Genomic DNA, 144,179 nt, shown 5'->3' on the forward strand with positions numbered 1-144,179 from the left:
TCTCAGACATTGGCGTAGTATCTGAAAATATGCCTTGGTCTAGGGAACACATGAAGATTAACTCACTGACATCATATTGTTGGGAACTAAGCTACAAGGTCCATGAAAGGTTTAGTAAGCATTCTTGGCATTTGCTTTTCTAATAGCTAAAGTGACACAGATCAAGGAGCAGAGGAAACAACAAGATAAATCAGAGGAAGGAATGGAGTGGTGAGCAAAGTGTAATGCTTGTACTTTCTTTTGAAAATTATTTACATCAGCTGTAAACCAGTTTGTAAACCACTAAACAGATCACTGAGAGATTTATGCAGCAGTTAAATTTGATTTCCAAGAAAGATTAGAAATGCAGGACAAAAGGGGATCTCAAGGGCTATGAAGTAAAGTTCCCTGTCACTACAGGCTCTGTCACTTAGTTCTTTCTAATACTATAATTAGCATTGTTTTGTATTTAGACATTTCCTTTTCCCACAAAGTTGCTTAATTCACTGTGCATCCCTGTCCCTAATACATGTATTAATGTCTTTTTAATATCATAGATACATTTTGGCTGTAACTGGCATCAGGCTGATGGGGTTTATCCTCAGAGATCTACAGTTAATTTTTATTCATAATTTTCATTTCTGTAGCATGGCAGTTACTGCTAGGAGATGTAAAGAGAAGAATTCTGATGTCAAATGGAAAAAAATATTAATATATGAGTTCTTTGTGCTCTGTAAGTTCTACATAATATGAAGCAATTCTGTTTGATGAATTGCTTTGGAAAAAATTTAAATTTACAATATTTTGTCTTGATACTTAGAACTCCTATATTATGCTTATTAGCTGCTGCTTCATCACTATCACAAAGTCATGTGTACTTGCCAAACTCTTATTCTGTTGTCATTTTAAGGGCACTTACCCACAAAGCTATAAGGGACAAGATAGTATCTAGAAAATCATCTGTTTTTCTGAGCAACTTTTGTGACACAGTTTCTGCTCAACACTGTTCTCCCTTGTTAGCATTTGGTGAGTAAAGATAATTTCCATTTTTTCTACTTGGAACTTATAATTACATCCTGGATGCTTTTCTGTGCATCCTGCACTGATTTTGGTATTGTAGAGAATTTAAAGTGTGAGCAGAAAAATATACCTGTTAAAAGCTCTTTCATCTTTTTTTTTTCTTTTTGTGTTCATCAGTAAGTGAACAGAGAGGCGCTAAAAATTTGAGGTTGATGGTTACCAGAAATAATTCCAGATGCAGCAGAATGTCACAGGAAAGGGTCCACCAGGAAGGAAAGGAAGGAAAGAAGCAAGCAATGAGAGTTCTTAAGGGTAAACAATAATCTAAACTGGCTACAGCAAGGTCTGATGTCTCTGCTTAGGGAAGTCCTAATTAGTAAAGCTACTGATGAACTATGAGAGCAATACTGCTGGACTGGTGTTAATCACATGAACCTAACTCACTTAATTGTATTGCATTTTGCTGCTTTGCCTAACTGTACAAAGAGATTAATTAGCAGCAAGCATGCTTTAACTCTACAAAATATTTTTTCCCCTGTCATAACCTTCTTCATTGAAGTAACTCTTTCTCAAGAAGTCAGTTTCTCCTCCCCAGGTTGAATGGCTTTAATGACCATGGTTATTTTGTTGTTTTGTTGTTTTTCTTTCTTTTTTTTTTCCCATCTTAAGTCAATATTTACAGGTAAAATCTGGTCAATGGAATGTTTCTAAAGAGGTGAGATGTAAATAAAAGAATGTTGCCACAAAGTAATTTTCCAGCCTGTTCAGAAAAAATAAAGCAAAACATAGTTATTCGTTGCAAGACAAGGAGATGGTAACATATTCTTCATTTTCAGCAGTCCAAACAAATAATATAGACTTATCGATTTTGTTATGGTAATGTTTGTGCAGAAGTGATTACTAGATCATTAGTGTTTGTGCTCTCTTTGAGTTTTGTATGTTTAGTGGATATGTTTTTAGGTCATGCTGATTAGAAGTTTCAAATATTGGCATAAACTGGCTCCCACCAAAACCAGTGATGGAGCTCCCACAATGGCACTGATAGAAACAGTTAAACTGCCTGGTAAATCATCCTAGTGCAGTTTCTCCCCTGAACATTTTTCTGGGAAGTGACTGCCTCATGCAATGCACTGTGTATGTAGATGCCTATTGTTTAACCAGAGCTAATTAGTTAAGCTCAGCAACACTATTTCACTCATATGATTTAAAGGAAACCTCTACACACACCTTGCTCTGTCAGTGTGGACTTGTCCCAGAAAGCCAAGTTTCATTGCTTTGATACCTTTTTGTTTCTGAATGGCAATTTTATTTCCACAAAAGGCAGATGTCTTTTTTCTTTTCTAGAAACAAAAATGAAGATGACAGCTGCCTTAGATAGCACTCTGATAGGTCTTTTCTATTTTCTGTAGAGTCCAAATCTGTTTTTCATATACAAATCCCAAAATTCCTCCCTTAGATCTACAAAGAGATCTTTAAGGTTTATGAATATTTATGAAAAAAATCCAAGAAACTGCCAGCAGGTAAGAAATTACAAAACAACTTCTGTTTCACTCCTAGCTGGCCAACACACTTTTTTTTTTTTCTTTCCCACAAAGAAAAATATAATCTATGATTTCAAAAAGTGTATCTAAAAATACTTTAAAACGTCCCTGGTGCACTCTGCAATCTCCTTCCTCATGATGTGCACAGTCAAACTGGCCAGGGGATGCCACTGCTTATTCCTAATCCAAGAGTCTTGATTTTCTGCCCCTGAAGCCTGAACAAAGTGAGGATTCACGAGAGAAGAAAAGTGGTTTTGGTACATTAAATCATACACATCTCATCCTGTTGGAGGTATTTGGATGCTGCTTTGATGTCTACTGTCCCAGTAATATATGCCCTCAGTCCTCAGGCAGGTGCTGGGCATCTGTGTCTATTGTAATTTTTTTTTTTCTCTCTAGGTATCTACCTTTCATTATCACCTATTGCAAATCTAATCCAGTCCATGATATTTCAAAATAATTTCTCACTGAAGTATTTGAAATACATTGCACGACTAGATGTCAGGAAGGGTCATGAGCACTAACAGTATAATGAGGTCAACCTCTCTCACTGCCTTTTTATAAAATAATATATTTTCCTTGTTAGGTGAAGTTTGGTCTCTGAGAATGAAGTGTCATAGAGCCCACTGAGATCTTGGCAGATTGTTCCATAGCTAAGGTTTCATTTTTACAAATGACCTGTCATCAGATTATGAACATCTGACTTTCTCCAGCTGTAGGATCTCTAAGATGTGTGATTGTGTGTAGGATTGGCTGATTCAAAAATACCAGAGTAACCTCCCCTTCCAGATCCCCTCCTGAGGAGAGGAATTTAAAAAAAAAAAGTTTTAAAATTAAAAAAATATATTTGTATTTAGCAGTTTTATTGTAATATTGCTTAGAAAGTCTTCTGGCATTTTGAAAATTGGACAGTGCCAAAGAACTTCAGATCCACACAGACCATGAGACCATGAGCAGCTCTGACACCAGTGGTCAGGCCAATGAGCAGCTGCTACTGCTGACACCATTTCCACCCTGAAGTTCAGTGCTGGGCTCACTGCTAGGCCCACCTTACTGATCTTTAGGCTGTGCTTTAAACTCTGAAACAGGTTTAAGTGGAGTGGTGTACTAAATGTAAATATAATATCATGTTGTCATTAACAAAGAACAGCAAATACTCTTAAAGTATTGGATTTTTAAAATTTAAATCTGTGTTGAGAACTACTGACATGACATAAGGTGCTCCTTCATTAGGTAAACAACACTTCTTTATAACCCCAAAGCCATCAGGCTCTTGAGAGTGATAAATAACTTTTGGCAGAGAAGCTGTAATCATTTGCTACATTTTTGCCTTATTAGTGTAAAAAAGATAACCTAAGAAAAATTGGCACCCATAAAAGAGACATTACCAATACCTTAGGAAGTGATTCAAAAAGACCAAAGCATAGGAACAGATAGTTCAAAATTGTGGAAAAGAAGTAAATATGACCCTCACAGATGGAAATTATTAGAGACTGAGGGGCCACGAAACAGAGAGATATTTCTAAGGCTTGCCTGACCTGCTTAAGGAAGGTGGATGAAATAAAGGAAGGTGGATGAAATAAAAGATGTTAGTGCTGTATGAAAGATGAATTGGTGTGGAGGACCTCAGTCAGATGCTTTGCTTTTTGCTCTTTCTTGTGATAAAAGTACAGAGGGATATTGAAATTAAAGGCAACAAGCTTAAAACAGAGAAAAAGAAACACATTTTCATGCAACATTTATTTAATCTATAGAAGTTGCCGAGGCAGGACAATGCTGTTGCCAATAGCTTGATTTAGGTAATAAAAAAGATGAGACACACATGAAAAGGAGTTACACAAGCCAGGAAAAACTTACATTATATGAGCAATTAATGAGGCTTCAAGGGAGAAACAATGATCATCTGCTGGATGTTGGAAATATCTGAGCCTTGAGGTTTAAAGAGCCAAACCTTCTCTTAAATTCAGTAGAATTTGCTCTAATTAAAGCCTGTATGATTAGCTTCATTGTCCCACCCTCTCCACAGAATGGCATAATTGCAAAAAAAAAGGTATATTTAAATAAATGCTGCTTGGTGCCTAAGCACAGGATTTGGTTTTAATCTGCCTCTTCTGCTTCCTTTACTTAGGAAAATATTTTTTGTGAAAAAGTCAGCTAATATTAGGCTTGACATGCTGGAGTTATCCTGCCCTGTGATGTTAAAGCCAATTTACACTCATAGCTTCAGAACAGTTTTGGGCAAGGATCTGGTTATAAAGTCCACAGTTGAGTCCTGCTACTAGATGAGGCTTCCAGCATGAATACAAAACCACAGAATTTGTATGGTAGACCAAGAGTATTTATTAGCATATTTTTGCTTCTGGGCTGCACAAGCTCTGTCATGTTGATATTGTACCAGCGTTTTAATTAAAAAAATTCTGGAGTGGAGACTTTAGCAATTACATGCTCTGGTATTACCCTTTTATTAATATAAAAAATGCATTTACAATTATCTGATGCAAAATACAGTGAAAGTACATTGGATGAATATAGACCTGCCTGCCTGAAATGTGGTATTAATTGCTAGTGTTAAAAAATTATTTTGAAAGGAAAGCTGCAAAATTCCAGTTTTTCTCAATACAACATGCAAAATTCCAGTTTTTCTCAATACAACAGGAACAAACCATTAAATCAAAAAGATTGTCTCTTATTATCTCAGATCTCCTTTATAATATTCTGCCTAATGTTTAAAACATAAATCCTTCATATAATAGAGTATTTTTAAAGTTAAGCTTAGAACTTGAAAGTTTCTAAGCATTTTCTCATAAAGATAATTCTGGCAGTTTTGTATGCTGTAATGGTCACTAGCAATTCAGCTTTCAGCTTTCTTCCTTTAAAAAGACTTTTCCAGACCTCATTTTGCATATACTCATGAAACGAACAGATATGAATGTTGTTTGGATTGCTTGTGTGTGAATATATCTCAAAGATAAAATACTCACCACTGGATTTTCTGTGTCTGTAAAACAAGAAGTCTCATATTTGACAGGCTGCTCACTTGGATTCTTCTCCCAGTTCAGTCATGTCCTGAAGTCTTTATTATCCTGCTATTGGCTTGCAGGTCAGAGGCTATGGAACAAATTATTGCGATAAATGTCAGTAGTTAATTTAACTTCCATTAAAATTTTCTCTGTCATAAGACTTAAATTAAAGACTAATGGCCTCTCTTTTGTTTGCCATAGCAGTAAACACAGGATTACATCTAGCTTTGGCTCAAAGGGAAGGGGTGATGAGACTCGAAAAACTGTTGCAGAAATATAAAGGCAGAGTATGATGACCTCCTTTTGATGATTACCTGATGCTCTGCCCAAACTTGAATTCATATTGGAACAACTTAACTCTTAGTGAAATTTTATCTCATTCCCTGAGGCTGGAGTGGAATCAGTTTTTAATATAATTATTATCTGTTGCCTTTGCACAGTACCTGCCTCTGTTTGGAAGAACTATATCTTCAAGCTATTTCCTTCTTTAAAGGAAATGTGCTCTAAGGTGGCAGTCCATAACTGTAGAACAGGGACTAGAATGCTTTTGTGGAGGAAAGGAATCCATTAAAACCCTCTTGAAAACCTAAATTAAGAGAGCATGAGGAGATGGACAATGAACATATTTTCCTTGTAGAACAGGGACTAGAATGCTTTTGTGGAGGAAAGGAATCCATTAAAACCCTCTTGAAAACCTAAATTAAGAGAGCATGAGGAGATGGACAATGAACATATTTTCCTTGGTACCTCTGATTTTGTGACCCCCTAGTAACTATAGAAAATTTGGAGTTTCTAAGAGAATGGGATGTGCTTTTCTGAGTTTAATAGGTAATGTATGAAATACTAATGTTTTCTGGTTTTATTGTTAGCCACTTGGAAAACATTAGTCTAAGTATGTGAGCAAGGCATTGCCTAAAAAAGTGCTTCTTTTTCACTAGGAGTTTCCCTCCCAGTAGGTACTGTGGAAGAGTCTTAAGTCCGTGATTCAGACTGATCATGAAGTGTGATAACAGGGCACTACCCTTGGTTGGGAAAATGTTATATGATACTGAAGATGCAGGCATGTAAAGATGGTTTTTCAGTGATCATTGGTCACGCTGATGGATTAAAGGACAGAGTGGCTGGTGGAAGCAATGCAAGTGCTTCTCTGTCATCTTTTGATTAGGTCATTAGGTTAGACATGAAGCATCTTGTAATTAAGTTTGTGGGAAGTTACATTCACTTACTGTTAATTGCTGACAGATGAAGATATTCTGGCTAATAATTAACTGTCATATGAAAGGAAATGTAAAGTTATATGTTTGAAGTTCTCTATTTTTATGACATAAAAGTTTTTATGGGTTTCAAGTTGTCTTAAGGTCTTACCAGTTATTTTGTGCTTTATTTTTCTGCTTTTCTTGATAAATAAATGTTAGGCATAAATGAATATGCTATGCATAATACGTTTACATGTTTAATGTCTAACTTCACTAGAAAATCTCCAGGGAGAATCTCATCAGTAGAGTCACTTTAACTTTTGGAAAGTTTATGTTCTGAAGTTTATAATCTGTGTAGCCCCTGTGTCACAAAGCTGAACTCATCTCAAACTTGTAACCTAGTCAGCAGTCTGTGGTTGTGATTTCCTTTTTTGTATTGGCATACAGGAAGAACTCTTACAAGGTGAAAAAAAATCTGTGTATTCAATAATATTTTTCTCTCTTTTTTTTATTTTTAAATTCAGCATTATGGCAGTATTAAATTTTCAGGATGCTTCAAATGTTTGATCTGAAAGGGAGAAAAACTCATAGGCTTTGGAATGAAGGTAAATGATACTGGAAGAGAAAGGAAAAATAAATACTGCAGAAATTTTATTTAATATTTTAATATTGTGGATTAAATATATATGTGAGTTATAAGTAGGACTAGAGCTATATCGGGATTTGAGCCTTTCATTTCTAATGTATCAATTCTTTCTTCTTTTGAAATATACAGAGAAAGTGCTAAAGGAGCCACCTTCCTCCACAATCTATTATTTGGAAATAGGCAATTAGGAGAACAAATAATTTAATATTAGTAGACAGATCATTAGCCTGTAAGATGAAAAGACAGGAGCCTAAGGAAGCAGTAATTATATTTGGACCTGAGGGGAAAAAATAGTCATAATTGTGAAGCATGGTAATACCTACATGTTAGGCACAAGAAAGCAGAAATTGCTGGTACACAGAAAATTAGGATTATGCCTCTTTGCTGACACTGAATCAGCCTGAATCTGAACACTAATTGGCACTTATAGGCTGATCTCTGTACTATTCCTTCAAGACCTGGACGTGTCTTGGGGGATGGTATGTACTGAGTACCTGGGTGAATGACAGCTGTGATGGGCACATTTGGACCTCATTTCCCAGAGGGCTGGGTCTTCATTAGGATGTGCTTTGAATGGTGGAAAATAGACTCAGTTCCTGGTAAAGATAAAATAGCTGAATTACTTCATATGCTAAAATTTGGTTTATATATCCTTCCATTTCAGGAGAGAGGAACTGGGGGGATGTGTTGCAATGAGCAGCTACAAACTGGAGCCTGATATTGAAATGGGAATTTCATGAGACTGAAACAGTAAGCTGGACAGCCCCATGAGTAGCTTTTTAAAATACAGATTTTCTTTTAAAGAGTGATTTGGGGTGGGTTTTTACTTCATCCCAAACCTACATTCAAACTTCTTGGCTTTCTAGATCACATAATTTACAGTATGGGGCAAATCTTATTACAGATCTTTCATAATGAATGAGAAGTATAAGAAATACTTACCCTACATTGAAAACTGCTGCTAGATCTGTTCATGCTGATATAGTCACTACCTGTGTGCAAAACATTCCAGTAGGGAACAGCAGTACCAGCAATGTGAGATGGATGTCCTAGGACGGGGCAGAACACCTTTACAGAAAGAAGGGGGTTATATATTTTTCCTTCAGGAATTATAATGAGATAACAGCAAAGACTGGTCTGGAATTAACCTTTCACTCTAGGCAAATCAGCAAAATGTGTTCTACTGTTAATTTTAGGTGAGTTAATGGAGGGTATTTTAAATCCCCAGCTAAACAGTCACTTCCTGAAATGCCATTCACTAAGTAATACATTGGGGGTTTGGATGGCTGTTTAATTATAATTAGCTATATTATAATTTTTCAAAGTATTTTTTCCACTTAAAAAAAAAAGTTTTTAAGGAAAAAGCAAAGAACTTTTAAATAAAATTAAAATAGAAGAAAAGTTTGCTTTTCTCTTTTCAGTGTTCTTTCAGAATGCTTACCTTTTGTTATATTTTCTTGTCTTCTTTCCCAGTACTAAAGGTTGTCTTTAATTAATTTCCATTTCTTCATGGCAAATTATTAGGAAGTAGAATCTGTAGTGGAGATTAATACAAATGTGAAGTTTTCTGTATTCCCTGAGAAACCTGGGTTCTGAATAGCTTAGAATAACATGCAGTTCTTGAATATTATCTAATTATGTGTTGGGGTTTTTTTTAAACAAATTCCTAGGAGAATAAAATCAATGCTCTCTTTCTTTATAGTTCCAAGTCCCCATTCTGCAAAGACATTTGCATAACATTTTTGTAGCTGCTCAAAATTTATGAACTATATACCCTTCTCTGTTTGAAGTGCATTTTTAGAGAGGCAATTTAAGATATCTTTTAGATTGTTGGTGAGATATCTAGTCATATAAAATTATTCTATAGGACACAGTTTAGTACAAATATTCTTAAAAATTACAGCACAAATCCTTCATTTTAAAAAAGGCTGTGGAATTTCAATGACATGCTTAGATGACTTTGAATTGAAAAATGGAGGAAAATAATAAACAGAGTTATGGGGGAAAGACATCTTTCCTGCAGGAGAACAAGTGAAACAAACTTGATTAAATTTTGAAGGGAGTCTGTCCCTCTAAAATCTGAATATGTTGTAAATATAATACAGCACTTAAAAAAAAATTATTGCTCTGATAAGTCAAATGACAGCTGACAAAGCTAGGAGCTCTCAGCAACAGTATTCCATCTGGTTTTTCTGATTTTTTCCCTTTGCTTTATCTTCTCTGTGTATACCTTTATGATTGCTGGAATCTGGGACATCTCTGATACAAATATGTGATTCTCCTATCTGTTTTACAGCCCCTTCAATTCTCTGTTCTGTTTCTATCCATTGATTCTAACTTTAAAGTCCAGGTCCATATGGGATACCAGATATAGGTATATCCATCTTGTCAGAGGAATGATGCATTGCTGTATAGTAATTGACATTTTAAAAGAGTGTTGTCCTTGCATATTTCACAAACTGCTTTCTTTCACTAATATAGGAAAGGAGAGTAGAGAAGTGAACTTATAACACTGGTTTTGGAGGAAATTAGATAAACTAAATACATAGGTAAAGCAAAAATTTCCCTTAGAATTTAATTTGAAATTGAAGTTTTTCAAACACAACTACCTTGGCTTATGCTGTTTCTTGATTAAGTACTGCTTCTGGGCACATGTACAAAGACAATTTCAATTTTTATGTATTTCTGTTGGCCAGATTTTCTTTATTATTTTGCATTTTTTCAGCTACAAAGTACAGGTTCTGAGAATTTCAGAAGTTCAGGGTACCCTACAGATATGAACTATAGCCACAAAATTGAACTGAGTTGGGATGGCTGAAATTTTCTAGTGAGTGCAGATGAACAGGACTGCTCCATACTTTTTCATTTCAATTAAGGATAATCAGAGCTTCCTTGCCTGTTAATTTGTGAGCTATAGAATTACCTATTTTTTTTAAAGAAAGGGTAAGTCAGACAACACTGAAAAAAATACTATCTCAGCACTGAAACTTTCTGAGCTAATCTAAATGATGAATATTTATCAGTATTTTTGTATTTATAAAAGAAAATATTTCAGGCCATGGAGACTTACTCTTTGTGCCAGCAATGAGACCAATAGTTCATGCTTGACTTGAGAGGTTTTGAATGGTACTAAAATTTGTTGTGGCTGGTTTTGACTGGCTTATGCCAAACTTCCTTAAGGATGAAATTCTCTTCTGTTCTCCACATTTTTCTCTGTCATACAGAATAAGCAATTTCTTGTGTTTTAAACATAGTTTAATACAAGAACTTTAAAAAGCTATGTTTTTAATTCTTATTGTAAATGTTATTCATAATGACATCTTGTGTCGAAAGTAGCTTCTACCACTAGTTTCTCTCCATCATGTCAGAGAATATTATCAGCTGTTAACTAGTGCCAACATTTCATCAGAAACTTTTGCAGTTTTCTGGAAGCCCTGACTTCTGGAGGGAAGACCCTAATTTTTTATTAGAAAAAGAGAAGAATGTTTTTTAGATCTCTTGGTTCATCTCTTTTGCATAGAAAAATCTGAAAATATAAGGTTTATTCCTCCCTAGTGCCTAGACAATACAATAAAAAGGGATCTATCAGAACAAAAAATTGGTTTTAAGATGTATTTGAGGAAAGGGATTGTTTCAGGAGGGGTAAGGGCTGACTAATGAATTTATAAGGCCAGGGATTGACAAGACTGTCTGTGTTCTGGAACTGAACTTAACTTGTGCAACTGGAGGCACAAAAATGACTTCTCCCTTTTATCTTGCCTGTGTCAGCTAACAATTTATTCTTCTCTGTTTGCTGTATAGGTCAGATTTTTTTCCTGGTTAGAGGATTACAGGACCAGAAAGCTCCTGTGCTTGTGAGACAATTACTCTGATTTTCCCACTGTTTAAGTGTTATGATTTGAGATAATATTTCAGATATTAAATAGATGCATTCAGATTCTGAATAATTTGGTGCTCAGCAGTGTGCTCTTCCTATCACTCAGTTATGAGTCCACCTTTCATTTGGAGATCACCTTAACAGAAGAAGATGTCATACAAACAATAATCTGGTGTTCCTCTTTAATCATTCCCTTATGCAAAGTTTCTTTATTTGCTTTTCAAAGAAAATTCAGGATGTGAGGTTGGCAGGAGTCCCAGGTGATTCAGAGTGACTATTGTGTAAAACGGTCTTGAGCAAAAACATGGCCTCTTCTGATTCTTTTATCTTTTATATCAGTGTGTAAAACTTGGGCAGGTGTGCATGAGACTGGGAGAGATGGAATCTGGATGTTTAAGACGAGGCTGGATGAGGCTCTGAGCAACCTAGTCTAGTGAAGGTGTTGGAAAGAGATGGTCTTCAAGGTCCTCTTCCAACTTGAACTATTTTAGGATTCTATGATGTGTTTCACGGTAGTCCAGATGTAGGCTTAATACTAACAGATGTGTGCTGGGGTGGTAGATGAAGCTGTTCTTGGCCTCTGTCTCCTTTGCAAAGAGCCCGAAGGGCTGCTGTCATACCCTTCCCCGCTGCCCTCACTACTCCCTGGTCCCCAGCACAGAACAGCTGCTCACACTGACTTGTACAGTTTTGGGCTTGTGAAGGAGTGCAGGCTTCCTTTGTACCCTGTTACCTTCTTTGCTGGGTGAGGTGTTCTAAAGGTACGTCCATCAGTATTCATTCACTGGCCTGTCCTTTCTGCATCCCTTTTTTTTGCTTTTTTAAGGGTATCACCTTGTGTGAGAAGAGAAAATGGACAACTGGCCCCATCAGAATCACTGCACAAATTGGCTCGCTAAACTTTGATTTCTGTCAGTTTTATTACTCAAGCGGTGTAAATAAAATCTGACAGTGTAACAGAACATTCAAGACACAAACAGTGTCTTTAACGCCAGCCTGAATTCACTCGTTCATTAAATAAGCAATCAAAAATGCATGCCAGTTGATAATTAAATTGACTGGGACTGAAATATTATAGTTTATGATTTAAAGATTTTCATGAAGGGCTTCTGCCCAGCAAAAAGTGTATTACAAAAGCTGCAGAGAAGACCACCACACCTTGAACAGGCTTTCTAACTGAGGCCCTGAACTGCTTGCTGATGCAGATAAGATAAAGTAAACTCAGGTCTGGGGAGAAAAGAACACATTTACACAGGGATCAAGCTTAGCATCTTCAGGGTAGAGACCACAGCTCCAAGTCTATCAGCTGCAAGGTTTGCACAGATCGTCATACCAAAGGGTGGGTGGGGGAGAGAGAGACTTTGGGTGTGTCTTGGAAAAGCCTCTGGTCAGAGGTGCAGTGAATCCTCTGCTGTGCAGACCAGCTCAGCTGTGGGGCCCTTCACCTGGGAAAAGCTTATCCACAGCAGAAGGGGGCATCCCAGTGTCCCCTCTGGATTGCAAAAGGAGTTGTAGCAGGAACCTCATGTAACAGCAGGACCTCCCATGTAAAGCTACAGTGTAGCACAAACCCGGAGCAAGGAGTAGAGTTATGGTGGGGGATTTCTCCCATGCTGGAACATGGGTCTGGGCTGTGCACAGGGAGGCAGTCCCCAGTGGGAAAGCAGGGTGTTCTTGAGTCCTGGTGGAGCGCACACTGGCTCTGGGCTTCCCGACAGCAGAGCAGCAAAAGAAACAAAACCAGCAAGCTCAGTCACAGTGCACAATAAACAAAACAACAACAGCAACAACAAAAACAACAAAAAGAAAGTGGCAAAACCCACAGAAACAGCAGGGTCCCTGGTTCAAGATACCAACTGCGTGAGTCCAGTTGAACCACATGCACTGGAAGAGAGGGGCTGCTTCTCACCCTGCCCCCAACTGCCTCCAGGAACACCAGCCAAGCTCCCATTCATCATGATAGCACCGGAGCCAGGGAGGATGGGGAGTGGAGTGGGGACAGCTGCCTTACCTGGGCACAAAACAAAACACAACACATCAAAACCCGAAAACCATGATAGGATAATAAAACATCCCCACAACATTTCTCTCTGCCTCTTTTACTATTAAATAAAATATATTGATTTTTTTTTGGCAGTGTGATAGATGAGTGATGCAATAGTTGACTCTCACAATTAAAAGGCAAATATTATGTATACGTTAAGAGAAGTTTTATAGATTTATAGTTAAGTTTTAGCCCCCCTTGTGTTGGTATCATGGGATAGCCTGGGTAGTCAGGGCATTTGGGAGGGTCAGTTCATTACTATGGCAACATCTGATCGCCAATCAAGATGTAAGTGATCTCCACCACTGGAGAGAGAAGAAGGAGTCAATTGACAAGACTTAGGTAGGGGCTAAAGGGTTAAAAGGTAAAACATCCATTGTGTGGAGAATTACATGGTGGAAAAAATCCTTTGCTCCTAGCACTGTAATATTTTCTCTATTCACTCTTCTGTTGCATTATTATAAGGTTTTAAATAAAACTTTTAAATTTTTGGAAGTGAGTATCATTTCTCACAGCACCAACACCTAATCTTATTTGGTTTTAACCACATTTTTGAGTATATTTTGAACCTTCAAAGTTCTTTCCATTTTATTCACAGAGACCTAATTTTCTTTGCTCTTCTGGGTTTAAACCAGATCATAACAACATGTTTGTAGAGCCTTGGGTACTCTATTGCCTGTTTCTCTGTGTGCTTTTCAGGGAGTCTTTAGGTCACAGGAAAACCACTTTTACTTGCCCTCAGCTTGGCTCCCTCATTGCTTTGGATTTGTAACCCCTAGGCAGTTGGAGCTCATACACACCAAGTCTAGCAAAATTCATTGTTTTTGTACCCTGGTTTGTTCTCATTGATATGGCTCTGATACAGAGATTAAATATCTGGATAGTTAGAGGCTCAGCTTTATACAAAACTGTTTATTGTTCTTGAAGGATGATGGATTAATGTCCATTGGCTCCTTCTCTTCCTTCATCTTTTCTCCCTTGATATTGCACTGTCACAAGAGGGAGTGCAGTAGGAACATCACTGGTTGAGAATGCTTAGTCCAGAAAATTTGTGGTTGTGCCTTACCATACAGTGGATTTGTCTATGTATAAAACCAGTGAGGTTCCAAAGGTCTTGGGATATTGTTAGAAATATTGCGAGAAATGAATCAGTTTGAGTATGAACATCTCACCTGTGTGAGATGCTACTGTTTTATAGTCCTCATGCTTTTGAGGAAAATGTTTGACATTTCAAAGAAAGAAGTAATACAAAATGCAGGAAAGCTTCTTTGGCATGTTGACATAGGGATCTTGCAGACAAAGCAACACAATTGATTTGTGCATATTGTCATATTCATGTTAATTTTTATCACTTTTGAGGTGGTTATATCCTTGAATTAAGTATAATTACTTCTAATGTGTTTAATTTTTTAAAAAGTGTTCTGTTTCTCTCTTCACCTTTCCTGCTTGCATCTCAGAGACACTTCAAGGAAGAAACATGCTTTGTTCTTCAATTATCAACAATTCATCATCAATTACAGCAGGATGGGCTTTTGTCCTAATACATCTTTTGTGATAGCTCCTGATGAAGTAGGTAACAGCTATTTTTGGTAAGCCTCACGTAAGGTCCCATTAAGGCTTTATTTCAGTAGCCTGCAATGGACATCACCTGAAATCACAAGATTGGGGTCAGAAATAGATAGAATATTAGGAAATGGAAACTTTTGTTATCTCCCTCTACTGCAGAGCTCACAAGGAAGGATACACTGCTGAGGCTGCTTTTCTTACCTACCTACCTAATTCACCAAAGGCAGTTCTGAAATAACTTTAATTGTTTTTGTACTTGAAGACAGTGATTGAAAGCCTCTTTGAGAGTATATTTTTGTTAAGTGGGCAAAAGACACCTGAAGCTGCTTTTTATTTTGCAAGGATAGAAGATGGGGTTGTTTAGCAATAAAGATTACCTTCACACTGTCTCTGTCTTAGATGCCTGTAACTCATGGGAATTCACTGAAATGATTCCTGATTTACAGTACTGTAAGAGAAGGGTCAGAGAATAGTTAGCTTTAAGAAAATGGAACAGGTTTGCAATCTACTAATACCTGGCCTTCCTAGAACCTTAAATTTATGTGTGTTTTGTAGGAAGTAATTTTCTTGGTCAGAATGCTGCTGATGGAATTAGTATTAGAAATCAGGAATCCACAATTCAAAAGGTAAACTTCCAAGTCTCTGCTGAAGTGCAGCTCTGTCTGGAAAAAATTTTTTTCTTTTAGCCTGCACTGCTTGCTTTAGGAGCTTTTGGATTTCCACTACCAAGACTTCCACATCAGTGTTCAAAGAAAGGAAACCAAGATGTACAGCTGACAGCCAAACTAGACACGAGGTTGTTATGTGCCAATATTACTTATAAGAATGAAATTCTATTTGTTTTTTACAGGACTCAATTCTTTGTAGGTCTGGAAATGGTGGGATGTAGTCTTTTCTCAACTACCAGTGAAGTTGATCTTGTCAGTGGACATCAGCTTCCTTCAGAAATCCTGCATGAATATTTTTGATAGTATCAGTATCGATCTGTTAGTCCAAAGACTGAATCAGGCTGGAAAAAGTGCTTGGGAATAGTGCATGAGATGGGTGGCACCATGTTGCATCCCAGGTTTGGGTTCACATTATGGGTTTTTTCTTTGTTAGTTTTCCAGTTCTCTGTACCCTCGTGCATCCCCCGAGTTTTTCCCTACTCCTGTGGTTTCCGTGCCCGTCTCCCCGTTCTCGCGGTCCCACTCACCCCAAAGTCTTGTGTCCGCCCCTGCCGTGTTCCCATTGGTCGCTGTAGTACACGTCATCACCGCGATGTCTGTACCCATTGGGCGGGAGGGCTCCCCGTCCGCCCTGTCCCTTCCCTATTTGATCCCACTCCTCGGCATGCTCGAGGCCATTTGCGTCCGTGCGAAGCTGGGATCGGCTGCAGCTTTTCCATCGCAGCTCTCGCAGCCAATAAAGCATCCAGCCTCCACGCGGACGGATTTGGACGAATTCCCTGCCTCTTTGTTTCTTCCCTCGCGCCGACAGCAAAGCGCGGCCAACAGCCCACCCCGGAGCGTGACAGCAAAAGCGCCCGGAAACTGCGCTGAGCCCCGGCCCTGACGAAAAGCTGAGACGCCCAAGCCAGGCATTTGGGAGCTGATCGAGCCAGACAAAAGTAAAGAGCAGCCGCAAGTGGCGCCCAACGTGGGGCTACGGCCAGCTCAAGGCTGTGGAGCAGGCAGAGAGTCACCACAGAGCACCCGGGAGCCGCGCAGAGAGAGCGACGCCGCCGCGAAGCCGCGCCGCCGACCAGCGAGTGCCGCTGCCGAGACGAGCGAGCGCGATCCTCGCGGAAAACCGCTGCCGCCACCGCAGGGTCACGGTCCACGACGGAAAAGTGCTCCGTGCTGGACTGAAAACGGGAGCAAGTGCCCCCCCGAAGTAAGTCAGTGACGTCTCCGCCACCCACAGGAAAACACGCTGTGTTTTCCCGCGTGGGACTGGAAGCACAACCATTCACGGCTACGGAAAGCCGAAAAACGGACGCTTCCCGGAAGAGAAGACCCTGGTAGCAGCTTTTATTTGCGAAGATTCCGGTTTGGTGAGTGATTAACCGCGGGGGGTACCCGGCTGATACTTCACGTGGGTGGGCTCTGCCGCGTTTCTGGGGGTACGGACCACGCAGCGCGCAGCATGTGCGGCGGGCCGCCGGGGTCTTTCGCATTTTTTGGTTTTTTTCTTTCGCCTTTTCTGCACCAGGGGTGAGGCTGTGGGTAGAAATAGCATGGGGACCACGCTATCTACCCAACAAAGGGAATTCTATACCCAAATTAAGGGGATTTTATTGGTAAAACATCCCTACCCCAAAAATTCAGTCAAGCAGTTTGTACGATGGCTCTGCTTTTCCTTTCCACATGTAACCGCAGAGGATGCTCACAGAACAGAGTTCTGGGAGCAAGTAGGAGCAAGGTTAGCAGAGGGAATCAACAGGGATCCTTCTGTGAAAGATTGCTTCCCAAAGCTCCATTTGCTGATCTCAGAGGTTATAAAAGCGGGGTCTGCGCAAGAAGCGGCCAAGGAAAGGAAAGAGCCATCGGGCAAAACTGTTGTTTCCTCTGAATCCATTTCCCCATCCTCTCCTACCCCTTTTTCCCCTAAACCGGGTAGGCAGAGGGGAGTGCTCCGCCGCTCTGAGGCGCAGGGCACCTCCACAGACGTGGACCGTGCTCCTGGCTCCCCCGAGCCATCCCGGCACCCCCGCCTTGGTGGAATTAGCTACTTTGCTGAGGAACTAATCCCAAACCCCTTTTCCAATCCCTTTTTCCCAGTTAGAAATCCTAGTTCTGGCGCTACCCTGCGCTGCTCTGCTCCCCTGAATCCCTTTCTTTGTCCCCCTGAGGAAGCCACAGCCACGTGGCTAGGGCCTCTGTCTTCCCAAGATGGAGGGCGGCCACATAGAGAGGTTTCTTCTTCCCATAATCCCTTTGTCTCCTTTGTTCCCTGTATCCCCACCTTTGACCCCACCCCCTCCTGCTTCCCTGTGGGTGTGGGCATCGCCCACTCCAGGCATCGGGTTGCCACCCCTCCCCCTGTTCCACCTTGGGTGGGGGTTCCCTTCTCCCATGTCCTGCCTGCCGCAACATCAGCCCCACCCTCCCCCAACAGGGAGGGCTCTGTCACCTCTGCCCCGCTGTCCCAGGGAGAAGATTCTCCCCGCCCTGTCCCTTGTACCCCGCCCCCATGTCCTCCTGCTCCTCAGATACCCAGGGGGGGAGGGGGGAGTAGGGGAGAGGGGAGGGGACGGGGCCCAATCTATGAAGTCGAGCAGTCACTCTGCACTCCAGCCTCCTATGCCAGGGGAGGAGAAAACCCTACGAGGACACCCCTTCCCTATGAATCCATAAAAGAGGTCTGCAAAACATCACGTGATTTTGGACAAAAAAGCCCCTTTTTTAAAGGCATTTTAAAAGCGACTTTAACGTCTAGAACCGTAGTGCCAGCAGACCTTAAGCGTCTGTTTAGCTGCCTGCTTCTCCCATCAGAATACACCCTGTGGGAGAGGAGGTGGAAGAAACTGGCAGCAGACCTGCTTCCCGAAATCCTAGAAGGGCCTTACAGCCTGGATTTCGCGGAAGAACCGATCACTTTGGACCATCTTGTGGGTGAAGGAGAATGGAGTGAAGGGCAACTTCAAGCTTGGGGAATTCCAACGGCCGTGCTGGACATGTCCAGGGGTGCAGCAGAGCGTGCGTTCCTGGGCATGCCCACCAAGGACCCGATGGTTCCCTATACAGCGATTAAACAAGGTGTCGCAGAGCCTTTTGTAGATTTCATAGACCGGGTCCGGGCAGCAGTCGAGAGACGGGTGGAGAGACCTGAACACCGAGACAGGCTAGTCCTAGAAGTGGTGCACATGAACGCCAACACCATGTGCAAAAGAATCATCCTGTCGCTGCCGGCCTCACCAGCGCCGACCCTTGACCAGATCATCGAGGAGTGCACCCTGAAATCACACCTGCTAGAAGAGGAGGCCCCAAAGAGACCTAAAGACAAGCTGGTCGCATCTGCTGTTGCTCCTCCAAGGAAGTCAGCTCCGAAGTGACTTCCATCCACACGCCGGTGCTTCCACTGCCATCAGGAGGGACATTTTCAGGATCACTGCCCACTTCTAAGGACTATACCACCCGGGGCTGTGGGAGGAGGGAGGAAAGACGGGAACCCCACAATCCCAAAAAACTAGGAAAGGAACGCGCACTTGCCTCGCATGCTTATAAAAATGAGGCAAGTCGTGGTGCCGCGAGAGGAGCCGTGATACACCATCTAGTCCCATCTGTAAGCGGCTGCCTCTCAGCTACTGACATCGGGGAGCCTTATTGGCTCCAACTCACCAATTCTGTCCACTTTCGTTCCCAGGACTGGCATTTCTTCATAGCAGATGCAGAGCTTCTATCACACATCTGCTGCTGTGAAACCAGGAGGAAGGAGGACCTTCTGAACTGCACGTACCTCGTGGTCGGAGACACAAAAAGCACCCCACTGGAGATGGAGGTTCCTCCGGTAATTTTCACCCTTAATCCGAGGCTCTTCTATCTCATGGCACGCTGTGTCCATCCCCCCCTCTTCCTGCCTAAGGGCCAGGTTATTGCACAGGCAATTCCTATTCCTCGTGCTCTGTGTAATGACCTGGAACTCTCAGTCTTTTATGCTGGGAAGTTGGGAGAGGAAAAACCCCTCGTATGGTGTAAACTCAAGTGCGAGGGGCATTCTGCATACCTTCAGGGGATGTTGGACACAGGGGCAGACGTGACGGTCATCCCACCACATAAGTGGCCGTCACACTGGGAGATGCAAAGCGTGGCCACGCCAGTCTTAGGACTAGGTGGGCCCCAGCCAGCAAAGCAATCAAAAAATATTATCCAATTAAGGGTCCGAACGGACTGCTAGCCTCAGTACGTCCGTTCGTGATCGATTGTAAATTTACACTATGGGGGAGAGACGCCACGTCCCAGTGGGGAGCCAAATTGGAATTTCCGGCCCCCCAACATTTTTAGGTGCAGCCACTGAAGAGCGCCCCACACAGAAATTAACATGGCTCACTGATAAGCCTGTCTGGGTGGAGCAGTGGCTGCTAAGTAAACAAAAACTACAGGCGCTCACAATTAACAAAAGGACATATAGTCGAAACTAACAGCCCCTGGAACTCTCCGGTGTTTGTAATTAAAAAAACAGGGAAGGACAGGTGCCGACTCCTCCATGACCTAAGGAAAATTAACGAAGCCATAGAAAATCTGGGCTCTCTCCAACTGGGTATGCCATCTCCATCTATGCTACCCCAAAATTATAATTTAGCCGTAATTGACATTAAAGATTGCTTCTTTCGAATCCCGCTCCATCCAGATGATGCTCCTTGTTTTGCCTTCTCTGTACCCTCCATCAACAGGGAAGCCCCTATGAAGCGTTACCACTGGACAGTACTACCTCAGGGGCTAAAATGTTCCCCCACTATATGCCAGTGGTATGTTGCCAGGGTTCTGTCCCCAATGTGTGCCAAGTGGACATCCTGTATTTTCTATCATTACATGAATGACGTGCTGATTTGTGCCCCTGACAGCGAGGTCCTACAAGCAGCTCTGGAGGACACTGTTAGGGCCTTGTCGGTGGTCAGATTCGAACTACAAAAAGAGAAGGTACAGTTACTGCCACCCTGGAAGTACCTGGGCCTAGAAATTAATAACCGAACGATTAGGCCTCAACAAATTCAGATAAGTAGCAACCCCAAGACACTGAATGACATCCAGCGCTTGTGCGGATCACTAAATTGGATCAGGCCATGGCTGGGACTCACCACGAGAGAATTATCCCCTCTTTTTGACTTGTTAGCAGAAAGGGAGGGGGATGAGGGTTTAAGTTCCCCAAGAGTCCTGACCCGGGATGCCAGAGCCACACTTGAGAAGGTCCAAACCACCATCGCGAGTAGGCAAGCCCATCGCTGTCAACCAGGGCTGACTTTCTGCTTCATCATCTTAGGTGAGTTACCCCATTTATACGGTATAATATTCCAGTGGGACAAGGGCCAACAGGACCCCCTCTTGATAATAGAGTGGATGTTCCTTGGCCACAGACAGTCCAAAAGTATCACCAAGCCACAAGAGCTGATGGCACAGCTCATAATACAGGCCAGGGCTCGTCTGCAAGTACTAGCGGGTTGTGACTTCACATGTATCCACCTCCCCATCAAAACATCCATGGGGAAAATGACCAAGGAGACCTTTGAACACCTTCTCAGACAAAATGAAAATTTGCAGTTTGCTCTAGACAGCTTCTCAGGCCAAATTCAAATTGGGCATCCTGGCCATCATCTGTTCAATACAGAATTCAAATTGTTGCCGAGAGAATTGCAAAGTAAAAAGCCACTCAAAGCACTGACAGTGTTCACAGATGGGTCAGGGAAGTCCCACAAGTTAGTAGTGACTTGGAAAGACCCAGCGACTCAGTTGTAGGAATCAGACGTTAAAGTGGTGGAAGGTTCCCCACAAGTAGCTGAGTTGGATGTTGTCGTGAGGGCTTTTAAAAAATTCGATCAACCTTTTAATCTAGTCACAGATTCGGCATATGTGGCAGGAGCAATGTCTAGAACTGAACATGCAATTGTAAAAGACGTCCCAAATCAAGTCATCTTCAGGTTGCTCACAGAATTAGTACACCTGGCTTCTAACCGTGAGCATCCCTTTTATGTGGTACATGTGAGGTCACACACGGATCTCCCAGGCTTTATTGCCGAAGGGAACCGCAGAGCAGACGCCTTGGCAGCTCCAGTACAGCTGGGAGGCCAGCCAAACATAGTCGAGCAGGCCAGGTTCAGCCATCAGCAGTTCCATCAAAATGCCCCAGGTCTGGTAGGCCAGTTCCATCTGCGGCGTGACCAAGCCAGGGAAGTTGTAGCCTCATGCCCCAACTGTCAGGAGGCAGCTCTACCAACACTGGGAGCAGGTGTGAATCCCAGAGGTCTCCGCAGTTGTGAGGTATGGCAGATGGACGTCACCAAAGTCCCTGAATTTGGGAAACTCAAGTATGTCCATGTAACCGTGGACACCTTCTCGGGAGCAGTTTTTGCCTCAGCCCACATAGGAGAAAGAGCCACAGACGTGAAAAAACACCTCATACACGCCTTTGCTACTTTGGGGGTCCCAGCCACAATAAAAACTGATAATGGTCCAGCATATACTTCCAGGGTGCTCAGTAACTTCCTGCAGGAATGGGGGGTCCAGCATAATACCGGGATTCCTCACTCCCCCACCGGCCAGGCCATAATAGAGAGGACTCACCAGATGCTGGAACAGGTCCTCCGGAAGCAGCGGGGAGATGTGCGAGTGCTGTCACCGCACGAGAGGCTCTGCAAGGCCTTGTTTACCATCAATTTCCTAAACTGCTCTTTTGACAGTCAAGAACCGCCAGCCCTGAGACATTTCAAACAACATCAGGAGCTCCAGCCAGAGGAGAAGCCTCCAGTATTAGTGAGGGATCCAGACTCTAAAGAAATCCAGGGTCCATTCCCACTCTTGACTTGGGGACGGGGATATGCCTGCGTATCCATGCCCTCAGGAGTCAAGTGGATCCCCAGGAGGCATGTCAAACCTTACACACCAGGACAGTCAGTGAGTCGGAGGAATACAGTGCCAGTGGATGCAACCGATGATCCCACCAACCAAGGGGTTGCATCCAATCGCAGGCGCTGCAGAAAAGGGAGAGACTCAACATCTCCCTAAAAAGCACTTTTCCCACATCTACCTCAGACCGTGTATGTCTCCAGGTCGTGTTTATAATAAAGTTGTTGTCCCAGTTCCCCTATCCCCAAACACCCAGGGAAAAAGCAGCTCCAGTACCATCCCCAAGCCCTTTCCATCTACAAAGCTGTCACAGCAGCAGAAGAAGCTAAGAGAAGAGGCCACTGTGCAAGAATCCAAACAGAAACAACTGTCTTTTTTATATTATTTAAAGAGGGGAATTGTTGCATCCCAGGTTTGGGTTCACATTATGGGTTTTTTCTTTGTTAGTTTTCCAGTTCTCTGTACCCTCGTGCATCCCCCGAGTTTTTCCCTACTCCTGTGGTTTCCGTGCCCGTCTCCCCGTTCTCGCGGTCCCACTCACCCCAAAGTCTTGTGTCCGCCCCTGCCGTGTTCCCATTGGTCGCTGTAGTACACGTCATCACCGCGATGTCTGTACCCATTGGGCGGGAGGGCTCCCCGTCCGCCCTGTCCCTTCCCTATTTGATCCCACTCCTCGGCATGCTCGAGGCCATTTGCGTCCGTGCGAAGCTGGGATCGGCTGCAGCTTTTCCATCGCAGCTCTCGCAGCCAATAAAGCATCCAGCCTCCACGCGGACGGATTTGGACGAATTCCCTGCCTCTTTGTTTCTTCCCTCGCGCCGACGGCAAAGCACGGCCAACAGCCCACCCCGGAGCGTGACAGCAAAAGCGCCCGGAAACTGCGCTGAGCCCCGGCCCTGACGAAAAGCTGAGATGCCCAAGCCAGGCATTTGGGAGCTGATCAGGGCAGACAAAAGTAAAGAGCAGCCGCGGCACCATATGCTGACCTGCCACTGCTTGTGCTGTTGTCACAGACAGGGAATCCTCTACTCCAGATCTGCCTGAGAACCACGGATCAAGTGCTCCCCTTTCTTTTCTCTTTTCCTTTTTCTTTAGTTGTCTGTTTTGATGGGGGCCCTTAAGGAAAGTAACATGGCAAGATTATCAAAACACTTATTTATGTTAATAACAAAGTAAGAACATCAGTAGATTTGTATTTTCTACCTCTGAAGGAAATACATAGGGAGCAGAAAGCTTCTGACACTTTGGAAGGATTCTTAGTTAACAAAATTACTTTTTTTTTTAGAAAATAATTTCTCTGACTACCATCTGGTCATTCCTTGCATGACCCCTGTAACTTACTGGTCATCTTGGTGTGTTTTTCCTGTATTGCTTGTCCACACACTGCTCTTCTCGTGCATTATTCATGGAAACCTTTTCCCTGTATGCTCTCTTGTTAGCCAGCCATTGTTTTTACCTCCTGGTCTGGGTTATACAGGAAGAAAATGTCAGTGGGCAAACTTGTATCTTGTTTGGTGCCCCTTCAAGAATGCTGTTATTGTTCTGTGACTTGTTTTTTTTTTTTCCTACCTGTGGTAATTTATAGCAGCTGCTGCCCTTGAAAGTGGTGAGCACAAAGGTGAGCATATAATTATAGCTGAAGGCAGATCCCTGACATGTTGAGCTTTGGCATAGTGCTGTGGTTTGCATCAGAATTACAAACAAGCCTAGTCAACAATATGGGAGAAACAAAGTGGGAGCAGGAGCCCATAACCAATCAACTAACCAGCACAAACCCCTGCTTGATCCAAGAAGGGATCAGAGAAATGTAAACACAAAAACTTTCTTAGGAGCAATGTTTGGGGATGACAGCTAGAAATTTTCTTGTGCCATTGCATCTAATCATAGCTTGTTGAGGTTTGTTTTTTTTTTTTTTTTCTATAGGAAGCAAATGGCTACTTGATTCAAGAGTATTTCTTGAACAAGGTTAAGGTCAACCTCCTGGGAATTCCAGATCAGAATAATAATTGCAGGATTATCCTAGCTCTGCTGGATGATGTTCCTTTGCTAATGCTTCCTCTGAGCTTTGTTGAGCTTTGTTTGAAGCCTATTGGGAGTTTTTTTCTTAGATGGAAAAAGGGAAAGAAATACTTGTTTTGCTCTTCTAGCAATCCTTAGATAGGAGGAGGGGTTTGAATATTGAATGTTCTCTTTGGACATATTTTAACTCATTTACTGTTGCCACTTTCCAGTAAACACTTCATTATAATGGCTTATTGAAAGCTCTGGCATGTGATCACTAGAAGTGGCAATAAATACATGAAACTTAATATTGAACTGGTCTAAAGGAAGACAGTGTTTCTTGTTGACGCTAGTAAATGCTCTCAGACTTATGATGTCTGCTCATCTTTCCAATGAAATCTGATGATCTTAGTGTAACTGAAATGCTGAGAGTGTTTGGAAAGTGAGAATAAAAAGAGGAACTGAGTTATTTGATAGTAGGTCTGGTAGAGAAGGAAAAGAATAATGTTGTAGGAAAGCAACAAATATTGTCTTGTATAGGGAACCTAAGATCAATATCACTAGCTTTTTAGAAGGACCTGAGTTGTGCTTTTTATTATATGTTATAAATAATTTTATCCTTAGTATTGTGCCCACATAGGACAGGAACTCTTTAAGGAGCAGAATTTGAGTTCAATGTGCTCAGGTTTTTGTTGTCTGTATATCAGTTCCACATACTTCAATATCCTAATGGTGTTTGGTTTTCCCCCACTAAAACAATTTACCTCCTCTTTTGCAGGGGATGGCTGTCTTTTCTAGGATTACTTTTTTGGCTGTTGTTCAGATAGATATGAGTAAAGAACAGCATCTTGCTTTCAGAATATTCCTTTTAAAGTTCAGCAGGTATACACTGCCTGGGATAGCTAAAAAATTATTTTTTCAGTTTGATTCATACTGAGACAGAGGTGGATCTTGAGTTTTTTTATAGCCACGAAGACCAGAACTCTTGCCACCTCCTTGTTCCTGGGAGTAGAAATTCTGGGCAAATGGCTCCAGCTCACCCATTTAAAAGCACAGGGAGTTTTCAGGCAGGATGGAAGTGAAGAAGTTGTTGTTTGTTCCACATCCAACATGTTTCAGGTGTTGAAATATTTTACAAGGCAGTGGTCAGTCTAACTCAGTGTGGTTTCCCAAGAGCTACCAGTGTCAAAGGACTGTAGTGGGTTGACTTTGGCTGGACACCAGGTCCCCTCCACAACTCGAAAGAGGAGAGAAAATATAACAAAGGATTAATGAGCTGAGATAAGGTCAAGGAGAAATCAGTTGCTGATTACTGTGACAAGCAACACAGACTTGACTTAGGGAAATTAGTTGCATTTATTACCAATCAAATCAGAGCAGGACAATAAGAAATAAAATCTTAAAAATATCCTCCCCCCAACCCTTCTTTCTGCCCATGTTCTACCTCCTCCTCTACAAGCTGGGCAGGGAGACAAGGAGTGGGGGTTATGGTCTATCAATCACACATTCCTCCTGATGCTGCTCAGGGAGCAGAGTCCTTGCTCTGGGTCCCTCCCATCAGAAAGTGTTCTCCATGAAGTTCTCCAAAGTGCGTTCTTCTTGGTCTATAGTTCTTTACTACTGCTCCAATGTGAGCCACTCTTCCATGGAGTGAAGTCCTTCAGGAATAGGCTGCTCAGCATGGGTCCACCACAGAGTCTCAAGTCCCACCAGGAAATCTGCTCTAATGTGGGCTTCTGTCTCCATGGGCCCATAGGTCCCTGCCAGAAACCTGCTCCAACACACGCTTCCCTTTGGGTCACCAGCATCCTTTGCTCATCCACCTGCTTCAGCCTGGTCTCCTCCACAAGCTACAGGTGGATCTCTGCATCCCCATGTATCTCCATGGGCTGCAGGGCACAGCTGCTTCACCATGGCTGCACCACATGGGGGACTCTCAGCTCTGTTACCTGGAGAACCTCCTGCTCCTCCTTCTGCACTGACCTTGGTGTCTACAGAGCTGTTCCTCTCATATCTTCTTACTCCTCTCTTCACTGTACATTTTTTTTAATCTCCTTCTTACATATGTTATTCCAGAGGCATTACCACCACCTCTGATGGGCTTTGCTTTGTCCAGTGGTGGGTTCATCCTGGAATCAGCCGGCACTGGTTCTGTCAGACATGGGGAAAGCCTCTGCAGTTTTTCATAGAAGCCCCTGTAGCCCCTCCGCTTCCAAAACTTGGCCATGCAAACCCAATACAGAGGCTTAGAAAAGAAGTCGCAAAACTCACTCTGGAAAACTTTTCCAGAGTTGAAGCACAGCTTCTTTATCTGTTTTCTATACATTACTGTTAATTTGGTATATTTTCACATTGATGCCGGATCCATTTAAGATTTATACAGACACTGTTAGATCCACATCTCCTAACCTTTGTGTATTTAGTTGGTCAATTAGATTTAAATCTAAAGCACCCTGAGTGCCAATTTAATTACATTATATTACTGACTAGTTTTCTGGCAGTATCCTGTCTCTAACTGTCTGGGCTGGCTTCTGAATTGAGCTACTTATAAAAATATAGTCCCAAAGGCAATGATTAGAAAGGAAAGACTAAAAGAAGGATCTGTGCTGAAGGAGGAGTTAGTAGACAATACAGGCAGAGGAAAGTTTGCATATTATCATGCAAATTTTGCCCAAGCTCTTACATGCATAAAGAAGACCTCATGTACATACAAATGCAAATTGAAAAACAAACCCCTTACTGGAGCAGTTATTTTACATAGCCTCATAATAATTTAAATAATCTGTGAATTTATAGTTGAAATATTATGCAAAAATAACTTATCTAGAAGATGCTTATTGTACCTCAAGGTGATATGTGGATATCAATTAGAAAGCATCATATTTATTATTTCTGATTAGCCTTAGAAACCCACCAAAACACTGAATTATAGCATAAAAGGACACATATTTAGGGCTGAGTTTGTGCTTAAAGGAAGGACTCAGCATCATTCTGGAGCCTAAATCTCCCTGTGCTTATGAATTCTCTCCCAAGCTGCTCACCTAGTTGAAGCCTGGAGGAAATCTGCAGGTAAATAGAGAGAGCCAAACCACTCCCCTCTGCTGGGGCTTGCTTCCAGGATGAACCACTGCCATTCTGCTCTTTCAGCTGTCAGCTCAGGCTTTGTAAGGAATGCAGAGGTGAATTAGCATCACACCAGAGCTGTTACTGCCTATATGGGCTCCATACCAACTTTGTCAACTAACTTTGATGTCAGGTTACCTTAATATGCTAAAGTAGGATGATTTAGGAGTTGATTCATGAGTAGAACAGACATCCCTGCCTTGAGGCAGGCAACATCTGTTAGGGAGGTGGGGGAGGAAGGCCGGGAGTGGCAGCAGCTTCAGCTGTCTAATTTTCCTCTGCTGCTGCATGTCTGCCAGAGCCCTGTGGTCACAGGTTGCCCCTCATTAAAATGTCTTTCCTGGACCGAGAGTTGCTGCTCGTTGTTCTCAGTGAGACTGAGGTTTACAGGATCAAATGTTCTAGCTTTGCTTGAAATATGGCCACTGGCTATATTTGCTTACAGCAAAAGCAAACTATTCCTACCAGATGAGCATGAGCTGTGCAATGCTTTCTCCAGCCCTCAGGATATGGAGAGGGGAGGGCTGCAGTTTGAAACTCCTTTCCTTCCTGGTATTTCAGTTTTTCTGACATCTTCCCCACCTTACTGGGTTGGCACTGCAGTTTTCTAATGTGTTTCAGGAAATCTTTTCCCTGTTCATATCTTAAAGACAGTGCTCATTCAGCTGCAGGCATCAGTGAGCCATCCAAATGCTGCAAGGTTGGCGTAGTCACCCAGTTTTAGGGTATCCCAGTTATTCTCCATCTAAGGACCAGCTGTCATGGATAAAAATTTGCAGTCAGTCCTGGACACTGTATGCAAAATAGTTAACTTAAAAAATTTAGTTGTAATTTGAGTTTGTTTGGTGGCTTGTTTTTATCTGTAGGAGTCTCTATGTTGTTTTACTAAAAATGATAAATTAATGATTTCCTGATGTCTTGCAGATTACAGGCTGAGGAATCCTGATAATCTGAAAAGTCTTGTCAGCATCCGAGAAATTTCAGTCACAGCCAAGGTCTTCATCAGTAAAGAGAAGTTGCTAACATTTGTTAATTATGCTTGTATTTTTCTTGATCAACTTCCCAAATCCAAGTAAGATAAAATTTTATTTACCTGATGAAATTTATCTGTTTGTATACTTCAAGATTTTATCTAAGATACATCTAGACTACCTACTAGGATCAGCTACGGTGTATGCAGGTGTTTTATGTATAGAAATGGGATTTCAGGAGTAAAGGATCACTTGGGATGCAGAATGAAGAACTGGGAGAAGGTATGCACTCCTGCCAAGCCTGGCAATACAGATGCAGCTCAGACTTCTGTTTCTGCTTATGATGACAAAATAAATAGTAAATAGTATTGCCTTTCCTCCTGGTATGAATCCATTAAAAAGACCGACACTTGTTCTTTTCTTTTATGCTGAAGAAACTACTTGTTTTGGAAGTGCAACTGAAAGAATCTAGCTGTAGGATGTTATGGAAGTACATGCTCAGCAAACATGAATAACGACAAAGAACATCAGAAAATAGAGGAGATATGGTAAATGGGACAAACCATAGTGTGAAACGTCTCATCAGAAACTGTATTTTTTCTTCTTGGTTCTCTTAATATTTTAAAAATAGTTTTCCAGTCATTGCCTCTTATTTATATCTATTAGTTAGTGAGAAACACAGAATAAATACTGCTGGTGTTCAACCCCTGCCAGAGTGTAAAATCTGGAGAGGATCTCCTCTCAACTCTCAGTCATTCTGAGCACAGTCTGAGCATTAAGGTGCAGATGGCCAGAATGTGTAGGCAAGAGAGGGGTGTGGGAAATAGCAATAGTCCCAGTGAAGCACATCCTTATATTGTAAAGCTTTATTCTGTTAAAAGCCCCATGCTTTCCTTACAGCTAGTTCATATCCTGATATTTTAAAGTTACAAGTTTATTATTCTTTTAAGATGCCAAATCAGATATATACTTTAGCAGAGGTATACCTGACATATACCTTTCACTCATTTTTAGTCTGCTCAGGATGAGACAAGTAGACGTTCAGGACTAGATTCAGATTAGTTGTATACTAAGTACACTTGCATGATAGGAAAAATCTGTGCTAGTACTCTGAAATAATTGTTCCACTTCTCATTTCATTTGCTCACTTTCTCTTTCTTTTGCACAACTCCTAAATTAATAAGGGATTGCCTGTTGTCAGTTAATTAAAACTATTAACTAGATTATTTTTTTATCCCAAATATATTGAATCACTTGGCTTCTAGTGTAAGAAAGATCTGATTAGGTTAATGTTGTACAGGAAAATACCAATTTAATTTTTTGTTTTGTGCCAAATTTTATTTTAGTTCTGTTTTTTTTTTTTTTTAGTACAAAAGTTGTGAATAAAGCTCATCAGATATTCAGATGACAGTGATCAGATATTCACTAGACAGCAAATTAGTCAGGTATGGTATTGGGTGTGGTGTTACTTCTTCCACTGCTTTCCTTACCTGCTTCCTTCCAATTAAATTGTCTCTCTCTTGTTCAGTTTCAGATATTTGATGAAGATAGAAAACATCTGGTGTCTCCTGTGGGCTTGCATGGAGTCTGGGATAGAAAAGGCACACAGCCACAGACAGACTTGTCCTGGACTCCTAGCAGACTGCTACAAGACTCTTTTCCACGTAACCTTTGCTACACAGCGTGTCCCAATGTGTCCAAGTACACCATACCAAGAGATTAAAATCCACAACAATTGCCTACCTTGGAAGGAGAGTGGGGAAAAGGGAAGGCATTGCTATTCCAAAGTCCTGAAGTGCCTGGCTATTCTGACCCCTTTTCTCCTAGCCAGTCTTCCCCAACTACTTTTTTCACACATTCAGCTTTATAGTTTTTCAGCTTCCTCTGTAAGAATTGTTACTGAGGGGCTGTAAGTGAATTTGCCAACCAAATGTTTTCATTACCACCTTTGTTATTTCTTGTGCTCCATCCTTTTTCTCATTCTGATCTCTTATTCTGAGTGTGTGCCTGAGGGAAGCATTACAGTAACATTGAATTCTGCAGCTCCTGCCTCTCTTGCTCCAACAAGCACATACATGAGTGTAAGACCCAGGCAGTGTGCACAGAGCAATCAAAGTTTAGGCTTTAAACTGAAAGAGGTTTAGATTAGATATTTGAAAAACATTTTTACGATGAGGGTCATAAAACATTGGCACAGGTTGCCCACGGAAGTTGTGGATGACCCATCCCTGGAAGTGTTCAGACCAGGTTGGATGGGCCTTTCACACCAGAGAAAGGTGTCCCAGCTCATTGCTGAGAAGTTGGAGTAGGTAACCTTTAAAACTCCTTTCTAAGCCAAACTATTCTATTATTCCAAGATAATTATGCAGGAGGAATTTGGATTGTGTTTGTTTTCTTCAGGAAAGTTGTGAATGTAGTGTTTTCAAAAATCATGAAGGAACAAGATGATATCCTGTGCAGGCAGAACAGTAAACATGTTCAGTCCACTATGTTTTATCTTGGAAATAAAATGGGTATGCATTTCTTTCTGCTAAGCACTTTGCATCAATAAATACTATAAGCTCTTGGCATTATTAATTGCCCTCACATTCTGTGAAGAAGGAAAACAGCCAAAGGTGAATAATCTTAATTCCCAGTCCCTTTATCTAATTTAAACAGTATTCACTATTCAGTGACCTTTAGCCAGAGAATGATTTTTCAAAAGCATTTTCAAACTCTATTTTAACATGACATCCAGACTTTCAGCTGTGCCTGAGATTTTGCCAAGCTTAGGGGAAGGTCAGGGCATTATATAAAACATACCAACTTCTTCTAGCCATGTTCCAATAAAGAAATAAAATAGGTCAATAAAGCATGTTGAAGTCATCATAATACAGATTTTGGAAATTCCTGTTAGCAGAGCACTTGTGGGTATTAACTGAAAATGTGTTTTCTTTTAGGATGAGTGGCTGCAATATCTGCTGTCACTCAGTGACTGGGAGCTTTCTCTGCATGCAGATATCATGCCCAACTCAAAAATGTGTTGGCCAGGTGGCAGTCTTGATATCTGCCTTATTAAGGACACATTGGTAAAAGGAGAAGTATGTCAAAACTCTGATCATCCTTCAACTAAACTAACCCTGTTTTGGAAGTTTGGACATTTTTCACTCAGATGTTTGTATCTAGGTAGTCCTGATTAGGCAATGACTTTGTTCCTCTCTATTAAATTAAAATGTTAAATTATTTGAGCTCTGTTTTCCTGAAGGTATTGATGGACAATAAAAGACACATAAATAATAACAAAATAATCAAATTTGATAATATAAAAAACAAATTGGATCACATCAGTGATCCAAACAGCAAAATTATTTGCTCTTCTTAATAAAACCAAAATCCTCTGTCTACTCCAGAGCAACGGAATTACCTAAAGAAAAAGAAAATCCATAAAGTGCTTAATGCTTGACTTGCTGTGGCATATGTCCTGTTATAATTATAAAATATTTCCAATTGTCACCTGCTGTATTTTCTAGCTGCTCAGCTTTTATAGATGGGGTAAGTTCAGGAAATTAAGATAGATGGAACAAAAAGAGATAAATAGTCGGTTTTTTTTTTAAGTTTCCTGGGTTAAAAGTTGCACATATTGAACTACATCCTAGGCTTATCATCCATATTTTAAAACAATGGAGAAGAGCATATAAATATGGATACAAGTAATTGATTTACTTTTATTGAAAATATTCTATCATATATTGTCCATGTAAGTAAGAAAATCCCATGTGTGAAACAGCTGCAATAAAATGAAATTTCTTGACTAAAAGAATTTTCAGGTTTTTAATGACCTTAATTTTCTATAGAATATATTCTTTAAATTCCTTCCCCTGTGATGCTTGCAGAAGCAAACCAAATGAGTAATATGTGATTAAGTCTAAAGTAGATGAGATAAAGCTGTTATAGGACTATGCATTTATTTGTTTACAATGTTCCTAACCCAGGATGTTTTGCTGAGCACTGACATGTTGGGTGCGTTGTGGGGTGGTAGTTAGTTTGCTATAACTCTGATAATTATAAGGTCATGAGATCTATAAAGAAGTAAAATTACTGCTCCTGCCAGGTGAGGATTTTTTCCAAAACAAATGTTATACTTAGCTATGGTATTTAATAGCTGAAGGAGGGAAGCTTCCAGAAGGGATCATGCAAGTCTATAAGTGTGGCCACTCCCAGCTCCTCTGTGAGAGCAGAATGAACTAAGCAAAGTGAAGAAGCAAAGTGAACTAAGCAAAGTGAAGAAGTCAGCCAGCCCCCCCGAGCATGTGGGCTATAGGCAGAAAATTTAATGCATTCTCCTGTTCTCCAGTTAGTCCCATTATTCTCCCCTATTTCTCATTACTTCTTGAAATTTAATCCTAACACATAGGAGTAGTCAATCCTAGTGGACACCTGAAGGATCAGGCATTATATGATGTGTGATGTCAGACCTTGATGAGGACAACTGTGTCCTTCCTCAGGACACAACAAGCATGTTCAATCCTTGTCTTTTTGGTGATGTTCCGGGAACAAAATATATGACTTGTGTGTTTGAGTTCTGATGCCCAAAGACAAGCTTACAGGACTGACAGTTGCAGTGCTTTTTGCAGAGTGATCAAGACTTGCTTTGGAAACTACTGACATGAAGTTAATTTTCTGAGGAAAGTCTCGACATAACTGCAAGAACCATGAACTTCTAAAGGGATTTTAACTTCCAATTAATTTGTTACAATTTGGAGACACCCCCAAAGCATATTCAGTCTGATTTCACATGAAGTCACATCCAAAATACATTGCTGGAAAATGGATAAACCCTTAAGCAGAGGAAACAAATGCAGAGCACTGTTTTTTGGTCATCAGTTATTAAATTTTAACCTCAAATGTCAGGTACTTTTTGAAAAAAGAAAAAAAAAATATCTTCAATAACGATCCTCAAGTAAGTCTTTCTTAATAACTATTGATCCTACATGCATTAGTGCCTAAAGGAGGTAGAAATGAATCTCATAAATATCAGAGAGGGAACATCAGCAAAACACTTTCTGTAGAAGTCACAAACCACAAAATGTTTTCCTTTGAAAGCACAACCAAACATAACAGCAGTTCCTCTCCCAAATGGTTAAGTGACCTTTTTCATTTGAAAGATTTTAATTACATACTATTAGAGGGTGATTTGTTACTTCTCAATATTTGTTTATAGGGACCTTTATAGCAGGAAAGTTTGGAGCTGTACTTTTTTGGTAGATTTTTCTTTACTGAAGTCTTTAAATGTGAGGTCTTGTAACCTGTATTTTTATAAAAATGACAGCTATTACAGCTGATAAAAATGCAAAAGCTATGGTACAGAAAAAAGGACATAAGTCACCTTATACCTATACAATATTTATACCTATACAATAGTTCTACCTATACAATAGTTGTACCTTTATACCTATACAATAGTTAAGTACTGGCCAAGAGCAACTGTCTGCCACTGAGTTTAAGTGCATGGCAAACATGATCATTTGTGCCTTTTTGCAGTCAAAGCAAACAACTTCATTTAAATTTCAGAGAAACCATGTGTAACAATATGCTGGTTTTCAATTTAATTGTATCATAGTCAAATAAAACCTGCAAATCTATCGTTTCCCTGGTTACAACATAGCTTTTTTTCTGTCTTTGCACATAAGCATTTAGTCTCGTAACACTCTGTAAACTGGGTGAAATTTTGCAGTGAAAATGGGGGAAAGAGGGGAGTCTGTGGCATAAATAACTTCTGGTTTTAGGCAAATTAGTAATGTAAGGATTCCTGTGGGGCCCAATGTGACCTAAAGTTATTACACAGGAAATTTAGATCTGCAAGTGCCCCTGAAAATTCAATTATAAACTCTTTTCCAGATCAAGTAAGGAAAGGCAGAACTACTGGGGTAAGAGAAGCCTCCTTGGAGTAATACCTCAATAATTCTGCTTGGTGATGAAGTTTGTATTTAATGGTGATTATTGTTGTTGTGCTGTTTCCACCCCTCCTAACCCTCCCATTTTGAACCTTCTTTGTACTCCCAGTTTTTCTTTTTAAGTAGTTCCCTTCTTTGGTCCTAACATGTAGAAGAATTAAACAAGTCTCTCCAGGCTGCTAATAAGATCAGAATCTGTAAAATGAACTGGAGGATGGAAAGAAAACTCAGTCTGAACAATAAACAAAAGAAAAAGAATTATGATGAAGGTCATAAGAAGGAGATGAATCCTCAATTACCACAGCAGCCTGGCCATGAATCTATAATAAGGGGAAAAAGAAATCCACCCTAGCATATCTCATTTCAATTAAACTCTATTATTTTTAAGTGCTGCCATAAATTTTGCCACCAGTTTTATAAATCCTGACTTCTTGCCTAAATCTGATTGCAGACTGGGAGGTATTATGTCCTCACATATTTCTATGGATTAATTCAGAAGGAGGAAAGGACTTTTGTTTCTTTTGTGGACCAAAATAAATACGATACAAAGAAACCAGGAGTAAAAGAAAGCAGCTGCGGAACAACAGAGTATTAGTGAACCTGGATTTCATGTGCTACAGATAAACTTTTTCACTTTAATGTGTCTTTCTTTAGCATGTCTGTGGTAATGTTTAGTTAGTTGAAAGGAGGAGGTGTGTAGATATGAGTAATTAGTGAAGCCCACTGGGTCTGGGATATGCTAGCAGCTCATGAACTCTTCTGTCTGGAGCCCAAGAAAGGCTTTTTGTAGTTTAAGTCAGGCAATATTAGGAAAAATATATAGTAAAAATTGATGCAAGTTGTCTTATTGGGAATTCTTCTTATATTCAAAACTTTGAATGTAGAAAGAGAACAGTTATTCACAAGACAGTCTGAAGATAATAAAGTCATTCCTTCAAGTCTTTATGGCGCCTTCTGAAAGAAACAAGTCCTATTTGTGACTTTTTTGTAACTTACAGAACCTCCACAGCACATGGAAAGGCTAAGCTGTCAACTTTGACCACTCCTGAAATGCAATAGTCTCTTAGGAGTGTGTGACTGCATTGACAAGTTTCACAGAGGAAATGGAGACAGGAGGGAAGAAGGGAGGGAAGGAGGGAGGTAGGGGAGCAGGGGGCCTGCAGGAGCTGCTGATTATTATCTAAACAGAAATTTAATTATGGCACTGTCACTTACACAGTTAATTTTATAAAGTTGCTACCTGATCCATATTGATCCCAACTGGATTCTGAATTTATTGTTTCTTTGAAAGAATCATAGAATCATTTAGGTTGGAAAGGACTTTAAGATTAGAGAGTTCAACCATTAACCTAACACTGCTATCTTCACTATTAAACCCCACAGTTTTACCAGCAAGCTTATTAACCCACTCCGAGACCTTCTTTCCTGATGGCAGGACACAAACAGTCAGGGAGATTTCTAGAGGGCATCAGGAATAACTTCCTGCTTCAAGCACTGGAATGAGCAGCTATAGTGATGCACAGATAGATCTACTTATTGTTAACCTGGAAGACATGGCTTTGGGATGTGGTAAGCAGTCGGGTTTGGATTCAAAGGGACCTTGAAGATCATAATGATCTAATACCCCTATCATGGGCAGGGAAACTTTTCATTAGACCAGGTTGCTTGAAACCCCATACAACCTGATCTTGAACACTTCCAGTGATGAGGCATCCACAGTTTCTCTGGACAATGGCTGTGGGGTGTGGAGGCCCATGAGCCTACCAGGGAGAAATCAATGGCAATGCTCTGGAAGGGTAGGCTCCAGGCATTCCCCACAATTTATGGTGAGGAAAGGCGCTTCCCCCATGGTGCTCTGCAGCACAATGTTAATTATCCCCAGTTCTGTTCTCCCCATTGGCCCGTTGTCCTTACCTACTCCTTTTACCATGTTTGTACCCCAGTTCTAGAAAGTTCTTTGTTCCCTGTTTCCCCGTTGGCTCTTGTATCCCCACCTGTCCATCCTGCCATTCCCTATTGGCTGTTACCCCTTGTCCCACCTACGTACCACCCCTGTGCCCTCAGATTATTGGTTTCTGATGCTCTGCTCTGCCCCCTCTTACCCTATACTTAAACCTGGACTCTCCTTTGTTCCCTTTCTATCCCTCGACCCTTTGGTGTGTGGATTCAATAAACCTCTGCCAGAACTCCATACAGAAGACCCTTCCCCTTTTCATTTGTTGACAAATCTGTGACAAGAGCGTGTGTGACTGCGTGATTGTCAGAGTGCCTGCCCAAACACCCTCACCTGGAGACACTTTCAGGAAGGTAGTGACAATTTACCATCCACCCACGCTGCTACAGGGGGGTCCACAAAACACTGGGGTTCAATATCCTGAAAAGAAGGAGGAAGGAGAGCAGTAGAGAACAGATCCTGGACTCTGTATTAACTTACTCATCTGTAGTGGTTTTCATCATCAAATGACTTGGATGAAGGGGCAGATGCCTCCTCAGTAAGCTCACTGATGGCACAAAGCTGTGAGGAGTGAGCAATACTCCAGAGGGCTGTTAGCTCTTCAGAAGGACCTTGATAGACTGGAGAGATGGACAGAGAAGAACCATCTGAAATTCAACAAAGGCAAGTGCAGGGTCCTGCACCTGGGGAAGAATAACCCCCTGCACCAGCACAGGCTGAGACTGACCTGCTGGAAAGCAGGTCTGCAGAGAAGGACCTCACAGACCTGGTGGACAACTAGCTATCCATGAGCCAGCAGTGCCCTAGTGGCTAAGAAGGCTGACAGTGTACTGGGGTGCATTAGAATAAGCATTGCCAACAGTTTAACGGACGTGATCCTGCCCCTTTCCCTCTCCTCAGCCCTGGTGAGGCACATCTGGAGGGCTGTGTCCAGTTCTGGGCTCCTCCAGTACAAAAGAGACATGGCATTCCTGAAGCATGTCCAGCAGAAGGCTATGAAGATGATGAAGAGACTGGAGCATCTCCCTTATGAGGAAAGGTTTAGAATTGGTTCTGTTCAGCCTTGAGAAGAGACTGAGGGGTGCCCTCATCAATGTCTGTCTGTGTCTGCAGGGTGATGTCAGAGGATGGACCAGGCTCTGCTTGTTGGTGCTGAGCAACTGGACAAGAAGCAACAGGCAGAAACTGTTGTGCAGGAAGTTCCACCTGAACATGAGGGACAGAACTTCTTTACTATGTGATGACCAAGAACTGTAACAGATTGTTCAGAGAGGGTGTGTAGTCTCCCTCCCTGGAGATATTTAAGAACTGTCTGGACACAATCCTGCACCATGTGCTCTGGGATGACCCTGCTTGAGCAGGAAGGTGGGACCAGATGACCCACTGTAGTCCCTTCTTGACCCATTCTGTGACTGTGTGACTTCAGGAGAGCTTCAGCTCAGCTTCTGCAGGAAAATAACAGCTGGGATGACATGGGAAGTAGCTAGAGGGACGGGTAGGTCAGGAAGAGAAGCAAGCTTATCAGGAGATGTCTGTGTGTGGAGGTATGAAACCCACCACTACTTCTCTTACTTTTTTGCTTATGGATGAATGATACAGAGCAAACAAAGCAGGATATCTAATCTGTTCCTCTGAAGATTGGAAAAGGGCAAGATGTCCCAGTAGCTGTTCAAGGACTGCAATCTACATGTCTCTATAGCAGACAGGGCTGTACATGTCCCTTCCAAAGAAGTGGCTTGCCTGGGTGAGGGAGGTAGAACAGCAGAGCTAGCTGTACAGGGTGGAAATTTTCCATCTTTCTTTCTTGGGCTTGAAAAGTGATGCCATCTTTTCCTTGAATCAGTTAAAAAAAAATAAGTTATACCTAAGGTGTAACTGCAAGCTTGAGTAATGATTTCCTATCCATTCTCATATCCTGGTAAATTACCAGAAGAATAATGTAATTGAACAAGAACATAATTTTGAAAACTTTTCCATGAGGTTAAAGGGAGGCCAAACCTATTTTGCTAGTGTGTGACTGCCAGAGAAACTCCACACATTGCAGAAGTTTATTAGTAGCTACAGCAGCTATGAAACGTGTTTTGAAGGAAAGCTAACTGTATAATTATTTGGCTTTGATAAAACTGCTGCTGGTGTCAGCTGTCTAGCACTAATCTTAACCCTGCATTGAAGCAGAATGTAGATAGCTTTACAGTTTTTCCTTTTTCTACAGCTTGAAATAGTGGTGCCGTTATTGCCTGATATTACTCTTAGCACAAAAAATTACTGCCTGACATAGCAAAAATAAAAATAATTTAAAAAGAAAAATAGGCCAAGTGTCTTAGAGGCTTCACTATCAAAAACTATCCACACAAGAATACAAGTCCTTATTGCCATGGCCTCATTGCAATGGTTATGCTTTAACAGTTTTTTGTTCCTAAAAATCCTAGTCCTGGAATGCCCTGCCAGAACAGCAAAGTTACTGCCCAGCTTAGCCTTGGGTTCTAGTCATTCACATGGGGCTAAAGATTTCCTTGTACAATAGATTTTTTGGTATCTTTTCTTACTCCAATTATTACACTTCTAGAAGTTGCTGAATATTTTGACCTCAGTTGCAACTGAAGCTGATCCTCTTTCTTTACATTTTATTCTGGTAATACTTACTCTTCTTTTGGTGTACTACTGGGCTTGGGGAGAGAATTTTAAGTACCAGAAGGTCCATAAATGGGAATGTGACAGTGCTTTAGATTCTTCTTCAGCTATTCTTTAAACTAGCAAAGAGATTTATGCAAAAATTAAAATACTAATCTTTAGATGATGTGGAGGTGAAACTGTAGCAAGCTAAAAAATGCATGTACAATATTATTTAGTTATCCATAAATATGAGGTGGAATCCTGTAGCACCTTTGATTTCAGGTATGTTTAAATGTGTGATGGACAAAAAACTGTCTGGAAGAGGTAGAAATGCTTTGTCTTGGATCACGAATCTTCTGGACCTGACATGCAGTGATAGACAATTTCCAGAAAAAGGACACAATTATGAGTCATTTGTCATGGGAAAGTGAGGAATGTATCATGCTGTGCTCCAACCTTCTAAAATGTCCATCTCCCATGCTTACTCATATTGAGAGTTTTCATCAAAGGAGCAGTACAGAAGGTATGCATTGGATTGTAGCGCTCCACCACCGGCCTGTTTTATGTGTTGGTTTTAAAGCAGACCTTAAACACAGGACAAACCAAGCTTTAAGGAGATGATCTATTCAGCAAAGTAATTTGGTAAAGACCTGAGGAGTAAGATGCTAAGTTGTCTCATCTCCTGTTAGTGTGTGATTGCCTCATACTTTAATATTACTTTGACTTTGGAAATTTTCTTATAATTTGTGCTACTTCTCTTTAGTTTTCCTGTTTTATATAATTTCTCACTTAACCACTAATTTTTCAGAAATTCCTAGTGAGAATTCTTATGTAGAAATTTTCATGCTGTCTACAGGTACAGTCGTTGTCATCCTACTAATCTTAAGTAGTGTGGAGTTGAGTTTTTATATATACTTATATATTCTATGTAAAATTCCAGAGACTGAAAGTTTGGATGGAATTTTGTGGACATATTTGGTTCATACTCTAAGATGAAAAAAGAGAGGATTCATGGCAACAAATTAATTGCAGCATCTACCCCTGGATGAAAACCCTGCAGTTTTCTGATACATCACAATGTTTTTCACTGCACCTCTTGTTTTTCTGAATACATCTGTGTGCTGTTGTGAAACTTATTAGAAAGCTGAACTGTTTTTCAAAGCTGGGGCAAAGGCATGCAGCAATCAATTGTTTTTTCTGTGATTCCTTTTATGTTCCCATGGTCCACTAGTACCAAGTATGAGCAAATTATGCCTTGCCATGCTTTTATGGGTAATTTTGTTTTGGGTTTTCCTTCGCCACCAAGGGTAACTTCTTGGAATTTTTTTTCCTTAAAAAAGTCTTTCTGCCAAATTTTGTCCATTGCTTTGTCATAATAATAAATAGTGATACTCTTGTGTAGCTAGAGAGAAGCTTGTCATAGATTTGATCTGGCATAACAATGTCTTGACATATAGTACAGTACACACAATTGCTTCCTCTGATAGTTAGCAACCATGGGAAAAGCTTTTCCTAGAGAGATGGAGTTTAAAGATAGCCGGTGACTTCTGACTCTGTTTTAAAGCTGGGCTGTGTAATGCTAGATAAGCAGAGGAACTACATCGCCTTTTGTTGTAAGAGCCTTTTATGGTCCAGGATTATATGGATATGCCTTAAAACCTGAGGAGCTAAGGGCCAGGTCAGAAAGACAAGTAGAAGAAAGGAAAATAATGTCATGTTTTTAAGTTCCTTGTTGCATATAGGTAAAACCTTACAAGTAGCCATGAGAAAAAGATTCTGTACACATGAGAATTATTTTGTTCTCATGAAAAAGAATGTAAGCATTTTTGGGAAGAAAGTCTTTGGCAAGCATGTACACTAGCAACTACTAACCAATGAACAGGGTAGCAACAAGTTACTAACTAAAATTAAATATTATACTTTTAGAATATCATATAAATATGAGCTGTGAACAATAAAGATTAGCTATTGCTGCATAAAGAAAAGGTGTCCTGTCTGTCTTGTACTGTCTGTCTCTACTGTGATAGTTCCTCTGTTTCCTGAATTATTCATACCCTCCAAAAGCCTCCTTTCCACTTTTTCCTGTATTTGTTTCTTTGGTTTTTAATGTTTTTCTGCCCAAAGGTATGCCTATGCCAATCTATTTGTCAGACTCCGGGATTAATTTTAAGGCTAGGAGTTCTTCTATCTGTTGGTGGTTCTTTTCCTTGTTTTTTTGTGCCACTAGTACCTGATGGTGAAACTTTGTAGTGGATACACTGTATTTTTATCCTCCTTGAAGCATTAAGGGGTAGTTCATCTGGCAAACACCTCATTCTGCCTCTTCAAGCAAGTTGTAGCTTGCAACTTATCTCCCTTATTGATGCATTTACACATGCAGCTTAAATGGGTCATTAGCTAATCATTATCTTGAATTACCAGATGTTGATTGCTGTATTAAAATTCGACATAACTTATTTGTCTTGTAGGACTCAGCAGAATTATATGTGCGTCACCAGTGAGTTGATTAGAGATGCCTTAGGCATCATCTTTTCCAAGTTTTAAAAAATTATTCACTCACAGTTTTCATATTAACTCAGAACAGGGCAAAAGTTGAAAATGAGACAGTTTTTGCATCACACTCCACATATTCTGCATCTTTTTTAAAGCCCAGTCTAACCTCTGTCTGCCTCCAATGACCCATACATGAAAGGAGCAAAGGAGAAATATTGTAATGAATCAACTTTCTCCAGACAGGATTTCTATTCCTTGTAAAAAATGATGCAAATGATAAAATAAAAAGCCAGAGTTGTTGAGCTGCTGATCTTGCCAGCACTGGAATGGCTGAGGTACCATATGTTGGAACATGTCCTGATGTTAACATGGTGGAGCTGGAGATGTTTTCTAGCAGAGGTGCAGAGTATTTCCATAGTACAAAAAATGACAAATGACATACCCTGCAAAAGTACTCTGCTCTTAGTGAATCTCTTTCTACACTGGGGATTTTGCCATCCATACATGGGCTGATTTGTTCTCTCCACTGCCAAGGGATGTGGTTGTAATTGAAAACTTATTTGTTATGCTTAGTTAGCATCCTCTCAAAAGAACAGTAATTCCTCTCAAAAGTACAGGAATTACAGTGGCCTAAAGAGCCCCTTTTGCAAAATATTTGAGGGAAGAGACAGAAGGTGGTACAGGCTGTTAGTGGTCACCACTCTGTACATAGCATATTGCACCAATTTTAGTGAAGAAATGGTGGTCTTGCTCAGCTTCCCATGTTGTGATAAGTCTTTGGTTAGGGTCCATCAGTAGAGCTGGACAAGAAACTTTGTGCCTTTGTTTTCCACAACCTTGGGTCCAGCTGGGTTTTGAGAACTGACCAAAACTTGTTGGTGTGTTTATGTCATAGATGGGAAAGATGTCTGCCAAATCAGTGAACAGCTGGGATAAACACTTCCACTAGAGCAGCCACAGGAATGTGTATACCAGGATAAGAAGATGCCTGTGTGTGCCTGTGTACAGAGTGGTCTGAGGAATTTCTGTTGTGATGATTGGTTTACATTTGTAAATTGAAGACCCAACCCCTGCCTTACAGGCTTTGCAACCTCAAATTCTGTGTTGAATTTTGGGCCCTTTGCCTCAAGAAAGATATTGAGGTGCTAGAGCATGCCCTGGGAAGGGCAATGGAGCTGGGGAAGGGTGTGGAACACATGATGGATGAGGAGTGGCTGAGGGAGATGGAGTGTTCAGTTTGGAGAAAAGGAGGCTTGGGGGAGAGGAACAGAAAGTTGTAGCAAGTGGAAGTTGGCCTTTTCTCCCAGGTAACAAGTGATGGAACAACAAGAAATGACCTCTAATCGCATCAGGGAGGTTTAGATTGGATATTAAGAGAATGTTCTTCACAGGAACTATTGTCAAGAATTGGAACAGGCTGCCAAGGGAAACTGTGAAGTCACCCTCCCTGGAAGTGTTCAAAAAACATCTAGGTGTGGCACTTAGTGACATGGTTTAAAAATGAAGATGGCAGTGCTGGATTGTTGGACTGGTGACCTTAGAGGCCTTTTCCAACCTAAATGATTTAATGATTCTTAATACTACTGAAATATACCTAGTGGAATAGCTAAAAAAATACCTAGTGGAATAAAGTTAAATATAGGATTCACTGGGCAGGCATTGGGACTGGAGATATTGGCTGAAAATACGAGAAAGACAATGTGGCAGGTGGTGGAAAGAGAAGTTGAAGGATTCTCCTCCTATGGTCCACGGTCATTTGGAGGCTACTAAGTGTTTTCATAATTTTAAAAGCAGTGAAAAATTCCCTTTTTAGGAAAAAAATTCCCTTTTTAGGGAATTTTTTGGGAGGTTTGAGAAAATTACAAACCTGACATGTACTCTAAAAGAAGCCTCTTTTGCCATTTATAATTCACTAAGATGTAATGGTGTTCACAACAAAAATGATGTCACAAGCACAAGATTATGATGAAATTTATGAGAAAAGCAATATAAGCAACTTTCTTAGTGGTAATGGGCATAACCGAAGCCAACAGACTAAGGAGGGTGGATTGCTTTCTATTCAAACTAAAATCAATTGCTTGATAGTCATGTAAAATCAATGACCAGTGCCATCAATGTCTCTGCAGCTACATGCTGAGATTAGTCAATGATTATTTCACTGGATGAGCTTTTGGAGTAAGCATAGTTAAATCACATAGACTTGTACAGGTATTTCTTTCTGCACTGCTGTGCTGAATGTAAACATAGTGATTACTTCCCGCGACTGCGCGTTACTTTTCTCGGCCCTGGTCAGCTCTCGAGCGCCCGGCGTGGGCGTCTCAGCTTTTCGTCGGGACCAGGGCTCGCTGCAGTTCCTGGGTGCTTTTGATGCCGCATTCTGGGGTGGGCTGTTGGCCGCGCTTCACCGTCGGCACGAGGGAAGAAATGAAGAGGCAGGGAATCCGTCCAAATCCGTCCGCGTGGTGGCTGGATGCTTTATTGGCTGCAAGAGCTGCGGTGGAAAAGCTGCAGCTCGCTCCCAACCTCGCACGGACGCAAATGACGCCAAGCGTGGAGCAGAGTGGGATGAAATAGGGGAGGGACAAGGCAGACGGGGAGTCCTCCCGCCCAATGGGTACAGACATCGTGGTGATGATGTGTACTACAGCGACCAATGGGAACACGGCAGGGGCGGACACGGGGCTTTGGGGTGAGTGGGACTGCAAGAATGGGGTGACGGGCACGGAATCCTCAGGAGTAGGCAGGGAGTGGTTACAAGAGTGACAGGGGGAAACTCCAATGGCAGGTAGCCTGGAGTTAACCACGGTGGGGAGTGGGGAAACCCGGGAGGTGCACGAGGGTACGCAGAACCGGAAAACTAACAAAGAAAAAACCCATAATTTGAACCCAAACCCAGGATGCAACAACTACCCTTTCCTTCCATGCAGCTCGGTGGTATGATAACTAAATGTGTGGTGTTCCTGGTTACTGCTGCCAGCTGGTAGAGTCGCTTTCACAGAAGAGGCGGTTTATATCATCATGTTCAGCATTTTCTTGATGGTTCATGACAGAGATTGTCATGTAGCCAGTGCACATTCTTGTGAACAAGTGGATGAAAGAAGATGCTTATGGACTTTCAACCTTGCCTCCTTCCAAGAGAACATAAAGCTGAATTTTTCTTACCCACATATTAGGAGTAATAGTAGATTTAGCTATTTAAATGTACAAACATCATTAGCTTCAAAATGAGGAACTGCTACATTTACTTTCATTCATAAAAATCTGTCTGTTTTTTTGTTGTTGTAATTTAATTTGCTATTGGAAATATATCGAAAAAGTTCATGGTTGATAATCTGATGAAATGGTGCTTCTTATGTATAGAAAATTCAACCTGAATAAGGAGCTGAGATGTCTGTGAGAACTGAATTCAAATGGTTCAAGCTTTAAGCACACCAAACAAGTGTCTCTTGAAGGGTATTATGTGCTTATTGAGATTGAAATAGATAGATTTTCTGGTGTAAGCAATTGAATGAAGAATGCATTAATTATAAGAAACGAAATAACTACAGTAGAGAAAAATACTGTTTATTTTATTATGACATCCAAGTTTTTGGAGCCTGATCTGAGAACAGAATAGGTCCATATATAGGTCACTTGCAGAGAAAAGAACAAGAGAGGAAAATATTGCACTAAAGCATTAATCTGGTGATTACAACTATAATGAAATCAGTCTCTCACTGTACCAATGTACCACTTCTTCCTGTCTACAGCTCAGATTGGCTCATGTGAACTTTGAGAGAGTTCTACCAAAAAAAAAAAAAAAGAAATATTACATGTTCAAGATTTTTCTGGAGGAATTAGTTTGAAATATTTAAGCACTACAAAGTTTTCTGACCTAAATGAATATTTTGAGAGACTCAGAAGTCTCCTTTACCTTTGGCTTTTTTTTTTATTGCCAAGAGAAAACTTCATGTAATAGTGAAATGTGCTATAATCTGTCTCTCAGAGGTCCCATTCAGAAATTTATCTTCCTGTTCTTTAGCATTTAAGCCTGACCATTACTTCCTGAGGAATTTAAAAAGGAAATGTTGAGATGTTCATAGTTTAGGTGCATACAGATGTCAAATGGCTTTGTGAATGATATTCAGGAGTGTTAACGAGGTGAAAGAGTCCTATGATAGATATTGGTGAAGATCAAGATTTGGGCTTTTTTTCCTCTTTCTTTTTTCAGGTTTCCTTAAAGTGGTTGAAAAATACATCTAAGAAAACTTCCCTCTAAACTGAAAGGGAGCGAATTAAAGAGGAGGATAGTGTGGAGTTTTAATATGAGTGGATGATCTAAAATAAAATATATTTTAAGCAGAAATATGGAAAACTTTTGCTTTGTTTTGTTTTCTCCAGAATTAAATATGTCTCAAAAGAACTTAGGGAAATTCATGATGGAGTAGTGTTCTGGCAATTAAAACAGGGTAATTCAGATGCAATTTTTATGTCAAGAGCACTTGGGACTGCAGCTGGAGTCAGGCCTATGTCCTATCGGTAGATGGTGTTTGTTGGGGAATCTAATTTGCCAGGCTTTGAAGAACTGCTATGATGACATTAAGCTAGTGTACAGCAGTTAATAAGGGAACAAGAAATTAGTTTGTGGTGAAAAGAGATGATCCTAGAAGAGAAAGGTGAACAATACCAGCTCGGTATTAGCCTCTTTGTCTTTTTTCCACCAAAAAAATAAAGCTTGGTATTTTTTCTTTCTCTTACCTTTCAGTTTAGAGTGAACCAAGAGAACATCAGGTTACCATGGAAAGGCTTCAACATGAATAAGTATGACACTATTGATTAAACTACTCAGGTCTGCAAAAATAGTGACATTTGCTAGTTTCAATGTTTGTTTCTCTGGGTTTTTTTGACATATTCAGCCAATCTACTGTGTGTGAAAAATAATTGTAGAACTGGGCCAAACCATGATGCCTTTAATGTTTTGGAGATGTAGATGAAAACTGGCCAGCTGATGGGATGAGGCTGCACAAGGGTGGTGTGTTCTGCCTTGATGGAGGTGTCACTTTTAAGGCTGCCTTTTAGTGTGATTCATCCAAAGCATTTCTATTTTATTTCTGCAAAGACTTTGGATGTTAAGCCAAAGGTGTTTTTAAGTCTTAACAGGTTTTGTTGATTTACAGAGTGAGGATAGTAGAGAATGTAGAGACAAGCATGCCACAACTGTAATGTGTAAAAGAGCAGTTGAGATCCTGAACTGTTACACTGGTTATGTGATTTAATACGCTCTTCTTTGAGTGAGATTCACTTTGCTCTCTGTATCCTCAGAGTCTGTAGCACAGAGTTTTGTTGTGCTAGATGCATCTACTAAATGACTTGCAGTTTCCTTATGTGCTATGCCTAAAGGGGGAAATATATAGAATAGAAGGCAAAAAAAAAAAAAAAAAGTTGAAAAAAAAGTTTTATTGCAGGATACAAAAGAAAGGAGGATTTAAAAAATGGAAAGAAAAAAACCTGGCATTTGTTAGTTGGCTGTTCGTGTTAATCCTCTTTAAGACACATGTGACCTCATCTGGAAAACCTCTCACATTTTTCAATCTGTTGTGAAGCAGTGAGCTTAGTGACAATCATAAGAACCTTTAAAAATCTCTGAGCAGTTTCTAGCCCCTCTCAGTTTCACTCTTTGACTCTCTAGGCTGGCATACCAGTACTGCTCAGTGACTTGGACCAAATTATAAATACTAAGCCTGCTTATATATATATATATATATATATATATATATATATCAGTCTGTTCCAGGACTACTGGTTCAAAATGACATGTCAGAAATTGATGTGTAGATTTTAATGCCATTTTTGAAAATAGACTTGAACAGAATTTTTATTTTTGAAGTGGAATTTAATAATTTGTAGTGTGTGCCAAAAAAAACATAGCCTGGATTTTGTCTGTTAAGGTATTTCAGAGGAATTACTAAAAGTCCTGAAAGGACAAAGCAGAAAATAGTGCTGAAAGCTTTCCCTCTTGAATGACTATAGAGGTAACAAATTTTAAAAAATAAAATGAGGTCTAATACAATAGATCATTTTGTCTCTTATGTTGTCAAAGTTGGAATAGGCTCATACATTGTTATTTTCAGCACTTATCCAGATTACTTTTGGTTGTCTTGAGGAGCTGGATTTTACTGCCATATACACCCAGAACTACAGACATGGGGTTATTTCAGTTTTTCTTCACTGCATGGGATCTCAAATATATTACCAGGAAATGTGAGTTGACTGAGAATAGTAATAATATGGCATATATGGTCTAAGTGTATGGATTAACTGTATGACAATGGTTTTAGACCTTAAAATGAAACTTATACCTTTCCCAATTCAGAGGGAAGAACAACCTAGAAAATAAAGAAAATGGTCAGGTTTGGGGTTTTTATTTCACCATTAATTCTTTTGCATTAGCTATGCATAAGAACTCAAGAGAGCAGCTATCTGCTTGAAATGGTATTTTATGCTGAGCTCAAGTGCAGTTTGTTTTTATCCCTTTGGTACTATCATACTGTCCTTATTTTGCCTATTTTTTTTAACACAGTTATAGTGATGAAATTTGATGTTGTATGATTCCTTTCATATTGTGAGAAATGAAATATGTTGCTGTCTGGAAATACCAAACAAATAACTTATCTTTTCTCAGATCTCATCAGTTATGAGAGCTTGGGTTATTCTTTGTATAAATGCTTCAGTCAGAATGGTTGCCAGTAAACCTGGTAAACTTATAGAAACTGAATGAGTGGTAAAACACAGAAAATATATATGAAAAGATCTATTTTATCTGATGATTGTAAGATGATATGTAAGAAATTAAGTACAAGGATGTATTTTGTCATAACAAGATATCACTCTTAAATGAAACCTTTTCGTTCATGCTGACAAACTCTTTCTTCTTCCAAACTGATTTCCAGGTTTAACTAGTATTAATGAATTCAGTGACAATTTAAAGACTGTTTTTTAAACGTAAGTGTGTAATCTCTGGTTTCATGTACTGCTTCTCTATCAACTCAAAAGATCATCTCTAAAATTCACATGTGCATGTAAATTTAAAAGAAATTTAGTTTTTCCTTTTAAAATGCTCCAGTGAGAATGATTAAAAAGCTTCCTGGAAAGTGAGTAATCATAAACTGAGGAAAAGCATTTTGGGATTATGACCTTAAGAAGTCTGGGGACCTGGTCCACAAATCCTACTGCCACTAATTTTTTTTTTTTTAAATGAACTAACAGTAAAGCAGTGTCTGACTGCACTTAGATAAACCTTAAAGTGGGTGATATATGAGATAAAAGATAAAACTTACAAAGGGACAGTGTGTGAATGGAAGCAGCCAAGCAGGCTGTGGGCATGGCCATCAATTTATGCACACAACTGCATTTTCAACATAATTAGCTATCTAATTGAGCATTATAGTTTAACTGACACATTTAAACATGTAATTTATTTGAATGTACACTGCTTGTAATCTATTTCTAATGTTTGCTCTTCAGGATGGCATCAGACTCTAGAAGAAGAAATTATCCTTCTGATGAACAGAAAAAAGGACCAAGAGTATATTGAGAGGACCTGAATGCAAATAAATTTCTGTAATTTGAGATCAGAAGGGGAGCATGGAAAGAGAAAAGCCATGAAGATAAAGTTAGCTACTGAGCATGACTGTAAAGACACGATTTAATTTCAAATACCAGCACTTCATGTTATCAGGCTACACTGAAAATCTGACTGGTTCAGCTGGCATCAAGGTAAGAGGGATATGGTAGTAAGTGAGAGATTTAAACTGCACATGTGTATTGTCCCGAGGAAAAAAACATCCTTTCCTCAATGTGATGGATTTTGCCATATAGATATGGCTGGCTTTTTCCATTCCTGAATAGGAACAAGGGCACATCATCCATACTCTGTTAAAATATACAGAGTAGTCTGTCAGCAAGTTGCAGGAGGAAGGAACAAGAATTTCCTTCATTTACAGTTGCACAATCCCTAGTGTGCCAAAATTTCACTCTCTGGGTGATAGTTGAGCACCTGGACATTTATTTTTGGGGGAGAAACAAACCAATGCATGTTTGGTTTTGTGCACAGATTTTTTTTTTTCCTTTACTTCTGGAACTTATTTTCTGAACTAAATAGTGGCAGATTTCCTTTTAACCCAGCAAACTTTAGTAGTTGAAGCTCATTATGTACTTTGTGGTGCTGAGCTATGAATCTGCTGCTTCAGTTACAGAAACTGCCAACAGACATGAAAATCCAGAACATAGAGGCTAAACCATTCCTGCTTTTTACCTTTGGAAGTACTTTTGCATACTCTGACAATTTCACCTTCTAAACAAAATGTAGTAACAGCTACAGTTAAGGAATGCAAAACAACTAATGTGAAACATTGCTGCCAAAATAGAGAAGAAAACTACTTTTTCAAACCTGAGATTGGCACAATTCCTGGCTTTTCTCCTCACCTTTCCCTCTGCTCTCCACACTCCCAAGTAATTAATTATCAGAAGGGAAGAAGAGAAATTAAATGCAAGATCATGCAAGTGGAAATAAAAATGTATGAGTCTTTTACCCCAAGATGAATTCACTTATTAGGAGATCCTGAAAATTATAGCAGTGGATTTTGCATATCTGGATAGATATAAGCTCAGAAGATAAAAATAAAACAGTGTATGTAAAAGGATCTCTAAAATTTGCATAGGTTCCAAAATATATGGCTGCCATGCAGAAGCCAAGAGGAAAGGGAACACTTACAGAAAAACTGATCTTTGTACCCTTCATGGGGAGATGAAGGGAGAGTTAGGAAGATGGACTGTGACTCAGAGCATCGTCTCTCATTTCCAGTTTTTTGACAGAACAATTGTCAGGAGGTAGAATTTCTCTTTTGTTGCCCAGTATGTTCAGAATAGCTCTTGTCAGGAGAAGCAGTATTGGAAATATAATAAGAAATACATTACAGAAAATAAAATTCTTTACTACTTTGACCTTTCAGTCCTTTACATCGTGTGCTCCATGGTGATATCCTCCACTTTGTGAAGAATAGCAAGGCTATCCATACAAAGAGGAGAGCACTTCAAAAAGCTCCCTACTCTGGTTATGGGATTTGTTGGAACTTCTGAGTTACTGCCTCTTCTATTCTCCCTTCATGATAAAGAAGCAACAAAGCCTTTCCCATTTGGAAGGGGAGGACCAGTGGAAGAGGAGAATCAGAGAAATTGCTCCCTAATTACCTCTGCTAGAGTAGTTCCTATTTTAATGATATTGCCCATTCTTGCTCTGCTTCGAGAAAAATAGGAATTCCTGTCTTAGGACTCTGAGTTGACTCTGCTCTGGTGGGAAGCAGGAATGGCACCAATGCCAAAAGGCAATCTGGGAACTGCTGTCTCCTCACCACGATTTCTGCTTGGCTGTGCACTTGTGTAGATACACAAAGCTGGCTCAGCTGGCTGGTCATGTCCTCCTCCTCCTCCAATGTGCAGAACTGGCATAGCCTTAGGGGCAGGGAGGACAATGAAAAACTCTGGATTAAGCTGCTTTACTTGGTTGATCTATCTGGGATAATGATGGGTATCTGGATCAAAGAGTGAATTCTACATTATTCATGAAGATTCGCTGAAACTTGGGCATTCACTGCCCCCTGGAAAGGGGCATGAAAAAATATGGAAAATAAGAAGAAGTTCAAATGGGAATGGCTCCTACTTTAATTCAGACTTTACTGAGTGTGTGTCTTCAGGTGGAAAAAAAAGGTGAGAAAAAAATATCAAAAACTAAAATAAAGCAAAATGAATGGCAAGATACTCCTTATGTAGCAGATTCATTGCTGTCATGCCTGAGTAGAGGCCTTTAAATATATGTTGTTTTCAGAAAGCTGAATTGGGCTATTTTCCTTAGTCTCTCTGAAGGGTTTTATAAATTGAGCATAATTATTAATGAAAGGTATATGCAGATGATTAACGTAATCTCTCTGCTTAACCTATACTCCTGTCCATTTATTTCTTATTTAAATTAAGAATAAATAAAAACCTACATTGTGTAACCTGAAGAGAAATTGATACAGGAGCAGCTCAAATTTTCCCCAACTTAAATTTCTGTGGTATTTTGATGTGTTCTGCAGGACGTGTTCACGTGATTTACAGTGCAGCATCTTTCTGTGCTCCCTCTCTGCAGCTCTTCTGTCTACCACAGAATCTCTTTTACAGGGGGGTGTTGTGCTACTTGAAAATGACCACAGTTAACTTGGTGTGCTGTTTTAACTCAAGTACAATATGTATTTGGATTCAGCAGATGGATACTCAGTAAAGGAGATATCTGCATATTCAGGGTTGCATACTCAGGAGGAGGGCCACTTCAGTGTGGGACATATTATGCAGTGGGAAGGATTTGCTCTATCTATAGAGACAGCTGAAAAGATATGTTTTCTACTCTGTATATTAGCTCCCAATTTCAGTGCTCTCTCTGTGTCTCTGTGTGTGTGTGTTAAAGAGGAGTGAGAGTCTTTTATCCTGTTGAATCCCTCTCTGCCACCATCTCCTGTGAAGGGACTATTAGGGCCGTGAAGCCTCTAGAAAAGTGTGAACAATACTGATTATATTCATTTATTTTAAGGCAAGAGCCCTTGAATTGTGGTCCCTTACAGAGTCCTCTCAACTCTCCTCTTTGAAGTGCAAGCAAGGTGTTAACAAAGAAGAATAAAACTCTGAGGTTAGTGTGCATTTTGTTATAAAAGAGCCTATGAAAAGAATAGAAACATCTGATAGGAAAGCCTCCTCCCTTAATCTTTGGACTAGATTAAAGGCGGAAGGGATGGAGAAATGCTGGATGTGGTGCATTATACACAAAGAGGGTTGAGCTGTTGGCTGTTTCTATGTGTGAAGCATGAGTTTGAAATGTGCTTAGAAATCCATGTCAGTAATTTTTGTTGTCCTGGAGACTGAATTTCTCAGGATACGGGTAAACTGTACCTCCTCACAATTGTGGGGAGGGAGAAGGGGGCATATTTCTGGCATGATAGCTGTTTTGCACAAAATTTTAAAGTCTAGAAGTGGCAAATCAGAAATACCTTCATCAAGGCCACACACTGTGTCCATCTGCCATACATCGGCTTAATAATCTTCTTACGAAATGTCACAAAACATGGTAAAATTACTATGCTTGAATAGACAGTGTCTCCAAAGAATAAATTGTGAATATGGAAAATAGGAACTTAATTTTCAAAGTAAAAACAGAGGCTGACCTCAGCACTAAAATGCTGCTCTCTTTTGAAGTGTGGGAATAATATATGGAGCTGCACTAGTTCAAACTGCTGAAGCACCTTGGCAGTGCTCCAAGCAAGTGCTTATTCTGATGGAGCTTTTAATACTTCAAGAAGACAAAGTATGTGTATTTAGATGCCAATAAAATGATTCCCTGTGTGATCCACAGGCTGCATTTCAACGCTAAACTGCTATGACTGTGTGAATGATTGACTGCCAGTCATTTCTGGGCATGTATGTGCTTTAGCTTATCTGTAGGTTAAATCCCTTCTTGTGGTAAACTCTGTCACTGCTTCAACCCTTAACAGAGGTGCTTCTGTCCATCTCTATTAATGGAGATGTTGTGACATTACTGCTAAAGAAGCCCTGACCACCCCAGAGCTCATTGACTGAAGCCTGACCTTGCTGAATTCATGACCTGCACAATGCCCCAACAAAGATTTGTTTGGTCTCCAGACAAAAATATTCTACATTAAATGGACCTAAAGGGAAAAAAAATGAGTATTGCTACTTAGGGTAATTGATACAGGAATGAGAACAAAATGGGACCTACAATTCCCATCACAATTATTCTTAGGTAAGAGTGTAGTTTTTCTGTTTAAGAAAAATCAAGTATATTCTCTATCTAGTCTAAATTGTATGCAGCAGAAGGTGAATGAGCTTGCCCAGTCTGGTGGGATAGACAGGTGACCTTCTGTTAGGGTGGAAGTAAGTAAGGAACTGGGCTTCAGATTACAACAAAGGATCTGAAAGATTTCCCCACTTAGTGGTTAGTAAATTAAAACTTTGTTTAAATTCTTGAATTCTCCTCTCCAAGCTTTTGCACAGATTCTTTTCATAACAGAATTCAGCAGCTGTCACACCTGCAAACTAAGTATCATTAACCCTTTAAAAAAAAAGAAAAATGTTATTTATAGCACAAAACCATAATTCACAGGAAGTTCAGCATCTAATCAAATAGAGTAATGCAAATGGAAAATGATGCTGTATGAATTGTATGAAAAATACTATAAAAGTGAATATGGAGTTGCTAAAGAGCCACGGTTAAATTTGACAATCTATGCAGTTGTTGTATGTTTTCTTCACATTACAAACTTGTATCTACTGTGAAGAATTCTCCCATGAAAAATGGGGAAATGGGTTAGAAAACATTCTCACTGCTAATTCTGTCTCTGAGTTTTTCAAAGACTTGCTTTTTTGAAGTGCCAATTAATTCTCTTCACATGCCCAGCCTAGCCTGAGTCATCTGAAATAAAATCCTGACTCCCTGAAGCTGCCAGCAATCTTGCCATCATGCCAGGTATCTGGCACATGCAGTTTTAATGGAAATTTACCCTGAGGTCTTGATTTCCTGAGTGCCATGAAGTATCTCAGTGTGTGCATCCAAAAGCTGAGGAAAAATAACATGGGGACTCTGAAAATTTTTGTCTCATTCTGCTAATGAGAAATGCAAACACAGAAAACTCAAGAATAATATTTATGCACAGCATTGCTTAGGTTATGATTATATATATCCCGAATCTGAAAAATGGATTGGTATAAAACACACTCATATTTTCACATACACAAGGCTTCAGTGAGAATTGGCTTTCTCTCATGTGGAGCTTTCATGCTTGATACAAGGTGCTAATGATTCCTGTCTGCTTAAAAAAGACCCATTAAACTGTCAAACCATTCAGCCAAATTCATCATGTCTTTTGAAATAGAACTTTAATACTGAGAAAAATAGGAGGGATTTCTGAAATCCCCTTTTCTTTCCTTCTTTTCGAGCTGAAAATTGACTGGCAGCTATCAGCAAACAGGACAGGGAAACTTTCAGAAGCATTTGCCTTCTAAACTGCTGTTGCCTGCAGTCTTCTTGATATCAGATTTTTATTTGCTTCCTGCATTTTGTAGGAAGCTTTTGACTGAGAATACAAGAAAATATATTTGAATTGCTTTTGGATTTCTTATAGAGGTTTTATCTTATTTTTAAAATTTGTGAGCTGGATGTGTATTTCATTCCTTCTCATTTTTTCTTTTGCTGCTAAATATGTGTGTATCCAGCACAAAGTGGAATGCAAAATATTTGAGTAATTTGTTAGACTCTGACTACAAAATAACAAACCCCCCAACATTCTCGGCAGTTCCATTTTTAACTAAAGATTTGAAATGTATTAGAGATAACAAAGTATTTTGATATTCTTACAGTACTATGTTTGCATTAAAACTTTAAAACCTGTCCCAGTTGGCTGAGATTTTTGTTACTCCATAATTATTTATTCTCAATAACACCTTAATTTTTAAATACTTATAGATTTTCCCCCCAATACTAGTTAAACTCCTTCTCAACACTACAGTAGGAGCTGAAATCCCCAGTCAAAACTACTCAGTGTTAGATTATCTACATGAAACAAATACTTTTAGGTATTGTGCCATACTTTGACATTTGAAACCAGACTAGTGCCTTTCTGTAGGGCTGCTTTCTGAAGTTCACAAACAACTTGGCATTATACACAGAAGACTCAGATCAGTTTTCTAAACAACATTTTTCATGCCATGCCACCCACGTGTAATAGTTTGGGGCTTTCCTCACCTTTTCAGTCTTACTGAACTTCCTCTTTTATTCCTGTGTCTCCAGTCAGCATGGCTATGTGTGTCTGGAAACTTGACTTGTGATTCTTTGGATTTGTTTGATGCAGTAAGCTGATAGACAAATGCCTGGAAACGTTATCAAGGTATGCTCTTTACATCTAGAAATTATAGAGTTTTTGTGGGCTTGAGAATTGGGAACTCAAGTTCAGGATTGAACTTTAGGTTCTTCACTTTGCTGTATTCGTTGTAGCATTACTGCTATAAAGGTGAATGCTTTGTGTGTGTTTTGTAGCATTCCCCAGGGGAATACCAGAACTGTAGCTTCTTTGGAAAGATACAGCTGTGTCCAGATGTTGGCAAAAACTCTGTTAGTGTGATAAGCAGGGGTAACACCTTGTCAGGTGTGTTCAGCCTGAGATACTGAGGTATTGTTATTCCCTGTGATGCTCAAGCACTAAGAAGAGAGGTGCAGCTGGCCAGGAAGGTTATTCACTCCATGAGAGGCCACTGATGGCATTCAGGCAACCAGTCTGGGTTGCTGAATGTTCTGGCTGATGCGTTAGCTCTTTGCAGGGTGTAGGTGTAGGACTTGTAGGCTTTTCTGGTAAGGATTTTTGTTTGGAACAGAGAGTGGATAGATTGATCAGGGCTGGTGGTGAGATTCAAAAGGAAACTGTTTCACAGTGATGATCTCAGTTATGGCCTAACATGTTTGTTCAGGAGAAAATGTCTATGAGTTGGAAAAAAAAATATCCAGAGAGAAACAATAAAAAGGCTATGCACAATGCCAGATGCTATTAGAGGTTGAAGGTTTATTTTCAGAACATATTTTTAGAAACATTGCTTCAAATAATTTCATCAGTCTAAAGAAAATTGCACCTTATACCTTTTTGTTCTGCTTTTAGAGTGAGTTTTTATGGAAGAATGGGGCTATTCTGAGTGTTGGACAGGTTAAGCCCTGAGATTTCAGAAAAGCTATTTGAAATGACAGTGAGCATTGCTTGTTGTGTTTGCATAGTGGTCCTTGTTCTGTGATTAATATTTGAAGTAAAAGTGGCTGGTGAGATACAAATAATCAGAAGAGATTTTGTGAGTATACCATAAGTGGGGTCAGCAGACAGTTATGACCCTCTTGCAGCTTCATGACCTCCTCAGGACTGGGCTCAGTTGATGCATAATTCTCATGAAATTCCCAGAATATAACAAATAATCCCCAACATCAAATAGTATTCCTTACCCTGAGTGGAACTAATAATTGGAAGTAAGGCTGGAACTCAAAGGAGAAAAGCTTCTATTTTTCTTATTTTTAGTGGATAGCATTGAGAAGCTATGAAGAAGAAGTACACAAACATACTCCCTGGGAAGCCTACAAATAATGAGATCACCAGCAAGCTGCCAGAAGTTAGGAAAAGGAGTTTTCTGCATCCAGCCTTCTTCTGGTCCTATCTTTTAAATTTCTCTGGGAATTACACAAAGTCCTAAGCCTTGCATGCATGCTATCTCCATACCATTGAAGGAGCAAACATCCTTTTCCCTGCTGGGAGAGTGTTAATTGCTATGCCCAAAGGGGAAACGTGTATTCTTCTGGTTAGTAATCAAATGCTATTTGAAAGCCATTATACTGCCCAGGATTTGTACTGGATGGTTGTTGCAGACAACTGGCTTGCCGGGAGCTGCCTCGGGGTCATCTGGTTATTAAGCTTTTGGTTTGATCTTGGAACCAAATTCCTGTGTAAATAAAGGGTAAACATTAGTTAAGAATGTCTACCCTAAAGTATCAGATGTTTGAAGATGTCATGTGCTTCTTCATTAAAAAGCCTTTGAAAATTAAAATAAAGGTCACCAGCCCAACTCAGTTCTCTGATTAATGCTTTTTGCTGGTTTGATTTGATCCAGTTGCCTAATCCAATTGGAGGGCAGCCTGTGGAACGTGCATCAAGGGAAAACATCTTGGCACAACATTCCACCTAGTCCTGGCTCTACTTGTCACTAGTGCCATGGAAATTGGCTTGGTTTGGACTGTGGGGTGATAGGGAAGGTCCTGTCTGCAATCAGTCTGCGCAGTCACATGTGTGCTGCTGTACAGGGATCAGCTGACAAGTGAGGGATCAGCTACTGAGCACATCAGTAGGTGGAGGCAGAAGTAGGATATGTTCAGAAAACCAGACAAGCACTACTTGACTGCTATGCAGTCAAAAGCTACAATCACTTTGCTTTTTACCTGTGTGCATTCAAACCAGATAAGCTTTTTTTATGCCTTCTTTTAGCTCAGTGCCAACTATTACAGGTGAGTTATAACTGAAAATATGAGGCTTTAAAAACACTCAAGTTTTACAGTTGCAGCATGTTGCTAGTCCAGTATTTCTTCTTTCTCACATAAATTTGAAAGCATAGTTGTGCTCTGATCTCAATGCCTGCTTTTTGAAGGATAAAATGGTTTAACTGATCTTTTTACTCCCAAACCTAGGTACTAATTAAGCAATACCTGTAAGAGCAGTAACTGCAGCAATAACCTCTCACTACACTGATCTAATCTGAAGCTATTAGCAGCTGAGATAGTTGTACCGCGAAGAATTTTTCCCCTTTGGCATATGCTAAAACGCTGTCCCTTGATTAGGTCAAAAATGCTTGAAGGCTACTGATTTTTGCTCTGTTTTAGCAGAAAGTACCTCTTATTAACACTTTAATTGATCAGTTTGAATTTGAATGATCAGGTGGAGCAAATGTATTTATGCATCTGATTACCTGTTTGTTACCTGGTCAGAGGAGTTCTGCGGATTTTTGTGTTATCAAGGACAACACAAAAAAGCCATTCTGATTCCTGAGCTGTTGGAGATCCTGTGCTCTGGGGGGTTGCCCTGCTCCTGCCCGGTCACACACTCGAGGTGGCTGTGAACCTTTGCAGTGCATTTTAACAAAGTGGTGTTGCGGCGCTGGTTCCTGACATCCCGGGGAACAGCTGCACCTAGGAAAATGCCTGTTCCGTGGAAACAACGCCTGTGTGCTCCTTAGGCTGACTGGGGGATGTTGCTAAGTAACTCGGGGTAACACCGGGGCTGTATGGATCCTTTACGGTGGGTCCTGGTCCCTGCAGAGATTTCCAAATTAGTAACACGGATGTAGGAGAGGCGGATCAACTGCGACACTAGATGTTCAGCCCCCGCAAACTAAACTTTTGTTGAGAGTTTTTCGAGAATGAAATTGGATTAGACCCAGGCATGACGTATCCTGTTTGATTTCTTTTCCCCTTGTGCTCTGACGAGCTTTATGTTTAGGCATGCTTTTGTTTCTGGCTCTGAGCTGCTTTTATAAATTGGGAGTGTGTCTTGGGGTTTCGAGGGTGATATGCTTGCATTGATTGGTGAGGTTTGGCTCGAGTTGCTGGCGAGTGCTTTGTTCTTCTCACCACCCCCAGGTCAGTTGCACAACATGCCCCTACAGTTTAAAAAGAAAAAAAAAAAAAAGGGGGGGGGGGGGAAGAAAAACAACAACCAAAAAAAAAGAAGAAGAAGGGGAAAAAAAAAAAAAAGAAATGCTGAGTAATGCCAGCGGTTTCTCAAATGGCTGATGCAAACCTGGAGAATTTGCATCATCATTCAGCTGGAGTAACTTGGTATGACATGAGCTTAAATACAAGTCCATGCGGAAGCTGAGCTGGTTTCCAATGATAGGGCAGTACCACAGTGTGAAAACGCAGGTGTTCCTGAGCTGGGCTTGGATCACAGGAAGGGCTCACATACTCTTTAAGAGCTTGTTATCTGTGTGTAGGAGCAGCTGGAAAGATAAGAGAAAACAGAGGAAGAGGCAAAGTAGTTGGCTACACAGAGAGAGGAAAAAAAAACCCCTTCAGTTTCTGCTAAAAACTTTTCTGCCTGTGCTTGCCAGCAGTGTGCTGGTGGCACTGTAGCATGTTTAGGAAAGCTGTTGTGCCCACGGTCTCTAATGGAAGCTACTTGCAGGGACGAGCTAATGGCAAGTTGTCCTCTATGGACAGCGGACAGCCATCCCGGGAGGGAAAAGTTGTGCTGAAGAAGAAAGTGACGCTTTTGAGGGGGATATCCATCATAATTGGCACTATCATTGGAGCTGGCATCTTCATCTCTCCCAAAGGCATCCTGAAGAACACAGGCAGCGTGGGCATGTCCTTGACTGTCTGGACAGTATGTGGTATCCTCTCACTTTTTGGTAAGTCCCTGAAAAGTTTCTAATTGGTCTAGAGGGGCAGCCAGTGAATTATTGTGATTATTTCTCTGATTTTACTATTGGATAGGAAGTGAGAGTGCAGAGCTTGAGCACCAATGGGACTACAGAAGGTCTGTGCTTCACGATGGGTTTGTGGAGGATGCAAAGATTTCAACCTCTGTCCCCCTGCTCCCAGCACCAGCTGGTGAAATCTGGAAGCACAATTTTTTTTTTTTTTTTTTTTTTAATGAGTCCCTAAAGGAAAAGGAAAACCAAATGAGCATTTTCCCCTATAGAATGTGCTGTATGTTTTTCTCCTGTCTGTAAGATGTATTTATGGTTTGCTTGTGAAGCCCTGGCAGCTGGATGAGCACGCTGCTAGATCACCACTGAAATGTTTAGACAGCTCAACCTAGTTCCCCAGAGGCTAGAGCAAGGTCTGAGAGGAATAATTCCTACATTCCTATTGGCATGAAGGGGAGCAAAACAATAATACTAGTAACCCCTCTTCCCAGCTCTTTCCTCACCCGTGTTGTTGCTTTGAAATATTGGGCTACAAAAAACAGTGTGATGGGAGCAAATCTGCCCCGGGAGTTTTATTACTGGCCTGCTTATTGTGGGAGTTTTTGTTAATTCTTTGTATTCTTGAAGGCAGAATTCTGAAGAAGTCCAGTTAAGTTGTTCTGTACACAAAACCCTCATTCAGAGTGAAAAACCCCACCCTGGCCTCTGTGGGACGGAGGGTTCATTGACCTATTTAATGAGTTAATCTCAAAGAAACTGAAGAACTAATATGAACATTGGCTTTATTTAAAAGGGAAACTGCTTGTTTACTGGCAGGAGGTGAAGAGGACAAAGAGGGACTAAGTGTCTACTTAATAGGCGGAACATGCAAATGCCACCTTGTAAATTGGCTCTGAGCTTAAAAGAAATATTCTTTACCGGCTAAACCCACCCAGGCCAAACAAACAGTCGAGTAAGTTAGTACCCATTTGGGTGAAATGATAAAGGTATGGGTGCAATATGCAGCATAATCTCTTGTACAAATGTGGAAGATCTGCCTGCAAGAAAATTCTTCTAACAAGAAAAACCTCAGATCCTATTTGTAACCCTGTCAAAAGACCTTGGTCATTTGAGTTACTTAACCCAGAATTTGCTTAAGCACTGCAGTAGTAGTAATCTTCTGGCTGTGAGATAAAGTCTGTACCAAAAAAAAACCCAAAAAAACCAAACAAAAAAAAAAAAATCAAAAAAATGACAAAAAACAAATCAAAACAAACAAACAAACAAAAACAAAAAAACCCAAAAAAACCAAACCACCATTCTCTTTTATCAGACAGATTTTTAGGTCACTTTCCAGACCTCCAGATATGAAGAACTGTGTAATTTGGCACAGCCAAAGATAGTATCTTGTTCTCAGAATAGACCTGTTACTTTTTTTTTTTTTTCTTTTTGTAATATTTTGGTTTTTAGTTCCCTTCATGACTCAGTTATAGTTAAATCACATGTAGAGGTCACATAAGATCTTGCTGAGGCTGTGTTTATAACGTTTTATATTAAAATACAATTTCATTTCATCCTGAACCTCAACAGAAGAGGCTGGCAAAAGAAAATGCAGAAACACCTTTTTTTAATGTGGCTGTAAGGATTCCTTTAAACACATCTTCAGGTAAGCTAAAGAATATCAGATAAAAGTTGCCACATTTTTGCAAAGTCACAAACAAAACAAATGAACGAGGCTGGAGAATTTGTCATCATGTGGTACAGCTTTGATGGGCTTGTACATGTGATGTGGTTTTGACAACTGTAGTTTTTATCTAAAAGTGCTGTGATGTAAAGGCATGAGGGAAGAGAGCTGAATTGAGTTGGCTGATCTTAACCCTGTGTGATGCAGTGCTAACAAACTTTATTACTGTTTATTACTGGTTTCTCAGAGTCTTACAAGAGGGCTGCCTCTGTTTATTGGTTGTGGAACACTATTGATGTGCTCCATTGTGGAGCTCTGAATCCCCGGCTTTGTAACTCGCTGACGGTCCCTGACCTTTCACTGCACTTGCAGTACACAAAAACAATCCACCAGTGTTGAAAAGCCATGACTAAGCCATCCCCTGAATTTTGTATGGAAGGTGTTAGGAGTACTGTTGAGGAAAATTCTTATTCTGCAGATCCTGCTTCCAAATTTTGGCCATTCGTTTGCTTTTGCCCATGGCTGAGGAGAGGTAATACAGTTTTCAGACCTTCAGAGTTTGAGCCAGGCATCTCTAAGGCTGAAAGGAGTAGATCAGCCTTTGATAACAAGCAAATGTGTCAGAAATCTTTCATTAAATGATGCAGTCTGACTGCCTGGGAAATAGGGTGGCTGGTGTGACACCCCAATTTGTTGTCTTCACAAGATACTGAGTAGCAGAGTAGTAATTGCAAATAGCTTGTCCAGTGGCTTTAAATATAACTGGATAAATAGTTTCGTTTCCTGCATGCCTAGCTGAATAAATAAAAATGTAGAAAATTAACTGGAAAAAAATTAAAAAATATAAAAAGTAGTTGTGATACCATGGCAGCTCTGTTGTTTAGGATATAAATGTTTTGATAGGCATTTCTGGATATCTCTCATGTTGGCACTGTTGAATTCTCACAGGTGCCCTCTGCTATGCTGAACTAGGAACGTGCATTAAGAAATCTGGTGGTCACTACACCTATATCCTGGAGGCCTTTGGCCCATTACCTGCATTTGTGAGGGTCTGGGTTGAACTACTCATCATTCGGTAAGTGTATCATGACTCTGCACTTGTCAGTCATAAAGAAAAATCTCTGATATATGTTGGGCAAAAAAAAAATCAAATATATTTTGGTCAGTTAACTGTGTTCTTCCACTATAATTGCTTCAGAGAGTTTAAAAATGCTGTTCCGCTCATCAGCTTTGAAATGTTCAAGGAGACATGTTTGCATATATGGGGGAAATAAGAAAACTATCTGCCACAAAAAGTTAATAAATTGCCTTAATTTTGCTAAGCTTACAATGTCCATTGATGTCACTAATAATGTTGTTAGCCATACCTAGATATCGTACAGTGAAAGAGACAAGTCACCTTTACCTTTTTTCAGTCTTGGCACTACCTTCTGGAGCAATTACTGTTGTCTATGGATACAGAAATAACTCCTGGTGAAATTATTGTGCAGTAGTTTTCAGAGTTAGGGGCACCATGTATGCTTTTGATGTCAGATTGGGCCCTGATTTTTTGGTTTTGTCTGGTGTTGGAGAACTTGACTCTTACTCTGAAAAACACTAACTGACCAAATAAAGAAATACTCTCTTCACATACATAAAATGTCCAATATATTGCCTTGGTGTGTAAGCCTGTGACTCATGTAGCCTTTGACATTGTGCAGAAGAATTACAATGTGAAGATGTTGAATCGTATAAAATAAACTTTCATAATGTAAATGGATCAACGTATCCAACCCACGTGTAGCTTCTCTTTTTGTTTTTACAGTTTTTCCGAGTTTGGAAATCTTGACACATGTAGAACAGGGCAACTCAGTTATGCAAAATGACGTTGGGAATGCTCCACTCCCTGCCTCAGGCTGGTTAGCGCTTCTTTCCCCTCTTCTGCAATCAGCAGATTAGTCACAAATGAGGCACAAGCAAGGTTTCAAATCACAGCTACATTTACATAACACTAACAAGTCCTAGCATAGACTGTTGAGTTTAAAAATGCTGATGGTGCTGAGTCATTATGAATCTATAAATCCTTGTGTTGTTTCCAGAGGAAATAATTTACTATGTCAAGTGGTCCAACACAACCTCCCCACCAAAGTAACCTTTGAATTAACTGCGTAATTTCCATCAAATGTGATGAAAGCGCCGATGTCTCAACTGTATGAACCTTTTGCCAAGAAGGAATATCAGGCAGTGGAATGAGACCTATGTTTTCACAGGTCTCTGTGAACAGCTATATCATTTCACATCAGAGAATCAACAAAAGGGAACAGTTTGAAAAATCTCCCTCTTAATCTGCACCTTTTTCAGCAGAGGCAACTTATTAACCTAGTCACAAACACACACAGGAAACTAGGCATCATAAATTCCTTTCCTCACAAAAAAAAAAACTTTTTTATGTACAACAGTGTCCCAGGAGCGTTGTATAAATGCTCTTAGTCATCGTGATCTGCCCCACACCCAGAAAATAATCATGTTGCATGGGAGAGAACATCAGTGGATTCTTTAATCACCCAATCTGAGAGGCAGCCAGGAAGCCATACATGTTGTAACTTGTGATGACCAGAGCAGCACTGCTGAAACTCTGTGTAGAGTTTTATATCTGACTCCTTCATCAGGAAACTAATTGACTGCTACCATCAAAGAACTTGAGACCTCTTATATGTTTATTTTTTTGTTTTCAGCTGATCAAGTTGCACATACATGTCTCAGCTAGACTGGTTTTTCATTTGAAAAATTGCAGAATTATCACATTCATAGGCTGGTGGAGGAGTCACAATCAAAATAGACATTTCCTGCTCTCATATATCTCTCTAAAGCTGCTACTTGACAGTGGAGGACACACTTAACTACTCTGCCCACATACCGATTAGTTCTGCCCTACACTGCACTGCTTTTCACTCAGTGCACTCAGTGTGAATCTTTTCCTGTCCCCAAGCCAGGTTGTGTGTATTTTACACATTTTTATATACCTTTAAAAAACCCTCAGCAACTACTTTTCAAACAAGTGAAGACAGCAGAGTGAATGCATTGTCTGTAGAGCTTCACTGTGGTGGTTGCTAAACAAAGGCTGGATGAGAGTGCGCTGCCAGGTGCCTGACTTACCTGTGATATGTGCTGGGACCCTGTCCTGGACCTCATCTGGTGTTTTTCTGTATCCTTGCTCTTCAGTGAAAGCTGGTCATGAACTTTCTCCCTGCTCCTGAACACACAGCTATTGATCACTGTAGCAAAAGGAAAAGCATAGAATCGGTAAGGTTGGAAAAGACCTCCCAGATCATTGAGTCCAGCCATTAACTCAGCACTGCTGAGTCCACCATTAAGCTGTGTCCCTAAACACCCATCTCTGTGTTTTTTTAATGCTGCTCCATTCTTTGAACTTCTCCCTCCACTGATTGACTGTACTGCCAGCAACATCTCCCCTGAGACGTGGGAATGTCAGAGCTATTTATTAGAGGTGTAATTTAGGAGCTATGTTTCTAGAAACATAGTGGCATAGATAGCAGTGACTGCTTCTTTAAAAAGGCTTTTCCTTGAAATGGGAGGGCAAAATCCAAGTTCTGGGGAAAGGAGCTGAGAGTGAGGAAAAAAGTCTGGGACAGCTCCAAAGATCTGATCTTTTATCTCATCTAGGGTACTCCAAAACCACTTATGGCAGGCTACCTGCAGTACTTAAAAACCAGCGGCTTGGTGGTCTTCTGATATGAATTAGAAATATTGCATAGAGGTAAAGTCAGTAAATGTCTGTCAAAATCCAGACAAAATTTGCAAAGCCATTTGCTGGCCAGTGAGAGGAATATCCCCACGCATGGGAGATGCACATGAAGCAGCCCTTGCTTGTCCAGGCAGAAACTTACTGAGGAAGATTGTTCTGTTCTGTGCTGCTCTGCAGCTTGGTTCAACACAGTGTGTGACTGCTGGGTTGAGTCATAACACAAAGAAAGTGGGTTTTGTTTCCAGGGTGCAACTCCCTTGTGGAAAATTCTTTTATTGTTTGATGGAGAACAGCAATGTCTCTGCAGAATTTTTACTCTGTTCCATAGAATTTTTATCAAAATTCTGTGAAATGAGGTGTTGCAGATTTTTTCACAAGAAATTTGCATGGATTCTTGCTCAGCTCAGAAATCCTTTGCGAATCATGTGCCCTTTTGTCCTACAGTGTGTATGTGATAAACCACAGATGACACCAGCTGTCCTAAAAAGAGTGAAAATGTCCTCTCAAATGGAACATGAACAGTAACATGCAGGCTAATTTGCTACTAATGTGTGTCAGTGCTAAGGCTTCTGTCAAACAATTAGCTTCTCTCAAAGAGAAAGGCTGTATGAATATTATGAGCATTTCAAATTTGTAAATGCAACAACTTTGTGGGGTGTTGGAGAACTTAACTCTTACTATGAAAAGCACTAACTGACCAAATAAAGAAACATTATGTCCTTCTTCATATTCCTTTGTTTTATGGTATTCTATAGTATACTACAGGGATTTTTGCTCTTATCTGTAGTGCTAGGAAATAATTAATCAATAAAAGGAAAAAAATCTGTTGGTATTTTAGAAAATCCCATTTGGACTGTCTCAGAATTTAATAAAAGATCTGGCTAGATTTTAGATGCTTATTTTAGTAAACCAGAATTCTCAGCTTGAATGAAATGCATTTGCTTGTGTCTCTGTGGGGTGAGATATGTCTGGCCACTGAAATTCACTGATTTTTGTGCAGGGTGTTGCCCACCTGATTCTGGCTATGTTCACTTCAAGTCAGTGAATGAAGATTTCTATTGATACTTTTCCTTTTTGATTATGACTGCTTTGCAACACAGAAGTTGTAAGAGCCACCCTGGTAAGAAGTGTTGCTGTCAAGATCAGAATCACTGAATAGTGCTACATTCAGAAACTGTGGTACTTGTCAGGAAAGCTACAAGAAAGCACCAATATTAAGGTTCGCAGTTCTCTGATAGTGAAGTTACAGCATGATCCAGTAAGAATAATAACTATATGCAATTACAGATTAATTTTGTGACTTTGTTTTTTCTTTCACTCTAGCCCTGCTGCCACAGCAGTGATATCATTGGCGTTTGGACGCTACATCTTGGAGCCTTTCTTTATGCAGTGTGAAATCCCAGAACTTGCGATTAAACTTATTACAGCTGTTGGCATCAGTAAGTGTCCAATTTTAGGTTTCAGGGGAGGGTAAAGATTATATAAATTGAAAAAAAAAAAATAGCACACTGAGCAGGTTGTTGCTTGGTGTAAATCATTAATTACCATCCTGGCATCCAATGCCAGGGGCACCTGTGTGACATTTTGCCTGGGCGTGTGTATTTGTGAACAAATTCAGGAGCAAAAAGAACAGCAGAACTTATCAATGGCAGGGAAAATCTATTGTCAAGGCTGATTCTGTTGCCATTTGAATTTATGGCCAAGTTTTCATTATTTTTGTAGAAGCAATTTCAGTCCCTAAGAGATGGTGAGGCCGTGCCAGAGATATGGAAGAATGATTACCTTCTTTAAGTGCTTTGCTCTACCTTGGTTTTAGAAGGCACTTGAATGCCAAGTATGATGTCATGAAGAAATGTAGTTCTCGTGTGTGCAGACAGGCAACATGAGGTCATCTTCCCCAGCCCCACTCTTTCCATCCTGGCAATAATCCTTATTGAGGCGCTTGTGGTTCAGAAAGCAGGAACTGAATTTTGGGAGCAGAACATACAGCCTGGTGCCTGGTTGTTGCTGTCTTGTTGTCCTACACTTGCTAAATTTGTAGTTAGTGTAAAAGGGATAATTTAGGGTTACAGAAAGCCAATATTTGCAGTGGAAAGAGAGACACTTCCCTGAGAGCAGAGGCCTTACAGTGTACCTGGGCTGGTGTGGAAGATGCATGCAATGGGAAGGCACAAAAGATGATGGGAATGGGAGCTTGTAACCTTAGAGTCTTGTTTTCAGGTCTGCCTGGTCACAGGTGAGAATGCTCCTTGTGGGCACACATTGGAATTCAGCTGTACTGGGAGGGAGTGTGGAGTAGACCTGAGTAATTAGTAACAGATTGTTCCTTTCCATTTGCTCAGTGCACATATCAGAAACAAAAACACTGGAAAAAGGAATTAAGACATGCAAAATGATCAAAGGCCCACAGGAGACCCCTTCAGTTTTGCACAATAATAGGTTCAGATGACTTTTTCTTTCTTCGGGGCAAGGAGTTCAATTGACATTGAAATTTCCAGTCTCCAGGTTACTGTGGCTTTTTGTGGGAGCTCTCTTGGTAAGATTTCCTTTCTGCTGGGAGTGTTAAAAAATCAGTATGTGACTGCATTCCTTTCTAACTTAATTATGCACAAACTATAGGTTTCATAGGAATAATTTAATTAGGGGTTTGAATTTTGAGGTCAATGACTTTTCAGCTATGTCTGTCTAAAACATTTCAGTGCAAGATAAGAGTGAAACAGATGTTCAGTAACATTAAGGTCACTGAAACAAAAGGACTATGAAGTGAGGACTCCATCAAAGCGTTTTGTTAATTGCATGTGATTCAAGCACAACAGGTGAACAATTTGAAATATGTTTTTATTACTTTTAATGTAAGGGAAAATCTGTGTGACAAACCAGGACTTGGCAAAGTAATTGAACAAATAAGTAGCATTGCAGGGGAGGTGGACTTAGGCTGAAATAATCACAGCCTAAAGGGAGAGGGGAGGTCAGATGCTCCTGTACAGAGTGGGCCTGTACAGCACAGGATGAACTGGCATTTTACTGAAAGTAGAGATTCTTGTAGAAAACTTGTAGTGGTGAATGGGATGATGCTGAGAAAAACAGTGATACATCAGACTGAGGCTTTATTCTTTGCAGTATGCTCTGCAGTGGAGTTTCATTTGTAGTAGTTCTTAGAACTTCTGTTGCACTTAAGCTCAGGGATCCCAGAGTGTCTGAATGTTATCCTTGTCTGGTAAGAACCAGCTGCTGTGATGATAATTGTTATGAATGTTTGGTATTGGGCATGTAGGCAGAGTGATAGGTAAGATTAAGTTGGTGAGCTGAACAGACACTTTGGAGCCCTGAAGATCTTGTAATCCAATATAAAGGTACAAAAAGTAGTATTTGTTTCCATTTCAAATTTTAAGATAATCAGAAAGTGAAATGACATGCCTTTTTTTATCATCCATACCTGGTCCTTTTTCCTTCCTTGCCTGATGAGAGAGCATGGGTTGTGTATATGTCTTTATTGCACAGGGAAAGGCAGTGGGATGCACCACTGAACTCTGTCCTTGGCTGAGAGTTTTACCTTGCCATTTCTCATTGTACTAGAAAGGAGAGGGAGAAATTTTGAAAAATCTTCAGGTGATCCCCTGATCCCAAACACAATTAGTGTTATTGAAACAATTTCTTACAGATGTTTGTATAAACTGGTCTTAAAATCTCCAGCATGGGAGTTTTTTAAACCCTCACTAGTATTGTAGCCCAGTTTTTTCTATACTTGTCACAATACAGCTTTTCTCTTTCTGTTTTTTTGTTTTTTTTTTCTCCCTGCCTGTATTTCTATTGATGCATCTTAAGCCTATTATTAAAAGGTTGACTGAGATGGAGGCAACCAGGATCATGTTGGGGAGTGGCAAACACTATTGCTTCTCTACCACCTGTCAAAAAAGTCAAAAAATATTTATTGTAGAGAGGCTGCAGCCATTTTGCTCCCCACCATTTCCCCTCTGTGCCTTTTCAGTGAAAAAGGAATGACAGTGCATAGGAGATGTAGATCAGATGAGAGTTAAAATGCAGCTACTGGACACAATGACATTTAAAAAATCCCTTGTTCTTGCTTTACTATTTATAGGAAAAAGACCTGCTGGGCACAAAATTCCCCTCAAAATCACCTGCTCAGAGCAATCTTGAACAATCTGCAAAAACAAATTTTCTGTTCTACAATATGCTGCTTTCATTTTTAGTTTCCTTTATTATGGTTTTTCTCTTTTCACCACAACCAACCAACCAAAATGTCCAAACATTTCAATGTCTCTGTAGAGAGAAGGATGCTTGTGTGGAGTCTCTTTTCAGAAGCCACAGCTTTCTGAACCTCTGAAGCAAAACCTTCCTGTTCTTTTCAAACTTAGAAATCACTGAAATTCACTTGGTGTTTCTTAAGCAAATCTTCACAAGAAGAAAAACCTAGATCAAGTACTGGATATGCAGATCTCAATTTGTCAGTCTGCCATAAACTTTTTCTCAACTCGGTTAATTTAATTGTACGTGAAAGAGGAGCAGATATCTCAAAGATTTTTATTACACTATGCATTTCATAGACTCATAGAATCATAGAGTGGTTTACATTGGAAAGGATGTTAAAGATCACCCTGTCATGGGACATTTTCCACTAGACCAGATTGATCAAAGCCCCATCTAACCTGGCCTTGAACAATTCCAGAGATGGGATATCTAATTACTACAACTTTATGAAAATAAATGGCCAGGTAGAGGAGAGAGAAGCTGGATGTGGTCAAGCACAGGGAAGGAGAGCTGAAGAAAATGCAAGCAGGAGACTAGCCCTTGTAACTCCCCGCTTAGTTCCTTAGGAGAAAGAGTTTAAAACTCAGTTTTCTCTTGAAGTGAAAGTTGATAGACTACTCCATATATATTGTTTCTTGACATGAAGAAGCATCCCATCACCATGCCTATCATTGCAAAAAAAGGCCCTATATTCATATATTGCTTTTTTTGTATCTATTAATTTTTTTCCTAATGGTAAACTTAAATATAATGGTAACAAGAAGGGATAAATTGCACAGTGCAAAGGTATCAAACTCTTCTATCAATACGTAGCCTGAATAGGAGCTGAGCCTTTTCCAAACTTTTCACATGGCCTCCCTATCAGAAAGCAGATAAGCAGGTTTCAGCCATTAAAAACTGTGAGACTGAAAACTACTTACCAACTCACATGAGTTCTTGCACTAATTCATATGTGTATTTTAGGCATTTTACACTGCAATAATACATAATTTCCCCTCTTTTTTTTTTTTTTTTTTTTTTTTTTAAGAAGTCTGCCAGCAAACTCAAATACCCCAAACTTTGACTGTTGGAAGTAAAGTAATGCTCGAAAACTGAGGCTAGCTGTACAGGTCTATCAGTGTTTGCTGGCAAATGCTCCAGCCCCAAGTTTTATTGGTGTCTAGGTGAGTCTATAATTAGATGCCTTTTCCCCCCTCATCATGGTAGATGTTGCAGATGCCATTCTCTACTGCTGACAGTCTTCAGATAAACAGTTTACATTAAAATATCTCTTGGCTTGCAGGGATATGCTCTGATAGGTGCTTTTGTGCTTCCTGTGACTTTTAATTGGCTCATTAAGGTCTGTATTTTTGGTGTTTTTTGAATGCCTCGACCCTAAAAGTCTGACAAGTTGTGGGAGAGCAGTTTTCTTGGTCTCCTGCTGAGGCAATAGTACATACATTCTGAAAAGTAGGCCAGGATGCAATGCTCACTGCTGCTTCTCCCATTAGATTTTGTTATCAATCTATAGCTGTGTCTGTGGGAAGGAAAGAGATTGTGAAAAACATGCTTGATGTTTCCATTGTGTTTGATTGTTCATGAACCCCACTTTGTTCTCCCTCCATACTACTCTTGGTTAGGATTCATCTTGTTTTTAGCAATGTAAGCTAATCTAGCATTTAGGTAATCTTCTGTGCTCCCCATGCAGCGGAAAAAGAGGCAAGAGGAACTTGCAGAAGGTAAACTGTCTCATCTGGGTATTGTTATTCATCCTCTGGAGCTAACTGTCTCTTACTGAGAATGCAGCCACACTTAATGCCTGACTTTTAGTTAGAAAAGTTAGACCTGAGTCCTTCTTTCACTTCCCCTTTTCTGAGAAACTGCTTCTCCTTCTGATATTTGTTGTAATCCCTTATCAAAGTGTCTGCAATCAGTTTCTCTAAATATCTCCAATAGGCCCTATTCTGAAGAGAGGTGTTGACTAATGACCATAGTCCCAGAATATAATGTCCTTCTTGAGCCCTGGCACAACTGTCATCATCTTTTTGTGCTTTTTAGCAGCTTTCTTCATGTCTCCACTTCCCCATTGCCTTTCATTACCCAGTTGCTAACACAGCCAGTACTATGGTGCTGGTACATGGTACTGATTTAAGACCCACATTTCTAGACAAGTATCATGCACATAGAACCATTAACACTGAATATTTTATTATAAAATACCATTACTATTGTTAGTGGTATATAATAAGCAATAATGCATTTACATTATGTAATACTATACTATATTATAAAGAAGACTGTAAACTCTTATCGCCTAATAAGTACGATAAAATAAGATTTTAAAATATAAAACTGGTAACTGGTATTTATAAAAATATAAACTCTCAAATTTTCTAAGCACTTGTAAGCACTTAAGTCTCAGCTTTGCAACCTGAATTACTACTATTGCAGTCCTCCAACTCTGCACTTACTCTTATGAAGTACTATCAAAGGACATTTGCATCAAGGGGCTTTTTACAAGGGCAAGCAATGATACGTGTCTTGGTTTCAGCCAGGTTAGAGTTAATTTCTTCTCAGTAGCTATTACAGGGCTGTGTTTTGGATTTGGAATGAGAATGGTGTTGGTAACACACCGATGGTTTGGTTTTTTGCTAAGTCAAATTTAACCCTAGTCAAGGACATTTTTTTCCTGCCTCCATGCTCTGCCGGTAAGGAGGTTCAAAAAAGAAACTGGGAGGAAGCATAGCCAGGACAGGTGATCCAAACTGACCAAAGGGATATTCCACACCATAGGGCATCATGCCTAGTATATAAACTGAGAGGATTTAAATGAAAGGGCATTTGATCTGGGTTTGGGAATGGGGGGGTCTGGCTCTGTTCAGTGGGTGGTGGGCAATTGTATTGTGCAGAACTTGCTTTTTTCCTTTTTGTTATCGTAATTATTATTATCTTTTACATTATTACTGCGTTTTACTTTGTTTTCAATTATTAAACTGTTCTTATCTCAACCCACAAGTTTTACTTTGATTCCAGTGGTGGGTGGGGGGTGTAAGCGGGGAGTTGAGCAAGCAACTGCCAGGTTTAATTTCCATTTGGGTTTAAACTGTGACAATAGGATGAGGGGAAATGGCTTCATACTGGAAAAGGGCTGGTTTAGATTAGATATGTGGAAGAAATTTTTCTGATGTGGGTGGTAAGACACTGGCACAGGTTGTCCAGAGAAGTTGTGGCTGACCCATTCCTGAAGTGTTTAAGACCACACCATCCAGTAACACTCTCATATGTGTATCAGGAAGGTGAAACCAACACATTAGAAAACCTAGAGGAGCTCTCCCCACTCATGCTACCTACTCTGACCTGTGTAAGGTTGACAGACTGATTGCTGCAGTCAACTTGAACTCTGAGTAATCTGGGTATCAAATTGCAGATCCTCTTACACAAAAAACTCCTCCTTGACATTTTCTTGTGCTCTGTTCCATGCCTGGGCTTCATTTTCTACAGAAGAAAAGTATGATATCCTGAGTCTTCTAGGAAAATTAAAATAAGCTAGTACTTGACTATGGCACTAGATTTTTCTAACTTAAACACTTTTGGTCAAATAAATATTTAAAATATATTTTGATTAAGTAACTGTTGTTAGTCTTGCTGGTAATCAAGCCCTAAGGAAAGAAGGGGAAACTCAAACAGCACTAATATTAGTCAGCAACCTAAAGGGATCTTTCAAAATTTAAATTAGTCAAGATATGTCAGTATAATATTGGAGCAATGGAGTAATGAATCAGGGCCCTGGGATTTCCTGTTGCTTGTCAAATATAGGTATACAAGGAAGTAAAAAAGAAAAAAAAAACAAAAAGAAAAATGTTTGGGTCTCAACTGAAAATTTGCAGAAGTCCAAGCAATTTCTGTGTGACTTCAAAACACTTCAGCTCTGAAATATGGTGAGATATAGAACTAAGTAAAGATTTTGATCTTCAAGATCCTTTTCTGGTGAAAAAAATGTGTTAGGTGGTGTTGTGAGTATATATTGACTGGTAAATTGCTCATTTGAGAGTGGAACTGTCACTTTCACAAATAAAATTCTAGAAAAATACGTTTTTACTCCCCTGGAATTTTTATTTTATTAAAAATATATTAAAAATACATTGGGGTCCAGATTACTTGGAATTTTCTCCCTCTTCCATTAAACTCAAACTACTTTCAGTTGAAATGAGAAGATTTTCAAACATTTTTTAACCTTGCTGGTGAAGAGAAACTGTATAAAAGACCTGAGATAAATCAGTGGGTTTTTTTTCCAGGAAGCCTGTGCCATGCCAGATTTATAATGCTAGCTCCTACAAACTAGCAAATTGTGCTAGTGTGTGTCCTGAAATGTGTGATGTGGCTGATGATTTACACAAACTGGTGCTCTTGAGAGAGCTTGAATTACAGGAGGATTGAGATGAGGAGCTACTTCATTAACTCCATATGATGGCAAGAAAGAGAGGAACATGCTTGACCACGTTTACCTGGAGCAGCAGGGGAAAGAGATTTTTTTTATCTAGTAAAATGGCTCCCATTTTCCATTCTTTAGGGAAAGTTTAATTTTATTTCTAATATCTAAACTCATTCTGTTTAAGTAAACTAGAATAAGTGGCACTAAAATAACAGGACTTGCCCTCCTCCTGTCAGTCAGTGCTGTAGAAAATGCTAGAAGATGCTGTCCCTGACCTAGAAGGATATAAGCTGACCAGGCAGAATATAAAAGCCCTTCTCACTGATCTCTCCACATGCTAGTGAGCTGCAGACCTGGGCTTTGTTTTCAAGAAGTAAAAGGTCTCTGTTTCTTCACTGATTCCTGGCAAGGGTAGGCACTTGCTGGGTACTTGCACTCTGACCCTCCTGCATCTCTGGTGGTACAGCAAAAAGGGCGGGGGGAACATGAAAAAGAGGACCAGAGGTAAAGCAGTTACAAATTTATGTGTAGCCTAAATGAGGGTGAGAAAGTTCAATATGGTTATTAATTGTTATTGTTTTATGAAAAATACAAATCTCTACTCAAATAAGCATTGACAAAGAAATCTGGAGTGACAAGAGTTGGGCAATTAATTTCTTTCATCCAAAGCAGTGTCCTGCCAGCCAGCTGTCTACCAGCAGCTGACAATTCTGGGTCAATGAAGCTGTAATTTGCTGAGAAGGATGTCAGGCAGAGAAGGGACAGATGGATGGTCAGTGTAGTGGGTGAGGCATAGGGGCTCAGCTCAAGCCTTTGGTGTGGTGCCTTGAAGGGGGATGGGAGAAATGGGAGGACAAGAGCTGGAGAAGGTTATCAGGATGTATTTCCTTTAATGCATCAGGATCTGTTGTTTGTGTGACCTCTCTGCTGGCAAAGAATTTTGTGACAATTATTTCTTTCTGACTTTTGTTTTTCCCCCTCACAGCACTGGTGATGGTCCTGAATAGCACAAGTGTCAGCTGGAGTGCCCGCATTCAGATGTTCCTTACCTTTTGTAAGCTTGTAGCTATTCTGATAATTATAGTCCCTGGAGTTATCCAGCTAATTAAAGGTATGAAATGAAAAGTAAATTCTTTTAAAGAGCTTTTATCTTTACCCTTAACAGTCTTTCCCCACTTACCTCCACCACATAATGCTTATAGCAACAAGATCTCTTAATTATTCTGTGCTTGTTCAACTGAGGCTCTGTACTGTCATGTCATTGATAAGAAGTGGAACTACACTGGGACGAACTGGTATTTCCTTCAGCATGCCAATGAGACTATTCCAATCAGACTTGCTTTTCAAAGGAGCAAGTCCTTTGAAACTTCTCTGTAATCTGTCTTCCCTGTAATCTGTCTTCTCTGTAATCTGTCTTTGGCCTGAACTTTGTGACAGGGGCAGGATGGGATTTAAAGGCAGATGCACATGCACCTTCCCAGAGCACAGGCCTAGCCCAGGCAGGGTGGCTACTCTGACTGTGCTAGTCCCTAGTTGTGGTACATGTGTGTGGTGCTAGAGGGGGCTCCCAATTCACAGAACCGCAAAATTGCATGGTGCTTTGGGTTGGAAGGGACCTTAAAGATCATCTATTTCAAACCCTCTACCTTGGGAAGAGATATCTTCCACTAGGCCATGTTTCTCAAAGGCCCATCCAAAGCCTTGAACACTTTCAGAGCATCCTGGGCAACTTCTCTGGACAATCTGTTCCAGTGCCTCATCACTGTCACTAGGCGGAATGTTCCTAACATGTAATCTAAACATTCCCTCTGTCAGTTTATAGCCATTTCCCCTTGTCCTGCCACTACATGCCCTCTTTTCACTAATAGATGCCCAGATACCTGTAGAGACTTTCCCATTCCAGCCCTCTGAGCAGCAAGTGTGAGATGGTGACAAGCCCCAGGTCACCCTCCTTACAAGTATACAGAGCACAAGCAGCCATTTAGCACACCGGGGCAGAGTAGGGAGCACTCGTGAGTGTATTGGTGGCAGATTTTATCTAACAAAAACTATCACAGTTTTGGGCTATGTCCCAGGGTATGCTCTTTTCTGATGTTTGCACCCAAGTGAAGAGCACAGTGTTAGTCTGTGCAGTGAGATTAGTTTCTCAGGGACAGGTGGCTCTCTGTGGTTAATATAGACTGAAATAAAAATTTTCCTGTGTAGCATTCTGCTGATTCACTATTTTTGTTCTCTTGTTTTTCACTTTCTTTCTGGCACTTGCAGAACCATTTCCTGTTGCACGTGACATATGAAATGTGCAAAATTTCTCTCTTTTCCCATCCGCCCCACTTTCTCTAGACCTTTGGAGCAGGTCAAACCCAGGTTTGCTTGGGGATTGTTGCCCTGAAGTAGCTCAACTAGTGTCCCTGATTCTCCACTGGGACATTCTTCTGGCCACAGTTTCACCCTTAACCAAAAAGCCTCTGATTCAATGGGAATTTTGACTAAGGGCTTAGTAAAAACAGAGTAAAGGGTAGAGGATTTGACTCACTGCTAATTTAACTCTGAATTAATTAAGTTTCTCCCTGCTCCATATCTGTGGAGGATCATTGCTTCTTAGGAAATCTGGGATATGGTGGGGGTATTTTACAAACAATAAAGCACTTTGTAAATGAATAAGAGCATAACAAAAATGTTGCATATTTGCATTTATAGATATGTAGATAACTCTTACTTGATGTAATATTAATACAGTATTGATTATCACAGTAGGGGGTTACTAAACTCATTTTTCAATGGTAGAAATGTTTCGGATTTTGGGTTTATTTATCTTATAAATGTTGCTTCTGAATGAAATGCCAGCAAAGTTCCTTCTGATTAAAACATTGAACAAGTGAAATTTTCCACAACAAAAACTACTGAGCTCATTCTGCTTTTTCATGTTGATGTAAATCACTGCTGGAAATGACAGAGCAGTGAGTGTCATCAAGCTCAGAATGCTTTGAAAGAATCTAATAGGTCAAATTCTCCTATTGCGTGAATGCAGATTCTACAAAGCCTTTTACAATTGCTGGCAGATTATGGCTGCAAGGGTTGGGTCAGAATTTAAAGGTCAAGGGCAGAACTTGATGTCAGTGAACTGCTGGGTGATTAAATGTTCTATGATGTGTTATATTTTTTTTAAGTAGTTATGATCAAAGAGCTTATTTGTCAACATTTTTTTTTGGTTGATTTTGCAGGAGAAACACAGCACTTTAAAAATGCCTTTGCAGGGAATGATGCCAGTATTATGGGATTGCCACTTGCTTTCTATTCAGGAATGTATGCCTATTCAGGCTGGTAAGTGGATGAAACTTATACGTATTTGTCCTGAAAACAAACACTAATGTGCTTTAACAAAGCTATTAATTTATATGAAACAATGAGTAGCACATTCTACATCTTTTGCCAAACTACATCATACAGCTAGGGTACTTGTCACCTCTGTTCCATTTACTCAGTGGTCATTGTGCAAGCATCTCTGCAAAGGAAAGATTTTTCTTTTAAAGTGTACAATATATAAGCATACACTGACCACCAAAATAATCACACCACAAGAAAGGAATATTATTCATTTTTTCATTAAATATTTTCATAAAAGGATAAAAGGACTAATGAAGCTTTAATTTTTTGAAGTCAGCAATTATATTAAAAACAAATCTATGACTCTGTTACAAAGTTGTGTGGCCCTTAGCCTTGCTTTGTGGAAGCAGTATTTGACAAGTAAGAATAAATGAGATTGGTATGGACCACAAAACAGAATGAAAATCTAGATTTTTTTACACTTCTTGGTCTGAAAGATTTGGACCATACTTAAAAGAAGTGCAACTGGCTTCCACAAAAGTCAGGTGTGATTGACTGTGAGCAAAGGTATAAAAATCAACCTTCAAGTATCCTGCTTAGAACTTTCAAATTCTTTCTATTTTTCCCCCCCAAAGTACACAGCAGCTGGTTTGAAAGGTGCTGCCGCTTCTCGAATCTGCCTTTACAATTTATTCATGCTCATGAGGGCTCTGCATTGTGCAGTGCCAAAGGGCTTTCGCAGCAGCAGCCTGGGGGGAAGAAAGCAGACTACAGTGCACAGAGTGGGCTTACTTTGAGATAGCTTTATCTGCAGGTCTCCCCTTTGCTCTCCATAGCCTCACAGGCAGCCAAGTTCTTTACCTTGCACAAAAGGCGAGGGCTGCAAGATAAGGGGTTTATTTATTTAATTTGAAAGGACAGTAGGCCGAGCGTTGGAGTTCTCTGCCCATCTGTAACTCCCTGGTTGCAGGAGCATTATAAATGTGCACACTGAAGTATGAACAGAACTTTATATACTAAATGGCAGCGGGGGAAGAAACCCAAGAGAGTCCAAAGCCTTTATCTGGGATAAATATGTAAGAAAAGAGCCTGGCATTTTGAAGCCTCAAAGAAATGGAATTGATTATGTGGAGAATCTCTACTTTATTCCCCCTCTCTCCTATAACTGACTCTGTCTCTCATATCCATACATGTGATGGTTTCTCACTTTTTAAATATTAAACTAAGTTTTTGTATGAAAGCAGTTTTAAAAGCTCTTTAATATTATTCAGAGTTTCTTTCCTGCAAAATGCTTCATCACAAATACTGTTATTCTGTTGCTTCTTTCCCATTTTTCGCATAAGGGTTCAAAGCCTTGCAATAAAAATTACCCCTTTTTTCCCCTTTACATCTTCTGACTTTTATATCAAGGTCCTTATTTGCCACTTATTAAAGAAATTAGCAGGAAAAAGACCTAATTTGGCTAGTGGTTCTTCCCAGCTGTCTATTTCTCTTTGTCATCAGCTAAATTTCATCACTTCAGATCATGGAGGAGCAGACCATTAAGTGGAGTGGCAATATCCTTGCACTATCAGTTTCATGGGGCTAAATCAATACAATTAGCTGAATATGAGGGAGTGTTGGAAGTGTTGGTGGTGTGCCCTAGGATGCAGAAAGAATTTTACACATAGCTCACAAGACTATTAACTTTTAACTGGTAACTTTTAATGATACAGCTTTAAAGAAAAGAAAAGTAGTATCTCTTCTGTGTTCATCCAGCCAAGAGCAAGTGTAGACTATGGGGTATGTAAAATGTTGGCTGAAAAAGGACAAGTGGAGAAAAGAATGTAAGGAAACATGTCTTTGCATCAATAAAAGGACTGATGCTGGGCTATCATAGAATGGTTTAGGTTGAAAGGGACCTTAAAGATCATTTTGTTCCAGTGCCCCTGCCACTAGACCAGGTTGCTAAAAGCCCTGTGCAACCTGGCCTTGAACAGTTGCAGGGATGGGACATCCACAGCTTCCCTGGGCAACCAGTTCCAGTGCTCCAGCACCCTCACTGGAAAGACTTTCCTCCATATATCCAACCTAAATCTTCTTCTGTGCTCTATGCACTAGAAAGTTTAAAAACAAGTAGCGATGTTTTTGCATAAGGTGACAAAGAATTTCATGTGCAGTCACAAAATCCCTATTTTTAAAACACCATGAACCAGCATTAACTTGTTCTGCTAACTCAGTTCTGCACGGCTCCCAGACTTCCTGACAGGTTAGTTACTAGTGGTTTATTCGCTGCAGCACTTCTGGCTCAGGTGCCATTTGTCTTTCTGCACAAGAGCAGAAGGCCAGCATAGGTGCTGTATTGACTGCTCTGTTTCATTAGACAGAATCTGACTCTGAGCCTGTCTCTGAACCAGGCACAGTTGTGATCCAGCCAGGCACAGACCGAGTGCTAATATATGTAGAACAGAGGGTTCAGTGCCCTTAAGGCTTATGGTTGCTTTGTATGCGGGGCTGTGCCTGGTGAGCAGCTCCTATGAATTCCCATACAGTGCTCTCTCCTGAATGCTGCTGGAATATGATCAGAGTGCAACCTGTACTGGAGGTTGTGCAAGAGCATGCAGGGCTAGCAGCCTGTGTTTGAGATTCTATACAACAAACTGGGGTGAAAGTTCTTGGTTTAGGAGGGGTTTTTCTAAGGCTTCAGTTATTTGTATTGTTAAGGAGCCCTTGCTGAGTACTCTGATGAAACTGTAAAAGGCAGCCAGAAAAAAATAGAATATAAAGCTTGAAGTGTGCATGTGTGTGTGTATGTATGGAATTAGGATAAACCATTAACTGTGTAGTATGTCAGGGAAAAAATAACTTAATTACACACTGATTTTACATAGTTACTGTATTTTTCTTTTCCTGCTTTGCTGTCTTTTCTGATAATTCTTTTCCTGAGTGTGGGGATAAGGGAAGATTAAATATCACTCTCTCCTTAATCCAAACATGGGCCTGCAAAGCCTACTGTAATTAACAGCAGTGCTTAACTAAAAGCATCTTCTTGATTCTTAGTGAGAGAAATACAGAATAAATATATAAGAATATAAGAATAAATCTTATAATACATTTTATAACTATTTTCTAGGTTTTACCTCAATTTTGTTACCGAAGAAGTGGAAACCCCTGAGAAGTATGTACTTAATGTTTTGCTTGGCTTTTGAGAAATGGTCATGAAATTTAAAATGTTATAAAATTAGTGATCTTCAGAAGTTTTGTATGCTGGTCAAGCTGCTTGCCTTCCAGCAGATCTGTTATCTATTTGAATTGCAACTGCTTGAAGATTTGCTATTTCTAGTCTGTTGTGACCTTATTATGTATTCTGCTTTTATCTGCACTGAAAGCAAAAATTTAAGTAGATCTCTAGGGCTCTGACTCTCCCCCTCAGGATACGAGTAACTATCAGTGGCTCCTTTCAGTGGAAGTTACTGATATCCTGTCAAGGAAATCTTGCCCAAGAAACTTATCAGCTGCAATATTTGTCAGTTTTGCTGTGTTTGAATATTAATCAAATACTTAGTTCTACTTGTTTTAGATGTCTCAGAAATGCAGAATCTTGAATACACATCACAAAGCATTCAATCTAATTAAACCAAACAGGGGATATGGGTTGGAGTCTGTTTCCAATCAGAGATGAATACTCCCACATCACCTGCCTGAAAAAACATGGAAAGTTATCCTGTTAGGGAGAGTTTGATTTGTCCCATCTAATTTGGTAGATGTGCTTTGGTACGTGGGGCCAATAATAAAAAGCTATTAATGTTTTCTAAAAGTTAGAGAAAATGTGCCTTGCCAGATCAATGTGTTTTCTTTGAGAAAAAGAAATTATTTACTTGGCAAAGAAATTAATGGCTAAATATAATTTTCTTTGGTTTTTAAAATAAGATAGCTGGCAGGATACCAAATTACTTTTAAAACTTATTGTTTTAAAAGGAACCCCAGCACTGTACACTCAAATATGAATTTGAGACATATAGGGAAAGAAAACCCCAAGCCATTGATTGGGAGCATGCAGAAGATTTTTGTTCGTTTCTTCAAAGTCTGAACCAAACCTGGTGCTGTTTCAGAGATGTTTTGAAAATAATTTTCAGGAAATGGATGATAAAACATGAGGTAGATAGAGAGACTGGCAGATTTCCATTGTTTCAGTGACTTTGAGATGTGTTGTGTGTTAGCGGACTCTTGGATGTGATCTTGATATGTGGAGAGAGATTTGCATGACCAGAATCTCAGACCAGACAGATGCAGGTGGAAAATACTGCATTAATATTTGTGAGTAATCATTATGACAGATACCCTTGTACAAATGGGTTTTTCACTGGTAATCTTCAGTTCTGATAAAACACCATTTTAGGAGCTGAGGTTTAGTTAAACATGACTCTGGATGTATTTAAAGTGTGTAGATGTGGCACTTGGGGACATGGTTTAGTGGGTGGACTTGGCAGTGCTGGTTTAATGGTTGGACTCAGTGATCTTAGAGTTCTTTTCAAACCTGAAGGCTTCTGTGCTTTTAAGTCATTTGTGTCAGTCAGTGGAAAGCAGCTGGCTAAAGATTCCCACACACATGAACTCAAGCTGGATGATCTGGGGTTTAACTACCAAGGATCTGTGCTCTTTATAAAATCATGAGAGGCAGACACTAAAATCAAAAGACAACCTACAGGTTTTTTTACTTTTGAAAAATTGTTGTGTGACAGACTGATTTTAAATGTGAAACTAAATGTAGGTGTGAAAGTATTCTGGTCCAGGACATCTACTACTTCAGAAAATTCTGGGGAGATAGGTTAGGAGCCAGAGGCTTGGTGGTGTGATTAAACTCAGCTAGAAGCAATATAATTTGTAAATTATTATGTGGTTATCATCAATACTGTGTGATCTTTTTATATGTGCAGATGTCTACACCCTTTGTGACTTTTCAAACAGTTCTGTGTCTCTGCAGTTCTTTTAACTGGAATTGTTGGTAATTTTCATTATAGCTATTTTTATATATGTTGAGTTTTTTATTATTTGAGTCAGAGTGCCTATTTTTTTAACATTTTTTTCTCTGCTGCATAGGATAGAAAAGCATAGTTCCTCTCTTTTTTAAAAGATAAGCACCCCTTGAAGCATGATATATCTCAGTTAAGATAAGTGGTGCTGGTTCAATTCTGATGGTTTTTTCCATTGCAGCTAGATGTGAGGGAAGAAGACTGTCTTTTACCATCTCGGGGGAACTTCTCTGTTCTCCAGGTTATCCTCAGAGAACTGCTAAAGTTATGTGCTGCTAGTGAGGATGTAGGACTGGAGGGCAAACCACATAACGTGGCTGGTTTGGTGTATTCCAGGATGGCATTGGAAAAAACCCAGCTCAATATTACATGTGCAATATTAGCACAAGGCTCTTAAAGCTTACCTTCATCACTCTTCCTCTCGAGGCTGCACTTTGAGAGGATGAGTAGATGCCCAGTTTTTACAATCTCCATGCTAAGGTATAATATAGAATAGAAGAGAGTGGGATTTTAAAAATTGCTAAATAAGTGGCAGGTGAAGGTGGGGCAAATGGATTGTTACTATCTGTGCTGACAGAGACCTCTGCACCAACTGTAAATGGGGATTCTGGACTCCCTTGAGCTGAAATAAGCAATTAAGTGAAACATTTGGAATATATTTTTTATCTGGTTGCCACCTGTGAATGGCTCTGTTGGAAAGATGTCCTGAACCAAGGCTTGTTCCACCATTGTTCCCAAAGCTACAGGGCAACGGATTAGTGTGGATTAATCTCAGTGGCAACTGTCTCAGCTGCCACTAAATCCAATGCAAATGTTAGATGAGCCAGTAATTGTCCTGCTGTTGTAGGCATTTATTAAGACTCAACAGCTTTTTTTTTTTTTTTTTTTGGGTAACTTAAAATGCTGTCTTTCATTCTTGCTGTGAGCCTTATGTTAAAGGTTGCACTAAGCAACCAGGTCTAGTCGAAGGTGTCCCTGCCCATGGGTAGGGGGCTTGGAGCTACAACTTTAAGGTCCCTCCCAACCCAAACCATTCTGTGATTTTACTGTATTGTACTTCTGTGTTGATATGATGTCACTGATTTTAAAAAGGAAGAGGAAAGTACAGCCTTGAACCACTTAGAGCTTGTAACGGCTCCAGATGTGCAATTTGTAATGTTTGTAAATGGCTAGGATGGATGCAAATTACATACAGCAAAGGAGGTGAGTACAATGAGATCTTCTGCCCTGCACCTGTCAAAGTAAATATTTGCCTGAGAATCAGTCACAGTTGTGCATTTCCAGATGTGCAACATCTTTGGAAGTAACTGAGGTGAAGGATCAGCTGCATTCCCATGTGAACCAGCAGGCTGCAAACCCCCAGTGAATGTACCAAAGGGATGTGCTAGGTTTACAGCAGAGGCATGGCAGGAATGCTCTAGCAGAGGGTGGGGATGAGACTTTGAGCACCCTGGTCTAGTGGAAGGTGGACACCTATGGCAACAAGATTGGAACAAGATGATCTTTAAGGTCCCTTCCAACCCAAAACATTCTGTGGAGGTGGGCTCTAGAATATATCCTGAGATATCCTGAGAATATATCCTGAGGAAAGTGGAAGCATCTGCTATTAGATATTAAGTTTCCCATATAGGAATTGCATTTCTTTCTGTGGTATATGGCACCAGGAAGACCTTTTAGAACATGGCATGTGTCGTTGGGAATGCAGAAGAGAGGCAGGGAAAGGGGGATGCTTGTGCCCTTGCCCAGTCCCCTTTGTGCTCCAAGCAGCTGCTTGTAGAGGCAGGAAGGGCTTTGGAGGCTGTGGGAATCTGTGGAGGTGCAGCTGCCTGCCCAGGCACAATAAATTCCACACTTAGGTCTATAAGTAGGATAAATACTCTGGGTCTTAGACACTGGGGTGCTGAGGCAATTTTTCCCCCTCTAGAGAGGGGGAGCAGAAACAGAGACAGTGAGAATGAGCAAAGGAGGGAGCAGGCACCCTTTATAGTATAGAAGGGAGAACAGAAAGACTTAAAAAAAATCTGAAAGTGAATGTCATTACTTTTTGAACAGAGTTTTGGAAGTAGTGTTGAATTCTCACTTCAGAAATGCCACTGTTCCTTCTTTTGTGTAAGGACATTATTATAGCCCTAATTATCATAAGATGCAAAAGTAGCTGTTTCTGTCTCTTGCTAAACCCCCTTTTGATGTCTCATTTTAAAGCCTGAACTTATTTCTTTATTCCTCTTTGTTCAAGTGCTTCTCTCATGCAGCTATTAGTAGGACCTGAAGAAACACGAAGTTAATATTTATTTTAGAAGAAGCTGTGGTTGCAGTGTTAATGTACAATTTTTAAAAATAGCCTGAAATAATTTTATTATCAAAAATATGTGGAACAACATTAAAATGTGACAACAAATTTCTTTTCCTCTTTTTGAAAATTATGCCTTGCATGTATGGGCTGGGTCAATGGCAATTGTTGTTTCAAATAAAATACCTAAATAATCCTTGAAACAGAACTTCACCAAACAAACTTGTGAAGCCACATCACCTGCAGGTTTGAACTTTATGATCTTACACTATAAGGATCAGTCTCAAACTGAGTTCTTATTGTTAAATAATAGGTGAATGAAGGAACAGCCAGGTCTCTGAGAGAATTTTTCACCTGAAAATTGGCAGGAGCCATGTTTTCTGAAGCAGGAAATTTAGAGGACTAGAAATCATGCATGTTGAACTTGCAGACTCATTTCTTGTACATAGTCTTTGATCTCATCTGTATTCTTGAGCACCCACTATGTACTCTCAAGAAACAGGGTGAGTTTTTTCAATCAAGACCCTGAAAGCAGCTTATGCCTGAAGAGCACTTCCCTCTTCCCTTCCTAGGCTGAACAGAGTCTGGGATCAGTGCTATAGTTCATCAAGTATTTTGGCAGTCTCCGGATGAGAAGATAACACAGAATTGTTTTCACATCACAGCAAAACCTTCAGAGCCTTGTCAAAGTCAGAGCCAGGTTGTGTCAGATGCTGGCCAAAGAGAATCCCACTTTAACAAAATTGAGCTCCATCCTCACTATGAGTAGATGATTGGCCTGAATACTTCAAGTTGTGGAGATTAGGGTTGTGTTGGAAGAGAGAAAAATATTATTTCACTTTAAGGGCAGGGATTAGACTCAAATTCCTTACTGACTTCAAACCAGTCTGTCATCAAGTGGGCAATTTGAGAGAGATGTTAATTTATAGCCCTTGTTTTATGAAGTAATTTTATTTCTTTGGCATTGTAGGTTATTGGTGGTGTTGTTGAACATAGGAAATATTTTTCATTTAGTGGACAAAAATAATAGAATTTCAAAGGATGTCGATTCTGAAAGCATTTTACAGCATAGATTACTTTGCAGTTGCAGTTAAGTACAGCTGCTATTTGCTATTTGGCAAATATATATATCCTTTCTTTTTTTCTCTCTCAATCTCTTTTTCTTTTTTTTTTTTTTTTTTTGCATTTCTTCCCCCCCACACCCAACCTTATTGAACCATTTCATTTGCAAATATTTCATTTCTGTTTGTAAAATAACTTTGGTCCAGCCCAGGCAATCTATCATCATTTAAAAAATTACACAGTGCGAAGAACATATTATTGAGATGTATAGTGTTTATAAGTGTGGTCTCAGAATGATAAATCATATCTTGTGGTGTTGAAAAACCAATAAATGAAATGCTTTGCTATGACCTTGGGGTCTGAGATCAGTCAGTTTGCCTATTAGATTTTTCCAGTGTTCTTCTCACTTAATTTATTCCTTCTTTTCGAAAACACCAAGAAACAGTAGCTATGTAGCAAGTCACCAGAGCCTGATATCATCAGACATTTTGTAAAATCAGGATATCAAAATGTTTGATAAAATCTATTTTTATACTGTTTTTAAATAACGTGAATGTCATGTCTAGCTAATGTGCACTGCCCATTAATTCTAATTATAGAGTCAACTTTGCATGTATAAGGACTGTGTGAGACAAATAAAGTATTACGGGTGTTTTCTTCAGTCTGTCTGAGCATTATAGAGATGCAGATGGATGGGAGGGGAATGGTGGCTAAGATGCTATCTCTTGCAGCTCCCTTGTTATTTGTAGCCGTCTGATTTTTGGCACTTCTCATTAAAATGCAGCCCCCTACCAAAGTCAGTCAGAAACTGGAATTGCACTGTTGCTCATTGTCAATCTAGCCACTGATTTGGGATCAAATTTCCAGTAAGCAAAAGAATAAAAAGTCTTTTCAATGTTAAATGAGAGGATGCAAACCTTTGAGATTTCTGCCTCTCTGCTTTTTACATTTTTTTTCTGTTACTTTATAATTTAATGACAAGATTTACTCTGGAGAGGAATATTAATATCAGTACTCTTAGACACTAGAGAGGTTTATCTGCTTGGAGTTTGAAAGCTTTCTTGTGTCATTATCTTCTGCTTATTCCTAAAAGACACATTTGACTCCAATTCATTTTTTTCATGTCAGGCTACTGTGCCAAATATTTTGTGCAGAAGTTATAGAATTACATTGTGATATTTGACGTGAAGATAATCAAAAGAGACAAATGCTAATCTTTCCAGTATTTTGTAAAGCCCGTGTGAATTCATCAGATTACCTTAAAGGGAAAATCAGGTCAGTTAAGTGAGCATTTGCTTTTTTTCCTCTATATGTTACTTGTCTTGGTATTTTTTTGCACTTGAATACTTATTCTTCATCATAGAGTGAGGATGTTCTAATTAGCCTCTCCACAACTATTTTTATGTCTCTTTAATAGAATGTTTATACTTTCTAAATTTGACTGTATCTAACAGCATTACAGTCTGCTTAAATTTTTTCAGTTATCTGGGAGGCATCTCAGATGAGGTGTCCAAACCTGGTGAATTCAACAACAATTTCCACAGTTTATTTGTGCCCTCTGTAAGTGATAAAATTGTGTTTTCAGATCTAAGAAATCCTTTAATGGGGAGCTGAATCTTCCAAATAAAGAAAACAAATTAATTTACTAGCTGAAATGTACTTTCACGAAACCAAGCATGGGTTTTGCTATTTGTAATATGCATGAAAAAAATTTAATTAAGAATGTAATTCAGTAGTATTTGTGTATGTTTGAGAGAGACAAATAGACAATTACTAGCTCTCAGGGGAGCTGACTCACCAGCATGAGACTGTTCTTAATAAAATGATCTTTACTTTTGCTTTCTTGCTGATCTTATTAGTTCCTAACTCTTTGCATGACTCACATCTTCAGCTCATTAATTACTGTTTCTTTTAGAAATTACTAATATTAATTTCTGAAACTAAGTCAGTCTTGGATGCATGTTTTTAATGGATTCAGATTTCTGAAATGTCAGTATGGGAACTAACTTTTTTCCCTTCATAAATTTATTTTATCCTTTTTAGTTGAAGGATGCCACTCTTGCTGGAATTTGGAAATTCTCTTAGGAGTGGGACCTGAATATTCTGAGTTGCTTTGCCTTTATTTATATTTGTTTTTCACTCTTAGTTTGGGAGATTTTAGACCAGGCTTCTCAGGGCCCCATCCAACCTGGCCTTGAATACTCCTGAGTTCTGGCTCCAGCCTTTCCTCTCTTCACTCTTGCACTAGTTTGAAAGCAAATCAGTAAGAGATTCCACATCAGATCTACAATTTAATAGGAAAATTAAGATAAATGCAAAAAAAAAAGCTTAACCGACAGAGTCAGAATACGACCTGACACCCTATGGGTCAGGGTGTTGGTAACAGTCATATTGAAATGGTGGCTGCAGTCGTCCTGGAGTGACAGATGTGGTTCTGTTGAAGTGGTGATCTTGTAGAAAGGTCTGGTCTTCTCCTGAATGTCAAGTGGTGGTTATGTGGCTCTTTTCCTCTGGGAATTCAGTAGATAAGGCTACTTGTGGTGCTCCAAATCTCAGATTATATCCAAGATGGAATGCTTGGCTCCTCCCTCTGGGTGGAGCACCTCCCAATGGGATGATGTAATTTTATCAGTCATGCGGTAAGACTCAATGGCCCATTAACAGAAGATATTTCCTGGAGTTATCAGGGATGAGTCATGGAAGAGATAAAGAACACTCCTCCACCTGGTTTTAACAGGTGGTAACAGAATACATACTTTTGGTTACATCTTACATTGTAACCTAAGACAACTCTCCATCCCAACCCCCATGAGATGTGCCATAAATACCCTAAGCTTGACCGTCTATTGGTTCTGCTGACAAAAAATGCGATATAGTCACATGGGATACATACAAATGATTTAAGGGTTGCAACTTGCTTGTGAGCCCTAATTGGGTTCTGTCTGTGATAGGATTTTTTGAGAGTCACTGAATCCACAAAATATTTCCAACCAGAGGAAGAAGTGAAACTGTGATCTTAACTGTGTTAGCAGCTTGAGTTTAAAATGGGGAAAGGGTCAGAATGGAATTGAAAATGCTAACCCAAAGCAAAATCCAAATAATTTTTTTTCCTTTTTTTTTTTTTTTTTTTTTTTTTGTTAACTTCAATTACATCGGACTGGATTTTTGGATTTGATAATGTGGATTATCCTGTAGTCTTGTAGTGAAGACATTTCTTTGGCCCTGTAATTTTTGAGAGTTTCAACATAGTAGCTACCATATATAATTAACTGAGGATGGAGATTCGGTCTTTCTTTTCTTATTTTCCTTATTCTTGGCTGTTGAATGCAAATTCCTCCTGCCACACTTGAGTGTCCCCTGCCCCATAGGTGCATTAGGTCTTACTTCACAGCAGTGCTGTGTCACAAGAGAGAGGGAATAGAGAGCACAGCTGGAGAGCACAGTGTGCTGTGCAGTCTGAGTCTGGAGGGATACAGATGTATGCAGAAAACACTGCAAATCCCCTGCCTTGTCTTTGACAGATGCACCTTGTGTCTGAGCAACGCTCTGAATTCACCAGAGCAAGAGATGCAGGAAACAGAGGGTCTGGGAAGATGACTCACTGCATGAATTCACCTGTTATCTGGGTGATCACAGGGAGCAAAGGCTTCAGCAGCAGGGGTAACAAAAGGACTGCAGATTTCATTGGGCACTATTCCTTTTCCTTTCCTCTGAGACAGGCAGAGGCAGCCACTGTGTGTGCCTGCTGCTTTCCAGAGGCTGCGTGTTTTCCTTATGCATTTAATTAGGGACTAACCTAATGGATGTTGTTACAGTCTGCAATGTTCAGGGATGTGTACATGACACACATTCAATAAATATTATCAGATATTTTTATTTAATTTTCCTTTTTTAAATTTTTATTTATTTTTATTGTTTTTTTCCCCTACCCCATTTTTTGGATGCTTATGTCACTGTTGAGTCCTGTTGTGAAATTCTACACCATGGGAGAGATGTCTCTCAGGTGCTGTATCTTTGTCATTGGCTGCTGCTTTCTAAACCCCAGTTTAGCATTTGAATTGGTTCAGCTGTCTTCAGGTCTTTCTAACTCCTATTTCCATTTTATTATCTTTCTGTTTCATGTAAAAAAAAAAAAAAAGAAGAAGAAAGAAAAAGAAAAGTGATGTCTGTTTAGAAATTGACTGCAGTGAAGAGTTACTTGTGGCAGGGTTTAAACTGATATGCCAGTCAATGTTTAAATTAGAAAAGAGAGTGATGTAATCTATAATGTCTGTAAAGATTTGAAAGATGTACCTTGATCATTAATTAAGACAATAAGGATGTCTTATAAAACTGCACTTGAGAAGACTAATAATTCACTATTGAATGAAGCAAGGCAAGGTCACTTGTATAATTGCCTGTTCTAACATTTATATTCCTTGTATAAAATAATCCTACTATCATAAAAGTTGAGCTGAAGGCCATGGAAATATTCAGGACTAGGCAATGCAGTTTTCATACCTAAACTTTTGGGCACAATAAAGAAACACAGTAGTTGTCTTTTTCTATGTATTTGTTTGATTTTTATAGACTGAATTATTATTTCATACAGACTTAACTTGTAGCACACACCTGGCATGGGTGTTGGAGAAGAATGAGTGGGAAAATGGCAGAATAAAAATGAGTGCTATAGATGCACGGTTAGATACAGTATTGCTGTGCTGGGTTTTATCTGTGGATATGTGTGTTCAAATTATAGTGCTGCCTTTGCTCTTTTTCCCCTAACTGTCTGATATAGAATCTGATTCTAACTCCTTTATGTCTCAAAAATGTAATAAGGATACCACCAAGACATTAGAAATCAGGAAGGTAGTCAGCTACCTGAAAAATCAAATCTATTCAGCAAACGTAGGTGGAGGATGGAAGGAAAAAGGGAAATTGCAAGGGCAGAGAGTATAATACCATATTGATATATACCAGGACAGGGGGATAGTAGTGGTTCTGCTCTCTGTGTGCTGTTGGGAGGGAGGATGGTAAAGCAGGGTGGGAGTGCATGCTGCCTGAGGGATTGTCCTCCTCTAAGGCAGATCTACATTAAGGCAATACTTCAGAAGTCATTGCTTTGATATGTTTGTTTCTGTTTATGTAGACTCTGTGGCTTAGGATAAAAGAACCAACTTGAAATGAAAATTACTGAATGAATTCCTTCACAATTCTGGAGGCAACTGAAACTTTTTGAAGATTATTTGTTAGAACTATTTGATAATTCTAAAAATGCATCACTGGGGCAGGATCCTACTGCAGGAGAGATGGGTGGGAGAGGTTCCTGCAAACTCACCGGATGAATGGACATGCAAATGCCTGGGCTGCTGTGATGCATGTCCTTACCTCATTTTTTATCTAGGGCCAGTGGAGAAAGGGGGTCTGGACTGATTTCTTCTGAGGGGATGAGGATTGAGCAAACTGGTCAAGGGGATGGTGTCACTGCCCATGGCAGAGGGTTGGAACTGGATGGTCTTTAAAGTCCCTTCCAACCAAAACTATTGTAGGATTTCAATCTTTTGACTTGTACAAGTGACTTCTTTCATTAATTCGTTGGTGACAGTGGAAGGTATGGGTGAAGTTTTGCTTGCAGTGTACACAGAAGGGGCAAACATCTACATGGAAGTGGACACGTAGAATACAAGCCCTCAAATGGGTTTTCCTTTGCCAAACCTGTGGCACCTCTTTTGAGGAAGCAAAATCCAGGGAACTCAGCTGGAGCTTACTGCTCTCCCTCCGGCTCCAGAGGGGAGAAGGTGTGTCTCGGCTGCCAAGATTGTGGCTGGCTGCTGCAGAGGGTCCCGCAGCCACTCTGTTTCATGGAGCTTTGGTGTCTCCAAGGTGTGAGGATGTGACAAGCCCACGTGCTGGCCCTGTCTGTCCCTGTCTGTCCCTGCATTGGCTATTCAGTGTGTGGTGCATGGTGTCGTGCCACTGCACAGCAAACTGCTCCTTTCTAGGTCTCGTGGCTCATTTTGTTTGCCAATGTGATAACCTGCTGAGTGTAAGATTTGTTTTCTTTCCTGTTGCTGGTTTTACTCTTTTGTTTTTTTAAAATCACTTCTGTTTGTTTATGTGAATCATGGTTACTATGAATCAGCTCTCCTAAGGAAGTAAAACAAATGTTTATCCACAGTTTCTCTGAGTAGCTAGGAAAATTGCAGTCTGCTTTACCAGCAGGGTAATGTAATGCAAAACATTGTAACCTTCGAAGTTTCCATTGCCCTGGATTTTCCTTCATTTTCACCAGCTGAAAAACATGCAAAACTGTTATAGCATCAATTTCTGTTTCACTGAGGGACATAGCAATACCTGCACAGAAGGGTGACAGTTTCCTCTTTATGGGGAACCTGAGTTGCTCAGCAAAATGGTGGGAATAAAAATCCTTTGCAAGACTGATGTTCTGCTGTAGAACAGTGTATTTTACTGGAGAGATGATGGGTTTCTCAGAGCTGAGCAGCTCTTCTCTTAGCCACAGTGAAGGTTCCATTAGACATTTTCATTCTCTTTTGGTGGTTCATAAGCCAGAGGCCTGACTGGAATGACTGTAAAAGTGATGGGCAACAGTGTATTAGGAGTAGATAGAAAAATGAGTAAATTCACTTGGGTGACAAGTCCAGCTGAGGTGGTTCAGAACAGTCACTGCAGCTGCACCTCACATCTCCTGTCCTGGGTCCTAGGGGTGTTGCACTCTTTGTGAAAGCATGTATGTTTTATAGAACTTCTAGTGTGGGTGCTGCTCTGCATTGTAGATAAACCTCTCCCATATTTTCTCCTTCCCACTTTAAAACTGGAACCCGGTTTTGTCTGATGTTTGAGCTCTTATTTCTCAGTTTACCAATGGCATTAGCTCTTGTGAAGGTGACTTAGAGCACTCATCCTAATGTTTTGGTCTGAGATTTAAATCTGTGTTTCAAATAGCACTGAAATCTCACTGTAAACCCCAGTCAAGAGCATGAACTTCCTTATGAAATTGTAGATCAGCCTTTTCTCATGGGTACTGTCAGTGTTGTTTATAGCCTGGGTATAGAGAAAGAGGTCTCATAGCCATTTATCCTGGTATTTGTGAAAGCAAGCCACCCCCACTATATATGGTTAGTTATATAGGGCACCAACAGCTACTTTAATTCATAGTGCAGTGTTGTGATCTGTATGTGGTGCATCCTCTCCTGGAGCCAGAAGAGAATGACCCTCTTCTGCCACTTTTTATTTCCTTTTCTTTTTAATGTTGAATCTCAAAAATGAGGAAGAGCAGAGTGCTAAGGCAGTGAGTGTTAGGTAAGCAGGGTGTTATACCAGCACATGTAGCAGCATCTTGCTTGCCATTATCAGTAAATCTTTTATTGGAGCACCATTAGGCTGATGCTGGCTGACACCATCTGACAGAGGTGGTGAGATGACTGTTAGAGAAAGTAAGACAGCATTTTTTACTGGGATAAGATACAAAATCGGTGAATGAAATACAAACAAAGCAATAGGCAACAAAAATTGCAAGGGCCGTATGTTCTTCATTGCAGTCATGCACATGAGATTGGAGTTTCATAATGCACGAAGAGCCATTAACACATGCCATGCCACCATGAGTAGTTGCCATGGTCAAAATTCCAATAGCAATGGTATTATGCACACAAGAGAAGGAATATATTCCACTTACTTCACAATAACTCACTCTGACACATTTTTTGGTATGAGACATTAAATGGGGTTCTCTTATCTGATTGTTCATCTTTAATAGGTAGTGAGATTGCTGGCTTGTATTTAAGATATGTAATAGTCATATAAAAATGAGACAATTTGGCTTTGTACATCTTTCCTGCAGATGAGGACATAATTTCCTGTATTACAGCAGAATTTCCATCTGGGAGCATTGATCTTACCTAGTGAATGTTAAGATTCTTAATCCCCTGCACACCCCTTCACAGCATGGTGGCTGTCTTATGTGAGTGCTTATGGGTGTGCAGATGTTCATTTACAGTGTAGCTTACACGTTGATATTTGGCTGTGAATATATTGGAATTTTAAACACAGTGACAGTAATATTTGATGTATGGAACAACTATTGTTAACTAAGTGATCATTAGGCTTTTTAGTCATTTAAATTACAGTACAGCCCATATCCATGAAATGTAAACTAAGAGGATTTATATAAGATTATTAACGCTTCAGGGGTGCTGTGAAGTGAATAATCTGCATTTCACTTGTTGTGGTGCTGTGGTTTATTATGTCTATCCTCATTCACTTGTAGCACTTGCTGTTGAACAAGTGCTGTTATTTGCATCTTCACCTTGTCATTATGTTTTATTTATTGTGAAAAAGTGGACTATATAATAACAGTATTTAATTTTTTGAAGTGTGATGGAATGGTAAATCCCTTACAAGAATAGTTTTGATACCGTCATTTAAAAAGATCTAACAGCAATTTAGAGACTTCCTCCGTAGATAATGAAAATGGATAATGAATAGGAGCACTCTGGTATGACAAGAGGTTTAACTTCTATGTGGGGGTATTTTAAAGGAAAGAAAATTTGCATTCATCCAACACTGTAAAGGAATGACAGGCACTTCTAGTTTATCATATCTGTTTATTACAGGAAAAAACAGTTGCTAAGCAAAACCAGATAAAAGTAAAGATTTATCCACAAGGAACATAGAAGACCATGAAATTAATTTTCACTGGGCAAAACTCCCATTACAGAATAAGCTGCTTGTGAGTCTAAGGAAGAAATTTTTCAATGGATGTGAAAATAAGCAGAAATGCTTTAGGATTCTTGCTTGGTGACTGGAAAAGTCATGAGGAGAGGCTTTTTCTTAGTTGCAGGCTATCCCAGACATGAATAGATCCAAACTGTAGGGTACCTCAGTTTGATGTTAAGTGTTGACAGAGTCACGATGCTGTTCTAGAATGACCCTGGAGCGCAGTGAATTACGTATTTTCTCTGCTTTTATGAACACAATTTTGCCCACAGAGGCTCAAAAGCTGCCATTTGCTTTGTGTTTATTTTGGTTACTGAAAGTCCAGTTCCCCAGAGCTGGTGTTTTTAAATGGGGTCCTCCAAGAAAAATGAAGACTGAATTTTTAGCAGGATCTGTTGCAATCTATAGAAAAAGAGGTAATGATTTTAAACCAAAGGAGAAGAGGTTTAGATTAACTACGTGGAAGAAGGGGTTTACAATGAGGATTGTAAAGCAGTGGAATGGGTTGCCTGGGGCAGTGGTAGATGCCCTATCCCCAGAAACATTCAAGGCCGGGTTTGGTGGGTTCTGAGCAGTCTGATCTAATGGAAGGTGTCTGTGCTCTTCCCAGGGAAGTAGGGAAGTAGTACATGACATTTAACGGCCCCTTTCAACCTAAACCTTTCTATGATTATCTAAGTTTACTCTCAAATGCAGATGTCAGGGAGGCTGGTGCTGGACAGGGTGCTGTGGAGTGCCAGGGTATAGGGATTTTTAATGGCACCAGTACATGGTCCTTTTAAGGTGATGCTATGGGTCACAATAAGAGATGGTGTGGTAAATTCTGTATAAACCCTCATTATCACTTTCATTTTATGATTTTAGCATGGAAGAATAGGGCATTTTTGCAGAGGGTACACTGAACAATGTGCAATTGCAAAGATGAGTCAGCCTTAAAATCCTGAGTTTCATTGATTATACTGTCCAAGATAATTGATATAGGCTACTCAGTCTGGCTATTTCATGTCACTATCAACTGCAGGGAACTTGATTTGCAGCAGACTTTCAGGATTAACTCTCTAAGGTTAGGTTTAAGGTTATGTTTAAGATTTCTCATTTTGAACACAGAAAATGGAAACCTCAGCCTTACTGGCCATTTTGAAAATTGTGCATATTTTGATTCATGATATCACTTCATCAAAGAAGACAAGGATAAGCTTCTCTCCTATGCCTGTGATTGCAGTTTCAGCATTATGAAGGTTTAGTGAGAGAGAATTTCAGTTTACTATTTCCCTACTCAAAGCACAGAAGGTAATAAAATAGAAAAATTTGATATTCCCATTTGAACTCCATTCAAGTGCTGCAAAAGCATATTTAAGCTCACATTTGAAGTTTTCTGGATTTCTGTTCTATGTCAGAACTCCTGCAGAGTTATTTCAGTGTGCTATATGGGCTGTCCCACATCTGTAGGTGCTCTGCTGGGCTGTCCTTAGCAAGACCAGAATTTCCCTGCTTTCTGCAGAGAAAACAATTTATCTGCCAGATAGCCACCTTTGTGGCAGTGCAGTATTGTTAAGACATGTTCTTTTAATTTCATTTACACCTTTTTGTATCTTTAAAAATGCTAATGCTTTAAGGCACCCGTGTTTACCCTTTTTCTCGTTTTTAATTCCTTCAGAAGAAGAGCCTCTCTTGGTAAATGTTATTTCAGTTTCCATGGTGCTCCTTATTACAAATAGCTGCTCTTTTCATCACCAAACGGTGCAATTGTTCCTTTATGATCCTTGGCATTGTGGAAACTTTCCTGCTCAAAATTAAATGTCAAGGAATTCAGCAAGTATGAAAAATCTGGCTCCTTTATGCACATACACATAGAGACATGTGCTCTTCCCTCCGTGCTCTGTGCACCTAAACATTTACCTTCCTTTATTAACATAAAGAGTCATTAATATGCTACCACTGATGTTTCCCAAAAAAATTCAGCTTTTAGAGGGGTTAAAGGGGTAGCATTCCTTCCTGTACCTTGCACTGGAACTGAGTGAGGGGTTTTGTATTCAGGCTATTTGTTGCCAGACTGTGAGCATAAGTAGATCATTTTGGGAATGAAAGCAGCCTTGGCAGCCTGCTCCCTTGCATTCCTCAAAGTGTTGCTCTGCCACTTGCCCTGGCCCAAATTACAAACATGTAACGTTGGTGTAGGCAATAGAAATACACATAGATCAAGGCAGGGCTCTGCTTCCACCCCAGCCCTGCTCCCTGCAAGCACTGAGGTACTTGTGGGAGTGTGGGGAGGGTACTGTGGCAGGCAGCAAGGTTTTTAGTGGGATTGCTTTCACAACCACCGTGATCTCTTTCCCTGGCCATGATATTGTTATGCAGTAGATGATGGCTTAGGTTTCTCAGCTAAATATCCCTCACTGCCCCACTGCCAGCTACTGCCAGTGGTCCATCTTTCCTAAGAAAGGTGATCCTGTCTGGAGAAAGCAGACACTGTTCATAAATCAGGTGCTCAGGGAATTCATATTTTCAAATTCCCAGGAGAGCCCCTGGTAATAAATTAAACTACTTTTGTGCACAATTACTTTACTTCCTCCCCTTTACATTTATTTAAGTCCGGCAATGAGGTATGTGTTGGTATGGAGCAGTTAAGAGGAGGTTAGATTCCCTAGACTCAGTAAATAAAGCAGCTTGGAGGAAGTGCTATGGATTGTGCCTCTTCCCCTTTCCTCTTCATTTCCATACAGGAGCTGGGTGCGGGCAGATGTTTTGTTTTTACAGCCCTTTGTCAGGTTTGTTGTTATGGCTTCCTTGTCTCCAAGTAAGCAATGTGATTTACAAGTGCTTCTCACCATGATCTACACTACTGGCAGTACTGGGAGCACTTCCAACAAATAGACCTCAGAAGAAAAAAAAAAAAAATGGGTGGAAATTTTTGAGAAAGCAGAGGTGGTCCTTTCATCTTCTGGCTGGGAAAGAGCTGGACAATAAAGGTAAGATCTGAGGTTTTGTCTCTAGTGGAAAAGGTCACAAACTTCCTCGAGAACATTAAGGTTTCCCACAAATGAGATAAAAGGAGGGTGATGTTAAATGATGATGTAAGATAGAAACATAGAAGTCATTCACCAAACTCAGGAGTGACAGTATATTTGTATTTGAATCCTCTGAATTTAGATTCTGCTGCTTTTTAAAAGGCAAGCTTTTGAAAGAGTGGCAGACAACCTTTTAACTAGGTTAAATGTTAACCTAAACCTTACTTTTATTGCAATACACTAGGAAAATAACCATTGTCTTCTGGGCATCTTCACTACCATTTCATGTTCTGAAATGTAAAATGCAGATCCTTTGCTAGAGATCCTGCATTTCCCAGGCACCTGGCTGTTCTCTGGTTAAGCCTCCCAGACTAACAATAAGCACACTTGACTTCCTGGGTAGGCCTAGTTCCCTGCAGGTATGACTACAGCAATAGGAAAGAAAAGTAAGCTCCTTGGGACTTTCAGGTTCTCAGGAGGGATGTAACTTGGGGTCAAGTTACAGTGCAAAATAAAAGCCACTTTTGGTTATTCACACGTCTTTTGGAAATAGTCATAAACTTTGTACAATAAGTTTGCAACTGAGGTACCATGAAGATGTTGAACTCTGGCACTTGATGTACTTAGGGAAATAGAGTTGACTTAGAAATCACAGGAGGTCATCAATATTTTATGTTTCAAATCTGTATTCCATTTTTTATTTTAAAGAGATTTAAAAAATTAGCCCCCATAGTAGTTCTGTGTGCTGGCTCTTGTGCTCAATTTCTGGCTCCTAAGAGTGCTCACATGCCTACTATACAAGACATGGCTAAGCAGAGACAGACAGACTAATATTTAGTTCTGTAATCTTAAAAGTCCTTTGTGTGTTTAGCTGTCATCTTTGATATCTGCTGTGTTGACATAGTTTTCTTTGGGAATGCCAGTAGTGCATTCCACTCCATGCAAAATGATTCAGGATCCTGCTTGACCATGAGGAGTGTCTCTGGCTGGTAGTCCAAGTTTCAGAGTTCATTCTGCTCTTCCAAGAAAGATGTTTCATAAAAGATATTGACTTGACAGGGTGGGACTTGACATAAATGAGCACTCTGGTCACACCTGGCTTGGCAACCTGAGTTTGTACACAAAGACATCATAGCCAACTTTAAATATCTACTAAAATAAAGCAACTCCCCTTGTGAGCATAACAACTCTTCTCAGTTTCTCAAGGGCTCTGGACAGATTTCCTTCTTGATGCTTGAGCTGAGCGGGTTTGCCTGAAAGGAGATATTTTATGGAAAAGAGTGCTACCCTGTGCAATTAACACCTAAGTCATAAGGCAGTATTTATGCTAATTAGATTTTGAGGAAAACCTGTTGGAAAAAGTGCTGAAAACATCTCAGAAGTTAATAAAATTTCCTGCTTTTTGCAGCACACTGATAACACAGTATGACCCTTTAAAGTCAGTTGGTCATGGAAGACCCTATTTACGAACTGTAAGCAATTATAATCTGAACCAGTGAAGACAAACACTGAGAAAACAATAAGTAATTAGCACAGCAGAAGCTCTTTTCTTGTCTTGCTAGGTGTTAGAAGGCAAGAAGGCTTTTAAATGCAGACTGTAGCCTGATTCTTCACTCTTTTATCCCAGTGTCATGCTGCTGTGTCTCTGAAGGAAGAGATATGGAACCAAAGCACTGAAATGAATAAGGGGAGCCCTTTAAGACTTCACTCCAGCAGTAGTATCCATGGAGCATGTGGTGGTGCAAATGAGAGTGCAGTTTAATGACTGGGCTTTTCTTTCATTCATTCCTCCTATCAAAATAAAAAAAAAAAGATCACAGGATGACGAAGGGCAGTTATGTAACTGAATATTGTCTAAGCTGCAAGCCCACAGACTGCGAGTTCCTCTGATCTGGAACATAAGGATGGAACATATTGGAAGGCAGTGAAGGGAAGAGATGATTTGCTGATTGGAATCTTCAATAAACAAAATAATAATAGCTTGTCACTGAAGTCAGCAGTTGCTGAGACACTGGTTAGCATGTAGAAATATGTGGATTTGAGAGGTGCTGTGATGATGCCCATCCCTTCTGTCTCTCTATTCCTGGCTTTGATTTAGTACTGGAAAGTGACCTCCTTTGAAGTTTTACATCTGCCTTTTCTTCTAGCAGATGGATGAGACTGTAGTTTTTTCACCTGTTGGCATGGTGAGGACGATTTCACCCCTTCAGTGTAATGTCTTGTCTTATAGGCTGCTTTTTACATGAAAAACATGTCAGGGATAAGTGAGTTTATATCGAAATGTGCTGCTTGCTGTCCAGCATTTGGGATTGCCACACCTCATGGAATGATCACCTGGGAATGGTGAGAGACATAGTCTGGACTCTGGAACACAGCACTTACTAAGGCAAGCCTGTATGTCTTCTAGTCTTGCACTGAAGTCCTGGGAATATTAAATTTCTCTTGCCACTTTCTGAATTTGGTTATTATTTTTCCCCAGTGTCTGTTTATTTGGATAAATTTACTCTTGTGATAAATTTGCTATTTTTCTGCCAAGCTTTGGTGTTATGGGCAGTTCAGTGGATGATTAGATTTTTTTTTTTTTTTAAGAGAGCCAAAATCTGGAAAGAGTTCATTTGGAAAATTGCTTAGCAGATTGCAAATGGTGAATAAATTATTGCACAAGGGAACTTTTGAAGCTCCTCTGGTGGTAAATTTTCAACTAAGGAAATATAGAACATAAAGCATCATGCTCATGAAAATGAAGCAAATCCTAGCCCATGAATCATGCGGGGGAATTAGGATTTCTCTCCTTCTTTACTATTTTAATTCTAAATTTATATGCAAAATTATATGATGTAAATTATGATGTAATTTCATGTAACTTTATCAGTAATTAAGTTATTTATTTAGACCTTTTTATTTATGCTTCCTGGCTGGGTCCTGCTAGTGCAGCTTTGTCCAGGACAGGTGACTATGATGAAAATTTGTAAAACCTGGCTTTGATATGGATGCAAGGAAAACATTTTGGTATGACCTCTAAGTGACAAAGAATGCGACAACAAGGTGCTTCACGGTTGTGAACTCAGCTGGCTTGGAGGGATGTCTTTGACTGTGTGGCTGTCATTTCATAGGAAAAACAACCCTCAGTTGGCACAGCTCTTAATGCTCACTGTTTGCTGTTGTAGAAGTTGCCATTAACCTGGGATATGTGCTGTACATTTCTAGGAATGTTCCTCAGCTGATTTATTGACATGGTTTTTCTCATCCTTAGGTTCTTGCTCTGGCTTTCTTTCTCTTTTTCCTTCTATATTTTTTTTCCTTTTTCTTGCTTGCTCTGCTTTCAGTTTTTTCTTGCAAAAATTTTTGTAGGAGTGGAGATGTACTCTAGCTGATTATCAGAAGGTCTATGATGCTGCAACACTGAAGGTTAAATGCAAAACCCAGTGGTTATCCTGATTAACTGAGCCATATGCCCTAATTCTGGTACCTTTTACAGGCTCTAGAGGAAGGAAATTTGCTTCTAAGCAATATACAGCATTGCTTGGCAACCATTTCAGCCCTGTATAGCACAGGATGGGCTAGCTGTATTCCCAAAGCTGAACTTCTCTGTGATGGTAGGCTCCTTGGTGTCGCTTTTTCTGGGAATCACAAGGTAAATGTTCTCTTTGTTCAAGTGTGATTCTTCATTTCAGTTGCTCTGTATAAAGGGCAGAAGGGGAAGATTTAGCTTTGAATAGCAGCTAGGGATGAGTAAGTCTTAAAAGGTATGGAGATTCAATTAAATTTAAGTCAACTTTCAGCTACATAGAAGCTATCCTAATTGTCTCTCACCCACTTTTTAAAAGACTGTTTAATTATAAGGTCAACATTGTCCTGATTCAGATTTCTTCAGATTCCCTTTGATACTGATTTTCTTCAAAGTTTTCGGAGACGACATGAGTATTGCAAAAAGACTTTCCTGGCAGCAGCTTTCCCTTCTAATCAATTCTTGAATTTTCTCTCTCTAGTCCAAAAGTCTCAGCTGGCTGTGAGGCAGCTGTGAATTTGTTTAACATCAGAAACATGGCTGATCAGTATTGTGGATACCCTGTGTTGTGTGTGATTCATTGAATGCAGAAGTGAAAAGGTGGAAACTGCATTAATAGAGGTAATTTAATGGAGAATAGGACTCAGGTGTGATTTTTCTTATTTAGAGACAATATTTGGAAGTTTGGAGAATATATAAATTATTCCAAGAAAATTGATACAGCAATCGTCTAAGGAAAGGAGGTAGTCTTTATTGCTAATGGCATTACAGCTTTTATTCTAGTGTGGAGGCTGTAGTTCACAGCAGAGAGTCTGATAATGGGATCCTGTTGCAAATTGGGAATTGTCTCTTAAATTCGATGGATAGAAAAGACACAATATAAGCTCTCACTCAGTGGTTTTGCATATGGTTCCTACCTGTCTGCCTGTGTTTTCAGGTGATTTGAGAACCAATGCGAGTCTGAACGGAGGTGCCAGTGAGAAGTGAACCATACTGTACTGCTTATCCCTGAAATCTTGAAACTGGCCTTTTATTTCTGTCTGAATCTGTCACTGGAAGCAGTGGGTAATAAGCAGCACTTGGAAGATTTATGCAGGCGTACACAGCCCTCTGAAAGCTCACTTCTGCCAGGAGACAAAAGGCAGTGCAGCCTGAGCACTTCTTTCCTTCAAGAACAGGGACTTGGGAGCTTAGAAGTCACAGCATCCCTCGTGCTGCTCCAGGCGCTTGGTTATGATTTGCAGCCTTTCTAATGAATATTTGCAGCCTTTCTAATGAATAGTGCTTCCTGACTAGTTCTGGCTTGCTTAGGGGTTTTATTCTTCTGAGTGTGTTTCTTTGTTGGTATTACTATCCAAGGGCGTTAGCACTCTGCAGCATAACAAAGCAGGACTTGCAGTGCTAGGATAATGGTCACGTTTGGAAGCATGATTCTTCGAAGCATAACCCCCTCCCCCCCTCCGCCCCCCCCCGCCCCGTACTCACCCCACCCCTGCCCCGTTTTGTATTGCCATATTGTTTTAGCAGAAGTTAAACTGGGATTTAAATTAGATGTGAATATTAAGTGTTTAGTAAAAGTTAGAACAAACAAAGATAATTTGTTAAGTTTAGCAATATGCTTTCAGTCATTTAAATGGTATTTGTGAAAAAAGTCCAAATATGCTACATTTGGCTGAAAACACTCTTTTTGACGTTGAAGTCAGGGTTGATTTTTCCAAAAGCTTGATGGTTGAAGCATTCATCGGCGATGCAGAAAATACAGATAAAATAACTGCCCTGAGAGGCTTTAAATCCATGTATCCCTACCTTGAATCAGATGCTAAGAGGATTGAATTCAGTTTACACCCAGGTCAGGTAAGAAACTTAACCCAAATTATTGCAATACATCTGGCAACTTACAGACCCCATTTTGACTTATATTATCTATCTAACTTACAAACCCCATTTTGGCATATATTATTGCCACACAGAGCTGCAGTATTTCTTGTCTCTATGACTGCAGGCTTTCCAGCAATACAGCACCTCTATTCTAGGCTCTTTGTTCTAGTCCTTTCTGTCATCTTCTCCATCAACTAACACATCCTACAAGTTGACTGGCTTCCCTTCTTCCAATTTCTTCACCTGAGATGTGTGCATGAGGTAGCCGTGGCTTAATACAGTATAATGATGTCTACCCAGATTTGGTGTTACATTACTAGCATGATCCTCTTACGTACCTGTGTGTCTGGGTTAAGGGGAGCATTTGACACCATGAGGTGGGCAAGATGCGTAACAATGATACTGTCCTGCTTTCCTTATTTATAAATCCATTTATATATTGAGTCTCAGGGTTAGAGCATGTTTTCAGCTCTTACAGTCATACTGATGTGAAGGATCTATTTGAGAAATAAAGTGAAGAAGAACCTTAAATTCTTACCTGGCTGTGTTTCTTTGAGAAAAATATTAGAAAAGAATGGATCTTTGTGTTGGTTTTCAAAATATTTTTTCCTTTGAGGTGATTACAATAGCCCTTGAGAAATGTGCTTGTGATCTCTTCTGGAATACCAGAATTCCTAGTTCTGTCTTTCCTTTAGCCACCTGCTGGGGTGACCTTCTTTAAATATGGCAACCTCTCCATCCCTCCAAAAGCAACCTTAATGTAGACAGCTGGAGGGAACCAGCCATGAACGAGGAGCTCTCAGCTCTCCGCAGAGGGACCATACATCTTGGAACTAAAGGATTGGTTTCAGATCTGAGTTTTTTCTTGGTGTGATGTATATACCAATAATATTCGGTGGAAAGAGACTAGCGTAACACTTGGGGTATCTGGGTTTTTCTCCTGACTCAAATGTTTGCTTGCAGTGTGGCTTTGGACAAATTCACTGTGCCTCTGTTCCTCCTTTTAAAAACAGAAATAATTCTGCTTTTCTGACTAGGACATGCTATATAAAAGTTTGGCATTATTATTTATTTGTTTGTTGTTGTTCTGTCTTTTAGGTAGGACAGCAGGGGGTTGTGCTTTTCAATACCATTTGTGCTGTGCTAAATTTACAATTTTGTACTGTTTCCCTTTCTGTCATGTTCTGCTCTCATGTTCCCCTGAATAGTGAGAGAGATCTCCGGGATGTGGTAAGGTGTGTAAAGGAAGAAATACACCCAGGAGGAAAGGGCAGAATTTTGCATGCTGGATATTTTGGTATCCAGGGGAAGATGTCAAATGCCTCCAGGTGTTTGGGATTAGTTTACAAGTCAATCTGAGCAGGCAAACTTAAATGGGAAGTGGGGGACCCATGGGAAGCATGGGGGCCACAAGCCCCTTGGTATCCCCAAAGAACTCCTCCCTCAAATGGTTTCTCACCTTTTCATTACAAACTTATTTCCTTTGTCTACAGGGTTTTGTTTATTCCTTTTTTGACTGGTAGTTTCTAATGATGATATTTTGGGATCACCAAACGTGCATTCACCATCATTAGTGGCTTTTTCCCATGTTATTTGTTTTATGTTCAGGGATTAACAACCAGATTGCAAAATAATGAGCTGCCTTGTGTATTTCAGAAACATACCCCTCGCAATATGCATTTCAATGATTATCGTCACAGTTGGCTATGTGTTAACAAACGTGGCTTATTTCACTACAATCAGTGCTGGGGAATTGCTGCTTTCAAAAGCTGTAGCAGTGGTAAGTTACAGAAGAAAAATACAAGGATATATTCCTGCTGCAGTTATGTTTGTTGATATTATTCTTATTTTCAGGCTGGACACAAAAAGATTGGGTGGACACATCCAGGAAGGTTTTAGTATGGCAGCACTTATTAGCATCCCAGTGAAAGTTGATTTTTGACTGATTGCAGTGGGATTGCAGTTCAGGCCATCAGTAGCATTTATAATGTAACATTGGACTGTATTAATTTACCACTTATAACACAGTCAATAAGACTTACATTTCATAGACAAGCACATGCTTGAAAAATTCCTGGGAAGCAGAAATTACAGATATTTATGGAAGAGAGAACTCTGAACTATCTTGTGTAGCAGAATACAGTAACTTTGTCTCTGTACAATGTGTGTCCTGAGTACTTGGGAAGGGGGTTACTGTGAATACTGGAGCTCATACGGGAAGGAGTTGCAAGGCAACCTGGCTAGGAAATGCTTCTTTGATTGTCCTTGCTGAATTGTGGTGATGACACTGATTTTTATATTTATGGTATCTGAGTCACAATGAGGACATAAATAATTCTATTTTTTTTCCAGTAGTGATACTGCCTGTAGCTATTTCAATTGATGTGAGTTTTGAAAAATGACCAAATTCTGTACCTAATGGGAGGTCTAGAAAGAAAACATTTTATAAACACGATGAAAACTCTGCATGTTGCCTGTGGTGCCCTAAACTCCAATTAAGGCTTGTCTGCTAACCTAAAAGCCTGAAGCCTGGATGAATAGACTATACCACTGGGTGGTACCAGCTGAGTGCAATGAAGGCTGTAGAAAAAAGGTATTAGATGTGCAGAACAGACTTTGATCTATTCGGACTTCGTGTTCTTCTTTGGAGCCATAATGGTTTAAACTGACATGAGTCAGGGCCTGATTCCACTTCTTCATCCTTGCTTCAACTTGAGACCTTCCACATGCCCTCGGGAGTAAAGGTAGGACAGCTTAGCTATAGTAGCTCTGCTCTCACCAAAGAGGCAACAAATGCACTGCTCAATTTTCAGTGAGGGATGAAGAGAATGGGTATAACTAACACCATGATAAATTGTTAATAGAGGACAATTACTTTCCCATTTTATGAAAAATCATTGTGTGTTTCTCTCTCTTTTCTAACAGACCTTTGCCGAACGACTAATGGGAAACTTCTCTTTAGCTGTACCCATGTTTGTTGCTCTCTCCTGCTTTGGATCTATGAATGGTGGCATTTTTGCTGTCTCCAGGTGAGCACTGCTGATGTTCCTGGGGGTGAGGGCTTGGGAGACATACTGAAAATATGGAAGCAAGGGGAAGGGAGAGAAGGGTTTATTCCTGTAGCAGGATATGATAAATGACTACACTGCTTACCAAGTGTAGGGCTTTTTCACACTTTGTTTGGGGTACTATTTTTAAAATCCTTTGAATGGTTTGGAAATTAATGTCTCTGAGACTAGCCCTTAATCAGTGGCTGCTTTTTTCATGTAAAGGAGGAAAACTGGAGGGAAAATATTAACTATTTCCCAACACCAGTCAAGGGACATCTTCAGAGATGGTTTTGATTTCTGCATATGGGTATCTCCTGCCAGTATTTTCATTTAGAACACCTCAAAGAAAACTGAGAAGTTCTGCTCTGCTCTGTGACTTTCATGAACCACTTTGCGTACTCACAGTAATGAGCACATTTAAAGTCTGTCCACATTTATTTCCCACCAGGATGTTCTTTGTTGCATCCCGTGAGGGTCACCTTCCAGAAATTCTCTCCATGATTCATGTCCGCAAGCACACTCCTCTGCCAGCTGTCATTGTTTTGGTAAATCATACAAACAAATGTTCCTGCACTAGAATTCATATCATGGGCTTGTTCTAGAGGATTCAAACAGAATTTGGGCACTGCTTGAGTCTCATTTATTAATGTGAACATGGGCTTTGGGCAGGGCAGAGGACAGGAGAAGGAGGAATGAGATCTGTGAGTTGTTCTTATTCTATCATCTCCTCCTTGCTTTCTTGCCTATCACTGCAATCTAATTCATATCTTATTGTTCTGAATTTCTAAGAACCTGCTAGTGATGAGCTAGTTCCCTTTCAGAGAAACAAATTCCAGTTAAACAAACAAAAAAGGGATTCAGTTAACTGAAAGCTGAACTAAACATCAGCATCTAGGAGTACCCTAAAGGCTCATTATACTACCTTATAGTAAAAAATGCAAGCAGTTTTGCAACTAAGATAATAGAGGGGGAACCCTCAGCTGTCCAGCATAGTGGTGATTAAAAAATGAGAGAACATATGCCTGGGAAATAGTCTGTAAATTTTCTCAGGAAAACCATTGGTGCTTTAGTGAAAATCCTATTACCGATTTCTAAAATAAGCAGCAAAGGTAAATGTTGGTCGTGTGTTAGCTTTGCAGACTAATTTTTATGGTAAAATGTTAGGACTAAATGTCAAAATACCAACTTCAAAATTCAGTTTTCATAGTGCCAGGAAGATTTTCACTTGACATGCAGTCTTCATAATCATGGGTATTCAGCCCCTCTTTTGTGATCAATGACTGCAGTGTATCTGGACAGGCCTCTGCCATATTTAGGGACTTATAGCCAAAGCAAAAGATGCACCTATGAGTCTATGCTACTAAGAGCAAATGCTTGTGGAATTTAAATTGGTTTTTGCTCTTGAGGCCTATAAGCTCACTGCTGAATTGTTGAATTTTATATGTGCACATGTAACCATAGGTTTTGAAATTTTGAAAATTAGGCAGTGTGATTATGGTGAAATGTTTTAATGACATTAATTTTCTATAAACATTTAGTTTGCATTTTATTTCTTTGGGTGTAGTCATACCTTGTGGGTAAATTGCATTGACTGTTTCTTTTGTGGAATGAAATGCACAAAATATATTAATATATTATTTATTTTCCTGACAGACATTTTCCACTATTGCATATGGTCCTGCTACACCAGTGCATTGATTTCCTTTGAAGAAGTCAGATTCTCCTATGAAGATGGCTTTCCTCCAAAAATTGCAATTTTTTAGCTCACCTTACTGCAAATAGAGCAGTGGCAGGATATATTCTACATCAATAGTAATTTTAACATTTCCCTATTTTATTTCTCCTTCAAGTTCTACACACTGTAAGAAAGGAAAGAGCTTTTGAGGATAAACTGAGAAAATGAGCATGTGTTTGAGACTTGCTAAATTAAAAAAACAAAACAAAAAAAACCCAACACCTTTTTTTTTAATTAAGAAATCTGTTTATGTGTGTATGTTGCTAGAGAAATTTTCCAGTCTGACCATTCACGAGACTTCCTGGCAATCACATGCCCAATGCCAGGTATGTCCCAGCTGGGACCAGAGCCCCGTCACAGCGGTGGCTTTGGTGACTCGATGGGTCACCACTGGACTCCTGCACATCCCACTCACCAGCCAGGTTTCCCCACTGCTTTGAACCTGAGTTTCCCATGGCAGAATATCAGATGTCTTGTTCCATAAAGCCACTTAGTGCTAGCACAGGAACACAGAAACAGCTGAGCTGGTGCCCCCGAGGAGGGACCCCCGACAAAGGAATCCCATTGCCTTTAATACTCCACATTCTCTCCACAAGTCTTGCTCTTCCTCCCAAGTCTTTGGTTCCTGCTCCATCTCCATGTCCATCTACTTTGCTGGCTTCACTGGTCTTCATCTGCTCTTGCTGTATCATAAGATATCTGTTCTTCTGGCTGGAGTCACCAATCTTTCATACTTTTTGTTACCTCAAACGCTGGCTATTCATGGCCCCTTGTCTCAAGCTTCCACACAGAGCTCAATTTGCATTTCAATCTGCATCTCAATTTGCAAGCTGAGCTACCTGGACCAGAAGTATTCCTCACCAACATGAGGAATTTGATAGATGTGTGTTGTAACTCATAGAAATCATGCAATCTGCTTGTATTCCTGCTTTCTTGTATTTTTTCTTGATTGCTTTCCTTCACTTGCATTGTTGTATATAGCTTGCATTATAGTTATAACTGAGATTTTAAACTTTTAGAGGTTGAGTCTGTAGAGAAGAAATCTTGCCCAATATAACTTGGTGGTACAATTTCCCTTGACATTTACATAGGTATCTATATGTAATGAACCAAGTACTTTATAAGTCATTAGAGGTTGGAAGCCAGGGAACCACATTTGAAATATTGATCATTCTGATTCAAATCCATGTTGTCTGCACTGCTTTGAAAAAAAAGGAGAGAGAGGCTGTGAAATGTAAATAATACAAATTATTTTTCTCTTTGTAAAGATTTACCCCAGTGTCTTACTGCATCTGCAGTTGATTTCACCTGTTGCCTTGGTATAAACCTGAAAGCTCTCACTTCCAGGATTTTCTCTCTTGCTGAAGAATGAGGGATATGGTGAATTTGACTTACTCCTTCATGCCCAAATGCAAGGACATTTTTTTGTCCAGATACTACTTTGAAATAGATCCACGTAGCCTTCACTAACCATCTTAACTCACTACAAAACACTCTAGTTTATATATAACCTTCTGCCTGCCTCACAGAAACCTTGTCTCTCAGACTAGATTTTTTTATGAGGAACTGTCTTTATTCTTGTGTCCCCTCTCCTTCCTGCTCTTAAGTAGCTACCTGAGTGACAGCTAAATTCTTCCTTCTTCTCATAAATATTTGCATTTACAATGTGTAATAAGTCTACACTCTGCAAGTCTGCAAGACAAACCCAAGCTGGTGGCAACCCAGTGTGCCCAGCTGGCGTCTCATGGTGTGGAACTGCCCCTTGCCATGTCCTCTTTGCTCACTTTCCCTGTGAAGCCCGGGGGACTAAGACTTCTTCCTTCCACAAAACACCTAGAAATTTCTGCTTTCATATGATTAGATGTGACCAAAACTTAACTGTTCTTATTATTTACATCAGCAATGAGCAAGTAAACCTGCAGTGAGCTTATATCCCATAAGAATGCTGCCCAGGATGCTCCAGCACTTTGGTGGTGCAGTGTGCCTCTGTATTTTTGTCTGGGTCACAGGGGACAGATTTGTATTCACTATGTGTGGCCAGTCAGGACAGATATATATTGATCCAAAATGGTCTCAGGGGACATCTAGACATTGATCACACACCTGATTGTATGACAAAGGCAAGCCTGAAGTCTGTGGCACTCAGGTGTGTGCATAAGTCTGTGCTGCTTTTCCCTGTGGAAAAATTTGACATCACTGCTGTAAAATAATAGAGATTGATCTACTAAACCCCTCTTATGCTCTGAATTTCTTTTGCAGCACCCTCTCACAATGATAATGTTATTCAACGGGGATCTCTACAGCCTCTTGAATTTCCTCAGCTTTGCCAGGTGGCTTTTTATTGGACTAGTAGTTGCTGGGTTGATTTATCTCAGATATAAACGTCCTGATATGCCTCGTCCTTTCAAGGTAACATCTGCTCTCTACTCTTTTTTACATGAATCCTCCCTCCTCTCTGTTCTGTAGTCAGACAGCAAGGGAGCATTTTCTGATGCAACAAGCTAACTTCTTTCTCAGGAAAAACCGATTTAAGAGGAAACAGTGTTTGCAGTGAAGACTGAGAGATTTCCTGCAAGGTCCCCAGTGCTACCCCAGCTGTGTTCCATTCTGGAAAAGAATTCTTGCCTCTTCCCTATGCTTGGGGGCAGAGACTGAAGCTGCTGTGCAGAGATGAAGGCGTTTGCTCAGTTTTGCTTGTCTGTTATCTTCAGGCTGTGTGATGTGAGCTGTGTGATGCAAGCTGTGTAAAAATACCTTGAGACCTCTGCAGTCACAGAGGGCACAGACTGCAAATATTGGGGTTACATGTGCCAAACTGATTTGCAGCCAGTCCTCTATTTAGTGTCTCTTTTGATAAAGGCCTGGATAATTTTATGACCAAATATACAATAACATGACCAAAAAGTCATGTCAAGCACAAGAATTTATGAGAGAGGGCATTTATGTCATTGCATATCCAATATTAAGTAAACCAATTTTCTGTGCAAATAAGTGGTTAGTGTGATTATTGTAATATTTGGCACTTGCAGTGGATTGGCAGACAGAGTTATCGTGAACCCTGAAAGAAAATGCTAATAGTCCAGCCCCTTGAATAGTAGCTATTTTGGCCTTGGTTCTGCTATTTTTCTTGCTTGTTTTAAGTAGCATCATACAAAGTAAGTTGTCCCATTATGTATCCACAAAGATAATATCCATCATCAAAAAACTGAGAAATATATCCCTATTTAGATGCTGCCAAGAAGACTTTTTGTGAAGAACTAAGAATGTGTATTGTTGCATTTTTGTAGGTATATTAGTAAATAAGGAGTGAACAGTACAACCTGTTTCACTTTGATTAAAAAAAAAAGTTTTGACAGTGCACAAAAGAACAGTAATGCTTTGAGACATGAAAGGCATGAAAGGAAGAGAACAATCTCCGAGGAATTCTCAATTCTCCATTACACTTACTGTCTCATAAGCCATGCCTGTAGGCATTTCCTTCAGAGAGTTGCTAAGAGAGTGATTGTATTGGTGCTCTTGAAAATTAAGCAAATAAATTTGATATGGTTACTTTGTGTGCTTTCGACAGTGACACTGGCAATGCCATCAGTCATATGGTCAGAAAGTGCTTTTTCAGTTGCTGTCAGGTGCATAACACTATCAAATATCTTTATCACTAGTCAAATTGCTGTGTCATTTTCTCTCTTCCTGGTAGATTTTGATTTTTACCTTAGGAGGAAAATCAGTATGTTCTTAATAGTTTTAAAAGGTGACTTGAGCTCCTGGTTGTGTTTTAAAATGTTTTCTAATGGGTAATTATGAAAACTGAAATCTTTACTGTGGTTAGAGCTGGTTGCTTATATGTTGGGGAATTAGAGGAAGGACTTTTACAGTGTAACTTATTTACAGTCTTTACATTTAAAAGGAAGTAAAACACTGGAGTGTTTTAGAGTGTAATTAAGACACTTCTGTGGTACTCACTGCCTAGCAGTTGGCAGGGCCTGGCTTCTGCAGTCACTGACATTTGTGTGCCTCCTCTAGATACCCTTATTTCTCCAGAACTATCCTGTACTGCTGGGTCTTATTCAATTTACATTTTATGGAAAGTTAAATGCCTTAGTCATTATTTTACAATGACCTTATTATTTAATGGTTCTTTTTGTGGTTATTTTTCAGGTTCCTTTATTTATTCCAGCGTTGTTTTCCTTCACTTGCCTCTTCATGGTTGCGCTGTCACTTTACTCTGATCCAGTGAACACAGGGATTGGATTTGCAATAACCCTGACTGGCATTCCTGCCTACTACCTCTTCATTGTATGGGACAATAAGCCAAAGTGGTTCAGAAAGCTTCTAGGTAAGTCCTGGTGTGGGACTTCTCACAGTCATGCTGACTCCAGGAGTTTCTCAGAGCTCTCCTGTGTTGTGAAATCTTTTGGATTGATGCTCTCAGCTGCTGTGGGCTGGGGGTGACAACGCAAGTTGCTTTTGGGCGCATGCTCTAGCATTGATCTGCCAGTGGCAATCAATGTCCCCTACCTAAAGAGGTACATTCACAGCAAGGCTGTTCTTCAGCCAGTGATTGATTTTAAAGGACTGATGCTTCTTCCCTGCCCTCCCTTACAAACATCTAATTCCTTTTAAATCACCATCATCTTCTCCTGACCCTGCATCTGGGCTAATAAAGGCAGTACTGCACCCCTTGGAGAATCTGTTTGGAATCTTGAGCAAAACAACTGTGATATCAGGATGAGCTTGGTGTTCCCTACTGACACCATGTGTCTGTGGACCACTGAGGAGTGTTTGGAAAGGGACTGGAAGTGTCTGGAAGATTCAGGCAGGTTTGGCATGGGGATATTGTCCTTAGCAGTGGCTCCTGACAGGGTGATAGCAACGTATACCATAGCTGACATGCCTCTATGGAAATTATTTCTGTGCTTCATGAAGAATGACTTCTGTGTGACTTGGCTAGTAGTATTTCATGCCTGAAATACACTGAGAATACTTTCTGAAACATTTCTGAAAGGTTTTGAAAGGATTTGTGGAAGTTCTGATTGGGTTAGAGAAGGATTATTTGAAACACTTCAATTAGAAGTCAGTATCATTTATTACAGCTCTTCATTCTTTTTTTTTTGGGGTTACTAGGATGATAGGCTTCCAAACTAAAGGGAGTTTTCAAAACATGAAATAAGACTACTGGCAAGATAATTCAGGAATGATGGATAATTTATTAAACAAAACAAAATTTCTTTTGCTGCAAAACTAAAACTCAACCTGTGAAATCTTTAACTAAAAATAGTTGATTTCTATAGATGCTGAATCAAAAGTGCATATTGTTGATTTAAAATGAGCTGCTCAAAAGAAAAGAATAGTCCTTTTATATGTAATTACAGTATAAACAGTTGTATGTATTTTCTAGATATAAATATGTTATAGAGTTATATCCTATCTGCTGTAGAATATGTGAATTTCTCTCTCAATACATGCTGGGAAGTCCATAGGCAATAGGGCAGAAAGTATTTACAACAAAAGGTGTTAGTTTAGGCTTGCAAAATCTTAATTTTATAGCCAAAACATTATAAATTACTTGCATTGTCCCGGGAATAGGTAGAAATCTTCAGTACAAATTAAAGCAGTTGTATGCAGAAGGACATTCTATTTAGTAGTTGGGGCTTAGTGTGTTTATAATCTCTCAGTCTTGACATTTAGGGTCTAGGAATTTTTCCCTTATCAAATCCAGGAGCTTCTTTGGCATTTTCTGTCATGTCTCAGAGGTTTTGGAACACAGCTACTTGAATCTTTGGCCACGGGATGACAGTGTTGAACTACATTTATTGGGCAAGAGAAAGAATATTGTCTTTAAGGTAGACTGGATAGATGTGAAGATTTTTCTGCCAGCTGTGACAATGAAGGTGAATAATTTCTAGCTTTTGAGATAACACAAAATTTTCCTTCTAGAAAGAAGTCTGTGTGTCTGTGTTGTATCTATGGATGGGCATGGTGTACTGGCTGAGAGAGGAATGCAGCAGAAGCCATTTAGTGAGGGAAACAGCTTGTTTTCTTTGCAATTATCTCAAAAATAACAACAGTAATGATAGAAAACTGATGCTGACAGTTTTGAGATGGAGCAGAGTGGAGACTTATGTGTGAAACAAACAGATTTTTCTTTTCCGTAAGAAGAAGCAAAAAACGTTCTCTGTGGAGTCATTAAGCTGGCATTATTTTGGGAGACCCATTGTATAGCCTGAGAACATTTACAAAAGGTATCGAATGAGGATAAATTCACTTAAGGTACCTCTGTCAGATATAGAAAAGGAATTGGGTGGCTGCTAGCTTGATATTCTAACCTTGAAACAATATATCTTACATAGGCATGAAAGTGCCTCCAGACATGAGGTAAAGGACAGTATAAAAAAATTGGATTGTTATTTAATCATTCCATGTGATACCAGAGGGAAGTAGGAGCCTGCTAGTCTGAACACAGTGCTGTGCTACCAATACTGTTCCCAAGTTGCTTAATGTGCCCAGATCAGCACATGGGCAGCTGGTGTTAGGCTTTGAAAAGTCACCGTGAGGCACTGACTGGTCCAGCTGCCCAGCTGTGCTTCAGCAGCACAAGATGGCTACTGCTCATAAACCCCATAAAGTGCAAATATCCATGGGTACGGACCAGTCCTATGTAAGGTCAGAAGGCATATCCTGAATAGGTTTTGTAAGGACCCGAGGAAGGGGATATTTGAAGCTTTCCCCCCTGTCAGCCCCCCTGAGCTGCTAAGCTAGCCCAGCCTTGGGGGATCTGCAGGGATACGAAGCTTCAGAAACCAGGCGAGATATTCGCAGAGGCTCAGTTTCCAGGTGTTTATTCTCTGGAGAGAAGGAGGAAAAAGAGAATGGACAATGGCGGTGGGGTTTTTTATCTAGGGTCTGGGAGGTCTGGGTTATCTGGCTCTGGGCCAATGGGGTACAAAGAGGAAGTAAGGATCATTCTAACAGTCACAGCTATAGGGGTCTTCCAGGAGGGTGATACCATTCCACAGGGAAATGCAGCAGATATTGAGCAGCCAGAATGAGTAGTAAGATAAAAGAGCCAGCCTGAAGATACATGTACTTTTGAAAGGAGTTTCAGGCTGATTACATTAGCAGGGCCCTCAAATAGATTACCCAACGAATCCTCTCCCAAGGCTGAAAGTCTTTGTTCTGTACTTAGGGCATTTACATTGCCCATTCTCCTTATAAAATTGCTGCATTGAACAAAAGGTAACTGTACAGCTTGTAGGGTTTGTAGATTCTAGGATGGTATTTTGCAATGAGAATAACATTTTGTTCTTTCCTCTTCCAAAGGAATTCTGCTGTAGCACTAGATGTGCTGGGACAAATAATTTTCAGCAGGTACAGGCTTCATTTGACCTTTGCATTATTTCTTTTTGTAAAACTAATGTGAAAATGAAAAAAAGTTAAGCCTAGCAAATCTTAAGCAGAAGATCAGTGTGTAAAAGTATGCATCACCAGCACGAGAATGCTATCTGCACTTCCTCAGCTGAAAACACAACCTTAGAATCACACTTAAAAACATCTATTTCTTTACAGTGGGTTGACTTGCAAACAGGTAAAAAGTTGAATGCTACTTTTTATCGTAGCTGAGCCCTTGCTGGAAATGCGATCTCGTTATATAACAAAATATCTCTTCCAGGGTTATTTAGCAACACCAGAGGATAACACTTTCTCACTTAGGACAAAGTGTTATATGCTCAATTTTCTTCTCTTTGTTGAGTTTGTGGTGGGATGCATGGGAGATTATCTCAACATTTTGTTGTTACAGATTTCATGTCCAGTCATATATATATATATATATATATATATATATATATATGATAAAATTCCTGCTTTCTTTCCTCACCTAAACTTTATGTGGTGCTTGTGTGGATAGAGGGTCTGGAATTTTTTAATAAAGGCTGTCCCCTGGGACCCATTTGCAGTGAATTCTTCTCTTAAAAAGGGAAAATTAGGATTTAAAGTGGGCTGGGGAAGTTATCTGCACTGCCATGGTGTGTTAAGTTGTCTTGTGGCAAATGTGGAACTGGTCGTGTAATTTTAGGCACCACTCCAAGCAGACAACATAGAGGTACTGGCTGGAAACAAATTGGAACATTTTCATAGGGGAAAATGCTCCAAATACTGATTTATTCTGAGTACATTGCAACCAAAAACTGCAAAGAATGCCAGCTCCCCCAGCTTGTCTGCTCTGCTGTGGCTTCATCTCAGGAGATAGAAAAACTGCTGCATGGAAATGGAGAACTGGGCAAGGTCTTGCTGCTAGTGGGTCTGTCCATTTAGGTGAACAAAATCACAGCCAGCTCTAGAGATGCCCACGATTTCCCTCTGCTGCTATGCCCTTTTCCAAGACCTGTCATGCCACTGCTCTGCTTCATAAAATTCTCTTTTTCCCTTTGCTTGTCCTCAAAGCTGGAAGGGCTGGGATGAAGCCCTGCTGTTTTTCTGCTGTTGGCTTTCCTCCTGTCTTTCATCCCTGCTACACTCAGCCCAGCTCTGATGTCCCATTACAGGTAGGGAAGGCAGATCGGAGGAAAATGCAATGCCTGGAGACTCCTGGCCTCTCTGCCCCTATCAGTTTATAGTCTAAGGGCAACCTGGCTTTGCACTGAACTGGTGACATCCAGAGAGAAGAGGAAAGGATGGTAGAATCTGCCTTAGACAGAAGATCAGAGAAGTGGTTTCAGTTCATATATTCTGTGAGATGCTGCTACTGGTAAATTAAGTTATTTGAATTCTTCCAGACTTTTATTTCAACATAAAATCTTGATAAAGCAAAGCAGTTATGCAGAGTAGTCATTTTTAAAGATAGCCTTTAAAAGCATGCAGACTTTTATTGAATAAGGTTATACATCTGTACCCTTCCATTATTATTGTATATGCACAGCCTTGGATCAGAGGCACAGAAAAGAGTTAAAAAGAAAATGTTGAGTTTAAATGATATATGTGTATGTAATATATATGACCTGTGTGAAGTCTATGTGCAAGTAGCCTGTATAGAAGGTAAGATAATTTTCCTGACTTCTTCTTCTTAATCTCTCCTGCAAAATCTTACCACGTGTATGCTTTTATCTTTGCAGGCAGGGTAACCACAACATTGCAAATCCTCTTGGAAGTCATCCCAGCAGAGGAAGATCAGAAATCATGATCATCATGTGCAGCATTTCGGCTTGGTGTTTCATTTCTACCTGAAAGAAAAAGAGTAGGGAGTTTTTCCCCCTTCCTAATGTGCTGCAAACTGGAGGAACAAGTCACAGTTGCAATGGATACCAAACAAGTCCCTTAACAGAAATTGCCTTTTATGATGCTGTTGCAACATTTTTTTGGACATAGTTGGTCTATATGTAGAAAGCAAATACTTGTGCTTGCCTTTTATGCCTTTTATGAGATTACCAGAAATTGCCTTTTATGATGCTGTTGCAACATTTTTTTGGACATAGTTGGTCTATATGTAGAAAGCAAGTACTTGTGCTATGAGGGAACTCTTTACTGTTTATTTTGGTATAGTGTCTTATTTTTACAAACTGTAAGTTCATCGTACTGGGATTTTGTTTGCCTTGTCACTGAAGATAGGTTTAAGTGATGTGTAATAGCTGGGTGTACTGTGAAGAATGGATATTGCTTTCTGTTCTTGGATATCTCAACTCTCACCAGAGCAAGGCTGAGATAAAGCTGCTGAGTTTCACATACTGCATTCTTCCCATCACTCTGTTTGGCAGCCTGATTTGGCGTCTTTTGACGTACCGGGAGCTCCAGCACACAGACAGAAGCACCACTCCCCAGACCTTTGTGATGGTAAACTCAAAGCTTCTTCATTCCAGAGTTCTTATACCATAGCCAACAGAAACATTTTTTGAGACTTAATATTTCTGCCAGTGGGGCAGAAAGATCTTAACACAGGAATTTTAGCAGTGATTTTATGCACATTAAATTTTTTACCAGGCTGGAATTGATCACTGGTTTTACCAGAGTTTGTGTACCTACACACAAAATCCAGCAAGTTGAGCACTGACCTTCAAATGAGTCAAAATATTTGAAGATTGCCTCCACTGCTGTATGAATTTTTCCTATCTGATAGCATATGGTCCTGCAGTTATCAGTCAGGCAAACTTGATTTTAAAGTTTTGTATCAGTGTTGGTGGGCAGAAATAGATGTCACTTGGTAGGAACATGGTAAAGACATGGCAATAAATGCAATACTTTTTTATTAATAAGGTATAAGGCAGGCTACAGCAGATTTGCTGATTTGAGTAGGATGTGTGCCTGATCTGTGGGCTTTTCACTCAAGCACACTCCAGTTAACAGAGCTTTGGAACACTGAGGAACATGTGCTTTTCCTGTCTTCTCATGGGTTTTATCTCATTAGAAACAGAGAAAGTCCTTCAAAACTGATAAAATAAAATTAAATTCATCTCCAGAGCTATTTTTGAGCTGAGCTCTGGCTCAAATATGAGCTGAAATTTTACCCTTTTAAAAAGATAATTGTATAGCTAAAGAAGTTTTTTAATATTTAGAAATTCAGTTTTATATGCTTAATGACTACCTAACCTTAAGGTTAAGGTTTATTATCACTCTGCTAAGAATATAACACCTAACTATTGAGTGCACTACTATTTGAGCTGTCTGCTTTCAGCAAGTCACGTTTCATGAAAATTCTTATGGAACTAAGCAACATTTAACTTCCTAAATTGGGAGAAAAGCAAAACTAATAGCCAGAGCACTACAGTAAAGGGAGACTGTGTATTGTATATGTATTGTATATATCCAGAATATCTACTGCTTTAAAGGTGTACAGTAATATGTCTTAAATGTATACGTGTTTTTTGATTTTGTATCTCTGTGGTGGAATTTCACAAAAGTAGGGAAATGCAAGTAACTGCTTATGGAGAAGAGCAGTAATTTAAGACAAAGAAAGTGTTTTGCAAATAGTGTTTTTCTTTAAATGTTTTCTGCTTAGAGTAATTTAGTGTTATTTGAACTTTTTTTTTTAGGCAAACATTTTGAGAGAGTTTTTTTTTTGTGCTGACAGTGGATTTAGTACTTACCTTTGGGTAACAGTTCTGCCTTTGAGGCCATCTCCTGTCACCCCCGCTCATTGGGGTTTGGTCTCTGTCCCCCTGGAGCATCTTTAAAGTGCACAAACTCTGCTGCTCTCTGACAGAAATAAACTGTCTGGTACCCTGCAGGGGTGCACCTAACCTGTTTCTCCCCTAACGAATGCAAAGTGCAAGGGATCCAGAGCAAACCACTTCCAGAGCCACAGTGGATGCAACTTTTTCACTCTGACTGTTTCATTCCCATGTATACACTCCTGTTGTGCCACATTACTTGAAAATTTGAATTTTGGCAGTATTAACTTGTAGAAATAAATGGGCTCCATAAATATAACTGAATGTTGTTTTATTTTCCCATTGTGGTCTTTAAGGTTTAGAAATGTTTCTGAAGCCTGATTCAATGAACATATCTTTACTAGCTTTAGTTCATGTAAAGGGTTAATTTATCCCAAGGGAAATCCTAAGACTTGTTGATTGAGAAGTTGTATATTTTAGGAAGGAAAAAAATTACATGCAAAATAAAAATCTGGGGTTTTTGAAGGTACACAGAGATTTTAATTTCAGGTTTAGTTTCTTTAGCATATGCAAGTGCAGCACAAAATAATGTAATTGGGTTTCCACTGTATTATGAAAGTCAGTATAAAGGATTTTTATTACATTTGAAAGTGAGGCATATCTTCAGAAACTGAGGAAAACCATATTTTCTTAAAGCATCAAATTCTCTTATAAGATTGTTAAGTATTTCTTTTCAGAGTCATAGAGGAAATTCTTCTAGGATAAAGGATAAACTTTATATATTTTTTTTTTATTAGGGCCTTAGGTAGTCAGCCAATGAGACTATTTCTGTGGAGATATTCAGTGGTTCTTATTTTTTGTGCTTTTGCACTTTTATATTAACTGGATGTGTCAAAAGATATCTTCTTTTTAGTTTAGGTGGTTGTTGCTGGTTTTTTCTTCTTTGAATTTGTCACTTTTCTGGGGTATAGGTAAAAGTGTCACTGAAGGCAAGAGAAATGAACATCTTATGTGAGTAGAAAATACTGGTCAGATTTAGTATAGAAGAGGAACTGTTCAGCACCTGAAGCCTCTGAAGGGGCGGACATGCCTTTGCATCTCCTTATCTGGAGCATTACAATTCCCTCATAAGAATTATTTATTTTCAATTCAAATCGCAACAGAGACTTCTTTTGACCATACTATGTCTTCCATATTTTTAAATCTGAATGGAAAAAAACTTTGCTTGCCAAAGGTTCATGTGCCTTTCACTATATGTATATAAATATAACTCTTTGTCTGAATGTGTATGCTACTGCTTTTTTGATTTTCACAGGAAAATCAGGCTTCAATTTAAGAATTGTTTTCAAATATTTTTCTACAGGAGAAAGTAGTAGTTACCCATTTCCACAGAGTGAATAATTGTGTTGATGTAACAAGATAAAGATGATTTCCCATTATGTTCAGTGACTCCAGAATTTCTGACTTAAGCATTAGCCATATATCAGGATCCAAACAGATTTTAATTAGCAAGTCTTCGAGAAATGGGTGTTGATCTTTCTTAGGAGGAATTAGATATTTCATTTTTTTTTTCATTGTACCTATCAACTGTTGTGTTTAATGACCAGCAGACCACAGATAGTTTGGACAGCAAAGCATGGAGCAGGTAACGAATATATTGAAATCCAAGTCAAAATTTGTATTTATGTCTGCCAAGGATGCAAAGTACAAAGTACTGGCATTTGAACCCAGACAGGAGTGGTCAGGGGGAAGTGCAGGACAATGTGTGATAACCCCTAATGGTTTATAGGGCAGCTGCCTAAGGCTGGAGACTCTTCTGCAGGACAACCATGCTAAAAATGAATACTGCCCATGCTAGTTTGTGTCCTGCCTAAGGTGCTGTGGAGTCCCTTTTAGCCTGGTGTTGTAGGTTGGGTTGGTTTAGTCAGGGATTTTATTAATGTTAGTTAGACATGTTCCTTGTGCCCCTATTTTCCCTCACAATGGTTTGATCCAGGTTGTTTACTCCAAGAGTTCCCATTGCACAAAACCACAGTCACCTGTCAATCTTCTCACTCCTCCCAGGGTTTCTCCTTACATGGTTCTGTCAATCAGAGGTTGTCACTCCTTGTTGGGGTGTCGACCTTGTAACCACTCCCTGCTTCTTCATGAAAGTTCTGTGTCAGTCACCCCACCTTTGCATTTCTATTTGTCCCAGAACACTGTACCCACCTCTGTTATATCACCATTGGTTGTGAAACCCTACCTGAGTTTAACCCCATAGGGCGAGGCAGGTTTCCACCCTGTCCGCCCACCCCCTATTTAATCTGATGCAACCTTTTGTCTGTCGCCATTTTGCCTTAGAACGATCTGAGAGCAATTCAGTCAGACCACACATGGGGGAATAAAAGTTCTCAGTTTTGCAGGCAAAGAGTTCTTCTCTCGTCCCTTCGCTTCCTCTCAGCGTCCAGCCACCAAAGCTGCATTACCCACACCAGGGCACTCCACAACCCTGGAGTGCCCGTAAATGTAGCGGCTATGGCCTCACAAGGCAGCGCTAGCCGGCGCTTTATCTGCTTGAGGTCTTAACGAGCAAATGCCGCAGCCTGGCTCTCCCGCTGGCAGGATAAGTCTCAGGGAAGGCTGGTACTGTCAAAGGGAGATGGTAGATTGAGATAACCCTGTGCCTTTTCTGTAAAAGACATGACTTGTGATTTTTCTTTTTCCCCTTGAACATCCCTTGCATTATTTAAACCATTTCTCTCTGGTGGTGTCTGGAGTAACTCGGGAAATCTTCCATTCCTTAAACACCCCTGGGGATTTGTTGAGACTTGGCAAACACATGGAGTTTTTTGGTTTCCTTCAGAAGCCTGTAGAATTTTCTTGTGTGTTAGTCCATGTTTAATTTGTTTTCTATTGTATTTTTGTCAAGGAAATCTTGGGGAACATATCAACAACTGACACCATTTCTGTTTACATTCACTTTCTTGTTTCTATTTTTAATCAAATAAGCTTTTGAAATAATTTTTCCCTGAAGAGCAAAGAACCAAGTGGATAAAACACCTCTTCCAACAAAGGATTAACTTTATCAAGAGAGTTTGGATCCTCTTAATATTCCCTGTAACAGGAATGTCTACAGTGTTGTGATGTATATCAAAGCTTTGATATTTTCTAAATATGATATTGGTGATGATTCAACATGGTTATAAAAATGATGTGGCAACAGTCAGTTTTATGCTCCTCTAACTCATTCTCTGCTCTCAACTCAGGCTACAAAATGTTCCCACTGCTAAGCTTTTCTACAGGCCTTTTTCAGATCCAGAAATTCACCTACATCTCCTTTGAAAGGGAAATGCCATCCCTTCTTTTGTGGTGCACCTCGTAGAACTGGATGTTAGCAGGTGACCTTAGCTCTAACAGGCCCTTTGCTGAGCCCAGAGATTGTTCTGTTCAAGGGAAGTTGGAACCCTGGTTTTTAAAAAGAAGCTGGCTTTTGAAATCACCTCTTTCATTTGTACTTAAAATGTTTTGTAAGACTGTTAGATAGGAATTTTGGTGCTGATTTTTAAATGTGGTTTTGTGTGTGTGAGATTTTTATTTTTCCCCCCTCCCTGTTAGTTATGAGAAGTTAAATGTTATAGGATCTTCTAATTTTACCCTGTACCTTTGGCTCTGCCTGAAGAAAGCCATTTGATGCCATTTCAGCAGCCAATATCTCTTTGCCACTCAGTTACAGTGTAATTACAGTGTAATTGGATCTAAAGTACGTCTATAATTTGCTGCTAGCAATGCGGCTTGTCTTAATTATGACTTCCGGCTGATTTCTAATGATACTCATCAATGAATATGCATAGCAAAGCAGTCAGACTGGTGCAGATGAATAACTCTTCTTGAGAACTTGAGCTTTCATGCTATCTATGTATCAAGCTGTTGAAAAGCATCAAGGCAGGATCTCTGGCTTAAACTGGTTGGAGGCTTTCAGGAGGGCTTATGACACAGCCCAGTACACCATGAGTGCAAAGCCTGAGATGTTTTATATTCTACATTTGTGTACATTCTTCCACATTTGGCAAAATTTTTGTGAGAAAATTAGGAAAATCTGAGGGCTATAAACGTGACCTCCTAGGCAGATGATTTCCCAGTTGCTTTCTTCTGCATTCACCCTGACTGAAGGCTACAAATACATTCTCACTGAGAGCATTTCTATTCAGTGTCTCTTCTGCAAGCCAGCTTTGAAAAATCTGTATTTAATTTTAAGCTGGGTGCTATTCTTGTCAACTTGCTTGTGATTTTTTTAAACCACCTATTTTTCCTCACCTGAAAAAAACTATCATGTCATAGAAAATTGTTTTTCAGGCTGTAACAGCTGTACTTTTAAAAAGTAACACAGTCATAAATTAGGGTCACATAAAGCTCTAAAGCAGTTCCAAGCAGCTCCCTCCTAACAGGCTCATATAGTTCTGTTTGCAGATTGCAGCTGGAGGATCTTAATTTTTATCACGGGAAATACTCAGCTCCTCTCAGGTATCAAGGGTGTGGTGTTTTAACAGAATCCTTGCACCTGATCAGAGGTCCTGACTTGGCCAACTTAGCATTAAAAAAATTTGGGCACATGGTAAACTGCACTTGAGGTTATGGAAACTCTGTGGGGATACTGAGAGATTTGGACAAGCTGAAAGACTACATGCACAGCAGTGAATTTTATGATTAGCCTTCTATGTATACTTAATTACTTGCATATTTTCAATTACCAATAGCTTCATTAAAAAATATCTGTTATACTGTTCTAGAGGGACATTTCAAGTTTCCTGAGTTTGGTTTTTTTGTTTGTTTGTTTGTTTGGCTTTTTGTTGTTGTTGGTTTGGTTTGGTTTGTTTTTTCTTTTGTGGTTTTTTTTCCCTTTTCTTTTTCTTTCCTTTGTTTTTAAGCATTACATTCAGGACAGCTCCCTCAGGTGTTCTACTTGAAAGCTGGGGCAGAAAAAGAAGCTTTAAAGGGAATTCTCACTGTATTTTCTCTACATGTACTGCACAGTGCAATTCAATGTTCATAAATTACTTTTGGCTGCTGTCAGTATTTCCCATCTCTGTTTGCTAATTCATGTACCAGATATATTTAAAATGAATCATTAAACATCAGGGGATTTGATGCTTGTTCCACATGCAACAGCTCACTATTGAACAAAACTCCAGTGCTTTGTACTAATGTTAAGCCCTACCTTTGATTTTGTAATAAATATAGGAGTCAGAGGCAGAATAAATCAGATCCTGTACTGTCAGGTTGGCAGAGATGATTGATCATACCTTTCTGACAGCACTGCATTTGACTGCAAGTCTCATGCAGCCCTACTTTAGATCATATAGAGGCATCTGGATGATGAAAAGCAGGATGGCTTAGAAGACAGCATACAGTGCAGCACGACTGTCATATTTATTTAGTGGCATGTATCTGCTAAAATGCTTCAGGTTGTAGCTCATGGTAATAATTCTCTCTTGTGTTTAATCCATCTTGGCCCATTTTTATTCCTTTACCCATACTTTAAACAAAAATTGTTTTCAAAAACCTTTCCAGAATGGAAACATAAAACCTTTAGCTAAAGCAGACATATGTGAGTAATAAAATAGCTAATTTCTGCACTCACTAAGAGTGCTTTGTTTAGAAATGAAATCATTATGTGTTACTCAAAAGTTTAGATGTTCACCCAAACACTCATGCTCCTCCTACTTTAGAAAAAACTGCTTACTCAAGTATCAGAAAATCTCTAGTCATACAAATTTGAGTTTGGTTGCTGTTGGGCTCTTGGTGATGGATGTCTGCACCAAGGCTCTGGTCTTGAATACTGAATTTGGATCTGAAACCCAAACATTTTTCTGGGCAGAGGGAGCAAGGAACAGCAGCCTATGGCTGTCTCCCTGTCCTGCCTTGTTGGCGAGGGGTCTGTGCATCTGTCATTAGAATAGAATTCATCTGGAAGCTGCTCTCATGGAGGAGTTGCTGTTCATTCATGTTATGAATATGCCTACATACAAACTACAGAGTGGTGCAGCACATTGTGTTGGGTTTTCTCACAATTTTTCAGGATGTCATTTGAAATACATTTATCTTTGGCTTGTATGGCTTTAATTTGACTTTCTCTTTTATACTACAAATGATTTTCTGTGTATGCATATACATGTATGTATGTATTCTTTAAGGGTTAGTGATGCAGAGCTGCACTCCTGTGTTGCAAGATTAAGACAATCAATGAAGTATTATTTAGTGCATGCCAACTTCTTTTTTAATACTGTTTCTAAAGTAAATTGCAGCAAGTACACAGCTATCCACCATGGAATAATAAATTGATATAGAATGTGTGGGGAATAGTCAATAAGCCAGAACCATTAAAAAGCTCAGTGCACCACTCCAGCAACACAAAGCAGCTGTAAAGCTGGGGTTGGAATTGCACACAGCAAATGGTGTACACCAATAAATCTGGCCCTGGTAATTTTACAGCAAATGACACACAAGCCAGAAAAACATTTAGATAATTGAAATTAACACTTTTAACAATGATCTATAAAGCAGTGAATAATAATCAAGAGGTTCTTTCAAGCTCTTTGTAGCAAACCTATAGTATTTCACACTCTATTTTTCTCCAATATAAATGAAACAAAATAACATGGACCCTCTTTTCCTTAAGAATGGAACATGTTTTTGGTAAGGCATCATACCAGCCCCTAGTATGCCAAACACTACAACTGTGCATGGGATGAAGGCTTGTTATTTTGGTCTTGGAACAAAGTTAGATAAAAAAGGAAAAGATAATAAAAAGAAGCTGTTGGAAAAACATTAAACAGATTTTTTTTTGATTGATTGATGCAAATCTGCACCTGTGTTTACTCATATCAAAGTGACTGTGCATAACAAATCATGTGAACATAGCCCTTGGGTAGGTAGAAAGGCTGCTGCAAACTTTGAAGTCCTTCGGAGGTTGTAATCACTATTGGAAAATTGGATATTCTTCACCAATGCTCTCAACATTAAAAAGTTTTTTTATTTTGTATTTTATCCATTCCATATTTTTCAATGTTGCTCTTAAAATACAACAATTTCCTTTCTTTATAACTAAACTGAGGAAAGAGAAGATTCTATCTCTCAGGCAATAAATTAGCATTTTAATGTTAGATCAGCTATTTAAATCACTGTTTGACCACATTATTGGCCTCTGTGTCTCATTATGCTGCTTCCCAAAGTCACCAGGTAGGGAGCCTGCTACCTTACAGCACCCCATCCAGGCAACAAGCCTTTAAAATGAACCTGGGAAGAAGTGGGAACACTGTCTTGCACCATATTGTGCACAGGGGTGAAACATTTCCCTCTGGATTAGAACTAAAATCCCACCAGAACCATTTTAGAAACTGAGATAGTTTTGCTTATCTGAGTTCTGTGCAGAAATCTGGCCATCACTTTCTAGTCTATCAATCTGAGTTCTTTCATGAATACCAAATTAATTTCAAAAAAATCAGAGTCAGTAAAACAATTTCTGTAGAGGAAGCAGCAGTATTTGGAGAGAGATGGAAATATGGGTTTGCATTAAATTCCCTTTTTTTTTGTCAGATGATAGGGATGCTTCAGAAGTACTACTGCAAATACTTAAGAAACAAAAACCCAACAATTTCTCCAGACTTATATAAAACATTTTGTTCTCAAATAAAGGCAGACAAATATGTGGGCATGAGAGAAGAAATAAAGCATTGAAGGTGGGAGAACACATAAGAGCAATGTTCTGTGTACTAATCCTGAAACTCTGGGGAAGGAGTGAGTGCTTCAGGAGGGGAGCTGTGCTGCCAAAATTTTGGGACTCTGATATTCCTGTCTCTTCTCCCGAGCACCTCCAGCATCAGTCTTTCAGGTGCTGCCACTGTGGAGAAATTTGGCTTGAGTGGTTCTCCCTGTCTGAGTGGCGGAAAAGGTGCAATGTACCAGGGAAAAGTCATCAGCTCCCACAGAGAGGCAGCCCCACACCCAGTGGGGCAGTGGAATATAGTGAGAACAGAGTCTGGGAAAAAATGGCTGGCTTTTGAGAACCCGCCCAGAAGCCCATGTTTGTGACAAATGTAAGTTACTGGAAGCTCTAAAACCAGGAAGTCTTTTATACTGAGCTCCAATAGACTGTATAAAAGAAATTGAGCTCCAAAGTGAATGTAGAGGTGCTGTCAGTGTCGTGCTTCTGTCTCTGTGGGGGTTAAGCAATTCAGCTCCCTAGAGAGCTAAACACATCTCAGGGAAAAAAAAATTAAAAAAGAAGGCTCAGCTCATGAGGGCAGTTGGGAAAGCTGGGTTATTTTAGGAGGCTGGAGAAAAGGAGAAAGGTAACAGTAGGGAGACCAGCTGAATTGAGAGGATCAGGACAATATCACAACAGAGTCATCACCTGTAGGATAGAATGGGCAGAGTTTTCTCCCTATGAATTTCAAGTCCTGGTGTCTTGAAGAGGAAACTACAGGCTTCATGTCCCCTTAAAGAGGGATGCCAGAAAATACAGACCTATCTCTTCTTCCAGAATAAACCTGTGGGTGCTGTATGAAACCTGAGGGCAGGTAAGAACTGCCTGGTACAAGTTACAATCACCAGGACTGAGCTGAAAAGAGATCCAAGATGTTGTGGCATTTGTTTGTATGAACAAAGAATGAATGTTCATCTAAACCTTTAAAAATACCTGATTTGCCTTCCATGTTTTTCCCCGTATTTGCATTCAGGCAACAAATGCTTTTGCATGTGGGTGACATTGTACCAATTAACAAACTGTGGTTTCTTGACAGTCAACTCATATTCAACAATATTTGAGAAATATTGTTTTGAAATCTTTAGTCTGCAATTGAGGAATTATATCCATAAACAAATTGTGATTGATTGATTGATTGATTGATTGAGACAGGCACATAATATTGTTTCTGTTCTCCTAAGGCACCTATTGATGTTGTGGATGTCCTATACCTGGAAATGTTCAAGGCCAGGTTTGATGGGGCTTTGAGCAACCTAATCTAATGAAAGATGGCCCTGCTTATAGCAAGAAGGTTGAAATAAGGTGATCCTTTTGGTCTTTGCCAACCCAAACTATTTTATGATTCTATTCCAACCATTTATGTTCAAAGGATAACAGGAAGAGCATGCACAAAGTGCTTTAGTTACAATTATGCTTTTGAAGTAATAAAATAATAAATTAAAAGACAGCTACAGATTTTGGGTTTCTTTTGGAACATCTAATTTGATGTATTTTAAACTGAGTAACTGAGTCTTCAATTTTATGAGGAACTTACAGAGCCATAATTTAGAAGTTGTAGACTCTTTTTGGATTGGTAATTTTTTTTTTCCTCTTAACTGTGTTCATATTGCTCATGAGGTTCCAAAAGCACTTTGAAATTTTTGATTGCAGTTCAAGTCCATTCCTAAAAATTTTTGTTCATTAAAAAAAAAAAGTGCTTTGCTTTTATTTTCTACATAGTTCATATTCGTGCATTCTTGGCAATGCTAGGAGCAGACCAGGAGCTGTCATTCCAGAAGCAGCTATCTAAAGTCTAGGCAGACTTGTGGATTTTACATTAAGAGCCTATTTTGCAGAAATCCTTTATTCTTCATTACCAAAATACAGGTTTGATGAGTATCATGATACTGTTGCTTTTTTATTTATGGTTCTGTTCTTACAAAAATTGATTGTGACTCCACTTCAGTTGGTTTTCCTATTATAATATGAAATATTCAATATGCTTTTTTTTCAGACAACAATGTATGTTTAGAAGTTCTAGTCCAGAAAATCTTATATTTCATAATTTCTTTATGGTTTTCATTGAGTTTATTTCTATTGATTGGTAATACTCAGAGTCCTGCATTTCAGTCTGCCGTATTTTGTCTTTCTGCCAAAACCTTCAGCATAATTCTGCTGTCCTTGGTACTCAGTGTTTGTTCTTGTAAACAACTACAGGATTTCGTTACAAACAGACTATTGCTAGGACAAGGGGAAATGTCTTCCAGCTGAAAGAGGGTAGGTTTAGAATAGATATTAATTAGAAATTCTTCCCTGTGAGGGTGGTGAGGCCCTGGCACAGGTTGTCCAGAGAAGCTGGGGATGCCCTATTGTGAAGGAGTGAGGCATGGACTCAGCCCAGCAGGGAATCTGAATCATTTATTCAAAGAAACGAGCTGGTTTTATACACTTTCTCAAGGCACAGTATTTCCTTACATGGTAAACCTCACTATGTGACCTATCCCATGTTGCCACATCAGCAACACTCTTTCTAAACGTCCTTCTATGGGGTGATCACGCCCTCTTCAGGAATCTGTCAGCTTCCAGCAGGGTCCTTTCCCACAAGGGTCTGCTGTGTGACACCTCTTCCCCTCAGGGTCTGGAGGGGACTGCCTCTCTGTGCCCCCATGTGCTTTTCTATGCTGCCATGTGCTCCTTTGTGCTGCCATGTGCTTCTGCAGGCAAGGCCCACAGCCCACATATCAATTCCATCCCATCTCTTCCCACACCCCATTTCTGAAAGTGTTCAAGGCCAGGTTGGATGGAGTTCTGGGCACCCTTCTAGTAGGAAGCATCCTTGCTTGTGGCAGAAGGATTGAAACTAGGTGATCTTTAAGGTCCCTTCCAACCCAAATCACTCTATCATTCTATGAGTACCTCAGCAGAATACTTTTATAAATGTAAGTATGTAGGACTTCCATTTTGTTTATGATCTATGGCTGGTTCTGTAATTAAAAAGCAGAAGTGACCCTGTTAAATATCACTTTACAAAAAACATTAGCAAAGACCTGTTATTGTGCTGAGTTATAATTTAATCTCAAATCTTTCTATTTCTTGTTCTGGATATTATAGCTCAGAATATGAATATTCAGCTCTCTTCACTCTGGAGCCAAAAGTGTTCTGGTAGCTGTAATCCCAGAACACATTAAATTCCTTACTGAATGTCTCTGTATCAAAATAATAGGTATCACTTCAAAGATTATGCACCAGCTTCAGCCTGGGTTACAACAAACTCTGTAACCTTTGTGTAATGGTACACAAAGTACCTTCCCACATTACCAAATTTTACATAGTTAAAATGTTTTTTTTTAATCTACAAAAAACCTTATAGTTTTCTTTTTAGTCTTTATAAAAAGTTATCGTTATAATAACTTTGTCTTATTTTTTCTCCTCATGTCCAAAGGACAAGATTTCTCTTGGCAATTCCTTTTGTTTTCTTTGTATTTTAGGAGTTTCACAGAGAAAGGAAAGCTCTGCAAGGATTGTCTCCTTTTGGATACATTTATTTGCACATATATATGTAAATGGCCAGGAGAATACTTTCCTTTGCTCCTTTTTTTTTTTTCCTCCCTTAAGTGGATAAAGCTGCAGCAAAAAAATTATATTCCATCTGCATGAACAGCCTTCCGGAAAAAAATAAGAGCAGATTAAGAGCTAACTTCAGAGCTGTGGATGCTGGATCTTTGAAGATATGTTCATTTCACTTGCCTCTAACCATCTGAAAACTCAGTGCAACATTGGAAGGTCTCTGTAGTCACTGGAGATAAACTGGTCCTCCCAGGAGGCCATGTGAGGGATGAAGGATGAATGTGGTGTATGAAGGATGAATTTTTCTCTGTCTGACTTCTGCTTGTAGTGAAGTTGTACTTTCTTGTCTCTCCAGCACTGTTGGACTTGGCTGCATTTCACACCCTTTGACACATCTCAGCTCACAGCATTTTGAGAATGGTGGGTTTTCTCTTCATCACATCTGGTTTTTCCCACTGACCATGGAGAACACTCTTAGACTATAGAAGAACCTTAGACACACATCAGATGCCAAGGCAACTGAGAATTTAGAAGAAATAAATCCTACTCTTTGAAGCAGTACTGATAAACCCAACAAGACTATCTATCCAATTAGCAGTGCACATATCTGAGTAAGAAGCCAGGATAATGTGCAGAGGGAAGAAAACATTTAGGGAGAATACAGAAAAAAGGGTGCTTTAGTCCCTCTCCGAAAGGTATGCTGCTGTCTGTCACTGGGGCAGATGGAGAGACCTACCTTTTGCAGATTTTAAAGCCATGGAGTTAAGGGAAAAGATTTTGTTTGTTTGGTTTCTTTGTGTTGTTGTTGTGTTTTTGTTTTTTTTTTTTTTTTCAGTAAACCTCAAACACAAATTTTGAAGGAGAAGGTGCCAAATATACAGTGGTCAGTGCCAGTGATGGGGGCCTTTAGTTCAGATTTTCCCACCCCTGCAGTGTTGCTGGGGACTCTCCATCCCTTCTCCTGAGGCTGTTTCACTTAATCCAAACACTTATGTGATAAATGCAGGCAGTGGGAGCAGCAAGGGGTCCAAGAGGAATGCTTTAAGAGTCATGGCCAGAAGGAATTTTTACTCCCATAATCTTTCTTTCTGGTCCCATTCAGTTCAAAATTCTGCAGGAAATGAACTGATCGTTTATTTCCTGAAACAAATAAGCACTTCAGAGAGAATCTAGTGTTCTGATCAAAAGAAAGGAAGCATTAAAAACATGCAAGCAGTAAAAGGAAAATCTACTATTTCTTAGAAAAACAATGCTTTGCAGCCCTAATATGTTACTAAAAGTTCCCATTAATCCCTAGCAATAAGATAAATCTGTGGTGAAAATTTAGTCTTATATGTATGAACTGGAAGTGATCTTATTAGTGTTTTACTACATCAGGTCTGATAAACTCCCATATCTATTTCAGTTAAGCTTGTTTTGATCCATTTAGAACATCATTTCAACTTCCATCAATTTTGGGGGGGCAATTTCATTTGTCTCAGACTGAAGTTTTGTAAAAAGTGTAACTTAGCAGTTGGAGGATGCATGCAGTGTCCCACATGTGCATGCAAACACACAGACACTTAGATATTTGTGTAGCAGAGGTGCCTGTGTGATGCTTTGGAATTCCCCTCTTGGTTCCTCAGTTCCTGATGGTGTATTTGGGTCAGGCTTTGGTGTCTGAACTGCAATATACCTATGGGAAGAACAATTCAATGGGCAAAAGAGATTTTTCTCAGTTCAGCTGCAGTTGAAGTTCCATCTGCAAGTCAGAAAGTGTTCTACAAGGGAAAGGCTTTGTTTCCAAAAGAAGACAAAGGGTGCTGAAGAAGGAGACAGATGTGAGGTTTATACCCTGGATAAATATCTACTGCAACAAGTCACTGTTAGGAAAGTGTTTTCTTTGTTCTTCACTGCAAAAGAATAATCAGAGGGATGTAGCACCTCTCCTGTGAGGATAAGCCAAGTCGGGTTGTTCAGCACAAGAGAAAGCTCTTGAGAAACCTTATTGTGGCATTTCAGTATTTACAAGGAGCTTGTAAGAAGGATGGGACAGACTTTGAAGACTTTCTCCAGAATGAGGAGAACTGTTGCTCTCAAGGTTTGATTAATTCTATTCATAATGAAGGGCATCACCTGTTGCCACTATTTAGTTGCATGGTTACAGGAAATTTTTATTTTTCAAAACAATGCGATTTACATTATGATACCTTTTAGTAGGGCCTATAGCAATAGGACAAGGAGTAATGGTTTTAAATTAAAACAGGTTTTGTTTAGATTAGATATAAGGAATAAAATTTTTACACTAAGAGTGGTAAAACACTGGACAAGTTTCCAGAGAAGTGGTAGATGCCTCATCCCTGGAAACATTCAAGGCCTGATGGATGGGGCTCTGAGCAATCTGATAAAGATGTCCCTGTTCATTGTAGAGAAGTTGGACTAGATGACCTTCAAAGTTTCCTTCCAACAGAAACTATTCTAGGATTTTTTCAGGTATGTTAGGCAATGTCCATAAGTAGAGGGGAGAAGGACGGAAGGACCGTGAGAAACCCCCTTTTCTCCAATGTATCTGCCAGTGGTTTTTGGTCTGCCTTCCACCAGTGAAAACATAAATTGCTCCTGGAGGTGTGGAATAGAAACAGGATCTCATCCCACCTGAGGGTTTACATCTTTCTCTCATATGAGGCAAATACTGCCCATTTCCCATTGGCAATGCATGGATCAGGACTGTGCCTTCTGTGGCCAACAGTACTAGGAGAAAAGCTTGTACAGGCAAGACACTACATTCATGGTGAATTTGAAACATTTTTTTTTAGTACTGACATGGAAAGTAGGCATTGCTGCACTTCTTCTGTGAATTGCATGAAGTCATTGAACAATCACAAAAAGAACAGTGAGAAAGGCCATAAGAAGAAGCTCTGCTGTGGTATTTTTCCTCTGTAAAGATGTCATAGACTAGTTCCTTTTATTTATAGCTATAGTAGCACATATTGAACTCAATTTTTCTGAAGGTATTTTGCTATAAGCCTACTCTCTGTCTTTACCATTGTTGTTTGCACTCCATAGTGAGATAAAATTAACAGAAGGCTATAAATTCAAGTCATTAAAGAGACTGTCATTCAACTGAAAATAATTCAGAATAATAAATTGAAAACATCAAAACCTCTTCCAAACCTCATCCAGAGATCTGAAGACTCTGAGTCACCTAGTAAAGGCAACTGGCCCCCTCCGCCCACTGTTTCACTGTGAATTAACAACTGATCACATTTAGCATGGTTTCCACTGCAACAAAAGAAGACTGGTGGAAATTGAATACTTGACCCAATATGTAAAAGCTCAAAAGTTTCTTAGTGACTCAGGAGGTGACTTCCTATGGTCAATCCCAGCACTCCTGTGGGAAGAGACAGGATAGAATTGAGTTACAGCTGTGGGTTGCTCCTGCAGAAGCACATGGCAGCACAGAGAAGCACATGGCAGCCTGACCATATAAGGAAATACTGTGTCTTCAAGAAGTGTATAAAACCAACTTGTTTCTTTGACTAACAGATTCAGATTCCCTGCCAGTCCGAAAGGGACTGATATTTTTATGGGTGCAAGTATCCTGCCTGTGCAATAAGGTTGAATTAATATATTTGTCCTATTCCTAAATGCAGTAGAGATTACAGTCTTGCAAGCTGTCTTCTCAACAGAGGGAAACAAACTTGTTTATTATAAAACTTGTAAAACAGGAAACAGAAACCTCCCTTTTCAGGGAGATGCTAAATTCTTTGGAATTATTTGTTCACTATGATAACTGTAGATGGATGAAAAGTCTAAAGCAGAGTGTAAAATATCTTGCTTTTCCAATACTCTAATTCCACTTGGAAAGGCTCCTAGTGGCAGACTGAGCACGGTCAGTACTGCTGCAAGGATTGCTCATGGATTCAGCAGGGAACAGGACACCTCCTGGCATAGTATCTAGCAGTGCCACCTTGGAACGCTCTGCAAATGTATGCTTGCACAAGCCTGAAGTGTTGGAATATCCTGATGTTCAGAGCTCTGTGAAACATGTATTAAGCCTGCCTTGAAATATTGCCTTATATATATTAAAATATAATGCAAACTTTTGTGAAACACTTAATCCCAGAAAAAAAAACAAAAACAAAAACAAAAAAAAAACCCAAAAAAAAACCACCAACAAACTTTAAAATCAAAACACTGGGATACATTCTTACTACTTACTCATAATTTCCATTGATAAAAATGCTAATAATAGTGATTATCATCACCCTGCTAAATAATTTCTTTCCTGTGCTATGGCAATTTCTGCACCACATATGTGCTATTCAGACAGCTCCTCTTAAAATACTTACTCAGATTTACTGATAAATGTGCAATTTGCAAATGCAGTCCCCAGCTGAGTAGTGCACTCCTAGTTAGCAAACCACTTCTGCCTCCTATAAATAGGTATGTGCTTAAGTGCTTTTTCAGGTGTGGCTTAGACACATAACATTGGACAGAACAAGGGTCTAGTAGAAGGCAAAATATTCAACATGCTGTACAGAGCCATCATTTATCTCCTGCATGCAACCTCTGTTCTGAGGGCCAAATTTTTATTCAGCATAAGTGACAAACCAGGTTAAGCAAACGAACAACATTTCTGTCTTGCACTGCTGTTACAGTTGAACTTTGCAGAATTGGCTTTTGGGTTATTAAAAAAAGTCAGGAAAAAGGAGAGGGAAGAAAGAAACGTAAAACTCTGCAAAGATAAGTCATGTGGCCTGATATGAAAGAAGAATTCTCTTGCTGGAATGTCAATAAATAAAACTTGAAAAAATAGGGAAAATCAATAGAAAAAGTTCTAAAAGCCACCTGGTCTCTATATAGGAGGAATTAGCACATAAATGCAACTAACTCCCTCAATTTTTCATTTCTGGGAAAATGAAATTTTAAACCATTACTCATCTCATTAGTCATCTTGCAATCCTAATTGGTATTGCTAGGCCAGATGCCTGCATTCAAACTTTCCACCTACCCCCATTGAACAGGGAGTGCAATTAATCAGCTCTTCTAGGGCTGGCTGTCCCTCTGTGAAATGTCATCAAAAATCTGAGCACATTTTGTGAGGAGAGGAAGAATATCGTTCTGGAAGATTTCTCTCAATGTTAATGCATTTTATAAATGAGTCTTAGGAACTGGACCTTTTCCTAGTGATGTTTGTGAAGTACTTAGCCATCTCAAATGGTAGAAGAATTAATCTCAGGATTAAAACTGCCCTGGTTTCTTCCCTTTTTTGTACCACTACCTGTTGTTTTGTATGTTGCTTCATTTCTTTGTAGGACTTTTATATTTGCATACAAGAATCAAATCAGAAAAATTGGGTTGGAAAAATTGGACCTCAATAGATTATTTGGTCCATCCTGGAGTCTGGCTTACAGGCTGATACTAAGTGTGTGAGTAGGACAGAGGGAACTGGGGATGTTGGATATTATTACCACTAAAGGTCTGTGAACCTTTAGGCAATGTTCTCTGATAAACCTTTGGGTTTATCAAAGAAAAAGCAAACCTCCCTCACGGCATGGCATGACAGCATGCATGGTGTCAGCAAATAAAAGCATTAAAATGGCAGAAAGAGCAACAAAAGCTCCTATTAGACTGAGAATAAGTAAAATAAAATTTTACTTTTAGAATTTGATGTGTATAAGTGACATAAGTCCCTTCTTCCAAGTAACAACAAATAGGACAAGATGAAATGTCTTCAAGTTGCACCAGGGTAGTTTAGATTGGATATTAGGAAATAAGCACTTCATGGAAAGGCTTACCAAGCACTGGAATAGATTGCCCAGGAAAGTTGTTTAGCCACCATCCCTAGAGATATTTAAAAGATGAGTAGAGGTGGTACTTAAGGACAAGGTTTTGTAATGGCAGTACTAGCTTAGCAGGTGGACTCATAGTTTTAAGGGACTTTTTCAACCAAAGTGATTCTGTGATTGTATTAAATAGGTACTACTGCTGAAAGAATAGTTAAGGCAAGTCTGGGTTTTAAAATAGAAAGAGACCGTAGTTTTCTTTGTCAATAGGCCTGTCAGTACAGCCCCCTCACCCCAACTATAAGGCAGATTTTCACATCTCTTGAATTTCCAGCTTGTCTAAAACCTTTTGATTTTTTTAACAGACACATGTAAATTTATGTATATAAAAGGTGAATTGTTTTTATGGAAAAGTTTTGGTCAGGAACAATTAATTAGTTTTACCTCCAAGCACCACTGTAATACCAAATGCAGCTCCAGGTTTAGAGAAATGTAAAACTAACTTCTGGCCCTATTCAGCAAGAACAAGTATGTATTTTATCACCAGCTGCTGAAATTTATGGCATTGAAATCAAGAGCCAGTTAAAAGCTGACTCAGCAGATTGTACATGTGACATGGACAGAAGAATGCCTGAGTAATGTCTGCAGGGCAGAGTATGTCATCTAATTTAATAAAGAAAAATCGTCTCATAAGTAATCTCTGCAGTTGCTCTGCATTGCACTATTTGAAGACCTGAATTCAACACTACACTAATTTTGCAGATGTAGCACTGATTCATCTGGTTTGGATCTTCATATCTTTTCACACAGAGCAAGTTTTAATGACACTCGGGTTACTCAGAGAACCACACTAGCCAGACCATTAAACCCAGCATTAAATCCAAACTAACTCTCAAGGAGCCTAATTTGTTTCATATGAGGCAGTACAGTGTTGCTGATGACTTCAGTGAAATATTTAAAATATAGTGTATCCCACCAAAAGAGAAACAAATGCAAGAAATACATAAGAGCAGGCAACATTGCTCAATTACAATTGGGGTTTTCTTCTGCTTGTAGGGACACCAAAGAAATTTCATTTTAAACCACATGGTCACCCTGGGTGTTGCATTGTGTAGACCTGCATTTCATACTTACTGTGAACTCTCTGGAGAAGTCAATATTGGAGAGCAGAGCGAACAGAAAACAGAGATTTCTTCTTGCAGTTTTGAGGAATTCAGAAGCCCTGGGGTTTTGAAGATTTTTTTTTTTGGGGGGGGGGATGGGAATTGTGGGGGAAGTATGTGTGATAAACTTGTGACCAAAAAAAAAAAAAAAAAAAAAAAAAAAAAAAAAAAACAAAAAAAAAAAACTAGGGAAAAGTAGGAGGAAAAAAACTTTTTGAGAAACTTGTGTAGCCTTTCACATGTGGCAGCCAGTAAGTGGGACCTGCTCCTGGGCTGTGAATCATAGATTAATTGCTGGGCTTTCATCAGCAATGACATTTTCAGGACAGACCCTGGGTTCCTGAGGGTTGCTTCTTCTGACTAGAAACCAGTCATACTTCTTCAGGCCCCTCTCACCAAAATCAGCATGTTTAACAAAATTAAGAGTAAATTAATAAAAATTAATAAAAACCAATATTTGATGTTTGGACAATCCCATACACTTCAATGAAAACATATTTTTCTGGAATTTTCCTGGCTTGCTTTGTTTGGGGTATTCTCTCAGAAAAGTGTTGGCATTTATTAAGACACTTCTCTGTTCTGGCTTTGCTCCAGCAAAACATGGCCTCATTCCAGCCTGCTGTTAATGACAGTACTGGAGTGATACACACCAGTCTACTCATTATTGTGCCGAGGGAAGAAACCGCACTAAATAGTTCCTTTAACAACAGAGAAAATAGGTAAACTTGACAGGCTTTGGAAACAGATTGTAGTTTGGCACTGGCAAGGGTAAGAAGCATAATGTAATCACATGCTCATGCTTTTATTGAACACAAAATTCATTTGAGAAAGAAAAGCAGAGAATGCTTCCCTCCTAAGTGGCATATCTTGTAAGGAAATAGCTGATATCTCCAGAGGGTTCCTTGAGGAGGAATTGATATTTTGTTGATATTTTGCTCCCTCAGGTGTTTGATTTTTTTTTTTGGGTTTTTTTGGTGGTTTTTTTTTTTTTTTTTTTTGATTGTTTTACGATAGAAACTCTTGCTGTTATAAATTATAACCTTTCTTTTCAAAGCAGATGTTTCATTGTTTCTGGTAGGTGTTCAAGGTTTGAGCATTGTGACAGTGCTTCAAAAACGAAGACTATTCTCTGTAGCCCCCAGCATTTCTGTTTTGAAATTCATTGCCTGCACTGTTTGTATGCTGAGCGCAGCACCACCAGAACAGAGTTGATATGCTGTTGACACACTTGAGCAAAAGGAAATCATATGACGCAGAATGCTAAGTAAGGCCCTGAAAACAACTGAAACACAGCAGAGAAAGTAATAAGTTGCAGCTCTCTTTTAGGCTTGTTTTTGAGCCTCCTTTTCTCAAAGGACTGAGCTACCAGAAGACCATGTAAAACCTTGTTATGGGTCAAAGAAAAGTCATCTTTACAGCATCTCCAAAAACTGGACTAATTCCTGTGTGCTGTTTTGTGGGCTAGTCTCATAGCAATAGTTTGAAGATGGTATTTAAATGCTTTAGGAAGTGCAAAGAAGGGTAAGGAGTGAATGTGCTGCAGGGAATTAAATGAATGAGTTATGTATGAGGGGATGTTTGGATAGTACATTATCTCCAGGCCTAGAAGGAAGGTGACAGAAGGGGGTCTAATTGCATGATGTGGTCCCTAAGGATGTTCATACAATAATGAATGACAGAATGTGTTCACACTTGAAGGGAACGGATAAATAATCCATAGACCTTGTTTGAAGGGAAGAAATGAAAAGTTCAGACTACCCATAAAGTCCCTAGTATTTCTCCCAGCTAGATTTTGGCATAAAAACAGGCTAAAAACATAACTAATTTTGCCAGCTTATATACATATGTGTACACAGACACGCATACAGGTGTATTTCAAGAGGGGATGTATTAGATGATCAGAGATGAAAGCCACTTGTTAACCTATTTTAAATAATGCACAAACATAGGTATTCCTGCCTACTTTCACCAACATTTTTTTTTACTTCTGTTGTGCCTGACTTCCCTTGCTCCCTTTGTTAACTTTCTTATGGAAGGGAAGGGGCAGAGGAGGTTGCCCTTTCCATATGACACAAAGTTCATGACCTGATGCTACCAAATCCCTTTTTCTGTTCTAGTGTCTCGGAAATGCTGCAGGACCGGTACAGAGAGGTGGCCCTTCCTGCCTCCAGGGAGAGGAACTGTGTACCCTGAGCACAGTGCCCAGAGGAGGCTACCCATTGTGTGGAGGGGGAAAGGTTTTGTTGTGTGTTTTTTTCTTTATTCTGCCCAAGAGGAAGAAAAAACCCCAAACCTGTGACAAGCATGTTGTGTGGAGGAGAACAATGGAGCCAAGGCACTTTGTGAGAGTGAGGTCACACTATTGCAAACTACACATTGTTTTTCCACAGTGTAGACAAATTGCTATGTAATTATGTCCAGCTGCAACAATGACAGATAAACTTACAGAGGAGATAACAACTATTGCTGCAGGCAAAGCAGTAATTCAGTTGAGATTTTTGCACTGTGAGGTTACCCTGACTTTGTACATACAAATGTACCCTCTCAAAGTCCAGATAAGCCCAGCTGACCCATCAGTAGTGTGTTCAGGCAGACCAAGTCCTGCAGCCAGAGGCACATAAGGGGCGGATTGCACTTGGCATGGCATTTGCCTTCAGCTGCTTTCCAACTTAAATTTAACATTTTAGGGATCAACCAGATGAAGCTGCATACTGCAGCTGTGAGGCCTATCCCTCCATGAAGAACAGCAAAGCTCCTTGGCAGACTCCAGGTGCCTGGGCTGTGCTTGCTCAGCTCCTCTGCTGGCCCAAACCTCTCGCTGCTTGCACTTCAGCCATGCTTTTTTTCAAGAATCTCCAAACTGGTTCCCCTGGTGTTAGCAAGTGTCCTGGTTCAGGCTGGGGTAGAGTTCGTGTTCATCTCAGCAGCTGGTACAGTGCTGTGGCTTGGATTTAGTATGAGAATAACATGGATAACACACTGGTGCTTTGGCTGTTGCTCAATAGTGCTTACCCTAAATAAAGCAGTACTCAGTGTCCCAGGCTCTGCAGTGAGAAGGTGCACAAGAATCTGGGAGGGACATTGGCTGGGACAGCTGAATTGAACTGGCCAAAGGGCTATTACATATATCTTAGAATGTTATAGTCAGTATAAACTGGGGAGGGTTACCCAAAAAGAGGGCAATCACTATTTGGGAATGAGCTGCATATTGGGTGTAAGAAATAGTGGGTGGTAAGTGGGTGCATGCATAGTGGGTGGTAAGAAATTTTATCATGTGCAACTTGTCTGTCATGGATTTTATTTCTTTATCTTCCCCCCCCCCCCCTCATTACTATAATTTTTTATTATTATTTTATTTATTTATTTAATTTAGTTTATATTATTCAACTCTTCTTAGCTTAATCCATGAGGGTTTTTTTTCCTCTTTTCCTGATTCTCCTCCCCATCCCACAGTGGGGAAGAGGGAGTTAGTGAGCACCTGCATGGTACTTAGTTGCTGGATGGAGTTAAGTCATGACAGTAAGATAGAGCTCATCAGACTTCTCTGAAGGCTCATTGGTATGGGAAAGATAGAATAATAATATAATCAGGGAGCATTGATGTTCTTCCCTGAGGTGTTTTCCTAGGATATTTTAGGATGATGTCTGTGGCACACTCAGTTCATGAAGACCTCCAGCCTCCCAAAGCAGTAAGAATTCACCAGTCAACAGACCTCCTCAGATTTTGCTCCTGTTGTAGATTGCTGTAGACAATAGGACAATATGTGGGGAAGAAGAACAGCAAAAATTTGCTGTTCTAGTTATTTGGGTATCTCATATGGAGGGTGCATACCCATGAGGCTACATTACAGGTGTTCTGTATGTTGATCACATTGAGCAAAATGACAGTGGTTGTGCAGAGATGTTTGTGTTAGCAAATTTGTCCCAACGTTACAAGGTTTTTTTTACTCTGAGCTATTCAGGTACTTTGAACCTAGAGCTGAATTTTCTGAGCTTAGCAGGTTTTTTTTTTTCTCCTTTACAGTTTAATTGGTTCAAGCAGTAGAAATGACCTTGCCAGAACAATGACTTGTTTTCAGATATTGTGAGAAGCACACAGAAGATGCTGTTAACTGTTGCATTTTATTAGATAGTGCACCTGAATCCTGAAAGCTCAGAACTCATTGACTGTGAATCATAGAGCATGGCTCTCCCTGTACTTCCTGACTGCAGAATACCAGCATAGAGAAATTTTAATTATGATCAGAAAATTACCTTTCCTCCAAAAAAGCTTTAAATGTTGCTTTGAGATGTATATCAAGAGAAACTGTATGTCACCTGTCACTGATGTGAGTGACATTGAGTATTTCTGTTCCTGAGAGAGGTCACTGCTGAGTGTTCCTGTGCTGAATGAAGAGGATTCCAGTGCTGGCCAGAGATCCACTGATAGGGCATGAAGGGTGACACAGGTAACGTGTATTAGATGAGCTGCTGCCAGGTTATGTGTCTGGCAAAACTGGTAATCTTCCAGGGCGACTTTTAGTACTTTTGGGATTAAATCTGAGCTGATGCACTGATGGATGGGGCTTGGGAGTATGGTGACTGCTCCTAGTGAAAAAAAGGAGGGAGTGACTTACACTCTGAAAACACAATTCACCTGTACAAAACCTGTGCTCTATCCCCTACTGCATGTTCTTGGAGGTGAAAACCATCCCTGTTAAGGTGCTGGAGGTGTGTTGTGGCTTGTGAGTCAGCACCTTTGAGGAGTTTGTGGTGGGAGTCAGCACCTTTGAGGAGTTTGTGGTGGGAGTTGGAAACTTACTGAAGTGTGCTGTACAAGAAAACAGAAGAGCTCCTGACACGTGTCTGGTGTCTTTGTTCAGCCTGGTGAAAATTTATAACAAATATCGTGTCTCCTACTCGTGGGTTATGACTCCCTCCTGGTGTGTTACAGATTGTCTGTCCTCTGTACTGGGAAGTTCTTGGGATCTGTGATGGCCATAAAAATTAGCTGCGAGAACCCCTGAAAGGACAATATCTGTCAAAGCCTCCATCCTACAGACATTGAATTGTCTATCTGCCTTCTGCCCTTGATTCCTGCCTTGGGTCTCTGAGCCAGAATGCACTAACCCCCTCACAGGTTCTTCTACAATGACACAGCTGAAAAACAGACTAGAGCATATGTTTGAAATCCAGATAACAGAAAGGCAGATTGTGCTGGGAGAAAGTCCAATGCAATTTAAAGAAAGTCACACTGCTGTAAGGTTCCATCACTCAAAGTTACATGATACAAAAAAAATAGTACAGAGTACTTAGTTTTAATTTAGTAGAAGTAATTTTGATTTGAGTTAGGCTGCATGCTGTTTACAGAAAAAAATAATTTATAGACTTTAATTGTAAAAGAGTGAAGCCTTTTGCTTCAAAGAGCCCATCAGCATTCTGTCTTTCCTGTTTTATCAGTAAGCGAAGCTGAGCGCAAATAACAGATGGGTAAGTCCCTTAGCACCAGCAGTGAATGTTCATGGAATATAGCACAATCTAGTTCTGATGTGATATGTTTTTTTAACAGTAGTCTTAGGTGTGGGCAAGATGAATAATTAGCTCAGATCAAAGCTCCCTTTCTTCCTACTGAGAAGATGGCAGCAGCTGGCACTTGGGAAATAACCATGTTATTTTGGTGTGATGGTTGAAGCAGAGACAAACAGCTTCAGAAGACACATAGAATAAATTTTAGGGGGTGATAGGAGCATGAGAAAGATTTGTATGTCTGGATTTAGATCCCCAAAAAAGAAAAAAAATCCAATTAACTCATTGCCTCATCAGGAGGCAAATGAACCTCTTCCAGCCATAGAAAAAACTAAGATTAGATTCTCCTGTAGACTTAGTACTGCAATGCAGGGAGATGATGCAGAGGGAGAGCCAGTTTGCATTGCTCAGATGGCTGGGTAGAGCACTGGGTGGAGCATGGCTAGGATCAACAGCCTCCCTGGGCACACAGAGCACAGCCCAATTATCAGTGGACTCTGCTAACACAGCCGGAGCTCTTCTGATACCTGGGTTGCTTGAATAGCACCACCTGTATTTGGAAATATCTCTTAAAAGACTAAGACTGGGGCTTATAAAAACCAGCATGTTGAGTAGGAAGCTGTTTAGCCTGCCCAGCAGAAAGCAAGAGAAATGTATAGGTGGCTTACTAAAAAATGAGAGGGAAAGATCTCTGTGTGTGTTCAGGATGCACAGCTGTGAAAGCTGGCCAATCCCTCCCTGGTCTGAAAAAGCAAACAAGCAGAAAAATCCTGTGAATCAAAGCATCACAGAATGGCTGGGATAACTTTCAACAGACTGGATTGTTCAGGACTCCATCCAGCCTCGCCTTTAACACTTCTGGGGATTGGGCATCCACAAGTTCTCTGGGCAACCTCTTACAGTGCCTAATCATCCTTGCAGTAAAGAATTTCTTCTTAATATCTGATATAAACCTGCCCTCTTTCAGTCTGAAGCCTTTCCCCTTTTTGTGTCACTACCTGCCCTTGTAAAATATCCCTTTCCAGATCTTTTGTAGGTTGCTTTAGGTACTGGAAGGTAATTTAGGATCCCCCCGGTGTGCTTTTATATCCAGGGAGAACACTCCTAGATCTCCCTGCCTACCTTCACAGGAGAGATATTCCAGGACTATGATCAAAATTCTGGGCCTCCTCTGGACTCACTTGGAGAGGTTACCAGTGTCACACCAAGCTTTCTGAGGGCTTAAGGGGATTTTGGTTTCTACCACTACTGAGAAAGAGAGATGTTATCTCCCTGAGCTGAGTTCCTCATTGATTTAATATAGAATCCATTTTTGCAAGCAGAGCCTCTTCAGCAGGAGAAATTCAGCATATCCCTGAGTAATAAAGGAAACACTTGCTGGTGAACACTCTGGGGGTTTGTCATGGCTTAAGTGCTGGGGAGGTCTGTGTGTATCCAGCCTGAAAGAGTTCTGTGTGTTAAGTTATAGTCCAGTATTTTCAGCATCTAAATTTCAGGTGAATGCACTTTCGTGCAAGATGAAGAACTAAGTCTTATTTGAAAAATCTATTTCTTACTTTCCCAATTACAAAATGGACAACTGTTTTACATATGTTCACTATCTGTTAGTTTATGCTTAGTTACTCAACTGTTACTCTAGCTCTATTTGATAGAAAATGCCAGAGGGCCAGATTTTCTAACAGTGTAAATTATCCAATTCCACTGACATCAGCTGATTTTCATAAGTAGGTATTGGGGGGCCTTAGAGTTAACATGTCCATATACCCACTCCTGGGTGGGTTTAACAGAAAAGCAGTGTGATCTGTTTGCAAACAAATGGAAACTTGTAAATTGAAGTGATGCTTCAATTATGGTGGTTCAGACTTTTGGAATGTGACATGTGTCAGAGCCATGGGACTTATTTTTGCATGGCATTCAAGTTATCTTAAAGCTTACACATATAAGTGCTTGTTCCACCATTATAAGCTTCCCAAACATTTCAGGTGACTGCACTAATGGTAGGTTGAATGTGAATTGAATTTCACTTGGTTTAAAATTCTATATCTGGAAAAATAAAAAAAAGTTTGGATAGAGGTGATGTGAATTCAGAATAAACTCAAGTTCAGATACAGTTTTACTAGGGTCAGACCTTTTATGTACT

At 39.8% G+C, this 144,179-nt stretch overlaps 1 protein-coding gene and 1 long non-coding RNA gene across 6 annotated transcripts; both read left to right on the forward strand.

Moving 5' to 3' along the window:
• The first annotated feature begins 14,754 nt into the window (after positions 1-14,754).
• On the forward strand, positions 14,755-28,694 carry LOC137473392 (uncharacterized). Its single transcript, XR_010998758.1, has 2 exons — positions 14,755-14,892; positions 28,479-28,694. It is a non-coding gene; the product is annotated as an uncharacterized lncRNA (long non-coding RNA).
• Positions 28,695-51,946: 23,252 nt separating this feature from the next.
• Positions 51,947-116,605, forward strand: SLC7A11 (solute carrier family 7 member 11). Of its 5 annotated transcripts, none has more exons than XM_068187876.1 (13): positions 51,947-52,217; positions 59,302-59,527; positions 62,160-62,286; positions 66,280-66,395; positions 74,622-74,747; positions 76,858-76,957; positions 80,073-80,117; positions 104,090-104,213; positions 105,359-105,462; positions 105,932-106,028; positions 109,478-109,627; positions 111,374-111,551; positions 116,326-116,605. In XM_068187876.1, the coding sequence occupies exons 2-13, from the start codon at positions 59,329-59,331 to the stop codon at positions 116,391-116,393; spliced, it is 1,434 nt and encodes a 477-aa protein (XP_068043977.1). In that variant the 5' UTR covers positions 51,947-52,217; positions 59,302-59,328; the 3' UTR covers positions 116,394-116,605. The 5 variants fall into 5 exon arrangements, with proteins under 5 accessions (XP_068043977.1, XP_068043975.1, XP_068043978.1 ...); XM_068187874.1 differs by lacking the exon at positions 51,947-52,217 and adding an exon at positions 55,322-55,485; XM_068187877.1 differs by lacking the exon at positions 51,947-52,217 and adding an exon at positions 55,331-55,485 and having other exon boundaries at positions 59,453-59,527.
• The last annotated feature ends 27,574 nt before the right edge of the window (positions 116,606-144,179 follow it).

This window comes from Anomalospiza imberbis, chromosome 4 (assembly GCF_031753505.1).
Source record: "Anomalospiza imberbis isolate Cuckoo-Finch-1a 21T00152 chromosome 4, ASM3175350v1, whole genome shotgun sequence".
Classification (NCBI taxonomy): Eukaryota; Metazoa; Chordata; class Aves; order Passeriformes; family Viduidae; genus Anomalospiza; species Anomalospiza imberbis.

Coding starts and splice junctions, on each gene's coding strand:
- SLC7A11 (XM_068187873.1), top strand. CDS start 59,251: ATGTTTAGGAAAGCTGTTGTGCCCACGGTCTCTAATGGAAGCTACTTG. Junction 80,118..104,089: donor GAAGTGGAAACCCCTGAGAA/GTATGTACTTAA, acceptor TGTGTATTTCAG/AAACATACCCCTCGCAATAT. Junction 106,029..109,477: donor TGCCAGCTGTCATTGTTTTG/GTAAATCATACA, acceptor TTTCTTTTGCAG/CACCCTCTCACAATGATAAT.